The 121,896-nt window shown below is 48.8% G+C and overlaps 3 protein-coding genes and 2 long non-coding RNA genes across 46 annotated transcripts; 1 reads left to right on the top strand and 4 right to left on the bottom strand.

Annotated features, from left to right (window-relative positions):
* Window positions 1–10,546: 10,546 nt before the first annotated feature.
* Window positions 10,547–11,942, bottom strand: LOC144336699 (uncharacterized). Its single transcript, XR_013409021.1, has 2 exons — window positions 11,234–11,942; window positions 10,547–10,771 (listed from the first exon to the last, which is right to left on the bottom strand). It is a non-coding gene; the product is annotated as an uncharacterized LOC144336699 (long non-coding RNA).
* A 1,033-nt stretch (window positions 11,943–12,975) lies between these two features.
* On the bottom strand, window positions 12,976–17,285 carry C19H19orf53 (chromosome 19 C19orf53 homolog). Its single transcript, XM_015123095.3, has 3 exons — window positions 17,174–17,285; window positions 17,041–17,096; window positions 12,976–13,367 (listed from the first exon to the last, which is right to left on the bottom strand). Exons 1-3 carry the CDS (start codon window positions 17,268–17,270, stop codon window positions 13,221–13,223), a joined length of 300 nt encoding a protein of 99 aa, XP_014978581.3. The 5' UTR covers window positions 17,271–17,285; the 3' UTR covers window positions 12,976–13,220.
* On the bottom strand, window positions 12,976–27,377 carry MRI1 (methylthioribose-1-phosphate isomerase 1). 33 transcript variants are annotated; one of them, XM_077977838.1, is made up of 9 exons: window positions 27,209–27,377; window positions 26,885–27,123; window positions 25,901–26,076; window positions 23,337–23,513; window positions 23,012–23,236; window positions 19,714–19,975; window positions 17,174–17,823; window positions 17,041–17,096; window positions 12,976–13,367 (listed from the first exon to the last, which is right to left on the bottom strand). In XM_077977838.1, the coding sequence occupies exons 1-6, from the start codon at window positions 27,338–27,340 to the stop codon at window positions 19,815–19,817; spliced, it is 1,110 nt and encodes a 369-aa protein (XP_077833964.1). In that variant the 5' UTR covers window positions 27,341–27,377; the 3' UTR covers window positions 12,976–13,367; window positions 17,041–17,096; window positions 17,174–17,823; window positions 19,714–19,814. The 33 variants fall into 33 exon arrangements, with proteins under 33 accessions (XP_077833964.1, XP_077833965.1, XP_077833977.1 ...); XM_077977839.1 differs by lacking the exons at window positions 12,976–13,367; window positions 17,041–17,096 and adding an exon at window positions 18,576–19,018 and having other exon boundaries at window positions 17,454–18,263; window positions 19,355–19,975; XM_077977851.1 differs by lacking the exons at window positions 12,976–13,367; window positions 17,041–17,096 and adding an exon at window positions 18,536–18,956 and having other exon boundaries at window positions 17,454–17,823; window positions 19,372–19,975.
* A 1,112-nt stretch (window positions 27,378–28,489) lies between these two features.
* Window positions 28,490–57,282, bottom strand: YJU2B (YJU2 splicing factor homolog B). 10 transcript variants are annotated; one of them, XM_015123088.3, is made up of 11 exons: window positions 56,954–57,282; window positions 56,750–56,860; window positions 38,715–38,918; window positions 36,540–36,593; window positions 34,620–34,702; window positions 33,432–33,487; window positions 33,057–33,117; window positions 31,399–31,541; window positions 31,137–31,309; window positions 29,348–29,486; window positions 28,490–29,192 (listed from the first exon to the last, which is right to left on the bottom strand). In XM_015123088.3, exons 3-11 carry the CDS (start codon window positions 38,715–38,717, stop codon window positions 28,714–28,716), a joined length of 1,191 nt encoding a protein of 396 aa, XP_014978574.3. In that variant the 5' UTR covers window positions 38,718–38,918; window positions 56,750–56,860; window positions 56,954–57,282; the 3' UTR covers window positions 28,490–28,713. The 10 variants fall into 10 exon arrangements, with proteins under 10 accessions (XP_014978574.3, XP_014978575.3, XP_077834010.1 ...); XM_015123089.3 differs by having other exon boundaries at window positions 56,966–57,282; XM_077977884.1 differs by having other exon boundaries at window positions 57,084–57,282.
* LOC144336720 (uncharacterized) lies at window positions 35,703–42,950 on the top strand. Its single transcript, XR_013409044.1, has 2 exons — window positions 35,703–36,884; window positions 42,720–42,950. It is a non-coding gene; the product is annotated as an uncharacterized LOC144336720 (long non-coding RNA).
* Window positions 57,283–121,896: the final 64,614 nt, after the last annotated feature.

The raw sequence follows: 121,896 nt of genomic DNA, 5'->3' as shown, positions 1-121,896 counted from the left end.
AGCTAATTTTTGCATTTTTAATAGAGATGGGATTTTACCATGTTGGCCAGGCTGGTCTCGAACTCCTGACCTCAAGTGATCTGCCTGCCTCAGCTTTCCAAAGTCCTGGGATTACAGGTGTGAGCCACCATCCCTGGTTTTTTTTTTTTTTTTTTGAGGTGGAGTTTCACTTTTGTTGCCCAGGCTGGAGTGCAATGGCGTGATCTTGGCTCACCGCAGCCTCCATATCCCGGGTTCAAGCGATTCTCCTGCCTCAGCCTCCGGAGTAGCTGGGATTACAGGCGCCTGCCGCCAAGTCCTTCTAATTTTTTAATTTTTAGTAGAGACGGGGTTTCTCCATGTTGATCAGGCTGGTCTTGAACTCCCGACCTCAGGTGATTCGCCTGCTTCTGCCTCCCAAAGTGTGAGGATTACAGGTGTGAGACAGCACGCCTGGCCAATTTTTTCTGAATTTTAATAGAGAAGAAGTCTTGTTATGTTGCCCATGGTCTTGAATTCCTGAGCTCAAGCAATCCTCCCGCCTCGGCCTCCCAAATTGCTAGGATTACAGGCGTGAGCCACCACATCCGGCTTGAGTTGTATTTCTGTTAGACAGTGCCCGTCTTGAGAAACCACAGCCTGCCACAGTGACAGCAACAGAAACAGCAATAATAGTAACGTGCTGAGTGCTCATGCAATGCCCGCAGCTATGGAGATATACGCTGACGTGTAAGCCCTCAGTGTTGCAAAGTGGGGATTGTCACTTCCTTTTCTTAGAGGAGGAAACTGAGGCTTGGAGAGGCAGAGCCACTTGCTTGAGGTCACCCAGCAGTAGGAGCTGGACTAGTGGAAGTCAACTGGGGGCTGCTTTGGAGCCCTAGACTTACTGGGGTATCTCCTTGCAAAGGATTTGGGGCAATGATAGACCTATGGGGAAGGAGTAACTGGGGTCAGAGGACACACAGGGAGGAGTTCAAGCAAAGGATGGCCAGGTGCAGTGGGTCACGCCTGTAATCCCAGCACTTGGGGAAGCTGAAGTGGGAGGATTGCTTGAGTCCAGGGGTTCAAGACCAGGCTGGGCAATACAGCGAGACCCCCCCCCACCCAATTTCTAAACATTTTTTTGATGTTTATTTATTTATTTATTGTATTTATCTATTTATTCTTTGAGGTAGAGTCTTACTGTGTAGCCCAGGCTGGAGTGCAGTGGTGTGATCTCAGCTCACTGCAACCTCTGCCTCCCGGGTTTAAGTGATTCTCCTGCTTCAGCTTCCCGAGTAGCTGGGGTTACAGGCGTGTACAACCACACCCGGCTAATTTTTTTGTATTTTTAGTAGAAACGGGGTTTCACTGTGTTAGCCAGGGTAGTCTCGAACTCCTGACCTTATGATCCGCCCACCTCGGCCTCCCAAAGTGCTGGGATTACAGGCGTGAGCCACTGCACCCGGCCTATTTATTTATTTTGAAATGGAGTCTTGCTCTGTTGCCCAGGCTGGAGTGCAGTGGTGAGATCTCAGCTCACTGCAAGCTCCACCTCCTGGGGTCAAGCAATTCTCCTGCCTCAGCCTCCTGAGTAACTGGGACTACAGGCGAGTGCCACCAAACCCAGCTAATTTTTGTATTTTTACTAGAGACAAGGTTTCACCATGTTAGCCAGGCTGGTCTCAAACTCCTGACTCGGCCTCCCAAAGTGCTGAGGTTACAGGTGTGAGCCACTGTGCCTGGCCTAAATTTTATTTTTTTATTTTTATTTTTTTTTTAATTAACCGGGTATGGTGGTGCGCATCTGTAGTCCCAGCTACTCAGGAAGCTGCGTGGGAGGATTGCTTGAGCCCAGAAGGTTGAGGCTGCAATGAACCATGATTTCACCACTGCACTCCAGTCTGGGCGACAGAGCCAGACCCTGTCTCAAGAAAAAACAAAAATGAAAAGCATCTCTTTCTGGTGCTCCCCTTGCAAACAGGACCTCGGGGCTGGCTTTTCCTAGCAGCCCTCTTCAGCGTCTGATATGTGGCTATGTCAGCTAAGTCTAGCCTTGAAAGGGCTCCAGTGTATGTCCTGCAATGCTGAATCAGAGAAGTCACTCTAGGCCAGTGGGTAGACTTTAGGGGGAACAGAGAATGGGGTATCAGAGGGTGAGAATGTCTCATTTAATTCTCTAACAACAGATACTAATATATATATATATATACGTGTGTGTGTGTGTGTGTATATATATATAGAGAGAGAGAGACTCTCGCTCTGTTGCTCAGGCTGGAGTGTAGTGGAGCGTTCTCGGTTCACTACAGCCTCCGCCTCCCGGGTTTAAGCTGTTCTCCTGCCTTAGCCTCCTGAGTAGCTGGGATCACAGGCCACACTCGGCTAATTTTTTTATTTTTAGTAGAGACAGAGTTTCACCATGTTGGCCAGGCTGGTCTCCAACTCCTGACATCAGGTGATCCACCCACCTCTGCCTCCCAAAGTGCTGAGATTACAGGCGTGAGCCGCTGCGCCAGGCCTCTCATATTTAACATCAAGCTCATCTCTCAGGTGAGAAGACTAAGGCATGGTCTCAGGTGAGAAGACTAAGGCATGAACGGTCATGCGCCTTATTCAAGGTCCACAGCTGGAAAGGGTAGGGTCTGCACATTATTTGGAAAGCAAGAATATTCTATTCACCTCCTCTGATTTTACAAGCGAGGGAAATGAGGTCAAAAGGGGTTGGAAAGCTCCCCAAAGGCCACCCAGTGGTCCTGGGACAATGTGGGAGGTTGGAGCTGTCCTCAGGATGAAATCTCCAGGTTTATTGCCTGCCTCCACTTCCTAGCAATTTTTAGAAAGGGAGAACTGGGCATGATGGTGCGTGCCTATAGTTCCATCTATGTGGTTTTTTTTTTTTCTTTTTTTCTTTTTTTTGAGACAGAGTCTCACTATGTTGCCCAGACTGAAGTGCAGTGGCTCGATCTTGGCTCACTGCAAGCTCCGCCTCCCGGGTTCACACCATTCTCCTGCCTCAGCCTCCTGAGTAGCTGGGACTATAGGCGCCTGCCACGACATCCAGCTAATTTTTTGTATTTTTAGTAGAGATGGGGTGTCACCGTGTTAGCCAGGATGGTCTGGATCTCCTGACCTTGTGATTCGCCCACCTTGGCCTCCCAAAGTGCTGGACTTACAGGCGTGAGCCACCACGCCTGGCCTTCTTTTTGGTTTTGTTTTGTTTTGAGACAGGGTCTCGCTCTTTTGTCTGGCTTGAATTGCAATAGTGTGATCACGACTCGCTGTAGCTTCAACCTCCTGGACGCAAGCGGTCCACCCGCCTCAGCCTCGTGAGTAGCTGAGAATACAGGCGTGTAGCACTATGCCTGGCTAATTTTTTAAAACAATTTTTTTAGAAGAGATGGGGTCTCACTATGTTGGCCAGGCTGATCTTGAGCTCCTGGGCTCAAGCGATGGATCCTTCCACCTTGGCGTCCCAAAGTGCTGGGATTACAGGTGTGAGGCACTGTCCCCAGCCAGTCCCATCTACCTGAAAGGCAGAGGAGGTAGGATCGCTTATGCCTCGGAGTTCAAGACCAGCCTGGACAACATAGCAAGACCCTGTCTCAAAAAAAAAAATAAATAAATAAAGGGGAAAAAAGGAGTTTGATGGGGGTAGTTCCAACCACTTGCGTCCTTCCTTCTCAGTAAAGCCAGCAAGCTTGGGCTTTAGGGAAATGGAAGCCACATTGATCCTGCCCGCGCCCAGCGTGAGCTCACTGTCTAGGCATGTACAGCTCCTGACCCCAAACCACGTGTGCTCTCAACCTGTGGGAGATGGGGCTACCCCAGGGGCTCGGATGAAGGCGGAGACAAGGACCCCCAGCTCTGTGGATGTCTCCACCCCAGCTTTCTGAGGGTCCCTCCCTTCTGCCAGCCCCCTGCAGCACCCCAAGTCCCCGTTGACTCAGGCAGGAAACCAGCTGGGTAAGCTTCGCTTGCTTCCCGGTCGTGACGACGCAGCCCCTGCGGCATGCCCAGCTGGCAAGATTTCCTTCTTGCATTTCTTTTCTTTCTTTTTGAAACAGAAGTTCATGGGCAAAGTGTCAGGTCCCTGCCAGGAGAAGTGGGCGTGCCAGGTCGAGGTGGGGGAAGGTGGAGGCAGGAGAGAAAGGCTTAGGCAAGAATAACTGTATCCTTTTTTTTTTTTTTTTTTTGAGACAGAGTTTCACTCTTATTGCCCAGGCTGGAGTGCAATGGTGCGATCTCGGCTCACTGCAACCTCCACCTCCCAGGTTCAAGTGATTCTCCTGCCTCAGCCTCCTGAGTAGCTGGGACTACAGGTGCCCGCCACCACGCCTGGCTAATTTTTGTATTTTTAGTAGAGACGGGGTGTCACCATATTGGTCAGGCTGGTCTTGAACTCCTGACCTCAGGTGATCCACCCACCTCGGCCTGCCAAAGTGCTGGGATTACAGGCATGAGCCACAACGCCCGGCCCATAACTGTCTTGAAAAGCCACATTTAACGACCCCCCTGTCCCTGGGAGAGGGGAGCTAGGGAGGGACAGAGAGGACAGGGGATGGCAGGACTTGGGTTCCCACCCGCCCTGCCCCCAGCACACAAGCGCAGCTCCTAGTCACATTGCTATGTCCTGCCGGGTGCGGTGACTCACGCCTGTAATCCCACCACTTTGGGAGGCCGAGGCGGGTGGATCATGAGGTCAGGAGCTGGAGACCATCCTGGTGAACACGGTGAAACCCCATCTCTACTAAAAAATACAAAAAAATTAGCCAGGTGTGGTGGTGGGCGCCTGTGGTCCCAGCTGCTCGGGAGGCTGAGGCGGGAGAATGGCGTGAACCCGGGAGGCAGAGCTTGCAGTGAGCCAAGATCACGCCACTGCACTCCAGTCTCGGCGACTAGCGAGACTCCATCTCAAAAACAAAACAAAACAAAACATAAAAACAAAATAAAAAAAAAACTGGTATGTCCCTTATCCTTAGGCTCCTGAATTCACACTGAGGGGGAGTGGGGGGATCCCAATGTAATAGAGAAACTGAGGCTCAGAAAGGTTTTAATTTTTTTTTTTTTGAGACAGAGTCTCACTCTGTCGCCCAGGCTGGGGTGCAGTGATGTGATCTTGGCTCACTACAACCTTCGCCTCCCAGGTTCTCCTGCCTCAGCTTCCTGAGTAGCTGGGACTACAGGCGCCCGCCACCACGCCCGGCTAATTTTTGTACTTTTGGTAGAGACGAGGTTTCTTCATGTTGGCAAGGCTGGTGTTGAACTCCTGACCTCAAGTGATATGCCGGCCTCAGCCTCCCAAAGTGCTGCAATTACAGGCATGAGCCACCGCCCCAGGCTGAGGCTCAGAAAGGTGAAGGGACTTAAAGCTCATACAGCCAAAAAGTGGCAGAACCTGGCAAAGAACTCAAGGTGTGGGTTCTTCCGGAGTCTAGGGCTCCTGGCTCCAGCACTCATGAGGGCTTGGGGGAGTGCAGGAGGGAAAGGTCACCCAGGAAAGTGAAGGGGAAAATGAGGCTGTCTGGGGAGGCCCCAGGGGAGAGGTGAAGGGAGAATGGGTGAGTGGACATTCCAGACCCCATACCTGCAGTGCCTCAAAGCCCTTCCTTGCCCCTGGGGTCCTTCTCGAAGGGGCTGGCGTCAGAGGCACAAAGGGAGCCAAATTGCAGGATTCCTGGGCTGGTCGGGACACCACCAGCCTGCGGGTGGGCTTAGCCCTGGTTAGAGGCGCCTCCTGGTGTCCAACTCCGGTGCCAGATGGCACCCAGAGCCCACCCCGTCCTGGCCCTTGCCTTTCTGATTCCGGGAAGCTAATTTTTCAAAGACGGCGAAATCACCACTCCCTTAACATATAAAGATGAATGGGTGCTAAAATGTTTATTTCTTCCTGTTCACCAGGTCAGAAATGTTTTTTACTTTGTTTCTTCTTTTTGTGTTTTTTTGTTTCTTCTTCTTCTTTTTTTTTTTTTTTTGAGACAGAGCTTGCTCTGTTGCCCAGGCTGGAGTGCAGTGCAGCGATCTTGGCTCATTGCAACTTTCGTCTCCCGGGTTCAAGCAATTCTCCTGCCTCAGTCTCTTGAGTAGCTGGGACTATAGGAGCGTGCCACCACGCCCGGATAATTTATTTATTTTTAGTAGAGACAGGGTTTCACCGTGTTGGCCAGGTTGGTCTCGAACTCCTGGCCTCAGGTGATCTGCCTGCCTTGGCTTCCCAAAGTGCTGGGATTACAGGTGTGAGCCACCGCACCTAGCCTTGTTTTTTTCTTAATTTCACTGATGTGGGGAACAGGCAGATGTTATGTTCAAGTCTGAAAAATATACTTTTTTTTTTTTTTTTTTTTTTTTGAGATGGGGCCTCGCTGCATTACCCAAGCTGGAGAGCAGTGGTGTGATCTCGGCTCACTGCAGCCTCAACTTCCTATGCTCAAGTGATCCTCCCAGTTCAGTCTCCAGCGTAGCTGGAACTCCAGGCATGCCCCACCACACCCAGCTGATTTTTAAAAATGTTTTGCAGAGATAAGGTCTTGCTGTGTTACCCAGACTGGTCTTGAACTTCTGGCCTCAAGTGATCCACCCACCTCAGCCTCCCAAAGTGCTGGGATTAGGCCGGGTGCAGTGGCTCACACCTCTAATCCCAGACTTTGAGAAGCCAAGGTAGGCAGATTACTTGAAGTAATGAGTTTGAGACCAGCCTGGGCAACATGGTGAAGCCTCGTCTCTACTAAAAATACAAAAATTAGGCGGGTGTGGTGGCGCGCGCCTGTAGTCCCAGCTACTCGGGAGGCTGAGGCGGGAAAATCGCCTGAATCCGGGAGGGGGAGGTTGCACTGAGTAGAGATCATGCCATTGCACTCCAGCCTCGGTGACAGAGGGAGACTATCTTAGCAACAACAACAAAATCCACACACAAACACACACAAGGTGCTGGGATTGCAGCTGTGAGCCAAGGTGCCTGACCTTGAGAAAGACACTTTGCCAATCAGGCTATTCACGCAAAGGTGTGAATGGAGGCAAACTGGGTTTTCCACAGGGGAATAAGGGCTGTCAACTGACCCTCTAGGCTGGACAGGATGTGACATTTGCATGTCTGTAGATAAGACCTATTTTGTATTGCTAGCAGTTCTCACAACTTAGAGAGTTGTAAAATAGTTCAAAGACAATGATATGAATCAGGTATTCCGGAAGGGTGCGGGTGTTTATAGCTAACAGGCTGAATGAACCATTGAATAATCATAACTCATTCACTGAAACAAAAGGTTTTAGAAGGAACCGTTCCTTCATTCAATAAACACCTGCTCATCGAGTGCCTATTGTGAGCTGTTCTAGGTGCTTGAGATACAGCCCTGAACAGAGTCGGGGCCCTTGAGAAGCAAGGTAGAAACAGAGGAAAGTCGCAGAAAGTGACCCTGGCTAAGACGACAAACAGGCCACTTCTGGGGGCAGGGGACAAGGAAGGCTTCTCTGAGGTGACGTCTCGGGGGGAAGGAACTGTGGGCGCAAAGGCAAGGAGGACGGTGGCCTGGATAGAAAGGGGATACAAACTTGGTGGTGTCCCTTTTATCTGTTGTTACTAGAATGTCAGGTTTTTTTTGTTTTTTGAGACAGAGTCTCGCTCTGCCACCCAGGTGGAGTGCAGTGGCACCATCTCAGCTCACTGCCACCTCCGCCTCCTGGGTTCAAGCGATTCTCCTGCCTCAGCCTTCTGAGTAGCTGGGATTACAGGTGCATGCCACAACGCCGGCCAATTTTTGTATTTTTAGTAGACAGGTTTCATCACGTTGGCCAGGCTGGTCTTGAAGTCCTGACTTCAAGTGACCAACCTGCCTCAGCCTCCCAAAGTGCTGAGATTACAGGCGTGAACCATCACACCCGGCCTGAATGTCAGTTCTTAGTTCTGCCTAGAACAGAGGTTGGTATGAAGTAGTCACAATAGCTGGGTGTGGTGGCTCATATCTATAATCCCAGCAGTTTGGGGAGCTGAAGTGGGAGGATGGCTTCAGGCCAAAATCGGTCTGGGGAACATAGGGAAACCCTGTCTCTATGGAAAATAAAAAAATTAGCTGGGCGTGGTGGTGCATGCCTGTGGTTCCAATTACTTGGGAGGCTGAGGTGGGAGGATCACTTGAGTCTAGGAGTTTGAGTTTGCGGTGATTTATGATCACACCACTGTAGTCACGACACACCAAGATGCTGTTTCTGAAAAAAAATAAAAGTAATCACAATAAATACAGAACGAGGAGAACTTCTTTCTCAAGTTACCCATCTGGCCCTCTTCCAAGTTATACTTTCCTTCTTTCCTTATTGTTTTAAAGCTTTTTAATAAACTTTTTTATTCTGCTCTGGAAAAAAAAAAAAACTGAATGAGCCAGGTGGCCCTATCTGAAAGGCCTTAAGTCAGCTGGGTGTTGTTGGTGGCTCATGCCTGTAATCCCAGCACTTTGGGAGGCCAAGGCAGGAAGACTGCTTGAGGTAGAAGTGTTTGAGACCAGCCTGGACAACACAGTGAGACCCCATCTCAAAAACAAAACAAAACAAACAACAACAACAACAACAAAAAACAGGCCAGGCACAGTGGCTCATACCTGTAATCCCAGCACTTTGGGAGGCCGAGGTGGATGGATCACCAGAGGTCAGGAGTTCGAGACCAGCCTGGCTAATACGGTGAAACCACATCTCTGCTAAAAAAAAAATTAGCTGGGTGTGGTGGTGGGTGCCTATAGTCCCAGCTACTTGGGATTGCTGAGGCAGAATTGCTTGAACCCGGAGGCGGAGGTTGTAGTGAGCCCAGATCGCGCCACTGCACTCCAGCCTGGGTGACAGAGGGAGACTCCATCTCAAAAAAACCCAAAAATAAAACAAAACCAAGGGCAGAAGTCAATTAGTGCCTTAGGTGGGCAGACGGCCAGAGAAACCAGGTTCCCTGAGTGGGGCTCAAGGATGTGTGCCCTGGGAGCTGGCACAGCCAATCCCTGGCCCTAAACAGAGGCCGGGGATTGGCTGTGAAAGGGAAGCCCAGAAAGGAAAGAGCTACCCTTATACCCTCAGTCTGGGATCTGGACCTCATTCATCCTCCAGCCCCTCCCTGCCCCGCCAGAAACAATGAGGGCGGGGCCTTCCTGGCAGCTTGGGAAATGCCAGACTACTCAGTCTTTCCATCGGATGCTGCTTCCACTGCCGCAATTCCTGCTTTTTCAAGATGCTAAGTTAGGACTTTTTTATGGAATTTCTCTCTGCATGTTTGGGCGGGGCGGGGTGGTGGTGGTAAAATTCACCATTTTATTTTATTTATTTATTTTTTTTTTTTTGAGACGGAGTCTCGCTCTGCCGCCCAGGCTGGAGTGCAGTGGCCGGATCTCAGCTCACTGCAAGCTCCGCCTCCTGGGTTCACGCCATTCTCCTGCCTCAGCCTCCCGAGTAGTTGGGACTACAGGCGCCCGCCACCGCGCCCGGCTAGTTTTTTGTATTTTTTAGTAGAGACGGGGTTTCACCGTGTTAGCCAGGATGGTCTCGATCTCCTGACCTCGTGATCCGCCCGTCTCGGCCTCCCAAAGTGCTGGGATTACAGGCTTGAGCCACCGCGCCCGGCCATTTTAATTATTTTTTGAGACCATGTCTCACTCTGTCGCCCAGGCTGGTATGCAGTGGGACCATCTTGGCTCACTGCAACCTTCGCCTCCCAGGTTCAAGTGATTCTCCTGCCTCAGCCTCCCAAGTGGCTGGGATTACAGGCACCCACCACCATGCCTGGCTAATTTTTGTATTTTTAGTAGAGTTGGGGTTTTGCCATATTGACCATGCTGGTCTCAAACTCCTGGACTCAAGTGATCCACTGGCCTTGGCCCTGCAAAGTGCTGGGATTACAGGCGTGAGCCGCCACGCCCGGCCTAATGCACCATTTTAAAGTGTACAGTTCAGTATAGTCACAATGTTGTACAATCACTTCTGACTCCAGGACATTTTCATCCCCCCTGAAAAGAAACCCCATTCCCGCTCCCTCAGCCCCTGGCAATCACTCATCTGCTTTCTCCTCCCATGGATTTGCCTGTTTGGGACATTTCATGTAAGTGGGATGATTCAAAATATAGCCTTTTTTTTTTTTTGTCTGGTTTTGTTCACTTAGTTTATTTTCAGGCTCATTCTTGTAGTTTTCTGTATCAGTGCTTCATCCCTTTTTAAGACTCGGGATCTGGCTTTGTCACTCAGGCTGGAGTAGAGTGGTGAGATCATAGCTCACTGTAGCCTTCAACTCCCAGGCTCAAGTGATCCTCCTGCCTCAGCCTCCTAAGTAGTTAGGATGACAGGTGTGAGTCACTGTACTTGGCCTTCCTCCCTAAGGGCAACTCTTCTATTGAAGGATAGACCTCAGTTGATCCCTTCATCTGGAGATGGACATGTGGGCTCTGTCCACTTTTTTTTTTTTTTTTTTTTTTTGAGATGGAGTCTCACTCTATCACTCAGGCTGGAGTGCAATGGCACGTTTTCTGCTCACTGCAACCTCGGCCTCCTGGGTTGAAGCGATTCTCCTGCCTCAGCCTCCTGAGTAGCTGGTATTACAGGTGTGTACCACCACACCTGGCTAATTTTTGTATTTCTTTTTTTGAGACGGAGTTTTGCTCTTGTTGCCCAGGCTGGAGTGCAATGGTGCAATCTTGGCTCACCACAACCTCCACCTCCCAGGTTCAAGCGATTCTCCTGCCTCAGCCTTCCCAAGTAGCTGGGATTACAGGCGTGCACCACCAAGTCCAGCTAATTTTGTATTTTTAGTAGAGATGGGGTTTCTCTGTGTGGGTCAGGCTGGTCTTGAACTCCTGACCTCAGGTGATCCGCCCACCTAGGCCTCCCAAAGTGCTGGGATTACAGGCGTGAACCACCGTGCCCAGCCTAGTTTTTGTATTTTTAATAGAGACAGGGTTTCACCCTGTTGGTCAGGCAGGTCTTGAACTCCTGACCTCATGATCTGCCTGCCTCAGGCTCCCAAAGTGCTGGGATTACAGGCGTGAGCCACTGCACCTGGTCTGGTCTGTGTCCATCTTTTAGCTATTGTGAGTAGTGCTGCTATTTACATGGATATGCAAATCTACAAGTGAACACACCTGTCTTCCATTCTTCTGGGAATACACCTAGGAGCGGAATTGCTGGGTCATATGGTAACTCCAGAATGAATTTACTGAAGAACTACTGAACTGTTTTTCCCCTTTAAATAAAAAAATAGCCTGTAATCCCAGCACTTTGGGAGGCTGTGGTGGGTGGGTCACTTGAGGTCAGGAGTTGAGACCGGTCTGGCCAACATGGTGAAACCCCATGTCTACTAAAAATACAAAACTTAGCTGGGCGTGGTGGCGCATGCCTGTAATCCCAACTACTCAGGAGGCTGAGGTGTGAGGATCGCTTGAGCCTGGGAGGTGGGGGTAGCAGTGAGCCAAGATCATGCCACTGCATTCCAGCCTGGACTACACAGAGCAAGACTGTCTTCAAACAAACAAACAAAAACAAGCAAAAAAAACCATTGTCAGTCTTGACTGTCACTGTGTGGAACCCAGAAAACACACTTGGGATGGGGTTTGGGGGCAGCTGCTGGTGGCCCAGCACCTCTGTCTCCTTGGTAGGTGAGGTGGCCAGGAGAGGGTAAGATAGCAGGGAACCAGTCACCCTGGCCCGTCTCAGGCTGGAAGCTGACTGTATGCACAGGTACCACTCCCCAAAGACAGCAGTTCAGTATCACCCTGACTACAGCCCATCTTTTCCCTGTGCTATGACCTTGACCTGGATCCAGCAGAGGGAGAAAAGGTCATCAGACCAGAGATCCCAGAATATTCCATAGGCACTGTGTGGCACAACAGACTCAAACAATTTGGAAGTGGAGGAACCCCAGGATGGGCAGAAGTGAATTCTGCTCTTGTGACAGTGACAGGTAGCAGAGGGCCAGCTGAGAGCATGGATCAGGACTCTGCTAACTACAGGTTTAATTCTACTCTGCAATGTTATGCAGGACCTACACAGGGCATCCTGCTAGATGACATGTATAAAGCATTAGAACTGGCGGGGCGTGGTAGATCACACCTATAATCTCAGCACTCCGGGAGGCTGAGGCAGAAGGATCGCTGGAGGCCACGAGGTTGAGACCAGCCTGGGCAACTTAGCAAGACCCCACCACTATAAAAAGCAATAAATCAGCTGGGCGTGGTAGTGCATGCCTGTAGTTCCAACTACTCGGGAGGCTGAGGTGGGAGGATCACTTAAGCCTGGGAGATGGAGGCGGCAGCGAGCTATGATTGTGCCACTGCACTCCAGCCTGGGCGACAGTGTGGCCTGGCTCACAGGTAGTGCTACCGCTGGCTGTCCTGACTCCCTTACAGTTGGCACTTTTTTTTTTTTTTTTTTTTGAGACGGAGTCTCATGTCGCCCAGGCTAGAGTGCAGTGGCCGGATCTCAGCTCACTGCAAGCTCCGCCTCCCGGGTTTACGCCATTCTCCTGCCTCAATCCCGAGTAGCTGGGACTACAGGTGCCCGCCACCTCGCCCGGCTAGTTTTTTGTAATTTTTTTTTAAGTAGAGACGGGGTTTCACCGTGTTAGCCAGGATGGTCTCGATCTCCTGACCTCGTGATCTGCCTGTCTCAGCCTCCCAAAGTGCTGGGATTACAAGCTTGAGCCACCGCGCCTGGCCAGTTGGCACTCTTTATCCAGGTAGCACCACGTGGTTTCCAAATGCATTCCGGTGTAATCAGCACCTTGGTCCTGTGAGGTGGCATCTGACCTACTGATGTCCAGCTTGACTCTGGTTGTGTCCCCAGGGCTGAGGACTGGCCAGGAGGAGGGAGGGAGTCACCCGGGGTTACATGGAGAAAAGACTGTTTCCCGGCTCTCAGGCTCAGGGCTGGGGGTGCAGAAGCCCAGCTGTCCCCTGGGCATGTGGCTGCTAAAGGCGGTGGGGTGGGGTGGGGCACGCCGGGCCACGTCACTCATGGAGACTTGTGGGCTCACCTGGCCTGCTCACCGGAACACAGGACTGCAAGAGGGATGACCAAGCCAGGTTTATTGTTCTGGGTTAAACCTGTGGAGGCAGGACCTGGGAAGGGGTATGGGGACAGATGAAGTTGGTGACTGTATCTTCCTGGTCACTGCTGGGTTCTCAGCACCCTTGGCCCCCACTCAAGTTCTAGGTGAAGCCCAGTGATGGGGGACGGGGTCCTCTTCCTGACAGTGCAGCCTGTGGGATCACGTGTAAGATCCCACATGGAGGTAGGGGGTGGGGCCAGTGTCCTCAGGAAGGTGTCTTGGAGGAGGTGGCGGCAGCCGCCCCATTCTTCTTGGCCGGGGCCTTCAGCAGGGCCAGCTTCTTGGGCAGGCTGCTGCTGGCTTTCATCACCACGTCATGTTCGATCTTCTTCCGGATCCCGACTTCCAGGTTCTGAGGGACAAGCACAGGGCAGTCAGACTGTGACCTGGGGCTGAGAGAGGGCCTGACCAGTCACCCTCTTCCCGGCTACAGCTCGCCGGCGGTTAGATCCGCAACTGTCCCCTCGAACTGCCCCTGACTGTGGGTCTGGTGGCTGGGGTTTAAGTCCTGCATTCTCTGGGGCCTCCACACACACAAAAATCCTCACCTCTGCACCTTGACTTCTAAACCTCTGCTCATGCCCGTTTTATGGATGGGGAAACAGTCTGCTGCAGCCAGGAGGCACTGCTTGCCCAGGTCCCTAAACCGGATGGGATCCAGCGCGCCCACAGCCTCTGGTCCCAGCTTTTAGGTGGGCGCCTCCTCTGCCCCAGGTCATCTCTGCTTTGCAGACAGCAAGCTGAGGATCTGAGGGGTGGGCAAGGGAGCTGGCAAGTAAGGCAAAGGGGTGGGACAAAACCAGCAGTGTGAACCCCAAACTGGTGGCTCAGTCTCCTTCCCCAGACTGCCCCTGCCCTGCCGCTATGAGTTCCAATGGGCTGGGTGTGGTGGCTCAAGCTTGTAATCCCAGCACTTTTCAAGGCCGAGGCAGGAAGATCACTTGAGCCCAGGAACTTGAGACCAGCCTGGGCAACATAGCGAGACCGCATCTGTACTAAAATAAAAAATTAGCACAGTGTGGTGGTGCGTGCCTGTTGTCTCAGCTATTTGGGTGGTCGAGTCCAGGAGGTCCAGGCTGCAGTGAGCTATGATCGTTTCACTACACTGCGGACTGGGGGACAGCGTGAGACCCCGTCTCAAAGGAAAAAAAAAAAGTTCCGGTTGGGTGCAGTGGCTGTAATCCCAGTACCTTGGGAGGCCAAGGCGGGCGGATCACCTGAGGTCACGAGCTTGAGACCAGGCTGGCCAACACGGCGAAACCCAATCTCTACTGAAAACACAAAAAGGCTGGGCGAGGTGGCTCAAGCCTGTAATCCCAGCACTTTGGGAGGCCGAGATGGGCGGATCACGAGGTCAGGAGATCGAAATCATCCTGGCTAACATGGTGAAACCCAGTCTCTACTAAAAAATACGAAAAACTAGCCGGGTGAGGTGGCGGGTACCTGTAGTCCCAGCTACTCGGGAGGCTGAGGCAGGAGAATGGCGTAAACCCGGGAAGCGGAGCTTGCAGTGAGCCGAGATCGCGCCACTGCACTCCAGGCTGGGTGACAGAGCAAGACTCCGTCTCAAAAAAAAAAAAAAAAAAAAAGATAACACAAAAAGTACGCAGGTGTGGTGGCAGGCACCTGTAATCCCAGCTACTCGGGAGGCTGAGGCAGGATAATTGCTTGAACCCAGGAGGCAGAGGTTGCAGTGAGCCCAGACCGCAGCACCAAACTCCAGCCTGGGCGATAAGAGCGAAACTCCATCTCAAAAAAAAAAAAAAAAAAAAAAAAAAAAAAAGTTCCAATGACCACAATCACCAGCACTGGGACAGTTAACCAGGTACCTGGGCGCAAGGGTCATGGAGCCGGAAGTCAGTGCATGTACCGGGACAATATAAGCGTCAGTGGCGTAATATGTTACACTGTTAAAGGATGGTAAGTGCTGCTTTGACAAAAAGGAAACAGGAGTGAGGAGGAATGGGTACAGGTCACCATCAAGGCAGACCTCTCTGAAGTGAGCTGGAAGAAGGCAGCAGTGTGGATCAGTGGGAGAGGAATCCAGGCAGACGACACAGCCAGTGCAAAAGTTCTGAGGTGGGACAAGGAGCCCAGCAAGGGCTCCGGGAGGGAGAAGCCGGGGGCCAGTAAGGCTAGAGGGAGTGAGCAGAGAGGGTGGAAGGAGACGAGGGCAGATTCTGCAGGGCTTTGGGGCTGAGTGAGGACTGGGCCTTTTTCCTGGGTGAGGTGGAAGCCATGGAGGATTCTGAGCCAAGGAGGGAAGGAGCCGACTCAGGTGCTCATGGGCAGTCTCTGGCTTCTGTGAGAGGACCAAGTGGGATCCAGGAGACGAGAGAGAAGGTAGCTGCACCGGTCCAGGTGGGAAATGATGTGGGTGGGACCAGGTAGGGGCCAAGGAGGTGGGAGGCAGGTGGATTCTGGATTGATTCTAAGGGCAAAATAGGGGCGAGCCCAGTGGCTCATGCGTGTAATCCCAGCACTTTGGGAGGCTGAGGCGGGCAGATCATGAGGTCAGGAGTTCGAGACCAGCCTGGCAATATGGTGAAACCCCATCTCTACTAAAAATACAAAATAAATAAATAAATAAAATAAAAATAAATTAGCTGGGCGTGGTGGTGCACGCCTGTAATCCCAGTTACTTGGGAGGCTGAGGCAGAAGAATCGCTTGAACTCAAGAGGCGGAGGGTTGCACTAAGCCAGCATTACACCATTGCACTCCAGCCTGGGCGACAGAGCGAGACTCTATCTCAAACAAAACAAAACAAAACAAAACAAACTAAGGGCAGAATGGATGGGATGAAACCGGGATGTGAGAGAAAGGAGGGATTCAAGGACGACTTATGGCATTTGGAAGGAAGTGATCACAGGTGGAGGAGGGCGGAATGGGAAGGGAGGATCAGGAACTTGGTTTTGGACATGCTGACTATGAGGTTCCCCACCCCATGGAGGTAAGCGGGCCGCTGGGTACCCAGTTCTCAGAAAACCGACACTCTGGGGAGATGAAACAATTTGCTCAAGATCACCGGGCTGTTTACTGTGGAGTACAATTCAAACCCAGGTTTGACTCCCACCAAAACCAGTTTTAAATCTCTTTCCAACTTCTTTACAAGTTCAACCTCACCCATCTACACATAAATGTTACACTTAAAAACCACCACAGGGTGGCTCACGCCTGTAATCCCAGCACTTTGGGAGGCAGAGGCAGGAGGATGGCTTGAGGCCAGGAGTTCAAGACCAGCCTGAGCAGCACAGTGAAACCTGTCTCTACGAAAAATACAAAACAAAATTAGCCGCGTATTGGCGCGCACCTGCAATCCTACCTACTCGGGAGGCTGAGACGGAAAGATTGCTTGAGTCCAGGAGGTTGAGGCTGCAGTGAGCTATAATGGGGCCACTGCACTCCAGCCTGTACAACAGTGAGATCCTGACTCAAAAAAAATTACGATAACCAACGCACCTCACAGTTCTTTGAGCCCTCTGCTCTTCTTGGAGGTTTACAAAGCTGGGCTTTCAATTCCCTTCCCATGTCACCTCGCTCCCTTCCTGAGTTCCATTAAAGAAAACAGTAACAGCAAAAGGCTGACGTTATTGGAATACTTTTTGCGCCGCAGGTCTTGCTTCTACGAGACCCTGTTGAAACGGTAAGTGGTGTTCCTGCACCGCTTGCATAAGGAAGAAAAGGGAGGCTCACAGAGCTGGGAGTCCTCCAGGTTTCATCCCTTGCCCTTTGCCGATCCCTGTGCTCCTTCCCTTGCCAGGCCTCCAGGTTTCATCCCTCGTCCCTAGCACGTCCCCCAGCCCCTATCCCTCGCCAGCTTCCACCTCTTGCCCCCCTGCGCCCCGGGCTCCATCCTTCGCTCCTAACGCGGCCCCTGGCTCTATCCCTCGCTCCTAGCTCGTCCCCGGGATTCATCCTCTTTCCTCACCCACCCCCGGGCTCCACCCCTCGCCCCTCGCCGTCCTCCGGGCTCCACCCCTCGCTGCTCGCCGCCCTCCGGGATCCATCTCTCGCCCTGGCACACCTTCTTGAGCTTTTGCTGCTGCACGACGCGCGCCTTCTTGGGAGCGATAACACGACCTGGGGAAAGATGCGCTCACGTGAGGCCTGGAAGCCGCGGGTCCACCTCGCCCCCAAGTCCCCGGGCCGCTCCTTACCGCCTTTTCTCGGGCCCCGATTCTTTTCAGAGGCCGCCGCTGCTGTCTTGCTCTTTGCTGGCTTGTGCGCCTGGAACTTGCGCTGCCCCTGCGCCATGATCCGGCACGCAACGGAAGAGGCGTGGCAGTAGTAGCCGGAAGGCACAGGGAACCATGGGATACAGCGGGGCGGAAAAACGCAAGAACTCACGGGATACAATGTGGCACAGAGTTAAAGAGACAGTATCCCGTAATAGTAGTGGATCACAGCCGGAGTTTTCAAACGTTACGAACAAAAAGGTGACAATGATAAAGCTAACGTTTATTGAGTGCTTATGTGTTTTAGAAAACTTACAACGTTTTATGATCTTTACACATAAAAACTCAGACTAGGTTTAGGGTGCGGCACTCACCTCTGGTGCGGAATTTAAAAAGGTCCAAAAACTTTGGTAATCGTAAACAATATTTTCAAGACTTAAAAAATATTTTAATATCCAAAATAATCAAATTGTCAAACTACATCCTGCAGACCGGCAGCATAATTCTGTAAATAAAATTAGAGTGGAACCAGGGTATTGAGGTCAGTAAGCTCAAGGCACAAGTGCAGGGTTCCAGCCTCTTCAAAATTTTATTTAGGCCGGGCTCGGTGGCTCATGCTTGTAATCCCAGCACTTTGGGAGGCCGCGGTGTGCGGATCACCCGGGGTCAGGAGTTCGAGACCAGCTATGACCAGTATGGTGAACCCCTCTCTCTAATAAAAATACAAAAATTAGCCGGGCATAGTGCCGGACTTTGTAATCCCAGCTACTCGGCAGGCTGAGGCAGGAGAATCGCTTGAACCCAGGAGGCGGAGGTTGCAGTCAGCCGAGATGGCGCCACTATACTCCAGCCTGGGTAACAGAGCAAGACCCTGTCTCAAAAAAATATCTTTTTTGTTTTGTTCATCATGGATTTTTCTTTTTTTTCAAAGAGATGGGGTCTCACTCTGTTGCCTAGAGTGAAGTGCAGTAGTGCAATCAAAGCACCCTGCATCCTTGAACTCCTGGGCTTAAGCCATCCTCCCACCTCAGCCTGAGTAGCTGGGGCTAGAGGTGTGAGCCACCATGCCCAGCTCATTTTTTTTTTTTTTTTTTTTTGAGACGGAGTCTCGCTCTGTAGCCCAGGCTGGAGTGCAGTGGCCGAATCTCAGCTCACTGCAAGCTCCGCCTCCCGGGTTCACGCCATTCTCCGGCCTCAGCCTCCCGAGTAGCTGGGACTACAGGCGCTGCCACCTCGTCCGGCTATTTTTTGTATTTCTTAGTAGAGACGGGGTTTCACCGTGTTAGCCAGGATGGTCTCGATCTCCTGACCTCATGATCCGCCCATCTCGGCCTCCCAAAGTGCTGGGATTACAGGCTTGAGCCACCGCGTCCGGCCGCCCAGCTCATTTTTTAAGAAATTTTGTTTGTAGAGACAAGGTCTCGCTATGTTACCCAAACTGGTCTCAAACACCTGGGCTTAAGCAGTCCTCCCACCTTGGCCTCCCAAAGTGCTGGAATTACAGGCATGAGCCACCAAGCCTGGCCTCATCATGAATTTTTGCATTAATTTTGATTTTTAAAAAATACTGCTATACGGTCAGGCACAGTGGCTCATGCCTGTAGTCCCAGCACTTTGGGAGGCTGAGGTGTGGGGGGGGGGAGATCATTTGAGGTCAGGAGTTCGAGACCAGCCTGGCCGACATGGTGAAATCATGTCTCTACTAAAAATAAAAAAATTAGCTAGGCATGTTGGCGCATGCCTGTAATCCCAGCTACTCAGGAGGCTGAGGCAGGAGCATCTCTTGAACCGGGGAGGCAGAGGTTGCAATGAGCTGAGATCACGCCACTACACTCCAGCCTGGGCAACACAGTGATACTCCGTCTCAAAAAAAAAACAACCAAAAACAAAATATTGCTTTAAAATATTTTTTATCTTGGTTGCTGAGCTTTTTTGGTGTCCTCTTAAAATTCTGCCCTGGAAGTGTCACCCTAGCTCCAGCTCTGACCTTAAGAGGGAGGTACTAGTGTTATCCACATTTGTTTTTTATTTTTAATTAATTAATTAATTCTTTTTTTTTTTTTTTTTTTTTTTTTTTTGAGACGGAGTCTTGCTCTGTGGCCCAGGCTGGAGTGCAGTGGCGCGATCTCGGCTCACTGCAAACTCCACCTCCCGGGTTCACACCATTCTCCTGCCTCAGCCTCCCGAGTAGCTGGGACTACAGGCGCCTGCCACCACGCCCGGCTAATTTATTGTATTTTTAGTAGAGACGGGGTTTCACCATGTTAGCCAGGATGGTCTCGATCTCCTGACCTCATGATCCGCCTGCCTCAGCCTCCCAAAGTGCTGGGATTACAGGCGTGAGTCACCACACCCAGCCTGTTATCCACATTTTATAAATGACAAAACCAAGGCACAGAGAGGCGAAGTGACTTGCCCAAGATCATATAGTGGAAAAAGTGGCAGAGTCAGGATTTGAATCTGGGCAGCCTGGCTCTAGATGCTGGGCTGTAGATGGAAGGCCCTGTCTGAGCTCCCTGCACTAGGAACAAGTGTGGTCGGGGCAAGAAGGTCAGCTTTTGGGTAGCCGTTCAAGAAATGTATTAAAAAACCTAGAGAGGCAGGCTAGGGAGAGCTGTGTTGGTTACATCTGGGGTCCATCTAGGGTTCCATTCCTGGAAGAGATGGTGGTGGTTAGGGCTGCCCGGAGCTCCTCAGGGGCAAAGACCCCCAGTTCTGTGATGATGCCGCCAGTGATGAGGTCATGGGGGGTGACATCGAAGGCAGGATTCCAAACTCCAATCCCTGCAGGGGAGAGAGGGGAGGCAAGGAGGCAGGAATTTGCTTCTGTGAAAGTTCTCAGGTTGTGGTCACCTGTTTCTATCACAGTGGTTCTTGGTATTAGGGAGTCCTTGAGAACCTAAGGATTCTCACCTCAAAAGTACATGCAGGCACGGACATTGTATGCAATAGTAAGTTTAGATTCACCACCGCTCTTAGACTGTCACTCCCCAAGGAGAATTCACAGTCCTATACACATCTATCCCACTTATTTTTTTATTTTTTGTGAGATGTAGTTTTGCTCTTGTTGCCCAGGCTGGAGTGCACTGGCGCAATCTCGGCTCACCACAACCTCCACCTTCTGGGTGCAAGCGATTCTCCTGCCTCAGCCTCTTGAGTAGCTGGGATTACATGCATGCACCACTATGCCCGGCCACTATTTTTAGTAGTCAGTCCATGTTGGTCAGGCTGGTCTCAAACTCTCGACCTCAGGTGATCTGCCCGCCTCGGCCTCTCAAAGTGCTGGGATTATAGGTGTGAGCCACCGTGCCTGGCCTATCCCACTTATTTTTTTAGTTTTATTTTTAATTATTATTATTATTTTTTGAGACAGAGTCTCGTTCTGTCACCCAGGCTGGAACAGTGGTGTGATCTCGCCTTAGTGTAGTGTAACCTCTGCCTCCTGGGTTCAAGCGATTCTCCTGCCGCAGCCTCCTAAGCAGCTGGGACCACAGACGTCACTACCATGCCTGGCTGTTTTTTTGTTTTTTTGTTTTTTTTGAGATGGAGTTTTGCTGTTATCACCTAGGCTGGAGTGCAGTGACATGATCTCAACTCACTGCAACCTGTGTCTCCCAGGTTCAAGATATTCTCCTGCCTCAGCCTTCCAGGTAGTTGGGATTACAGGTTCTTGCCATCTCGCCCGGCCAATGTTTTTTTGTATTTTTAGTAGAGACGGGGCTTCACCACATTGGCCAGGCTGGTCTCGAACCCCTGACCTCAGGTGATCCGCCCACCTCAGCCTCCCAAAGTGCTGGGATTACAGGCGTGAGCCACTGTGCCCGGCCTTTTTTTTTTTTTTTTTTTTGAGACGGAGTCTCGCTCTGTCGCCCAGCCCAGGCTGGAGTGCAGTGGCGCGATCTCGGCTCACTGCAAGCTCCGCCTCCCGGGTTCACGCCATTCTCCTGCCTCAGCCTCCCGAGTAGCTGGGACTACAGGCGCCCACAACCGCGCCCGGCTAATTTTTTGTAATTTTTAGTAGAGACGGGGTTTCACCGTGGTCTCGATCTCCTGACCTTGTGATCTGCCCGCCTCGGCCTCCCAAAGTGCTGGGATTACAGGCGTGAGCCACCGCGCCCGGCCTTTTTTTTTTTTTTTTTTGTGAGACAGAGTCTTCCTCTGTTGCCCAGGCTGGAGTGCAGTGGCGCAATCTCGGCTCACTGCAAGCCCCGCCTCCCAGGTTCACACCATTCTCCTGCCTCAGCCTCCCGAGTAGCGGGGACTACAGGTGCCTGCCACAACGCCCAGCTAGTTTTCTGTATTTTTAGTAGAGACGGGGTTTCACCATGTTAGCCGGGATGGTCTCGATCTGCTGACCTCGTGATCTGCCCGCCTCAGCCTCCCAAAGTGCTGGGATTACAGGCGTGAGCCACCACATTCGGCAATTTTTGTATGTTTTTAGTAGAGACGTGGTGTCGCTCTGTTGGCTAGGCTGGTCTGGAACGCTGACCTCAAGTGATCCGCCAGCCTCTGCCTCCCAAAGTGTTGGGATTATAGGCGTAAGACACTGCATCCGGGTGCATGGACTAATATTTAAAGGGCCAGTCATTGATCTAAACGTCCTGTGGGTTAATTCACTGATGGCCGTTGGGTTTATGCAGCAGGTTCTAGCCAAAGCCCATTTTACAGATAGGATCAGTGAGGATCTCAGAGAATTAGAGAATTTAGGGAACTTGCTAATGGTTGCACAGCCAGGAAGTATAGGCAGCTAAGAAAAGTCTTGCAGCAAGGCATGGTAGCTCATGCCTGTAATCTCAGTGCTTTGGGAGGCTGAGGCAGGAGGATCGCTTGAGGTCAGGAGTTCGAGACCAGCCTGGGGAACACAGCGACACCCTATCTCTATGAAAATAAACAAATAAAAATAAGTCTAGAAATATCTTGTTTTTTCTTTTTTTTCTTTTTTTTTTTTTGAGACAGAGTCTCACTCTGTTGCCCAGGCTGGAGTGCAGTGGCGCAATCTCAGCTCACCACAACCTCCGCCTCTCAGGTTCAAGTGAGTCTCCTGCCTCAGCCTCCTGAGTAGCTGGGATCACAGGCGGATGCCACCATGCCCAGCTAATTTTTGTATTTTTAGTAGAGACGGGGTTTCACTATGTTGACCAGACTGGTCTCGAACTCCTGACCTTGCGATCTCCCTGCCTCGGCCTCCCAAAGTGCTGGGATTACAGGTGTGAGCCACCTGGCCTGGCCGTCTTGGTTTTTCTTTACCAACACGTGGCCAGGCAGATATTCTTATTTCCTCTTAAGAAAACCTAAGTGGAGATTAGCAAGACAGTCATTCAAGACCATTCATATAACCGGTTAGTTGTAAGTTCTGATGTTGGATCTGACCTCCAGGATGTAACTGTTAGAAGAAGCGGCTTGGGCCAGGCACGGTGGCTCACACCTGTAGTCCTAGCGCTTTGGGAGGCAGAAGCAGACTGATTGCTTGAGGTCAGTAGTTTATAACTAGCCTGGTCAACATGTTGAAACCCCATCTCTACTAAAAATACGAAAATTAACCGGGTGTGGTGGCGCCCACCTGTAGTCCCAGCTACTCAAGAGGCTGAGGCAGGAGGATTGCTTGAACCCAGGAGGTGGAGGTTGCAGTGAGCTGAGATCACACCACTGCACTCTAGCCTGAGGGACAGAGCAAGACTCCATCTGAAAAAAAATAAAAAGAAGAAAAAGTGGCTTGTAGGAGCTGTGTATGTTCCAGAAGGATGACAAGGCCCTGCATATCACCTGCCTCCATGAAGTGCCCAGAAGCTGGGGTGTCGCCTTTCTGAGGGGGTGGCTTACCGGGTGCCGCAATCCGGACCCCATTAACATCAGTCAGCTCCTGGGCTGGTCGCTCTTCAATAATGATCTCCTTGCCGGTCTCCAGACGGAGGTCACATGAGGAGCTGGGGGCAGCCACGTAGAAGGGAATGCCGTAGTGCTTGGCGACAATGGCCAGCTGGTAGGTGCCCACCTTGTTGGCTGTGTCACCGTTGGCAACCACGCGGTCAGCTCCCACGACCACGGCTGGGGAGGGGGTGCATGAGAAGTTGGGGGTCATTACCTGGCCCCATGCCCCAGAGCCCCGCCCCCAGGCCTTACCCCCCAGGACTTACTGTCTGCTTACCTGACACGCCCCTATGGGCCATGGCAGCAGCCACCATGCTGTCGGCGATAAGGGTGGCAGGGATCTGCTCATAGACCAGCTCAAAGGCCGTCAGCCGGGCTCCCTGGTTGTAGGGCCGGGTCTCTGTGCAGAAGGCATGCTCCAGGCGGCCCAGGCTATGCAGTGAGCGGATCACACCTGCGGGGGCCCCACACACCAGGAGAAGGCCCCGGGGAGGGGCAAACAGACAAGGTGGTCCATTGGTTAGGGGTGCAGGCTCCTAGACTGGGCGTGGATTGCCCAAGGCTTACCGAGCACAGTCCCACCCAGGGGCCTTCGCAGTGGCAGTTCTCTCTGCCTGGTATGCTCTTCCCAGTGCTCACATACCTCTATTTCACGTCTGTTTAAAGGACACCTTCTCGGTGAAGCGTTCTCTGATCTCTCAGTTTTGCATAGCAATCCCCACACTTCCAGTGTCCTGCTCTCTGTCCTTAGCATTTATCACTTTTTTTTTTTTTTTGAGATGGAGTCTCACTTTGTCACCCGGGCTGGAGTGCAGTGGCACAATCTCTGCTCACTGCAAGCTCTGCCTCCTGGGTTCATACCATTCTCCTGCCTCAGCCTCCCGAGTAGCTGGGACTACAGGCGCCCGCCGCCACGCTGAGCTAATTTTTTGCATTTTTAGTAGAGACGGGGTTTCACCATGTTAGCCAGGATGGTCTCGATCTCCTGACCTCGTGATCCACCCGCCTCGGCCTCCCAAAGTGCTGGGATTACAGGCGTGAGCCACCACACCCGGCCCCAGCATTTATCACCTTCTAACACCTCATGTGTACAGGCAGTCCCCCTTTTCTGTGGGTTCTCCATCCATGGACTCAACTACGTGGACTGAAAATATTTGAAAAGAATCGCTGGAACCCAGGAAGCAGAGGTTTCAGTGAGCCGAGGTCATGCCATGGCACTCCAGCCTGGGTGACAGAGCAAGACTCTGTCTCCAAAATAAATAACTAAATAAAAAGCAATCCTTCCATCTCAGCCCCCTCCCGAATAGCTGGGACCACAGGTACATACCACTACACCAGCTAATTTTAGTATTTTTTGTAGAGATGGGGTTTTGCCATGATGCCCAAGCTGGTTTTGAACCCCTGAGCTCAAGTGATCCGCCTGCCTTGGCCTCCCAAAGTGTTGGCATTACAGGCTTAAAAATAGAGACGGGGTCTTGCTATGTTGCCAAGGCTGGTTTAGAACTTCTGAGTTCAAGCAATCCTCCCACCCCAGCCTCCCCATTACAGGCCTGCACCGCCACTACACCTAGCCAATAAAAACAATATACATAGTATTTACATGGTACTAGCTATGATAATGCAATCTAGAGATGTTTTAAAATATAGGGGTGGGCTGGGCGTGGTGACTCATGCCTGTCATCCCAGCACTTTGGGAGGCCGAGGCTGGCGGATTACCTAAGGTCAGAAGTTCAAGACCAGCCTAGCCAACATGGTGAAACCCCGTCCCTACTAAAAATATAAAAATTAGCTGGGTGTAGTGGCTCACGCCTGTAATCCCAGACACTCAGGAGGCTGAGGCATGAGAATCTCTTGAACCTGGGAGGCGGAGGTTGTAGTGAGCTGAGATCATGCCACTGCACCAGCCTGGGCGACAGAGCAAGACTGTCTAAAAAAAAACCAAAAACAAACAAACGAACAAAAAATATATATATATGAATGTGCACAGGTTATGCAAATATGATGGCATTTTATATTATGGACAAGCGCGTCCATGGATTTTGGTATCTGTGGGAGGTCCTGGAACCAGTCCCCCACGGATATTGAAGGACGACTGTATTTATCTTGCCTGTTGACTGTTCCTGCTGCTTGCCTGGGACCCCTGAAAGCAGACGTTTTGTCTGTTTTGTTCACTGCTACGTCCCCAGCAAATGGAAGTGTCTGAGCACAGCAGGTGCTTACTAAATGCTGTGTGAGTGAATGAATCAAAGGCAGAGGTCTTGCTATCAAGGCCTCGGTTCCCAGGGATAAAGGTGGGACTCAGGCAGGTAGGGAAATTTCCTGGGGGATTTAGGGTCAAGTGGAATCTGCTGCCTTGGCCCCCTACAGCCCACTCCCCCTGTCTCCTGGTCACAGCTACCTGATCTTTCTCTGCTCACTCCCTTCTCCCCAGTTCCTCTTGGACTCCACGTCCTGCCCTGGCTCTAGGCATATGGCTCAGGCAGTGCCCATCGAATGACCGCTCTGGGATGGGCAGTTGGCCCTAGTGGACCCCTGAGATACTTTTCTAGTACAGGAGGCTCTTTTCCTCCTGATTTGAACCCTAACACCCCCCTGCCAGCCCATGGAACCTGAAGATGAAGGAGGGCAGAGCTGAAGAACAGAGATAGATAGGTCCTGATGCTACTGGTTGAGCCCCTTGATCTAGCCATACCTGAAGCCAACCCTATAAGCGTTTCTGTACTAGAACTAATACCTTCATATTTTTTTGTGGAGAAAATGGTTGGGGTTTGGGATTCTTCCTCTTGTATCCAAAAAAGGTCCTAGAAGGCCCTCCCCTACCCCCTTAGGAGGCCCTCTCACCTAGGGCTGTACCATAGCCAGCGGTGGCCAGAGCACCGGTGTTACAGTGGGTCAGCACAGTCACCTTGCCACCGCTGGGGGCCACCTGCTCCAGGAGGTGGCGGGCTCCCAGGTCCCCAATGCTTCGGTTGTCTCTGAGGTCTTTCTCCAGCATGTCCTCGGCGCAGCGGATCACTCTGGGGCCGACAAGGAGTTTTAAGCACCAGCCACCAGGCCCCGGGGCCCAGGCCAACCCCTCCTCTCTGTCCAGCGCTGCTGTCCTGGAGCCCTCCTGCTCAAAGCCTCTCATTGCTGTGAGGCCTGGACCCTTCCGCCACGGCCACCGAAGTGTCACTCCATTCATTCATCCAAACACATGTTTACTGAGCAGTTCCAGTGTGACTCGGCAGTAAACACGACAAAAAAAATCTCTGCCCCTATGGAGTTGACACTGGGGTGAGGGAACCAGTTGATGAATAATAAAATGAAGGAAAAGACGGTGGAATTACGCAGAGAGAGCAGTGGCTGCAGAGAGCAGTGGGTGAGCTGGATCATATAGGATGGTGGAGGAGGGCGCTATGGATACCTGGCCTGCACCAATGGCATGTGCAAAGGCTGTAAGGCAGGATTGAGCTTGGTGGGGTAAAGTGACATTGCAGGGAGGGGCTGGAGCAGAAGGGAAGTGGGGGGAAAAAGATGGCAGGAAGGGGACCAGGACAGGAAAAAAAGTTCTTCAAAAGCAGAAACCAAGAGGACAAGGTGACACCGAAAAGGGCCTCCAAGGGTGGATAAGGGGTTGGCTGTATTCAGGGGAGGCACGATTAAGGAGTTGGGTTTCCGGGTCAGGCTGACCAGGCTAGACTCCGGGCCCCATCTTTGGGACCCTGGACAAGGGACTTAAGGGCGCCGTGCCTCAGTTTCCCCATCTGTATAATGGGTCACTGTACTTAAAAAGCGTCAATATGATTCCTGCTCAGCACAGTGCCTGGTACCAGATCCCCGTACCTCTCCCGAACCGCCTCTTCCGTAGCGCCCTCCCGCTCGGCCTCCCGGGCTGCAGCGTCAGCCAGGTCGCGGGCGGCGCGGGCCATGTTGACAGCGGTGGGCCTGGAGGTGACGAGGAAGCTCAGCTTGTCGCGCACGAAGGCCACGAGTGCAGCGAGTCCTGGACCCCCGGCGCCCGCCTGCAGCTCCACGGCGAGACTGAGACAGCCCACCAGGGCTATGGCCGGGGCGCCCCGCACCTGCGGGGAGGAATTCGGGCGTCGGAGGCTGCAGGCGCGGGCGCATTCCCACCTCCAGCCCCGCCGCCCCGCCGTCCCGCCGCACCTTCATGGCGCGGATGGCTTCCCAGGCCTGGCGCACCGAGCCCACCGCCTCGTAGCGGCTCTGCTGGGGCAGCAGCAGCTGGTCTAGGATCTGCAGGGAGCCCCGCGAGTAGCGGATCGCCTCCAGGGTCATGGTGCAGTAATCAAGCCCAGCACAACTCACGAGGAGTGGGAGTTCTGCGCGCACTTGCGGGGGCGGGGCCTCCCCCGGAAAAAGGGACATGCGCATGCGCATCCAACCCGACCCCACAGGTTCCCAGAACTCGCCGTCCAGGTGGCCGAACCCACTGCACGTCTCACGCCAAACGCGGACGGAGTAAGCCGCCTCCTCGGGACCACAAAAGTGGCAGCATTTATGGGACGCCTACTGGATACCAGGCCCTGTGTTTAGCATCCTGCAGTCTAGAGTTAGGGGTGTATCCCCAGTGGCAAGGTAACATCAAGTGTTCAAACGAAAGAATTTGTTAAATGATCTTCCTTCTCCAAGGTTGAGGGGGAGGCAGTGGGGGGTCGTGTGCCCCTTGATGGATGCACGGCTGTTTCTGGGCCATTTTCTGCTCGGTTTCATTCAAAAGTAACATGCAGGATGGGCGCTGAGGCTCACGCCTGGAATCCCAGCACTTTGGGAGGCCGAGTCTGGTGGATCACTTGAGGTCAGGAGTTCGAAACCAGCCTGGCCAACATGGTGAAACGCCGTCTCTACTAAAAATACAAAAAATTAGCCAGGCGTGGTGGCAGGCACCCGTAGTCCCAGCTACTTGGGAGGCTGAGGCCGAAGAATCACTTGAACCCAGGAGGCAGAGGTTGCAGTGAGCCGAGATTGCGCCACTGCACTCCAGCCCGGGTGAGAGCGAGACTCAGTCTCAAAAACAAAACCAACAAAAATACCCCCAAAAGTAACACGCATGGGGGGCTTTTCCATGGGCCACCCCTGGGCTGGGGATAATAAAAAGCTCACACCTGTGGGCTCCAGCCCCCACTGCATGTGGCACAGATCCTGGGTACCCCGTGTGCCTTGTCCCTGGCCTTGTGTGTGTGGTTCCTGGCCCCCTTTTCACCCTTCACACTCGGCCCATGCCACCTCCTCCAGGAAGTCTGTCCTGATTCCTGGCCAACCTGAACCACCACCTTGAGACTCTTGTCACTCTGGGAGGGGACCACGTCCATGGTCACAGCTATGACCCTATACTAGAATTTGCCAATGAGAGGCCCGTCAAGTGTGGTCAACTTGGGGCTTGTGGGGGGAAGCCCCAGGGCCCAGCTAACAACCCAAGACAGGGAAGAAGAGACAGGTCTTTAATGTACGGAGTCTCACAAGGCACAAACACCCTCACCAAGACCAAATAAATAACTCCACGGTTGCAGGAAGGTGAGGTCTGGGGAGGGGGTGGCATCTGAGCTCTCCCAGGGCTGGTGGGCAAGCGGGGGTCTGCAGTCTGTGAGGGGCCTCCTGGGTGTGTCCGGGCCTCTGGAGCGGGGCCAGTCCTCAGGCTGGGGACTGCTCACTCACTCTGAGTCAGAGTAGTCCGCCACGAGGGAGGAGCCGAGGCTGCAGGGGTGCCGCGTGTCTGCGGGGTCGGGGTCAGCTGCCTCCTGGGAGGAGCCTCCTAGTGACAGGGGCTTGTCCTGATGGCTCCCTTCCTGCCCCCTCGGCCTGCTGCACTTGGGGGTCTCAGCTGTTTCTGGAGGACAGTCTCCGGGGGACATGGGCCGGTCCTGGGCAGCCTCCTCTGGGACCCGCGGTTCCCCAGACTTGCGGGTGTCAGCCGCATATTGGGGGCTCTCTGGGACATCCCGAGACCTCCGCCGCACGATGCCCAGGTCCCCCACGGTGATGGGGGAGGTGGCAAGCGCGGTTCTGCGGCTCTGGGCCAGCTTCTTCAGGACGCCGCTGACCTTGCTGCTGGAGGCGGATCCGGGGGTGGAGGGGAACCAGGAGCGGCTGATGATCTCGGTTCGCTTCAGTTTCTGCTTGTCCTCGTAGGCTGGAGGAGAGGAGAGGACATTTCAGGGGCGGCAGAGGAGGGGGTCCAGAACTGCCCTACAGTAGACTAGAGTCCACTCAAGGCTGAGGACCGCCCCCCATCTCCAAGCAACTCTGAGCCTCCCCGCCCGCTTTTCCCCATGGCTTTCTACGCACAGTCCAGGGTGTGGAACTTCAGCAGGGCCGCCAGCCTGCGGTCATCTTCCGTCTCGGGCACCAGCGGGATGGTCAGGCTCGCCTTGGCCTGCAAGGCCTGATCTCGCTCCTCCTCCTCCTGGATGGCTTTTTTCTTTTCCTGTGTGGAGGGCCAAGAACACCAGAGACAGGGGGTGTGTGTCAAAGCCCTGTCTCTTCTGTGTGCTAGGGGGCACTGCTGCAACTCTCGGGATCTCAATTTACTCTTCTTTTTTGAGAAAGAGTCTCATTCTGTCACCCAGGCTGGAGCGCAGTGGCACAATCATAGCTCACTGCAGCCTCCAACTCCTGGGCTCAAGCGATTCTCTCATCTCAGCCTCCCAAGTATCCAGTACTACAGGTGTGCACCACCATGCCCAGCTACTTAAAAAATGTATTTTTGTAGAGGCTGGGCCTGGTAGCTCATGTCTGTAATCTCAGCACTTTGGGAGGCCAAGGCGGGTGGGTCCCTTGAGGCCAGTAGTTTGAGACCAGCCTGGACATCATGGCGAAACCCTGTCTCTATTAAAAATACAAAAATTAGCCAGACGTGGTGGCATGTGCCTGTGGTCCCAGCTACTCAGGAGGCTGAGGCATGAGAATCACTTCAATCTGGGAGGTGGAGGTTGCGGTGGGCTGAGATCGTGTCACTGCATTCCAGCCTGGGCGCAAGAGGGAGACAGTCTCAAAAAAAAATAATAAAAATTTTCTTTGGTAGAGATGGGGTCTCACTATGTTGCCCAGGCTGGTCTCCAACTCATGGCCTCAAATAATCCTCCCACCTGAGCCTCCTAAAACACTGGGATAACAGGTGTGAGCCACCGCGTACAGCCTCATCCCACAAATATTTCTGGGATAGCCACCTTGTGCTAGGTTTTGTTCTAGACACTGGGGATGCAGCGGCAGGCAGGGAAAAACCCTTGCCCTCGTGGAGCTGGCCTCTAGTGGTGAGACAGTGATAAGGAGAAAAAAAAAATGCAGGACAGGTGGGTAGGGGATGGGCTGGGAGGTTCCATTTAAAATGTGGTGGCCAGGTCGGGTGCAGTGGCTCACGCCTGTAACCGCAGCACTTTGGGAGGTTGAGGTGAGTGGATCACATGAGGCCAGGAGTTAGAGACCAGCCTGGCCAACATGGTGAAACTCAGTCTCTACTAAAAATACAAATATTAGCCAGGCATGGTGGTGGGCACCTGTAATCCCAGCTACTTGGGAGGCTGAGGCAGGAGAATCGCTTGAACCCAGGAGGTGGAGGTTGCAGTGAGCCGAGATCGCGTCATTGCACTCCAGCCTGGACAATAAGAGCTAAACTCGGTCTCAAAAAAAAAAAAAAAAAAAAGGCCTGGCGCGGTGGCTCACGCCTGTAATCTCAGCACTTTGGGAGGCCGAGGCGGACGGATCAAAAGGTCAGGAGATCGAGACCACGGTGAAACCCCGTCTCTACTAACAATACAAAAAATTAGCTGGGCGTGGTGGCGGGTGCCTATAGTCCCAGCTACTCGGGAGGCTGAGGCAGAAGAATGCCGTGAACCCGGGAGGAGGAGTTTGCAGTGAGCTGAGATCGCGCCACTACACTCCAGCCTGGGTGACAGAGGGAGACTCCGTCTCAAACAAACAAAAAAGACAGGGCATGATCACCATGTAGCAGATGGGGAAACTGAGGCTCAGAGGGTCCAGTGGCCTGCTCACAGCTAAGATGTGGGGCAGTGAGGGCTGGACCTGGGCCTTGGCCCACCAAGCATCCTCTCTGACCCTGGGCTGGAGCCCCCCTCACCCGGAACCTTCTCCGCAGCATGCTGTTCAGGGCGAAGTCGTCCTTCCAGGCGCTCTGGGCCTCCTGGATGTGGCTCAGGGTGGGCAGTGCCTTCTTGAGCGTGCTCCGGTCAGCCTCGCCATGCTCCAGCCGGAACATGGCGTCCGTCTCCAGCTTCTGCTTCTTCTCATGCTCTGCAACGACCAGAGCTTGGCTGGGCTTTGGGGAGCCCAGCGCAGACTCAGGGCCAGGGACCCCAGGCAGTTAAGTGGGTGGCGCTCACCTGTGGTCAGCACCTGCTCATTGTCCGCCATGTCCCAGCGCTCCTCCTTGCGCTGGGCGCCACTCACGATCACGTAGTCGCAGTTGGCGGGGTCCGTCTGCATCTCGATGTAGTTGACACAGAGGTGGCATTTCATCCGGAACCTGGGAGGAAGCGGTGGGCAGGAGTCAGGAGGCTATGGCTGTGCCCCAGGACAGCCCTGTCACCTCTGCCTGCTTCTTTCCACCCAATGGTGTCATTCGACAAAAATTCACTGAGCACCCACTGTGTGCTGTGTAGAACCATGGGCAAAAGGGGCACACCCCGGCACCCAGAACAGACCTTCTGTCAGTGGGGCTGCAGTTGGCTTCTTCATTTGTTCATTCAGCTGTTTGTTCATTCATTCATTGACTCATCCGTTGTTTTGGTTCATTTATTCATTAATTCATTTGTTCATTCAGCTGTTTGTTCCATTCATTCATTCACTCATCCTTTTTTTGGTTCATTTATTCATTAATTCATTTGTTCATTCAGCTGTTTGTTCATTCATTCATTGACTCATCCGTTGTTTTGGTTCATTTATTCATTAATTCATTTGTTCATTCAGCTGTTCGTTCATTCATTCATTCACTCATCCTTTTTTGGTTCATTTATTCATTAATTCATTTGTTCATGCAGCTGTTTGTTCATTCATTCACTCATCCTTTTTTAGTTCATTTATTCATTAATTCATTTGTTCATTCAGCTGTTTGTTCATTCATTCACTCATCCGTTTTTTGGTTCATTTATTCACAAATTCATTTGTTCATTCAGCTGTTTGTTCATTCATTCACTCATCCTTTTTTGGTTCATTTATTCATTAATTCATTTGTTCATTCAGCTGTTTGTTCATTCATTCATTCATTCATCCTTTTTTTGGTTCATTTATTCATTAATTCATTTGTTCATTCATTAGTGCATGTTTGTTGGTTCCCTGATTCATTTGTTAAATTAATTCATACGTTCATTTGCTCATCCATCCATTTGTCCATTCATTCATCATCTGTTCATTCACTCCTTTGTTCATTCATTCATTCATTTGTCCATTAGTTCATTTATTCCACAAATCCACCCAAGACAGGCTGCTCTGTGGCAGGCTCAGTGCCAGCTGCTGGGGACATTGCTGAGTAGTGGAAAAGCCAGCCTGCTCGTGGCAAGGCTGACGTCCCAGCAGGGGCCACCTTGATAGCAAGGGCACAAGCAACCAGTGTCGAGTCTCACTTTAGAAAAGGTGTCTCTGAGGGGTGGTGTTTGAGCAGAAACCCTGGGTGAGGGAGGAGCCTTGGAGCCACCTGGGGAAGAGCATTCCAGGTGGAAGCACAGAGGTGGGTGTGTCCCTGGAGTGTGTGAGGGACAATGAAGAGGCCAGGGAGGGGGACAGCAGGAGGCGGTTAGGGTGAAGAAAGGACAGGCAGAGTGTGCGGGGCCTTGTGAGCCAGAGGGAGGACTTGGGCTTTTCCTGAGGAAGGTGGGAGCCATGGAGGGTTGGGGGTGGGGTGGGGGCAGGGCTGATTTACCAACCAGGGCGGTTTCCAGGAGAGTCCTGCAGGGAATGGGTTCCCTCCCACTCAGGCTCTTTGTAGTCCCCTCGCCCTGTGGCCACCCCACCTGTTCCCAAGACGCCACCAAGCCGCCCTTACCTGTAGATTGGGGTTGTGTAGTAATTGCCCACCTTCTTCTTTTCTGCGTTGTAACGAACACCTGAAGGGGGTCAGACGTGGGTGGTTATTTCATTGCCATGTGAATTTTGCAGATAGGTAAACTGAGGTACAAAGAGGCTCACTGTCACTTCCTGAGGGTTCCCCAACTGGTAGGAGTTAGAGATGGGACTGGAAGCCAGAGCTTGGCTTCTGCAAGGAGCTCTCTGCAAAGGAGCTTCCATGGCCAGCCAGTCACTCGGGTGCCGGTCTCCTCCCGCGTTCCTGATCAGGACCCTCCCACCCGCCCCCGGCAGCACCCAGCAGTTAGGGGGTCTGATGTCTGCGGGATTGAATGGAGGGCGGGCAGAGGCTCACCCATGCCGATGTGGTTCTTGCAGCCATCGCACCAGATGTTATACGGCATTTCGAATCTGCAAAGACACACAGCATCTTACTTGCTCTTGTCTACTTGGACACTCCCTGGGTGTCCACACCTGTGACTGGCTGCGGTTGTGATTTGAGCGGTGGGGTATTAGACTGCCCCCTCTGGATGGGAGTTGCTGCAGTTACATTACACAGGAAATGGATACATAGAAGAAAAAGAATCACAACCATTGTAACTGAGCAGGAACTTCCTGCCTGCTCGAAAGCAGACTGACCTGGTCCAGGGACAGCTGCCTTTGGGTGTTGCTGAGACTTTTTTTTTTCTTTTGAGACAGAGTCTTGCTCTGTCCCCGACGCTGGAGTGCAGTGGCGCGATCCCGGCTCACTGCAACCTCTGCCTCCTGGGTTCAAGCAATTCTTATGCCTCAGTCTCCCAAGTAGCTGGGATTATAGGTGTGCACCACCACATCCGGCTAATTTTTTTTTTTTTTTGAGACAGAGTCTCGCTTTGTTGCCAGGCTGGAGTGCAGTGGCACGATCTTGGCTGACTGCAACCTCCGACTCCATGGTTCAAGCGATTCTCCTGCCTCAGCCTCCTAAGTAGCTGGGATTACAGGTGTAAGCCACCGCACCCAGCCTAATTTTCTCTATTTTTAGTAGAGACAGGGTTTCACTGTGTTGGCCAGGCTGCTCTTGAACTCCTGGCCTCAAGTGATCCACTTGCTTCACCCTCCCACAGTGCTGGGATTACAGTCGTGAGCCACTGCGCCCAGCCACAATCACTGTATTTTTTGAGAGTCCTGTGTGATCAAGTCCAGGTTGGCCTACCACTGGATGAGATACAACACAGAGCAGAGCCCAGTTGTAAAGGTCAAGGTCCCGCTAGACCTGCCAGTCCCCAGCCAGCCAACTCGGAAACACATGGGAGCCCAGCCCAGATCAGGCCAGCCCAGCCCAGCCCAGCCCAGCCCAGCAGAGATATTTTGCTGAGCTGCAGACATGTGAGCAATAATAAATGCTTATTGTTTTGTTACATGGCAATAACTGACTGATACAGTGACTTTCTGCTTTATGGACTGAAGACCCCGCAGCACTGGGCCAATGAGGGCACTTGAACTGTCCTTGAGACTGAAGGACGGGGGCAGGACGGTGGGGTCCTCAGGTGATGCCGAGCCTTACCGGATGATGAGGATGCCCTGTGACAGCTTCCGAGCCCGCTCCCGAAGCGGGTGGCTGTTGTGGTATCGGTTGAGAGAGCCATGCTGTGTGGAGAGGATGAGGGAGCGGATTAGTGCTGTGGAGCTGGGGGAGCTCATGCTTTTCTGCCACCCGTACTGCTTTGGGACAAGTGCCTCACAGGTGGGAGGGGCCTTGATTCTTATGTCCTGCAGGACAAGGTGTTCACAGCAATATGGGAGGCATCCAGGTCTTACGGGAACACGTAGGCTTGGAACCAGGAATGTGAGTTTGAATAGTCCCTCTCCTATTTATTTACTTTTTGAGATGGAGTTTTGCTCTTGTTGCCCAGGCTGAAGTGCAATGGCACGACCTTGGCTCACTGCAACCTCTGCCTCCCGGGTTCAAGCGATTCTCCTTCCTCAGGCTCCGGAGTAGCTGGGATTCCAGGCACTTGCCACCACGCCCGGCTAATTTTTTTGTATTTGTAGTAGAGACGGGGTTTCACCATGTCACCCAGGTTGGTCTCGAACTTCTGACCTCAGGTGATCCATTCACCTTGGCCTCCCAAAGTGCTGGAATTACAGGTGTTAGCCACTGTGCCCAGCCCCATTCCCATTTATGAGCTGAAAGAGCCAGGGGACCCTGGGCAAGTGACCTCACGTTTTGCCTTCCTGAGCCTCAGTTTCCCCTGTCAACTATGTATAATGGTCATTATTACTTCCAGGTTTTATAGGGAGGATGAGGCGAGGTGACAAGACTGGCAAACATTTGCTGGGGACTGCATGTGCATTACCTCATTTTTTTTGAGACAGAGTCTCACTCTGTCACTAGGCTGGAGTGTAGTGGCGTGATCTCAGCTCACTGCAGCCTCTGCCTTCTGGGTTCAAGTGAGTCTCCTGCCTCAGCCTCCTGAGTAGCTGGGACTACAGGCGTGGGCCACTGTGCCCAGCTAATTTTTTTATTTTTAGTAGCAATCGGGTTTCATCATGTTGGCCAGGGTGGTCTTGAACTCCTGACCTCGTGATCTGCCTGCTACCACCTCCCAAAGTGCTGGGATTACAGGTGTGAGCCACCACGCCCAGCTTTTTTTTTTTTTTTTTGAGGCAGGGTCTGGCTCTGTAGCCCAGGCCGGGGTGCAGTGGCATGATTATGGCTCACTGCAGTCTCCACCTCCTGGGCTCAAGCAATCCTCCCACCTCAGCCTCCCGAGTAGCTAGGATTTATCCCTCAATGATTCTGTAAGGTCAGCTCAATTTATTTCCGCCTTCTGACATATGGAGAAACTTTGGCATAGAGAGGCTAAATCCTATACTCAGGACGAGGCAGCTGGGACACTCGGGCCCTTACTGAGCACCTACTGTGTGAGGACACAGCCATAAATAAGACAGACAAACATCTCTGCCCTTCTGGAGAGAATGTTCTAGTGGGGGAGATGGACAAGACACAAATAAATGAGTAAGTGAGGGAGTTATAAGGGTTGTGAGGTTATATAAAGTGCTCAGCAATGCAACAGAGAATGAGACAGTGGTCAGGGAGGACCTCTGAAAGAAAAGCACTTAAGGAAGTGAGAGTATGGTCAAATGGGGGAAGAGATTCCAGGCAGAGGGGACAATCAGGATGCCAGAGGTGCTGGAGCTGGGGAAGCCAGGGGATCTGACCCTTCATCCGTGCACTCTGTCTTATCCTGGGCCCCTGCTGTAAACACATTATACTCTATGCTGGACATGGAGTTACAGGTCCCTGAGGAAAGCCACAGTTACCATCCCAAAGTGAAGACAGCCTCGAGACTCAGGTGACGAGCAGAAGACAAAAAGACCTCGGCGGCCTCCCATCCTTCCATAGCAGTGACCCCAGCCCCAGGAGGGGATGACGTGGGTCTTTCTGCTACTGTGGACCCGGAGCGGGGAGCCTGCTCCTTACCTTCTCAGGGTTGAAGTCCGGAGGATAGTACTTGTTGACCCCTTTCCTTTCACCCTGCAAAGCAGAACAGAGACATGACTCAGAGAGAGGCTGATATGGTTTGGCTGTGTCCTTACCCAAATCTCATTCAAGACAATTTTTTAACATTTCTTATTTTACTATTAATTTTTAGAGACGGAGTCTTGCTCCGTCACCCAGGCTGGAGTGGAGTGGTGCGATCTCGGCTCACTGTAACCTCCGCCTCCCGGGTTCAGGCGGTTCTCCTGCCTCAGCCTCCCGAGTAGCTGGGATTACAGGCGTGCACTACCATGCCCGGCTAATTTGTGTATTTTTAGTAGAGATGGGGTTTCACCATGTTGGTCAGGCTGGTCTCAAACTCCTGACATCAAGTGATGCGCCCACCTCGGCCTCCCAAAGTGCTGGGATTATAGGCCAAATCTCATCTTGAACTGTAGTTCCCATAATCCCCACGTGTCATGGAAGGGACCCGGTGGGAGGTAACCGAATCGAATCATGGGGGCGGTTATCCCCATGCTGTTCTCGTGATAGTGAATGAGTTCTCGAGAGACCGCGTGGTTTTGCAAGGAGCTTTTCCCCTTGCTCATTCTTCTCCTTGCTGCCGCCATGTGAAGAAGGACGTGTTTGCTTCCCCTTCCACCATGATTGTAAGTTTCCTGAGGCCTCCCCAGCCATGCTGAACTGTGAGTCAATTAAACCTCTTTCCTTTATAAATTACCCAGTCTTGGGTATGTCTTTTTTTTTTTTTTTTCCCAGATGGAGTTTCACTCTTGTTGCCCAGGCTGGAGTGCAATGGCGCGATCTCGGCTCACTGCAACCTCCACCTCCTGGATTCAAGCAATTTTCCTGCCTCAGCCTCCCGAGTAGCTAGGATTACAGGCATGTGCCACCACGCCCGGCTAATTTTTTTGTATTTTTAGTAGAGACGGGGTTTCACCGTGTTAGCCAGGATGGTCTTGATCTCCTGACCTCGTGATCTGCCCGCCTCGGCCTCCCAAAGTGCTGGGATTACAAGTGTGAGCCACCGCACCCAGCCCTTTTTTTTTTTTTTTTTTTGAGACAGAGTCTTGCTCTGTCACGCAGGCTTGGGTGCAGTGCTGCAATCTTGGCTCACTGCAACCTCTGCCTCCTGAGTTCAAGCGATGCTCGTGCCTTAGCCTCCTGAGTAGCTGGGATTATAGGAATGTGCTACCACATCCAACTAATTTTTGTATTTTTTTTTTTTTGAGACGGAGTTTCGCTTTTGTTGCCCAGACTGGAGTATGGTGGCATGGTCTCAGCTCACTGCAACCTCCATCTCCTGGGTTCAAGAGATTCTCCTACCTCAGCCTCCCGAGTAGCTAGGACTATGGCCTCCCGCCACCATACCCGGCTAATTTTTGTATTTTTAGTAGAGATGGGGTTTCACCATGTTGGCCAGGGTGGTTTCAAACTCCTGACCTCAGGTGATCTGCCCAGCTTGGCCTCCCAAAGTGCTGGGATAACAGGCGTGAGCCACCGCACCCAGCCTAATTTTTGTATTTTTAGTAGAGACGGGGTTTCGCCATGTTGGCCAGGCTGTTCTCAAACTCCTGATCTCAAATGATTTGCCTGCCTTGACATCCCAAACTGCTGGGATTACAGGTGTGAGTCACTGCACCCAGCCTCGCAATGGTTAATTTTATGTTATATGAATTTCACCTTCTTAAAAAAAATGAAAGAAAGAAAGAGAAAGGAAGGGAAAAGGGAGGGGGAGGGGGAAGGGGGAAGGGGAAATTTAGGTCGAGTGTAGCGGATCACTTGAGGTCAGGAGTTTGAGACCAGCCTGGGCAACATGCTGAAACCCCGTCTCTACTAAAAATACAAAAATTAGTGGGGCGTGCTCACTTGAACCCAGAAGGCGGAGGTTGCAGTGAGCTGAGAGCGTGCCCACTGCACTCCAGCCTGGGCGACAAAGTGAGACTGTCTCAAAAACAAAAGAAAACCAAACAAAAAAACATTGAAAAAGCGCCCCGGGTGATGTTAGTGCACAGCCACATTTCAGACCCACTGCACCAAAAGATGATGATCCAGAGATTGAAATCATCATCTTAGAGCTCTGGGAGGGGAGGAGGGACTGCTTTCGGGGTCCTACAAAGACTGGGAGAGAAACCCAGGCACACGCGGCTGTCTACTCACCATCTTGGGAACTGCCTACTGGTCCTCACCCTCAGGGCGGACAATCAGAAACTGGCCTTGTGAACACACTGTCCTGTCCTGACCTCTTGCAGTGCCTGGCAGAGGGTCCACAGGCTTCCCTGAGAAGATGTTGTGGGCCGTGTGGTGGTGCCGGCTCAGACAAGACTCTCGCCAGGCACAGGAGGCATCCAAAAAGCGGCGTGTCTGTTTAGAAAGAGAGAGTCCTGTCCACTCTACAGCCAATATACACATCACATCTGACCCTTTCTTCCCTCTGTGACCCCACCGGGTCCAGCACCCATCATCACTCACGTGGGCCAGCACAGTCTTCTCCTCTCTCCTAACTCTGCCCTTGACACTTGCTCACCCCAAGCTGCCCGAGGGATCTTTTTTTTTTTTTTTGAGACGGAGTCTCGCTCCGTCACCAGGCTAGAGTGCAGTGGCGCGATCTCTGCTCACTGCAACCTCTGCATCCTGTTCAAGTGATTCTCCTGCCTCAGCCTCCCGAGTAGCTGGGATTGCAAGCATGTACCACCACAACCAGCTAATTTTGTATTTTTAGTAGAGGCGGGGCTTCACCATGTTGGCCAGGATGGTCTCGATCTCTTGACCTTGTGATCCACCCGCCTCAGCCACCCAAAGTGCTTGGATTACAGGCATAAGCCACCACGCCTGGCAGGGATCTTTTTTTTTTTTTTTGAGGAGTCTCGCTCTGTCGCCCAGGCTGGAGTCCAGTGGCGCAATCTTGGCTCACTGCAAGCTCTGCCTTCCAGGTTCACACCATTCTCCTGCCTCAATCTCCCGAGTAGCTGGGACTACAGGCGCCCACCACCAAGCCCGGCTAATTTTTTTGTATTTTTAGTAGAGACGGGGTTTCACCGTGTTAGCCAGGATGGTCTTGATCTCTTGACCTTGGTCTCGATCTCTTGACCTGGTGATCCACCCACCTCAGCCTCCCAAAGTGCTGGCATTACAGGCGTGAGCCACCGCGCCTGGCTGGGATCTTTTAAAATATGAACAAACATGTCACTCTCCTGCTTAAACCCCTCCCATGATTCATATTGTTTTTAGAATCAAGTCAAACCCCTTCCCAAGGACTGTGGGGCCCCTGCCTGCATCTCCAAACCCAACTCTTATCCCTCTATCTCTCGCTCACTCTGTTCCAGCAACACTGGCTTCCTGGCTGTCTTCAAAGGCCAAGTGCAGCTGGCCTGCACCTGCTGTTCCTCAGCTTTGCGAGCTCTTTGTTACAGGTTGTTTTTTTTTTTTTTTTTTTTTTTTTGTGAGACGGAGTCTCACTGTATCACTCAGGCTGGAGTGGGGTGGCATGATCTTGGCTCACTACCTCTGCCTCCCAGGTTTAAGTGATTCTCATGCCGCAGCCTCCTGAGTAGCGGGGATTACAGGTACCCGCCACCAAGCCTAGCTAATTTTTTTGTATTTTTAGTAGAGACAGAGTTTCACTGTGTTGGTCAAGCCAGTCTGGAATTCCTGGCCTGAGGTGATCCACCCACCTAGGGCCTCCCAAAGTGCTGGGATCACAGGCGCAAGCCATTGCACCCAGCCCCTTGTCACAGGTCTTGACCTACATATCATATCCATCAAAGACCTCATCCGGCCAAGTGTGGTGCCTCACACCTGTAATCCCAGCGGTTTGGGAGACTGAGGCAGGTGGATCCTCTGAGGTCAGGAGTTCAAGACCAGCCTGGCCAACATAGTGAAACCGCATCTCTACTAAAAATACAAAATTTAGCCAGGCATGGTAGCAGATGCCTGTAATCCCAGCTACTTGGGAAGCTGAGGCAGGAGAATGGCTTGAACCGGGAGGCGGAGGTTGCAGTGATCCAAGATGGCGCCACTGCACCCCAGCTACAAAGTGAGACTGTGTCTCAAAACAAAACAAAAAACAAAAAATGACCTCATCCGACCACCGAATCCATAGTCACTTGTTCCTGGAATTCTGATCACATCACCCTGTGTCTCCCCGGGCAGGTCACACTGTGCCATATCCCCAACACCTAGGACAGTGCCAGGCCGAGATAAATGTCAACTGGGTAAAAGACTGAGATAACTGAATGAGGCTCCATAAGGGTCACCATCAGTGCAGGTGACACAAGTGGAAATACAGGGGCTCCTCGAACTAGAGGTGGTGAGACCCCCTCCCATGTTTGGAAGGGAAGCTTTTAGGTCATATAGAAGGAATTTCTTCACGCCTGTAATCCCAGCACTTTGGGAGGCCAAGGCAAGCGGATCATGAGGTCAGGAGATCGAGACAATCCTGGCTAACACGGTGAAACCCAATATCTACTAAAAAATACAAAAAATTAGCTGGGCGTGGTGGTGGGCACCTGTAGTCTCAGCTACTCGGGAGGCTGAGGCAGGCAGGAGAATGGCGTGAACCTGGGAGGCGGAGCTTGCAGTGAGCAGAGATTGCGCCACCGCACTCCAGCCTGGGCGACAGAGCGAGACTCGTCTCAAAAAAAAAAAAAAAAAAAAAAAAAAAAAGAAGGAAGTTCTAGTTTACACTAAAGAGAGACTCTGCGAGGCAGTGAAGCGTATTCTAGAACAGAGATTGGCAAAGTTTCTCTGTCGAGGGCCAGAGAGTAAATATTTCTGGCTTTTTAGGCCAGATTATCTTTGCCCCAACAACTCAGTTCTGCCTTCATAGCTAGAAATCAGCACCAAACAATATATAAATGAACGGGCGTAGCTGCATGCCAATATAAATTTTATTGATGGACACAGAAATTTGAATTTCACATAATCGTCATCTATCACAAAGCATTATTATTCTGATTTTTCCCCAACCACTAAAAACTTTAAAACCATTCTTGGGGGCCGGATGCGGTGGCTCACACCTGTAATCCCAGCACTTTGGGAGGCTGAGGCAGGTGGATCACTTGAGGTCAGGAGTTCGAGGCTAGCCTGGCCAACATGGTGAAACCCCATCTCTACCAAAAATACAAAAATTGGCCAGGCCTGGTGGTGCACGCCTGTAATCTGTAATCCTAGCTACTGGAGAGGCTAAGGCAGGAGAATAGCTTGAACTCGGGAGCCAGAGGTTGCAGTGAACCAAGATGGTGCCACTGCACTCCAGCCAAGGTGACAAGAGTGAGATTCTGTCTCAAAAAAAAAAAAAAAAGAAAGAAGCTGATGGAAGAGCTTCTGATGGAGTGGGGGTGGTGTAGTGAGGTGGTGAGGCCGTGGTGCAAAGTCCCGGATATAAACTGTTCCACCTTCACCTTAGTCTTGGATGCTGCAACTATAAAGTGTGCCCCTTAGATTGGATTATTCCAAGGTCCGTTCCAACCTAAAAATACTTTTGCCAACCAAATAGCTAAGTGCCCCTTGAGGTGTTAGGAGTCACGGTTCCCTGGGCTTGAATCCCAGCTCCACTCCTCATCAGCTGGGTGACCTTGGTCAGTGTCTGCGGTTCCCTGGGCTTGTATTTCGTCACCGGTAAAGGGCGAATGATGACGAAAAGACTGACTTTCTGGGGATGCTGTGAATCAACTAACACACGGGAAGAGCCTGCAAAGAGCAAATACTCCGTTTACAGGAGCTTGAGGGTGTGTGTGTGTGTGTGTCTTACGATGGTTTTGTTGACCCGGTAAATGGCAGACGGGGCTATCGGGTGGGCGTGTAGATATCTCCGGTCCTTGCTGCAAAAGTAATTACCGACCCTGTTTGTCCTGGGCGTAAAGTTTGGGCTGGGAGCTCCACCCTGCTGCTTCCTATTTGCTTGATTTGAGGCAAATTGTTTTCTAAGCCTCATTTTCCTTACGTGTAAAATGGTTAAAGCATTTAGGGCAGCGCCTGACTCCCGAGTTAAATGCTGGCAGTTTAGTCATTTCTCCTGCTCACGGTTTTACAAGAATCATTTTTATAAAATCTGGTGAGGTAGGGACTTATTGGTCCCATTTTCCCGATGCAAAAACCCAGGGCCCTTCAGGCATAATATGGATCCGGGCTAGGAAGGGGCCGGGTCCCAGGCACTTGGGTCAGGGGTCTCAGCTGGGGCCTCAGGGACTTTGGTCCTGGGTGGGACTTGGGCCGGCTCCAGGCATCCAGATCGGGTCCTCAGCCCCGCGTCCCCCGACGCAGATGGGCGCGTCGGGCGGCTCCGAGGCCCGGGTGAGACGGCTGCCGGACCCCCGGCCCTCCCCGCTCCTCCGCCCGCGGGGACTTACCTGCCCTCCTCCCGACGTCACGCCACGACCGTGCCCGGAAGTGCGCGCTTAGAGCGCAGTGAAGCTGGACGCCCTCTCCGCACCACCCGGACGCTGGCGTGAGGCGGGGCGAGGCAACAGCGCCGCACTGATTGGCTGAATGCCGATTCGCCGCGCGCTCTGCGACGCCGAAGTGGGCCAATCCGGGCATGCCCCGCCCAACCGCGATGCTCCATCCTCTGTCCAGAAGCCCAATCCGAGGCCCGGCTCCTGGCACCGCCCTCCGAGGAGTGCTGTCCTGCGCGCTGCAGCCAGTCTGCGAGGGTGAGCAAACTGCAGTACGCGGGTCGAAGCACACTATGCCCGTGTTTTTGAACGGCTAGTGAGCTAAGAATTACTTTTCCAGTTTATTTTTTATTTTTGAGACCGAGTCTCTCTCTGTCGCCCAGGCTGGAGTGCGGTGGCGCAATCATAGCTCACTGCAGCCTCGAACTCCTGGGTTCAAGCGATCCTCCCACCTCAGTCTCCCAAGTAGCTGGGACTACAGGCGCAAGCCACCGCGCCCCGCTGATTTTGTTTTTGTTTTTGTTTTTTGTTTTTGAGACGGAGTCTCGCTCTGTCGCCCAGGATGGAGTGCAGTGGCCGGATCTCAGCTCACTGCAAGCTCCGCCTCCCGGGTTTACACCATTCTCCTGCCTCAGCCTCCCGAGTAGCTGGGATTACAGGCGCCCGCCACCTCGCCCGGCTAGTTTTTTGTATTTTTTTTAGTAGAGACGGGGTTTCACCGGGTTAGCCAGGATGGTCTCGATCTCCTGACCTCGTGATCCGCCCGTCTCGGCCTCCCAAAGTGCTGGGAATACAGGCTTAAGCCACTGCGCCCGGCCGATTTCTAAAATTATTTGCGGCCAAGCATGGTGGCTCACGCCTCTGATCCCAGCACTGAGAGGCCGAGGCAGGCAGATCACTTGAGGTCAGGAGTTCAAGACCAGCCTGGCCAAAACGGTGAAACCCTGTCTCTACTAAAAAAAAGACGAAAATTACCGGCTGTGGTGGCAGGCGCCTGTAATCCCAGCTACTCGGGAGGCTGAGGCAAGAGAATCGCTTGAACCCGGGAGGCAGAGGTTGCAAGGAGCCGAGATTGCGCCATTGCACTCCAGCCTGGGCAACAAGAGCGAGACTCCGTCTCAAAAAACAAAATTATTTGCACAGGCAAGGTCTTACTGTGTTGCCCTGGCTAGTCTTGAACTCATGGGCTCAAGCAATCCTCCTGCCTCCCAAAGTGCTGGGATTACAGGCGTGAGCCACTGGGCCCAGCCTCTCTGATCCTTTTTGGAGTCTCGTTTTTTGTGGGGCTCCCCTGCATAGGTACATAATTAAATATGGCTTTTGCCCTGTCTGTTTACATGTCAATTTAATTTGTAGCCCAGCCAAAGAACCTATAAAGGTGAAGGGAAGCCATTTTTCACCTACCTACAACAGGCAGGCCCATTCATTTATATATTGTCTATGGCTGCAACAGGGCTGAATTCAATGGCTGCCACAGAGTAAGAGCCCAAAGAGTCTAAAATATTTACCATCTGGCCTTTTACAGAAGAAGTGGGTGGACACTTCTCTTAGAGCCTTCAGATTAGCCTGGCCCTGCCTTCTGCACAGGTGAAATGGCTTTTGAATTTATTTATTTTTTTGAGACGGAGTCTCACTGTCACTCAGGCTGGAGTGCAGTGGCGTGGTCTTGGCTCACTACACCCTCCGTCTCCCAGGTTCAAGTGATTCTCCTGCTTCAGCCTCCCAAGTAGCTGGGACTACAGGTGCCCACCACCACGCCTGGCTAATTTTTGTATTTTTAGTAGAGACGGAGTTTCACCATGTTGTCCAGGCTAGTCTCGAACTCCTGACCTCGACTGCCCGCCTCGGCCTCCCAAAGTGCTGGGATTACAGGTGTGAGCCACTGCGCCCAGACTGAATTTACTTGTATGCCTTGTAGGGCCTAACAGAATATATTTGTTCATTCAACAGCTAAGCTGTTCATTGGACACCTGCTATATGTCAAGTCCTGGGGATTCAGAGAGGAAAGAGCACACCCTTTTCTCAGTGATGAAGCAGACACTTCAATTGGCAATTTATCAAAGACAGGGTGAGAAGTGATGACAATATTACTACTATTCCTCCTGATGTATATATATATATTTTGAGACGGAGTTTTGCTCTTGTTGCTCAGGCTGGAGTGCAAAGGCGCGATCTCGGCTCACTGCAACCTCCACCTTCCTTCCGGGTTCAAGCAATTCTGCCTCAGCCCTGGGATTACAGGCATGCGCCACCACACCCAGCTAGTATTTTTAGCAGTGACGGGGTTTCTCCATGTTGGCCAGGCTGGTCTTGAACTCCTGACCTCAGGTGATCTGCCCACCTCGGTCTCCCAAAGTGCTGGGATTACAGGCGTGAGCCACCGCGCCCGGCCTCCTCATGCTATATTATTCGGTGCTAGGTTCCATCTCTGTTCTAAAGCCAGGCTCTAACAAGTGAATTCTTATGTAATCATGCTGCTGCATACTGAGTGCTCACCACCCACTAGGCACCACTGAGCAATGCTCGGTACTCACTTACATGCATAATCTCATAGAATGCCCCCTAGAAGGTATACTTTTCATCATTTCTGTTTTACAGATGATGAAACAGGCCTAGAGAGGTTAAGTCGCACAGTTAGTGAAGGGTGGAGGAGCTGACCTGCAACTCCGCATGCTAAACCTTGTTTCCTTATCCTCTGAGCTATACTGTTTTGGGTTGTGTGCATTCGACTTAAAGACCATGAGACGCCAGAGAAATCTTTAACGAGGGTAGGGTGTTTGGGAGTGGGCCGGAGTGAGGGTCAGTGAGACCCTGAGACAGAGCAGGGATCCCCTTCCTTACAGGACCCTAAGCATGGAAATACAGGAAATTTCTAAGTTCCTTCAAGGGAAATTCCAGGCCCCCAGCTAGCCCTGAGAAGTACATCAGTAACTTGTTAAACAAAAAAGTCATAATGACCTAAAACAAAAGCTAAGGAAGTTAGAGTCCCAGAGATGTTTGGTTTCCCTATAGAAATTAAAGATAACATCTTAACATATGTCCCTGCATTGTCTTTCAGAGTCTTGGAAACCCCAGATAAGGGGGGAAGTGAAGACTAAACTTTAGCTATGCCCCTTTTGTTCCAAGTTTCCTCCTGAGGGGCTTAGAGAAAATTACTTCCCCTAACCAGTAGACATTTCTCTACCGACTCAAAATTTGAAATTTTTAAATAAAGCTTCTCTTCCTTAATCCATTGCAAATCAGAAGATGTTTAAATCTTTTTCTTTTCTTTTGAGATTAAGTCTCACTCTGTTGCCCAAGCTGGAGTGCTGTGGCACGATCTCAGCTCACTGCAACCTTCACCTCCTGGGTTCAAGTGATTCTCCTGCTTCAGCCTCCCGAGTAGCTGGGATTACAGGTGCCCGCCATCATGCCCAGCTAATTTTTGTGTTTTTAGTAGAGACGAGGTTTCACTATGCTGGCCGGGCTGGTCTTGAGCTTCTGACCTTGTGATCCACCTGCCTTGGCCTCCCAAAGTGTTGGGATTACAGGCGTGAGCCACCGCACCCGGCCTTTCTATATATATATATTTTTTCTTTTTTCTGAGACTGAGTCTTGCTGTCACCCAGGCTGGAATGCAGTGGCGTGATCTCGGCTCACTGCAACCTCAACCTCCCAGGTTCAAATGATTCTCCTGCCTCAGCCTCCTGAGTAGTGAGAATCACAGGCATGTGCCACCACACCTGGCTAATTTTTGTATTTTTAGTAGAGACAGGGTTTCGTCATGTTGGTCAGGCTGGTCTCGAACTCCTGACCTCAGATGATCCTCCCACCTTGGCCTCCCAAAGTGTTGAGATTACAGGCGTGAGCCACCGCGCCCTGCCTAGAAGATGTTCAAATCTATCTACAAACCTGTAAGCCCCCACTTTAAGATATTCTTCCTTTTTAAGTGGAAGCCAATGTGTAATCTCCATGCATTGATTTATGATTTTGCTTGTAGCTTCTGGTTTCCTGAAATTTATACCTGCCTTTAACAACTCCCACCTGCAAGCCATTGGTGATTTCAGGTCTTAAGCATGAGCTGCCCCGATTCTCCTTGCATGGCGCCCTGCAATAAACACCTTCCTTTCTATCACTGCAAAGACCTTAGTGTGGGTGTCTGGTTTTACTGTGCTGGGTGAGCAGACCTCAGCTGGGTTCTGTAAGAACTGCTGTAAGGAGGGACCTCTGACCTGGATGAGGCGGAATGAGTCAGGTGGGGGGTGTGCAGTAGAGAGGCGTGCTCGTGGATCCCCAGGAATGGCATTTCACCCCAGTAATCTCACTCAGTCCATCTGGATTTTGATTGAGCCCTTGTCTTGTACCTGAACCAAGAGGTAGTGACTGAAAAGGCACAGAATGGTGTCATCTTTGGAGCAGTACTTCGCAGGGAGAGTGAGAAGCCTTGGCGTGTAGAGTCTCACTGTTACTACTTAATGCACAGGGCGAGTGATGGAGCCTGAACATCAGCCTGGGATACAAAGAGGCTGTTCTATAAAGATGCCAAATGCAGGCCAGTTCTGGTGGGGCCAAAGGAATTGATACAGGAAGGGGAAGGCATAGGGCGAAGGGAAAACTTCCCTTTCACCTTCTGAAGTTTCACTGAAATGAACTGACAATAGACAAATTAACAAGAGAAAGGGCATAGAAATCGATGAACGTGCATAATCGTGGGAGCCATATAAAATGTGAGACTTGTAATTCCAGCTACTTGGGAAGCTGAGGCAGGAGAATCGCTTGAACCTGGGAGGTGGAGGTTGCAGTGAGCCGAGAGAGATTGCACCACTGCACTCCAGCCCTGGCGACAGAGTGAGACGCCATCTCAAAAAAAAAAAAAAAAAAAGAAAAAATTGAGACTCAAAGAAGGGCCAGATGGTTGTGGCTTAAATACTCTCTTCCTAGAGGAGAGAGAAATGGAGAGTGTAGGCAGCTTTGAGGGGAAATGAATGATTTTCAGGGGGATTGTAGGAGCCCAATGAACAGACAATGGCCTGGGACAAAGTTCCTCTGAACTCTGAGGGAGGTGACAGAAAGGTGAGGGGCAGAACTTTATATTGAATAAAGGCTGTCTTATTATACAGATAAAGTCTCCCATGTAATCTCCAAGCTGCCCACAGAAGAGTAGATGAAGTCTGTTGACATTATTTAGTCTTTTCTCTTTGCCAATGGTTAATATTTCTTGGATATTTGATGAGATTCTTAGGGAGGGGTCATCTTAAGACAACTGGATTTCTTTTGGAAGAAGTTTTCATCAGTCACATAAGGGAACTATAAAAAGAGAGCCCCTCCCCGTGCTTGGGAGATGGGGAGAAACAAGAGAAAGTTAGGAAGTCCTTGGTTCTGAGGCAGCTTATAAGGCCTTCCAATTTCCTTTATTTTATTTTTTTATTTTTGGTTTTTGCTTTCTTTGTTTTTTTTGAGACAGGGTCTCCACTGTCACCCAGACTGAAGTGCAGTAGTGCAATCACAACTCACTATAACCTTGAACTCCCGGGTTCAAGCCATCCTCATACCTCAGCTTCCTGAGTAGCTGGGACCACAGGCATGTACCACCATGCCTAGCTAATTTTTTTTTTTTTTAATTTGTAGAAATGAGTTCTTCCTATGTTGCCCAGGCTACTCTTGAGCTCCTGTGCTCAAGTCATCCTCCCACCACTCCAGCCTGGGCACCATAGCAAGACCCCACCTCTTAAAAAGAAAAATTTCTGGCCAGGCATAGTGGCTCACATCTGTAGTCCCAGCACTTTGGGAAGCCAAGGTGGGTGGATCACGAGGTCAGAGGTTCGAGACCAGCCTGACCAACATGGTGAAACCCTGTCTCTACTAAAAATACAAAAATTAGCCAGGCATGGTGGCGTGTGCCTGAAATCCCAACTACTCAGGAGGCTGAGGTAGAATTACTTGAACCCAGGAGGCAGATGTTGCAGTGAGCTGAGATCGCGCCATTGCACTCCAGCCTGGGTAGTAAGAGCGAAACTCCGTCTGAAAAACAACAACAACAACAACAACAACAACAACAACAACAAAAACTCTATAAAAGCCAAAAGCCTCTAGCCAGCACAAAGAAAGAAACAGACATCTGGAAAGACTAATTAAAGCCTACCTGGTTTTGACAATATGTTATCTCTGGTTGCATAACAAATTACCCCAAAGTATAGAGGCCTAAAACATTTATTATCTCACTGTTTCTTTGGGTCAGGAGTCTGGGTGTGGCTTACCTGAATCCTCTGCACAGGGCTGCAATTGAGGTGGTGGATGTTCTCATATAAAGAGGAGGGTAGGGCTGGGCAGACATCCCAAATGGCTTTGGTCACAGCCACAAATAAAATATAAAAATGTCTAAGGCCAGGCGCGGTGGCTCACGCCTGTAATCTCAGCATTTTGGGAGCCCGAGGCAGGCAGATCGCAAGGTCAGGAGTTGAAGACCAGCCTGACCAATATGGTGAAACCCCATATCTACTAAAAATATAAAAATTAGCCAGGCGTGGTGGCACATGTGTTGGGACTACAGTCCCAGCTACTCAGGAGGCTGAGGCAGGAGGATTGCTCGAGCCCAGGTGTTTGAGGCTGCAGTGAGCTATGATCGCAGCACAGTACTTCAGTATGGGTGACAGGGAGACCCTGTGTCTTAAAAAAGTTAAAGACAACAGAAAGCTATATGTATTTGAGTGCAACTGATTTATATAAATAACTATAAATCCATTTATTTGTTTATTTATTAATTTAGAGATGGAGTCTTGCTCTGTCACCCAGGCTGGAGTGCAGTGGTGCAATCTCGGCTCACTGCAACCTCTGCAACCTCCCCGGTTCAAACAATTATCCTGTCTCAGCCTCCCAAGTAGCTGGGATTACAGGTGCCCACCACCATGCACAGCTAATTTTTTTTTCTTTTTTTTGAGATGGAGCTCGCTCTGTTGCCCAGGCTGGAGTACAGTAGTGGCTCGATCTCAGCTCACTGCAAGCTCCGCCTCCCGGGTTCACACCATTCTCCTGCCTCAGCCTCCCGAGTAGCTGAGACTACAGGCGCCTGCCACCATGCCTGGCTAATTTTTGTATTTTTAGTAGAGACGGGGTTTCATCGTGTTAGCCAGGATGATCTCGATCTCCTGACCTCATGATCCGCTTGTCTCGGCCTCCCAAAGTGCTGGGATTACAGGTGTGAGCCACTGCACCCGGCTTTTTTTGTATTTTTAATAGAGACGGGGTTTCACCACGTTGGCCAGGCTGATTTCGAACTCCTAATCTCAAGTGATCCGCCTGCCTTGGCCTCCCAAAGTGCTAGGATTACAGGTGTGAGTCACCTCACCCAGCCTTATTTTGTTTTTATCTGGCAAAGGAACTTAACACAAGAAACTTCTGTTAGGTAAGCAGTCAGTCAAAAGAGTTTTAAACACATGTGAAGAAATGGGTACCAAGAACTCAGGAGAAAATGAATCCGTAACAGTGATGATCTATGATGGCAATGATGTTATGGCTGTGATGATGTCATAATGATGGATGATGCCATTCCACGTGACTTTTCATCCCCTTTTCCACTTCTTCTGTTCATCCACTGAAATTTCCCGGGGGCCCAAGGCCACGATGAAGAGGAAACTTCCCAGAACAGACATGACATGGAAAAGTCATGCTTCACTAATTAGTGGAAAGTTAGGTGTTAAGGGACAGTCCAAAAGACACACTGAGCCTTTTCGGTTGAGGAGGAACATTTGAATCATAAGAATCAGTGTGGCCAGCTTTGTCTAGAATCCAATGGCTACTGGGATACTCAACACCAAGTGGCAGATGCCCTGTTTCAAAACAGGGAAGGCCAGAAAAGTGATCATTCTGATAGATTCGTCCATACAAAGAGCTAGCAGCACTTCATTGGCATTCCTGAAGCTTATTTACCTTTGGAAAACTGTCTCATTTATATTATTTCCCAAGGGCATGGAATATGCTCTAGAACTGTCCAACAGGAGAATCACCAGCTACATATGGCTACTTAAATTTATTTATTTATTTTTTGAGATGGAGTCTTGCTCTGTCGCTCAGGCTGGAGTGCAGTGGCACAATCTCGACTCACTGCAACCTCCATCTCCCGGGTTCCAGCGATTCCCCTGCCTCAGTCTCCTGAGTAGCTGGGATTACAGGCACTTGCCGCCTTGCCTGGCTGATTTTTGTATTTTTAGTAGAGATGGGGTTTCCCCATGTTGCCAGGCTGGTCTTGAACTCCTGACCCCAGGTGATCTGCCTGCCTCAGCCTCTCAAAGTGCTGGGATTACAGGTGTAAGCCACCGTGTCCTGCCAGCATCCACCTGCTTTTTTTTTTTTTTTGAGACGGAGTCTCGCTCTGTCGCCCAGGCTGGAGTGCAGTGGCGTGATCTCGACTCACTGCAACCTCCACCTCCTGGGTTCAAGCAATTCTCCTGTCTTGGCCTCCTGAGTAGCTGGGATTACAGGTACGCGCCACCACGCCCAGCTAATTTTTGTATTTTTAAGTAGAGACAGGATTTCGCTATATTGGTCAGGCTGGTCTTGAACTCCTAACCTCGTGATATGCCTCAGCCTCCCAAAGTGCTGGGATTACAGATGTGAGCTACCGCACCCGACCCCACCTGCTTTTCTATGTACTCTGCAGTTGCTGGATTGGGACAAAGGGCCAGGAGTTTCTATGAACTACCTGGGAAGAGCAGGAACTTGAATAATTGGGATCCTGCTCCTAGAAAATGGTCTGACCAGTATCATCCACACTGAAGACACTAGAACAAAAGCTGAAGAAAGCAAAGAAGTGGCCAGGCATGGTGGATCATGCCTGTAATCCCAGCATTTTTGGGAGGCTGCAGTGGGAGGATCCCTTGAGCCCAGGGGTTCAAGACCAGCATGTGAAACCTAGCGAGATGCTCTCTCTTCAAAAAAAGTTTAAAAACTAGGCTAGGTGTTCTCATGTGCTTTTAGTCACAGATACTGTGGAGATTGAGGCAGGAGGATCACTTGAGCCCTGGAGTTCGAGGCAGCAGTGAGCTATGACTGTGCCACTGCACTCCAGCATGGGTGACAGAGCGAGACCCTCTCTTTCTCTCTTTTTTTTTTTAGAAAGAGTCTTGCTCTGTTGTTCAGGCTGGAGCACAGTGGTGCGATCTCAGCTCACTGCAACCTCCGCCTCCTAGGTTCAAGCAATTCTCCTGCCTTAGCCTCCCGAGTAGCTAGAATTACAGGTGGCCACCACCTGGCTAATTTTTGTATTTTTAGTAGGGACGGAATTTAACCTTGTTGGCCAGGCTGGTCTCGAACTCCTGACCTCAGGTGATCCACTCGCCTCGGCCTCCCAAAGTGCTGGGACTACAGGCGTGAGCCACCGCGTCTGGCCGAGACCTGTCTCTTAAAAAAATGGAAAAAAAAGAGCAAAAACTGCCTATTTTGTTTATCACTGCATCCCCAACATTTAGAGCTATGTAGTAGCACTCAGTAAATACACTGAATGAATGAATTGATAAATGAATGAAGGAGTACTTAGAAGATTTGGGTAAGTACAAAATAAAATTAGGCTGGGTGTGGTGGCTCACGCCTGTAATCCCAGCACTTTGGGAGGCCAAGGCAGGTGGATCACTTGAGGTCCGGAGTTCAAGACCAGCCTGGCCAACATGGTGAAACCCTGTCTCTACTAAAAAATACAAAAATTAGCCGGGCTTGGTGGCAGGTGCCTGTAATCGCAGCTACTTGGGAGGTTGAGGCAGGAGAATCACTTGAACCCGGGAGACAGAGGCTGCAGTGCGCCGAGATTGCACCACTGCACACCAGCCTGAGCGACAGAGTGAAACTCCATCTCAAAAAAAAAAAAAAAAAGCAGGTGGAGGCTCTAGAGAATTAATAAAAGGGAGTAGCCATGGCTTTTTGTACGCATATTAGCCAGGTCAGAAGAACTAATGATAATGGTATATCCTATAATTGACTTGGATATTCCTATATTCCAGACTTGGGATATTCCTAAAATACGCACCACAACATAGAGTAACAGGCCAGTTTTTTTTTTTTTTTTTTTTTTTTTTTTGAGACGGAGTCTCGCTCTGTCGCCCAGGCTGGAGTGCAGTGGCGCGATCTCGGCTCACTGCAAGCTCCGCCTCCCGGGTTCACGCCATTCTCATGCCTCAGCCTCCCGAGTAGCTGGGACTACAGGCGCCCACAACCGCGCCCAGCTAATTTTTTGTATTTTTAGTAGAGACGGGGTTTCACCGTGGTCTCGATCTCCTGACCTTGTGATCCGCCCGCCTCGGCCTCCCAAAGCGCTGGGATTACAGGCGTGAGCCACCGCGCCCGGCCAACAGGCCAGTTTTAAATTTTATTTTTCCTCAGGCAAACCCCGGGGTGTCTTGTGCTTAAACACCATAATTTCCCACAAAGGAGCCCCTGCCACTGCTGTGTTCACCACCACCATAATTTACTCGTTAGCATCAGGAATAACAATGAGTTTGTCTGAGTGGTAACAACAGCTTGGAAGAGCTGACTCCAAAAGATGTGTTTACGGGACCGCGCTGGGGGCTGGAGAAAAAGAAAAAAAAGACAGGACACTGGGGCAGCTGCGTGGCTTAAATAACTTCTGGTGGGGGACAGTGAGGGAGCATCCTGTCAGAATCTGGGTGTTTATAAGTCCTTAGAAATCACCTCCGCCGGGCGTGGTGGCTCACGCCTGTAATCCCAGCACTTTGGGAGGCTAAGGCAGGTGGATCACAGGGTCAGGAGATCAAGACCATCCTGGCTAACACGGTGAAACCCCATCTCTACTAAAAACACAAAAATTAGCTGGGTGTGGTGGCGGGCGCCTGTAGTACCAACTGCTGGGGAGGCTGAGGCAGGAGAATGGTGTGAACCTGGGAGGCGGAGCTTGCAGTGAACTGAGATTGCATCACTGCACTCTAGCCCGGGTGACAGAGCGAGACTACATCTCAAAAAAAAAAAAAAAAAGAAATCACTTCAACATCCTCATTCGACACAAGGGAAAACAAGTCCAGGGAAAAGTTAAGTGATAATGTCACAGAGCTTATAATGGCAGAACTGGGAACAGACTCAAGTCTCCTGATTTTTTGAGACAGAGTCTCGCTCTGTCTTCTAGGCTGGAGTGTAGTGGCACGATCTCGGCTCACTGCAACCTCTGCCTCCGAGGTTCAGGCGATTCTCCTGCCTCAGCTGGGAGTAGTTGGGACTACAGGTGCCCACCACCATGCCCGGCTAATGTTTTGTATTTTTAGTAGAGATGGGGTTTCACCATGTTGGCCAGGCTGGTCTTGAACTCCTGACCTCAGGTGATCTGCCCGTCTAGGCCTCCCAAAATGCTGGGATTACAGGCATGAGCCACTGTGCCCTGCTGAGGTCTCCTGAATCTTGGCCAGGGCTAGTTCCACTCAGTTGAACTGTTGATTACAGTCATCCATTGTGTTTCATATAATCCAACTGGGTCAACCAGTTTCCAGAAAATCTGGCTGTTTTAAGAATCTTGGCCGGGTGCAGAGGCTTATGCCTGTCATCCCAGCACTTTGGGAGGCTGAGGTGGGAGAATCACTTGAGCCCCAGGGAGTTTGAGACCAGACTGGGCAACAAGGCAAGGCCTCACTTCTACAAAACAGAACCAAAACTAAAACCAAAAACCAATTAGCTGTGCATGGTGGAGCACACCTGTAATCCCAGCTACTTGGGAGGCTGAGGTGAGAGGACCCTTTGAGCCCAGGAGGTTGAGGCTGCAGTGAGCTATGACTGCAGCACTGCACTCCAGGCTGGGTGATAGAGTAAGAATCTGTCTTAAAGCAAACAAACAAAAGGGCTGGGCATGGTGGCTCACACCTGTAATCCCAGCACTTTGGGAGGCCAAAGCAGGCGGATCACTTGAGGCCAGGAGTTCAAGACCAGCCTGGGCAAACATGGTGAAACTCTGTCTCTACTAAAAATACAAAAATAGCCGGACGTGGTGGTGCATCCCTGTAATCCCAGCTACTTAGGAGGGTGAGGCAGGAAAATCACTTGAACCTAGTGGCAGAGGTTGCAGTGAGTGAAGATCGTGCCATTGCACTCCAGCCTGGGCGACAGAACGAGACTCCATCTCAAAAAAAAAAAAAAAAAGAATCTCTACAGTGAGAGAATTAATATAGTATACACTTTCGGGTAGAGGACAATGGTTAAAGAATTCAAGACCAGGAGTGCTGGCTCACGCCTGTAGTCTCGACAATTTAGGAGACAGAGGTGAGAGGGTCTCTTGAGGCCAAGAGTTTGAGACTAGCCTGGGCAACATAGTGAGACCCTGTCTCTACAAAGGATTCAAAAATTAGCCAAGCAGGGTGGTGCATGCCTATAGTCCCAGCTACTAGGGAGGCTGAAGTGGGAGGATCCCTTGAGCTCAGGACTTGGAGGCTACAGTGAGTCATGATTGCACCACTGTACTCCAGCCTGGGGGACAGAGTGAGATCCTGCCTCTCAAAATAAAATAAAACAAAAACAATAAAGAATTCAAATCTATTTAGTGAAAACTAACAGATTTCTCCCTTTTAATTCTTGGCTCGTGGCCAGTGTTTCTCAACAGGCGCCCTCTTCACCCCTCCAGGGGCAATGTCTGGAGACATTTTTGGTTGTGACAAATTGGGTTGGGAGGGAGTGTTCATGGCATCTAATATTTGTTTTTGTTTTTTGAGAAGGAGTTTCGCTCTTGTTGCCCAGGTTGGAGTGCAATGGCACAATCTCGGCTCACTAGGACCTCTGCCTCCTGGGTTCAAGCGATTCTCCTGCCTCAGCCTCCTGAGTAGCCCGGATTAGAGGTACGCGCCACCACGCCTGGCTACTTTTGTATTTTTAGATGGGGTTTCTCCATGTTGGTCAGGCTGGTCTTGAACTCCTGACCTCAGGTGTTCTGCCCACCTTGGCCTCCCAAAGTGCTGGGATTGCAGACATCAGCCACCGTGCCTGGCCATGGCGTCTAATGAGTAGAGGTTGGATATGCTGCTCAACTTCTCACAGTGCACAGGGCAGCCTTTGCACTACAAAGAATGATCTAGCCCCAAATGCCAGTAGTACCAAGGTTAACAAACTCAGAAATCAAAATAGGAGCTCAGTTTGAACAGGAAGTTGGTGGGCCGTTTGACTAAGATGGAGATGCCAGGTGGGTTTAAGAATTTTCCAGCAAAGGTACTGTTTCAAAAAGTATGCATTTTTTAGGCCGGGTGCAGTTGCTCATGCCTGTAATCCCAGCACTTTGGGAGGAAGAGGCAGGTGGATCACTTGAGGTTAGGAGTTTGAGACCAGCCTGGCCAACACGGTGAAACCGGTCTCTACTGAAAACACAAAAATTAGCTGAGTGTGGTGGCGCGTGCCTGTAGTCCCACCTACTGGGAGGCTAAGGCAGGAGAGCTGCTTGAACCCGGAAGGTGAAGGTTGCAGTGAGCCGAGATTGTGCCACTGTACTCCAGCCTGGGCAACAGAGTGAGACTCTATCTCAAAAAAAAAAAAGTATGCACTTTTTTTTTTTTTTTTAAGGAGACAAGGATCTCACTCTGTTGCTCAGGATGGATTGGCACTCCTGGGCTACGGCGATCCTCCTGCCTCAGCCTTCCAAGGAGCTGGGACTACAGACTTGGGCCACCAGGCCTGTGAAGGTTAGCATCTTTGAGCTCCTAAGTCCAACACTATCGCCATCACTTTTATGGTCCGGATGGCGTTTGGGGCATTTTGGGCATTCTATTTCTTGCCTTCATTCCTTCTCCTCACTCATAATATTTAAATATTATCCGCCTCCCTCTGCTGAGATAGGTACAAAGCTCATCCCACCTCTGGATTCTCCAGTGAGGGTTACTCCAGGGCGGGCCCCTTCCCCTTCATGTCCTGCCAGGCGATCCCCTTGGGGCGAATCATAACTTTTCTGGACCTCAGTTTCCTTCCCTGTAAAATAAGAACAATAATAATACGTCCTCGGGCTGTTGTCGGGACTCTTCAGCCCAGCATTCCCAGCCCGAAGTCCTACCCAGCGCTCACCACAAAGCCTACCCTCTTCTGAGTTTTCTGAATCCTCAAAGCCTCCTCTGAGGTAGAGGCTGGGAACCCCATTCCTACTAATGGGGAAACTGAGGCTGGGAGACGCGAGAACTGGACCATGATCTCAAACTTTTGAGGGAAGGAGCTACCCCGGAAGGCGATGGTCTTCTCCAGAGCCTTCCCAAGGGCGCTCAGTACCAAGTGGGCACCCAGACAAGTTTTCTTATCCCTCCTGGGCCCTTCGGATCTTAATTCTCCGCTCGGCGAGGTTCCCGGAGGCGGATTCAGCCTTCGCTGGTTGACGCCAGTTCCGAGGCGCAAGCGCAAGTGAGCGCGCGCGGTGGCCTGTGGGAGGCTGACTGTGAGCCTGAAGCTCAGCCCAGACGCCGGCTCTGTTGTCAGGGAGACCGGGGTGGGGCGGGGCCAGAACGTGGCCACGCCTTTATTTGCTCTTCAATGGCCCCTTGCTTTCACTGGGCCAACCTTCTCTTAATTGTTCTTTGTTGTCAGTTCGTTCCCTCCCCAGTTGGACAGAAGCTGACTTGTAGCGTGTGTCGACCGAAGGACAAGTGCAAGCAGGAGGATCTCGGCCATGATTAAGCGCCGGTGGAGACCTCTGTGTCAATTCTGTTCATATACACGTGTCATTTTTTTTTTCTTTCCTCTTTTGCCTTTTAATTTATTAGCGACATCTGTAATTTATCTACTTCTCCGGCCAGATCGTGCTTAGGCAAAACCGCAAACCTGAAGTTTGCAGAAATGACTCAGTGGTGACTAATTCCATTAGGAAAGCATTCTTCACAAAAGAGTTCACAGCAGGATTTCTTTAAATAGAAAACTTCCTCAGTGCACTGAAAACGATTCATTTTATATAAAACACATTTGGATACCGGATCCTCTTTCACTTTTTTTTGAGACTGAATCTTGCTCTGTCGCCTAGGCTGGAGTGTAGTGGTGCGGTCTCGGCTCACTGCAACCTCTGCCTCCCAGGTTCAAGCGATTCTCCTGCCTCAGCCTCCTGAATAGCTGGGACTACAGGTGCCCGCCACCGTGCCCAGCTAATTTTTGTACTTTTAGTAGAGACGGGGTTTCACCATATTGGCCAGGCTGTTTTCGAACTCCTGATACTCTGATCCGCCTGCCTTGGCCCCCCAAAGTACTGGGATTACAGGCGTGAGCCACTGCGCCCGGCCTATTGTTGTTTTTGTAGTTGTGTACAGACCTAGTCAGGGCCACTGTGTACGGTTGTGCACGTTGTGCCCTGAACAAGTGTGCCTGGCTAAGAGCATGAGAATGGGGCTGAAGCCCAGCCTAGGCTGTGTTCTCCAAGTTGGAGGATAGGACACCTACTTCTAATTTGTCTTTTAGACAGGGTACTTTATTCTATTTGCATGAAGTTTCCGTGTGTGCCAGCTGTCTTTCTGCACACGATACTTTTAGTGTCAAAAATGTAATCAGGCCGGCCGGGCGCAGTGGCTCAGGCCTGTAATCCCAGCACTTTGGGAGGCCGAGACGGGTGGATCACGAGGTCAGGAGATCGAGACCATCCTGGCTAACCCGGTGAAACCCCGTCTCTACTAAAAAAATACAAAAAAACTAGCCGGGCGAGGTGGCAGGCGCCTGTAGTCCCAGTTACTTAGGAGGCTGAGACAGGAGAATGGCGTGAACCCGGGAGGCGGAGCTTGCAGTGAGCTGAGATCCGACCACTGCACTCCAACCTGGGTGATAGAGGGAGACTCCATCTCAAAAAAAAAAAAAAAAAAAAAAAAAGTAATCAGGCCTGGCGCGGTGATTTTATATATATATATATAAAATCAGATACAGGTAGAAAAAATTTAAAAGTTCTTTGTCATACAGCAAGTACATGTCTTGATCCAGGAGATGTCAAATCAAGTGGTAAGTTCTCTTACAAAAGTTAGGGCAAGTTTATAAGGCAAAAAGGAAGAAGTATTTTGAGCTTTTTTTTGGTGATTGGCTGTTTTACATTAACTTCTTTTTAAGGCAAATAGAGACGTTTAAGCTCATTTGTCTACAGCGGATTGGTTTAATTTCACTGAATCATGCTGACAAGGATGTAAAACTTACATTTTTGTGTTTCATTTATGATTAGAGCTAGCGTTTCAGGGGAATCAGGATGACAAACTTTGATTGTGTGGTTATGGGTGGTTGGCCTTGGGTAGGGGGGATGAATCTAAACTACAGCCTTCATTTTAATGTTTTTTTTTTTTTTTTTTTTTGAGACTGAGTCTCACTCTGTCTCCCAGGCTGGAGTGCAGTGGTGTGATCTCAGCTCACTATAATAACCTCCTCTTCCCAGGTTCAAGTGATTCTTGTACCTCAGCCTCCCCAGTAGCTGGGATTACAGGCGTGCGCCACCAAGCCTGGCCCACAATATGCTCTTAATTCCAGGAAGTGGCACAAAAATATATAGCCGAGGAGAAAAGAGGCTAAAGTGTTGAAATGTCCCCATCTCATTGCTATTAGAAAAGTATGTTGAAACCATGCCTAGCATTTATCCTCTTGTGAGCAAGAGACTTAATTTAATTTATTTTATTTGACTATTGTTATTATTTTTTATTTTATTTGACTATTGTTGTTATTATTTTTTATTTATTTATTTTTCTTTTTGAGATGGAGTCTCGCTCTGTCGCCCACACTGGAGTGCAGTGGCACGATCTCAGCTCCCTGCAACCTCTGCCTCCCGGGTTCAAGTTATTCTTCTGCCTCAGCCTCCCGAGTACCTGGGAGTACAGGTGCACGCCACCATGCCCGGTTAATTTTTGTATTTTTAGCAGAGACGGGGGTTTCGCCATATTGGCCAGGCTGGTCTCAAACTCCTGACCTCATGATCCACCTGCCTTGGCCTCCCAAAGTGTTTGGATTATAGGTGGGAGCCACCATTCCCTGCCCTTAATTTTATTTTTAAAAAATTTACTATTATTTTTTTTCCCTAAGATGGAGTCTTGCTCTGTCACCCAGACTGGAGTGCAATGGCACGATCTTGGCTCACTGTGACCTCTGCCTCCTGGGTTCAAGGGATTCTCCTGTCTTAGCCTCCAGAGTAGCTGGGCTTAAAGGCTTGAGCCACCATGCCCAGCTAATTGTTGTATTTTTAGTAGAGATGGCGTTTCACCGTGTTGGCGAGGCTGGTCTCGAACTGACCTCAAGTGATCTGCCCGCCTTGGCTTCCCAAAGTGTTGGGATTACAGACGTGAGCCACTGGGCCTGGGCAAAAAAGACAGTGATATTGAATGAAGTCTACTTAATAGTATTGTACCAATGTTAATTTCATAGTTTTGACAAATGTGGTGTGGTTATGTAAGACACTCAGATTAGGGGAAGCCGGCATTGTCCAATATTTGCTTGCTTGCTTTCCTTCCTTTCCTTCCTTTCCTTCCTTCCTTCCTTCCTTCCTTCCTTCCTTCCTTCCTTCCTTCCTCTCTCTCTCTTCCTCTCTCCTCTTTCTTTTTTTTTTTTTTTGAGACGGAGTCTCGCTGTGTCTCCCAGACTGGAGTGCAGTGGCGTGATCTCCGCTCACTGCAAGCTCCGCCTCCCGGGTTCACGCCATTCTCCCGCCTCAGCCTCCCAAGTAGCTGAGACTACAGGCGCCCGCCACCAGGCCCGGCTAGTTTTTTGTATTTTTAGTAGAGACGGGGTTTCACCATGTTAGCCAGGATAGTCTCGATCTCCTGACCTCGTGATCCACCCGCCTCGGCCTCCCAAAGTGCTGGGATTACAGGCTTGAGCCACCGCGCCCGGCCTCTCCTCTTTCTTTCTTTCTTTCCCTTTCTTCCTTCCTTCCTTCCTTCCTTCCTTCCTTCCTTCCTTCCTTCCTTCCTTCCTTCCTTTCTTTCTTTCTTTCCTTCCCTTCCTCCCTCCCTCCCTCCCTCCCTCTCTCTCTCTCTCTCTTCCCTTCCTTCCTTCCTTCCTTCCTTCCTTCCTTCCTTCCTTCCTTCCTTCCTTCCTTCCTTCCTTCCTTCCTTCCTTCCTTCCTTATTTTCTTTCTTTCAGAGTTTCACTCTTGTTGCCCAGGCTGGAGTGCAATGGAATGGCACGATCTCGGCTCACTGTAATCTGTGCCTCCTGGGTTCAAGTGATTCTCCTGCCTTAGCCTCCTGAGTAGCTGGGATTACAGGTGCACGCCACCACGCCCTTTGTATTTTTAGTAGAGATGGGGTTTCTCCATGTTGGTCAGGCTGGTTTCAAGCTACTGACCTCGTGATCTGCCCGCCTCGGCCTCCCAAAGTGCTGGGATTACAGGTGTGAGCCACAGTGCCTGGCCCAAAATTTGCTTTCTTTTGCTTCCATAGCAGTGGTGGTGTTTCTGCTTGGTGGCCCAGTTAAGGGGTCACTTGTCACAGCCTTCATTGCAGCCACGTGTAGCCATGGAGGGCACCGTCTGTCCAGTGAAAAATGAATAGTGATGAGGCATGGCATTTCTGGATATGGGCCTTCAAACCCCTAATGTGGGCTATTCTCTGCTCTTTCTCCTCCATGGAGTGGAAACAGGGACATTCCTCCAACCCAGCACCAACCCTGCAGTGGGGACAGTGCTCGAGGTGATGGCTGTTAGGAGTTACCTTGTGTCCCCTCAAAGATACATCAATGTCTTAACCCTCAGTGTCTGTGAATGAGACCTGATTTGGAAATCTATTTGCAGATATTACCAAGTTAAATGATGTCAGTAAGGTGGGCCCCAGTCCAAAATGACTTCATGCTTGGATATTCTTGAAATTGCTACATTCTTGGGTCTCTATTATATAACAGCTTATTTTTTATTTGTTTTTTATTTTCATCTTTTGAGATGGAGTCTCACTCTGTTGCCCAGGCTGGAGTGCAATGGTGTAATCTCGGCTCACTGCAACCTCCGCCTCCTGGGTTCAAGCGAATCTCCTGCCTTAGCCTTCCGAGTAGCTGGGACTACAGGCACCTGCCACCATGTCTGGCTAATGTTTGTATTTTTAGTAGAGACAGGGTTTCACCATGTTGGCCAGGCTGGTCTTGAACTCCTCAAGTGTTCCTCTCGCCTTGGCCTCCCAAAGTGCTGAGATTACAGGCGTGAGCCACCTCGTCCAGCCATAGCTTAGTGTTTCTGTTTATTTGTTTTTGGAAATATTGGACTAGTGTCTTTTTATTATTATTATTATTTGTTTGTTTGGAGACAGAGTCTCGCACTGTCGCCCAGGCTGGAGTGCAATGGCGCGATCTCGGCTCACCGCAACCTCCGCCTCCCGGGTTCACACAATTCTGCCTCAGCCTCCTGAGTAACTAGGATTACAGGTGCCTGCCACCATGCCCAGCTAATTTTTTGTAATTTTTAGTAGAGACGGGGTTTCACTGTGTTGGCCAGACTGGTCTCGAACCCCTGACCTCGTGATCCACCCGCCTCATCCTCCCAAAGTGCTGGGATTACAGGCGTGAGCCACTGCACCTGGCCTTATTATTATTATTCTTTTTAAAGAGACAGGGTTTCCCTCCTGTTGCCCAGGTTGGAGTGCAGTGGCATGATCATGGCTTACTGAAGTCTAACTCCTGGGCTCCAGTGATCCTCCTGCTTCAGCCTCCCAAATAGCTGGGACTACAGATGCATACTACTATGCCTGGCTAATTTTTTATTTTTGGTAGAGACAGGGTATCACTATGTTGCTCAGGTTGGTCTTGAACTCCTGGCCTCAAGCTAGGATCCTCCTACCTTGGCCTCCCAAAGTGCCGGGGTTACAAGTGCCATCCACCATGCCTGACCTGACTAGTGGCCACTTTACAAGAAGAAGAGATGACAGAGAGAGAGAAAGGGAAGATGGCCATGTGAAGATGGAGGCAGAGATTAGAGTGATGCGACCGCAAGCCAAGGAACACCAGGGGCTACCAGATGCTGGAAGAGGTAAGAGCGAGCCTTCAGAGGGAGTGTGGCCCTGCCGACACCTTAATTTCTGACTTCTGGCTACTTCATAGTTTTGACAAATGTGGCACGGTTATGTAAGACACTCAGATTAGGGGAAGCCGGCATTGTCCAAAGAACTGTAAGCGAATACATTTCTGTTGTGTTAAACCACCCAGTTTGTGACACTGTTATGGCAGCCCTTGGCAATGAAAACCTTGGTAGAACAAGAAATATCAAGAAGCTACGTCCCAAGTGATCCAACAGAAAGATGCTCTCGGCCGGGCGAGGTGGTTCATGCCTGTATTCCCAGCACTTTGGGAGGCCGAGGAGGGTGAATTGCTTCGGCTCAGGAGTTTGAGACCAACCTGGGCAACATGGTGAAATTCTGTCTCTACTAAAAATACAAAAATTACCTGGGGCCGGGCGCGGTGGCTCACGCCTGTAATCCCAGCAGTGTGGGAGGCTAAGGCGGGTGCATCACCTGAGGTCAGGAGTTTGAGACCAGCCTGGCCAACATGTTGAAACCCCGTCTTGACTAAAAATGCAAAAGTTAGCTGGGCATGGTGGCGGGCGCCTGTAATCCCAGCTACTCGGGAGGCTGAGGCAGGAGAATCACTTGAACCCAGGAGGCAGAGGTTGCAATGAGCCGAGATTGTGCCACTGCACTCCAGCACGGGCAACAGAGTGCGACTTTGTCTCAAAGAAAAAGAAATAAAAGAGAAGCTCTCATGCCCTTTGGTACCACTTACCTCAAGGTAGTTTACCCGAGAAAGAGTCAAGCTTGGATGTTCTCTAAAATGCTCCCTTTTAGAGTCTCTGTTACAGCAGCTTAGTTTAGGTTAGTTTTTTTTTTTTTAAGACAGGGTCTTCTTCCTCAGTTACCCATACCGGAGTGCAGTGGCACGATCATGGATCACTGCAGCCTCAACATCCAGGGCTCAAGCGATCCTCCTGCCTCAGCTTCCCAAATAGCTGGGACCACAGGCATGCACCACCATGCCTGGGTAGTTTAAAGAAAATTTTTTTTCGTAGAGATAGGCGTCTTGTCGTATTTCCCAGGTTTGTCTTGAACTGGTTTCACGCAATCCTCCTGCCTAGCTCTCGCAAAGTGCTGAGATTACAGATGTGAGCCACCGTGCCTAGTCAGCCTTATTATTATTATTATCATTGTTTTCTTTTGAGATGGAGTTTTGCTCTTGTTGCCCAGGCTGGAGTGCAATGGTGCGATCTTGGCTCACCGCAACCTCCGCCTCCGAGGTTCAAGAGATTCTCTTGCCTCAGCCTCCCGAGTAGCTGGGATTACAGGAACCCACCACCACACCCAGTTAATTTTTGTATTTTTAGTAGAGACAGGGTTTCGCCATGTTGGTCAGGTTGGTCTCGAACTCCTGACCTCAGGTGATCCTCCTGCCTCGGCCTCCCAAAGTGCTGGGATTACAGTCGTGAGCCACTGCACCTGGCCTATTTTTTTTTTTTTAAATACTCTACTAATAGACTTTGTGACACTGAACACTAATGTGTCTTTCTCCCGGAAGCTCCTCCTTCATTTTCCTTCTTCTTCCTTTTTGGCTCTTTCCATCTGTTTTGGGAAAGTTAACTTTCTCCTGTCTTGGAACATCCCTTGTTGAGCACCCTATCTTTGTGACTGTCTGCTTTTGAGTACTGCTTTCGAGAGAGAATAGTAGAAGTTGTAAGAGACGTATGTGACAAATTTGGCATCCTGGAACACCAAGAGGATTACCAGTTTTTTAGAAAGCAGCATGAATCAACCTCAATTATTCGTAAGTAAAATTAGAGTAGTTTCAAGCTGTCACTTCTTTCTGTCCTACACACGTTATTCAAATAAGTTGGTGGAAGAATGTTGTTTGGGTTTACAATAGGGAATTATGGGGACATAAATCTGGGTCTAAATTAGTGAAATTTAAAATGGGAAGTTGCTTAACTGTTAGAGGCAGCAGACTGGAATGATCGAGAGGGTAGACTGTGACACTGGGTTGTCTGGTTGGAGCCTTACCTCTGCCATTTCTTGGCTGTGTGACCTTGGGAGAGCTCCTTAACTTCTCTGGTCCTGATATGGTTTGGATCTGTGTCCTCTCCAAATCTCATGTCAGAGTGTAGTTCCCAGTGTTGGAGGTGGGTCCTGGTGGGAGGTGATCGGATCATGGGGGTGACGTCCTCATGGTTTAGTACCTTCCCCCTGGTGCTATATAGTGTGTGGGTTATCATGAGATCTGGTTGTTTGGAAGCATGTAGCACCTCCTACCTCATTCTCTCTTCTCCTTCTTTGGCCATGTAAGATGTACCTGCTTCCCCTTCCCCTTCTGCCATGATTGTAAGTTTCCTGAGGTCTTCCCAGAAGCCGAGTAGATGCCAGTATCATGCTCCCTGTACAGCCTGTGGAACCATGGCTGTACTGCGGGTAAAAAAGCCAATGAAACCTCTTTTCTTTATAAATTACCTAGTCTCAGGTATTCTTTATAGCAATGCGAGAATGGACTAATACAGGGCCTCATCTCCTCATCTGTTACATGGGCTTGTCTTAGGTCTTGGCTCACTGCATCCTCCACCTCCTGGGTTCAAGGAATTCTCATGCCTCAGCCTCTGAAATAGCGGGGATTACAGGCATGTGCCACCATGCCTGGCTAATTTTTTTTTTTTCTTGAGGCAGAGTCTTGCTCTGTTGCCTGAGCTGGAGTGCAGTGGCACGATCTCGGCTCACTGCAACATCTGCCTTCTGGGTTCAAGCGATTCTCCTGCCTCAGTCTCCTGAGTAGCTGGGACAACAGGTGCATGGCACCACACCCGACTAATTTTTTGTATTTTTAGTAGGGATGGGGTTTCACAGTGTTAGCCAGGATGGTCTCAATCTCCTGACCTCAGGTGATCTGCCTGCCTTGGCTTCCCAAAGTGCTAGGATTACAGGGGTGAGCCACCACGCCCGGCCGAACAATTCTTTCTCTTTCTAACTGTGGCAAAATACACACAATATAAAATGTACCATCTTAACTTTTTTTTTTTTTTTGGAGATGGGATCTCACTATTGGGAGATGGGGTTGCCCACGGCGGTCTCAAACTCCTGGCCTCAAAAAGCCTTGACCTTCTAGAGCACTGGGATTACAGGCATGAACCATCGCCTCCAGCCCGTCTTAACAATATTTAAGTGCACAGTTCAGTGACATTAACTACATCACATTGTTGTGCAACCATCACCACTATTCTGCTCCAGGATCTTTTCATCTTTCCAAACTGAAGCTCTGTAGCCACTGAGCAATAATTTCCTACTCCCTGCTTCCTCGCAGTCCCTGGAAAGCACTATTCTACCTTTTGGTCACTGTGGATTTGACTACTCTGCATATGAGGTTATGCATTTCTGGCAGGAATTCCACAGAAATGATGCGTCCTTTTGAGTATAACCTATCAGGGCACATGTGATACGATGTGCTGATATTAAGTGTGATCAATTACACCCTGGGTTTTTTTTTCTTTTTTTTTTTCTTTTTGAGACAGGGTCTCTGTTGCCTAGGGTGAAATGCAGTGGTGTGATCATAGCTCATTGCAGCCTTGATCTTCCACCTCAGCCCCTGAGTAGCTGGGACTACAGGTGCATGCTACCACGCCTGACTTTCTACAATTTGTATTTTTAGTAAAGACAAAGGCCGGGCGCAGTGGCTCAAGCCTGTAATCCCAGCACTTTGGGAGGCCGAGATGGGTGGATCACGAGGTCAGGAGATCGAGACCATCCTGGCTAACACGGAGAAACCCCGTCTCTACTAAAAATACAAAAAACTAGCCGGGTGAGGTGGCGGGCGCCTATAGTCCCAGCTACTTGGGAGGCTGAGGCAGGAGAATGGCGTGAAGCCGGGAGGCGGAGCTTACAGTGAGCTGAGATCCGGCCACTGCACTCCAGCCTGGGCGACAGAGCAAGACTCTGTCTCAAAAAAAAAAAAAAAAAGACAAGGTCTGCCTATGTTACCCAGGCTGATCTTGAACCCCTAGGCTCAAGTGATCCTCCCGCCTCAGCCTCCCAAAATGCTGGGATTACAGTCATGAGCTACCATGTCCAGCTCACCCTGGGGTCTTCAGCCCCAAACTTTTGGGCTTCCTTGAGGGGTTGGAGAAGGCTGAAGGAAGCCAAAAGATGTGTGGTCCAGGCTTGAGTTGGGACAGGTAAGTCAGGTCTCTCAGGGAACTGTCTCCTGCAGATGCAGAGAGGGGATTTGAGGCATCAGAGGGACCGCTGCATAGGTGGTGATAAAACAGCCCATCAGGCCAGGCACGGTGGCTCACGCCTGTCATCCCAGCACTTTGGGAGGCCGAGGCGGGCGGATCACCTGAGGTCAGGAGTTCGAGACCAGCCTGGTCAACATGGTGAAATCCCATCTCTACTAAAAATACAAAAATTAGCTGGGCGTGGTAGTGCATGCCTGTAATCCCAGCTACTCCAGAGGCTGAAGAAGGAGAATTGCTTGAACCTGAGAGATGGAGGCTGCAGTGAGCCAATATTGTGCCACTGCTCTCCAGCCTGGGTGAGAGAGCGAGACTCTGTATCAAAACAACAACAAGAACAACAATAAAACCCCAGCCCATCAGCCCACGGGGCGATTGTCAGGATTAAATACATTAATGCAGTGCTTGGGACGTAGCAAGTGTGCAGTGGCTGTTAGCCAGTTCTACGAGATTTCCAACAGCTGGCAATATCATGCTGAGACTATCAAGTTGCTCACCACTCCAGCTTGCCTGGTAATAGTACCTTTATTTCTTGGCATTTCCCAAGACTCGAGAAATTCAGCAGCCCTGCTGGCACTGAGACCAAACATTCTGTGTCCCTCAAGAAATATTTCATAAATAGGACAGGGTAGGGTGGCTCATGCCTGTAATCTCAACACTTTGGGAGGCCAAGGTGGGAGGATCGCTTGAGCCCAGGAGTGTGAGACCAGCCTGAGCAACATAGCGAAACCCTATCTCTGGAAAAAAAAAAAAAAAAAAATTAGCCAAGCATGACGGCACACATCTGTGGTCCCAGCAACTTGGGAGGCTGACGTGGGAGGATCATTTGAGCCTGGGAAGTAGAGGCTGCAGTGAACTATAATTGCACCACTGCACTCCAGCCTGGGTGGCAGAGGGAGACCTTTTCTCAAAAAAAAAAAGAGAGAAATATTTCTTTTATTTATTTATTTTTTTTGAGACAGAGTCTAGCTCTGTTGCCAGGCTGGAGTGCAGTGGTGTGATCTCGGCTCACTGAAACCTCTGTCTCCCGGGTTCAAGCGATTCTTCCGCCTCAGCCTCCTGAGTAGCTGGGACTATAGGCATGTGCCACCACGCCCAGCTAATTTGTATTTTTAGTATAGACGGGGTTTCACCATGTTGACCAGGATGGTCTGGAACTCCTGACCTCGTGATCCACCTGCCTCGGCCTCCCAAAGTGCTGAGATTACAGGCGTGAGCCACCACGCCCAGGTGAGAAATATTTCATAAATCATAGAACTAAGGAAAGTATAATAACTGAAGTTCAAGAACTGAGGAACACCCTACAGCTTTCTCACGACCATCACAATCCACTTCTGCCTCATGGTGTGGTCTATTCTCCACACTGCAGCCAGAGGGAGCCTTTGTTTTTCCTTTTTAGCAAAAGTTTTCACATTTATATATCAGTTTTTTTCTTTTAGAAATTGAACTAGGCAGGGTGGCTCTTTCCTATAATTTCAGCACTTTGGGAGGCCAAGGCAGTAGGATCACTTGAGACTGGGAGTTCGATACTAGCCTGGAAAACACAGTGAGACCTCATCTCTACAAAAAATACAAAATGTTAGCTGGGAGTGGAGGTGCGTGCCTGTAATCCTGGCTGCTCAGGAGGCCGAGGTGGGAGGATGACTTGTGCCCAGGAGTTCAAGGCTATAGTGAGCCAAGATCACGCCACTGCACTCCAGTCCACTGCACTCCAGCCTGGGTGACAGAGAGAGACCCTGTCTCAATAAACAAACAAAGTTGAACTGAAATTCACAAAACATAAAATTAAGTTTTAGGCTGGGTGCGGTGGCTCACGCCTGTAATCCCAGCACTTTAGGAGGCTGAGGCGGGTGGATCACCTGAGGTCAGGAGTTTGAGACCAGCCCAGCCAACATGGTGAAACCCTGTCTCTACTAAAAATACAAAAAATTAGCCGGGCGTAGTGGCGGGTGCCTGTAATCCCAGCTACTCGGGAGGCTGAGGCAGGAGAATTGCTTGAACCTGGGAGACGGAGGTTGCAGTGAGCCAAGATCGTGCTACTATACTCCAGCCTGGGCGACAAGAGCGAAACTCTGTGTCAAAAAAAAGAAAATAAATTAAGTTTAAAAGGAACAGTTCAGTGGCAGTACGTTTGCAATGTTATGCAACTGCTACAACATGAAAACAAACAAAAAAAACCACACACACACACACACACACACACACACACACACATACAAAATGAGACATGTTCTCACTATGGTTCCAAGGCTGATCTCAAATTCCTGGGCTCCAGCGATCCTCCCACCTTGGCCTCCCAAGTAGCTGAGATCACAGGCAGCTGACCACCTCTAGTTTCAGAATATTTTCATATCACCAAAGCAAACCTGATGTCACTAAACTTGTGTTGAAGGCCATGGCCAGAATTCCTATAGTATGGGGGTTTTTGGGGAGGTGTTCTATGCATGATGTTGTGGGGGCATCCTTTACTGTGCCCTCATATTATCCTACTTTGCTTTCCCCCTCTTCCCATTTAGGTCTGAGCTGGGTAAACAATTAATTGAATCACTCATTGATTTGTTTATGGATGGTCATTTATTTTGTGTCAGGCATTAGACCAGATGGTAAGGCTACCAGGATGGAATCACTTGCCCTTGCACTCAAGGTAGTTTCATTTGATAGAAGAGATGAAACAACACGCTATTATATGTGGTATAGGCCAAGCATGGTGGCCCATGCCTATAATCCCAGTGCTTTGGGAGCCTGAGGTTGGAAGATTGCCGAAAGCCAGGAATTTGAGACCAGCCTGGGCAATATAGTGAGACCCCTGTCTCTACAAAAAAAAAAAAAAAAATTAATTGGGTATGGTGGTACGTGCTTATAGTACCAGCTACTGGTGAGGCTGAGGTAGGAGGATCCCTTGAGCCCAGGAAGTTGGGGCTGCAGTGAGCTATGATCATGCCACCCCAGCCTGGGCGACAGAGCAAGATCCTGTCTCAAAAAAAAAAAAAAAGTGGTATATATTAGAGGTCAGCAAAGTATTGCCTGAGGGCCAAATCTGGCCCCCTGTGTTTCCTTGTAAATAAAGTTTTATTGGCACAGAGCTGTCAGAGGTGTTTGAACCAGAGCAACTCCATCTTGAATAGGGGCTGGGTAAAATAAGGCTGAGACCTACTGGGGTGCATTCCCAGGAGGCTGAGGCATTCTAAGTCACAGGATGAGATAGGAGGTTGGCACAAATACAGGTCATAAAGACCTTGCTGATAAAACAAGTTGCACTAAAGAAGCCGCCAAAATCCACCAAAACCAAGAGGGCGACAAGAGTGACCTCTGGTTGTCCTCACTGCTGCACTCCCACTGGCACCCTGACAGTTTACAAATGCCATGGCAACGTCAAGAAGTTACCCTATACGTTCTAAAAAGGGGAGGTATGGGCCTGGTGCAGTGGCTTACACCTGCAATCCCAGCACTTTGGGAGGCCGAGACAGGCGGATCACCTGAGGTCGGGAGTTGGAGACCAGCCTGACCAACATGGAGAAACCTCGTTTCTACTAAAAATACAAAATTAGCCAGGCATGGTAGTGCACACCTGTCATCCCAGCTACTCGGGAGGCTGAGGCAGGAGAATTGCTTGAATCTGGAAGGCAGAGGTTGCAGTGAACCGAGATTGCGCCATTGCACTCCAGCCTGGGCAACAGAAGCGAAACTTCATCTCAAAAAAAAAAAAAAAAAAAAAGGAGAGGTATGAATAATGCACCCCTTGTTTAGCATATAATCAAGAAATAACCATAAAAATGGGCAACCAGCAGTCCTCAAGGCTGCTTTGTCTACAGAGTAGCCATTCTTTTATTCCTTCTCTTTCCTAATAAACTTGCTTTCACTTTACTCCATGGACTCGCCCTGAATTCTTTCTTGCACGCGATCCAAGACCCGTCTCTGGGGAGTCTGGATCCGGATCGCTTTCCGGTAACAGCCCTGAGCATTTGTTTACGTGTTGTGTATGGCGGCTTTCACGCTGCTATGGCAGAGTTGAGTTGCTGGGGAAGAGACCATCTGGCCTGCAAAACTAAAAATACTTACTACCTGGCCCTTTATTTTTTTATTTTTATTTTTTTTTTTGAGTCGGAGTCTAGCTCTGTCGCCCAGGCTGGAGTGCAGTGGCCAGATCTCAGCTCACTGCAAGCTCCGCCTCCCCGGTTTATGCCATTCTCCTGGCTCAGCCTCCCGAGTAGCTGGGACTACAGGCGCCCGCCACCTCGCCCGGCTAGTTTTTTGTATTTTTTAGTAGAGACGGGGTTTCACCGTGTTAACCAGGATGGTCTCGATCTGCTGACCTTGTGATCCGCCCGTCTCGGCCTCCCAAAGTGCTAGGATTACAGGCTTGAGCCACCGCGCCCGGCCCTACCTGGCCCTTTAAGGAAAAAGGTTTGCTAACCCCTGGTATATATAATTAGGGCAAATTTAATTTTTTTTTTTTTTTTTTTTTGAGATGGAGTCTCACTCTGTCACCCAGGCTGGAGTGCAGTGGTGTGATCTCGGCTCAATGCAACCTCTGCCTCCTGGGTTCAAGTGATTCTCCTGCCTCAGCCTCCCGAGTAGCTGGGATTACAGGCGCGTGCCACCACACCCAGCTAATTTTCGTATTTTTAGTAGATACCAGGCTTCACCATGTTGGTTAGGCTGGTCTCGAACTCCTGACCTCGTGATCCACCCACCTTGGCCTCCCAAAGTGCTGGGATTACAGACGTGAGCCACCGTGCCCAGCCTAATTAGGGCAAATTTAAAGTGTGGATGGAAAGCCTTGGAGACTGAGAGGGTCCATTAATAGCTGGGGTTGGGGAAGGTTGCAAGGGTAGAAAAGTTTTGCTGGTGCTAAAACTTAGGTAAATAAATGCATAAACCTTAAGCATATGGCTTGACGAGTGTTTTTTGCATTATATATATATATATATATATATATATATATATATATATATATATATACCATGTAACCACCACCAGTATCAAGAGATAAGGCATTTTGGCCAGGTGAGGTGACTCATGCTTGTAATCCCAGCACTTTGGGAGGTTGAGGCAGGAGAATCACTTGAGGCCCAGGAGATAGAGACCAGCTTGGGCAACATAGTGGGGTCCAGTCCCTAGCAAAAAAAAAAAAAAAAAAAAAAAAAGAATTAGCTGGTTGCAGTGATGTGCGCTTGTAGTCCCATCTACCTGGGTGGCTGAGTGGGGAGGATTGCTTGAGCCCGGAAGGTCGAGGCTGCAGTGAGCCATGGTCGTGCCACTGCACTCCAGCCTGGGTGACAGAGCGAGACTCCATCTCAAAAAGAAAAATAAAATAATAATAATTTATAAATAAATAAATAAATAAATAAATAAAATGAGATAGGGCATTTTCAGCTCTAGAAGTCTCTCGGAATCATTTGTTTAAAGCACACTGTGCTGTCAATTGAGTGCTACATCCAACCTTTTTCTTTTCCTTTTCCTTTCTTTTTTTTTGAGACAGAGTTTCGCTCTGTCGCCCAGGTTGGAGTGCAGCAGTGCAATCTCAGCTCACTGCAACCTCCATCTCCTGGGTTCAAGCGAATCTCCTGCCTCAGCCTCTCGAGTAGCTGGGATTACAGGTGCCTGCCACCACGCCCAGCTCAGTTTTGTATTTTTAATAGAGACGGGGTTTCACCATGTTGGCCAGGCTGGTTTCCAACTTCTGACCTCAGGTGATCGGCCCGATTCGGCCTCCCAAAGTGCTAGAATTACAGGTGTGAGTCACCACGCCCGGCCACCATCTCTATTTGTTTAATACAAAATGAAAATAAATTTAGAAAACACATTTAATGTATTCCTTCTATCTTACTGTATATTTGTACCCTTTAACCCACTTCCCTTCATCCTCCTCCCACCCTTGCCAGTTTCTGTTATCAATTTTTCCACGGAATACATTTTTGAGATCTCACAGCATGGTGACTACAGTTAATAATAACATATATTTCAAAATTGCTAAGAGAGTAAATTTCAAATGTTCTTACCACACACACACACACAAAAGAGTACGTGAGGTGACGGATATGTTAACTAGCTTGGTTTAATTATTCCACAATGTATACATCTATCAAAACATCACCTGGCATCCCACCCATATATATTATTGCAATTATTTTTTAGGTCTGGGTTGGGTAAACAATTAATTAAATCACTCATTGATTTGTTTATGGATGGTCATTTATTTTGTGTCAGGCATTAGACCAGATGGTAAGGCTATAAGGATGGAATCACTTGCCCTTACACTCAAGGTAGTTTCATTTGATAGAAGAGGAAAAAAAGAAGGCTGGGCATGGTGGCTCATGCTTGTAATCCCAGCACTTTGGGAGGTTGAGGCGGGTGGATCTCCTGAGGTCAGGAGTTCGAGACCAGTCTGGTCAACATGGTGAAACCCCATCTCTACTAAAAATACAAAAATTAGCTGGGTGTGGTGGTGCATGCCTGTAATCTCAACTACTCGGGAGGCTGAGGCTGGAGAATTGCTTGAAGCCAGGAGGCAGAGTTTGCAGTGAGTCGAGATTGCGCCATTGCACTCCAGCCTGGGCGACAGAGTAAGACTCCGTCTCAAAAAAATAAAAAAGGTTGTCGGCTGTGTTGTCCAGGCTGGTCTTGAACTCCTGGGCTCAAGTGATTTTTACGCTTTGGCTTCCCAAAGGTGAAGGCAAAGTAATCCTTGCCTGCTATGGTTACGGGCACGATCCACGGTGCCTGGCCATATTCCATGTTTGATAGCAGAGTAGAATGACTATACTTAAAAAAATGTATTGTACTTAGGTGATGACTACCCTGGATACCCTAAATACCTTGATTTAATCACTATGCATTATATACAAGTAAAAAATTTCTCATGTACGCCATAATTTGCACAAATAAAAAAAGTATTCCTTCTCGGCCAGACGCGGTGACTCATGCCTGTAATCCCAGCACTTTGGGAGGCTGGAGGGGCGGATCACTTGAGGTCAGGACTTCGAGACCAGCCTGGCCAACATGGTGAAACCCTGTCGCTACTAAAAATACCTGTCAGTACTAAAAATACAAAAATTAGCCAGGTGTGGTGGCACGTGCTTGTAGTCCCAGCCACTTGGGAGGCTGAGGCACGAGAATTGCTTGAACCTGGGAGGCGGAGGTTGCAGTGAGCTGAGATCACACCACTGCACTCCAGCCTGCATGACAGTGAGACTCAGGTGATGGATATCCTAAATACCCTGATTTAATCACTATGCATTATATACATGTAAAACATTTCTCATGTACACCATAATTTGCACAAATAAAAAAAGTATTCCTCCTGTCTAACTGCAACTTATACTCAGACAAAAATCTCTCCACTTGCCACCACTTCCCATTCAGCCCCTGGTAACCTGGTAACTCCACATCTTTGAGTTCAGCTTCGTTAGAACTCAAAAAGCAGTGAGATCGTGGTCTTTCTGGGCCTGGCTTTTGCACTTAGCATAACACCCTCCAGCATTTTGCTTGCATGCTAATGCTGGCCTTGGGGCCTGGAATTCCACTGATGGATGCATGCTTGTGTCTGACAAGCTTCTCCCAGCTACGCCTAGAGCTGCTCTCCCGATCTGAGGCATGATGCCCAAGGGAGGGCACAAGAGTTCCGTCATCACATCTAGGTTTTAGGCGTCACCTCAAGGGGAGTTTTTTTTTTTTTTTTTGAGATAGAGTCTTGCTCTGTTGCCCCAGGCTAGAGGCCAGTGGCGTGATCTCGGCTCACTGCAACCTCCACCTCCCAGGTTCAAGCGATTCTTCTGCCTCAGCATCCCTCAGCATCCAAGCCGGGTGTGTACTACCATGTCCGGCTAATTATTTTTACTTTTTGTAGAGATGAGGTCTTGCTATGCTGCCCAGGCTGGCCTTGAACTCCTGGACTCAAGTAATCTTCCCCTCTTGGTGTCCCAAAGTGTTGGGATTACAGGTATGAGCCATCACACCCGATCCCACCTGGATTTTTTTAGAGGATAAATTGTATGTTTAGTCTTTGCCTTAGAATGGGTACAGGTGGAACTGGCTGGCTCTCTAGGCATTAACTCATATAAGGATGGTTTCCTATGGGTTTTCATGTCCTTAGGAACTTTGTTTTCTTTAATATCTTCAATAACCCCACTCATGAGTTGGGAGGACAGAAATTAGGCAGAGATAAATGGGAACATGTTGATTTGCTTTCTCTGTAAATTTTAATTAACACAGAAACTATTTTTAGAAAAATCACTAAACCAATCACTTCTCCAATTACTTCTCCTTTTGTCCTGAAAGTAGTTAATGATTTGAAATGGCTTTCCCCAAGTCTCAATTCTTTTTTTCCCCCCGCCTCTGTCTCACTCTGTTATTCATGGGCTGTCTGCTTTTATTTGACATCATGTGCACTCCTGGTTTTTCCAAGTGTTCTCTTTTTTTTTTTTTTTTTTTTTTGCTGAGAGTCTTCCCCCAGGCTGGAGTGCAGTGGCATGATCTCGGCTCACTGCAACCTCTGCCTCCTGGGTTCAAGCAATTCTTCTGCCTCAGCATCCTGAGTAGCTGGGATTACAGGCGTGCGCCACCACGCCTGGCTAATTTTTGTATTTTTAGTAGAGACAGGGTTTCACCATGTTGGCCAGGCTCGTCTTGAACTCCTGATCTTGTGATCTGCCTGCCTCGGCCTCCCAAAGTGCTGGGATTACAGGCGTGAGCCACTGCGCCCAGCCCCAAGCGTTTTCTTCGATTGCGTCTTCATTTTGCTTTTCTGATAGTTTATTTGGAACATGGCTTCAGGAAGCAGTAACAGGGATACTGGGAGAGGCAGACAGGTTAGGAGGAAAAGCCAATAAAGCGTGCATTATTGAGCTACTCCTGCAAGTAAATAGTGCAGGAAAAAAGTCAGAATGGTGCCCCTAGCGGATGAGGGTGGGGAGTGACACATTCATTTATTGACTCTCATTCTGCACTGGTTGAGAGTTACCTCCTGGGGGCTTTATTTCTTCTTAACTTCTGGCAGCATCTGCACGCAGGCAGCCTTCAATAGCTGCAAAAAAGCTCCGAGGCAGAAAAATGAGTTACTGTGGCTAATACTTGAGGTGGGAGGCAGTCTGGGTGCATGGAACTTTTGCCACTTCTACAGGCATGAGCCACCTCACCCGGCCCAGGGCAGGGATTTTTCCCTGTTGTGTTTACTGACACATTCCCATTGCCTTAGACAAAATCTGAGGACTTAACACAATAAATCCTAAAGAAATGCTTGATGGATCCTAACTGCTAATGCTTTAGTTTAGGTCTTCGTGACTCATCTGGATGCTGTCGAAGAGACAGAGCTGGACACAGTTAAAAGTGGTAAAGACAGTTGTATTCAGTACTATTGTAATAGGGGAAAAGAGACTTCAGCAGAGAAATGAGCTCAATTTCCAAAACAGCAAAGACAGATTGGCATTTACAGCCGATGAGCAGAGTGAGGGGTTTAGTGGATGAAAAATGACTAAGAGGAAGCATCAAGCATAGGGGGATTCTTTTTTATTTTTAATAGACACAGGGTCTTACTATGTTGCCCAGACTGGTCTTGAACTCCTGGCCTCCAGCAATCTTTCTGCTTCTCCCTCCCAAAGTGCTGGGATTGCAGGCATGAGCCACTGCACTCGGCAGATAGGGGGATTCTTGCCAAACCAATTGCTGTAGACAATGTTTGTGTCTCCTTCAAATTCATGGGTTGTTTTTTTTGTTGTTGTTGTTTTTGTTTTTTCATTTTTAATTTTATGGAGTCTTGCTCTGTTGCCCAGGCTGGAGTGCAGTGGCATGATTCTTGGCTCACTGCAACCTCTCTCTGCCTCCCAGGTTCAAGTGATTCTCCTGCCTCAGCCTCCCAAGTAGCTGGAATTACAGGCACATGTCACCATGCCTGGCTAATTTTTGTATTTTTAGTAGAGACAGGGTTTTTCCACGTTGGCCAGGTTGGTCTCGAACTCTTGACCTCAGGTGAGCCACCTACCTTGGCCTCCCAAAATGCTGAGATTACAGGCGTGAGCCACTGCGCCCGGCCCAAATTCATGTGTTGAAACCTAATCTGCAATGTGATGGTGTTAGAGGAAGGGCCTTTGGGAGGTGATAAAGTTATGGGACTGGAGCCCTCAAGAATGGGTTTAGTGCCTCTATCAAAGAGACCCCAGAGAGGTCCCTCAACCTTCCCACCATGTGAGGACACAGTGAAACAATGGCCATCTACGAATCAAGAAGCAGATTCTCAGCAGGCACTGAATATGCTGGTGCCTTGCTCTTGGACTTCCCAGCCTCCAGAATTGTGGGAAATGAATTTCTGTTGCTTTTAAACCACTCAGTCTATGTTATTTTGTTAGAGTAGCCCAAATGGATTAAGATGCTAACTTAAAAGGATTCTTGCTGAAGGCTGGCCAGGGTGATAAAATACTAAGGGTTGGGGTGTAATTTAGCAGGATTCTTTGCCAAGACTGACAGAAGCAGGCTAAGGACAGGACCCAAGAATGATGCCTAGTTGAAAAGAGGGGTCAGGCACGGTGGCTCATGCCTTCAGTCCTAGCACTTGGGGAGGCTAGTGTGAGGCTTGCTTGAGCCCAGGAGTTCAAGACCAGCCTAGCCAACATAGAGAGTCCCCATCTTTACAAAAAAAAATTTTAAAAATTAGGCGGGCATAGTAGTGCATGCCTGTGGTCCCAGCTACCCAAGAGGCTGAGCCAAGAGGATCGCTTCAACTCTGGTGGTTGAGGTTACAGTGAGCTGTGATCACCACTGCACTCCAGCCTGGGTGACAGAGCGAGATCTTGTTTCCAAAAAAAAAAAAAAAAAAAAAAAAGAAGAAGAAGAAGAAAAAGAGTCTATCAATGCTTTCACGGCCTCTTTTTTTTTTTTTTTAGATGGAGTCTGGCTCTGTCACCCAGGCTGGAGTGCAGTGGCATGATCTCCGCTCACTGCAAGCTCCGCCTTCCAGGTTCATGCCATTCTCCTGCCTCAACCTCCTAAGTAGCTGGGACTACAGGTGCCCGCCACCATGCCTGGCTGATTGTTTTGTATTTTTACTAGAGACGGGGTTTTACCGTGTTCGCCAGGATGGTTTCAATCTCCTGACCTCGTGATCCACCCGCCTCGGCCTCCCAAAGTGCTGTGATTACGGGCGTGAGCCACCAATCCCTACTTTTTTTTTTGAGACAAGGTCTTACTTTGTTGCCCAGGCTGGAGTGCAGTGGCACAATCTCACCTCACTGCAACCTCTGCCTCTCGGGTTCAAGCAATTCTCCTGCCTCAGCCTCCCAAGTAGCTGGGACTACAGGTGTGCACCACCATACCCGGCTAATTTTTGTGTTTTTAGTAGAGATGGGATTTCACCATGTTGGCCAGGCTGGTCTCAAACTCCTGACCTCAAGTGGCCTGTCTCAGCCTGTCTCAGCCCTCAAAAGTGCTGGTATTATAGGTGTGAGCCATAGTGCCCAGCCCTTTCATGGCCTCTTAACTGGAATTTTTGCATTATATCCCCCTTCCAATCCTCCACATACTACAGATGGATCTTGCTGAGGTACAAATATAATCAGATCATCTCCCTCTTTAGCCAGGCTTGAATCAGATCTGCACTACGTCTTCATTCTCATTTTTTGACACAACTCATGCTCACTGTATGGGCCAGCCACACTGAACAATGGGCTATGTCGTTCATGCCCATGGGCCTCTGCGTAACCTTTCCAACAGCCTTCACTTTCTCTTAACTGTCAGGTCAAGCATCACTTCTTTCTGGAAGTGTTTTCCAATCCTCACAGTTAGGTCCACCCACTTCTGTGAATTAATAGCATTTATCACAATGTCGTGATCTTTAGGCTTCTCCTCTAGGAGAAGTATAGCACGGTGCTGAGAGCCTAACTCCGGAGTCAATCTGGATTTGAATTCTGACTTTACTCCTTACTGGCTATTCACATAACCTGTGTGGTTCTGTTTACTTGGGTCTGCCACATAGTGAATGCAATATAAATGCTACTTATCATAGCAATCAGCTATTGCTGCACAAGAAAAGAGACCCCAAAACTCAGCATCTGAAATAACAATACCTTAAGCTTTATTTCATTTTTCATATAGGCATTCAAAGCTATGCCTTTCCCTCTCAGCACTGCTTTAGCTGCATCCCACAACATTTTTTTCAGGTATGTTCATTAGCACTCGGTTCAAAATATTTTCTAATTTCCACTCTGATTTTTTTTTTCTCTGACCTAGAAGTTATTTAGAGATGTGTGGTTAAATCTCCAAACAATCGTAAATCTCGAGTTATCTTTTTTGTTGTTGACTTCTAGTTTAATTCCACTGTGCTCATACTTTGTAGGATCTCAGTTCTTCAAAATTTGTTGAGACTTGCTTGACAGCCTAGCATATGGGCTATTGTGGTGGCTATTCCAAAAGTAGCAATCATTTATTTTTGCCCACATGTCTGAGGACTTGGCTGATGTGGGTGGGGACCAGCTGAACAGTTTTGATGCATGCTTTGGCCTCTCTCTGCAGGTTGGGTTTAGATAAATTCTGTATGTATTCATTCTTTTTTTTTTTTTGAGATATAGTCTCACCCTGCTGCCCAGGCTGGAGTGCAGTGGTGTGATCTCGGCTGACTGCAACCTCCGCCTCCTGGATTCAAGGGATTCTCCCGCTTCAGCCTCCTGAGTAGCTGGGATTACAGGCAATTGCCACCACACCCGACTTTTTTTTTTTTTTTGTATAGATGAGATTTCTCCATGTTGGCCAGGCTGGTCTCGCACTCCTGACCTCAGGTGATCTGCCTGCCTCGGCCTCGCAAAGTGCTGGATTTACAGGCATGAGCCACCGTGACTGGCTGGCACGTATTCATTCTGAGACCTTGGCCAAAGGAATAGTCATTCCTGGGAGGAAGCTTCCCTCATGATGATGACAGTGATAAGAAGGCAAGTGGAGACATGGGAGGCTTCTTGAGGGATACTTGGAACTGGCTACCTGTTGAGGAAAGCTGGTCCCACAGCCCAAAGAGCCCAAAATCAAGAGGCAAGAGTTCTGCCTTTGGTGAGAATAACAGCAAAGTCCCATGGTACACAGCATGTGGATCTACAGAGGGCTGAAAAAACTGGAACAATAATTCAAGCAGTGCCTTGTAACCCCAGCTACTTGGGAGGCTGAAGTGGGAGGATCTCTTGAGCCCAGGAGTTTGAGGCTGCTGTGGGCGATGACCGCACCACTGCACTCCAGCCTGGGCAGCACAGCAAGACCCCGTCTGAAAAAAAAAAAATTCAATCAAGCGTATTGTCACTACTTCTCCATTTCCCTCGCTGGACGACAAACTCGCAATGGCAGGAACTGGGAGAAGCTACTGTGTTTTCCAGAGCTTGGAACATAAGCACTCCATGAATGCATACTGCACAAATCAGTTAATCACCGGAAGCCAGAGTATTTTGGCGCCCTGACAGACTTGGATTAGGTGATGTTGCTTCTCAGATGCTGAGAAAGTGTCCTGATGCCGCAGTTGAGTGCTGACCCAGATTTGGAAGGAGATGAAAGGAGTATGTTTTCATGCCTAGTTTCTGCCCTCCTCTTTCAGCTTCTCAAAGTCTCCACTCAACATTTAATCACTCCGGCATTTGTCTGACATGCTGTGAAAGGGTGTTTTGAACAGCTCTATTTCAGGATTTTGGCAACGTCACCTCCCCACCCATCAACTCCTTCCACTCAATCTGTTCCCACGAGGGCAGAGAAGTGTTACTTGTCCTGTTTGTTGACTGGGTTGGGGAGGGGGGTGGGGTGGTGGCAATGGTGCTAATTTGTCTTGCAGATGCCTCTGCCTGGACATCCTTGTTTTACTTCAATTTTTTTCTCACCAGCTTTAAAATATTCTAACAACCCACATTCCAAGATTCACATCTATCCCAAGGTTCCCTGGCTCCTAAATGGCTTATGCAAATCTTAAAGGAGTCTGTACTTTCTGAGGAGGAAAACGGCTCTTTAATCTGGACTCCACGATGCTGTTGAAAACACACTTGCAGGTAGAGTTGGAAATGGGGAGCAGCATCTGGGGTTAATGTCTAAGCGGCAACCAAGCTGTTTCTGAGATTCTCAAATCTTCCTCTGTTTCCTTCATTAGGCTCTCACGAGGAGGATGTTTTGATACCCAGAGTCCATGCTTGAAATAATCAAAACACTGGCGATAGACTAGGTGGCTTCTTTTCTTTTTTTCAAGATAGGGTCTTGCTTTGTCGCCCAGGCTGGAGTGCACTGGTGCGATCTTGGCTCACTGCAACCTCTGCCTCCCCGGTTCAAGCAATTCTCCTGCCTCAGCCTCCAAGTAGCTGAGATTACAGGCATGGGCCACCACACCTGGCTAATTTTTTGTATTTTGTAGAGACGGGGTTTCACTAGGTTGGTCAGGCTGGCCTTGAACTCCTGACCTCAGGTGATCTACCCACCTCGGCCTCCCAAAGTGCTACGATTACCCGTGTGAGCCCCTGTGCCTGGCCCTTTTTTTTTTTTTTGACAGGGTCTTGCTCTGTCACCCAGGCTGGAGTGCAGTGGTGCGATCTTGGATCACTGCAACCTCCGCCTCCCGGGTTCAAGCAATTCTCCTGCCTCAGCCTCCCGAGCAGCTGGGATTACAGGCGCCTGCCACTATGCCCAGCTAATTTTTGTGTTTTTAGTAGAAACAGGGTTTTGCTGTGTTGGCCAGGCTGGTCTCAAACTCCTGACCTCAGGTGATCCAGCTGCCTCGGTCTCCAAAAGTGATGGGATTACAGGCATGAGCCACCATGCCCGGCTGTGACTTATTTTTTCAATATTTTATTTTGAAGATGTTCAAATCTGTAGAAAAATTACAATACAATGAACACCCATAAACCCTTCACCTAGACTCCTTAGTTGGTAACGTTTGCCATGTAGGTTCATCTGTTTCTGTCTCTACAGATACATACACGGATATATACATACACATACATTATTATTATTTTCCTGAATATTGTGAGAGTTAGTTGCAGACATACTGATCCTTCACTCTCAAATACTTTAGTGTGCATCTCTTAAGAATCAGAACATTCTCTGGCTGGGCACGGTGACTCACACCTGTAATCCCAGCACTTTGGGAGGCCGAGGTGGGTGGATCACTTGAGGTTAGGAGTTCGAGACCAGCCTGGCCAACATGGTGAAACTCTGACTCTACTAAAAATTTAAAAATTAGCTAGGCATGGTTGCAGGTGCCTGTAATCCCAGCTACTTGGGAGGCTGAGGTGGGAGAATTGCTTGAACCTGGAAGGTGGAGGTTGCAGTGAGCTGAGATCACACCACTGCATTCCAGCAGTGACAGAGTAAGGCTCTGTCTCAAAACAAATAAACAAACAAATATTTTCTACAACCATTGTAGCAAATAATTACAGTTATGTGAATGTGGTCTCTCTCTCTCTCTCTCAAAATATCTTATTGTACGGTATTCACCTATTTTCAGACTGCAGTTAACCGCGGGTAGCTGAAGCTACAAAAGTGAAAGCGCAGATAAGTTGGTGGTGGGGGGGACTGGTGCGTTCCATGAAATTGATGTCAACATCCAGAAGATTGGGGCATGGAGACTTTAAGATCTGTGGATGGAGAGAATTCTAGAGGCTGAGGAATGGAATTTGAACCCAACTAGGATATCTCAGAAAGGAAGAAAGAAATGAAAACCTACCCCCAAGGTCAAACTGAGGTATTTCAAAGTCAGATCCTCCAAAAGTTCTAAAAGTTTGATATTCCAAAACAAGTGGCGGGGGTCTTGCTCTGTTGCCTGGGTGGCAGTGCAATGGTACAATCATGGCTCACTGCAGCCCCGGGGTTCAAATGATCCTTCCACCTCAGTCTCCCAAGTAGCTGGGACCACAGGTGTGTGCCATCATGCCTGGCTAATTTTTAAATTTTTTGTAGAGATGAGGCCTCCTTATGTTGCCCAGGGTGGTCTTGAACTCCTCACCTCGGCCTCCCAAAGTGCCGGGATTACAGGTATGAACCACTGCATCTGGCTTGTTTTTGTTATTTTTGGTAACCACTTCGCACATTTTACATTTTAGGATGATAGCTGCATTTTTATTTTATTTTATTTTTAAAAATATTATTATTATGTTTTTATGAGATGGATTTTTGCTCTTGTCACCCAGACTGGAGTGCAATGGCGAGATCTCCGCTCACTGCAGCCTCTGCCTCCCGGGTTCAAGTGATTCTCCTGCCTCAGCCTCCTGAGTAGCTGGGACTACAGGCGTCCACCACCATGCCCGGCTAATTTTTTGTATTTTTAGTAGAGATGGAGTTTCGCCATGCTGGTCAGGCTGGTCTTGAACTCCTGACCTCAGGTGATCTGCTCGCCTCGGTCTCCCAAAGTGCTGGGATTATAGGCATAAGCCACTGTGTCTGGCCGATAGCTGCATTTCTATGCATTACAAATTTGTTGCAATGGTTTGTTTGGGCAAAGGAAATCATGCACGGCAGAGAAAATTAGGCTGTTAAAAAAGTCCAATGTTGCTAAATTTAATATATGTAAACTTCTAGGACTGCCTGAGCTGTTATGATAATTATTTTTCTTTTGCAAAAGTTTTTCTTTTTTTCTTTTAACTTCTTATCCTGCTCCAGGCATTTAGGCATTCACACGAAATGTCTGTGTGCCAACCTTTCATGTTCTAATTTGATGAATGTGACCTTTCAAACTGAGGACACAACACAACAGGGGAGAGGAGAGGAAAAACTGGAAGTAAATTTGGATATAATCAGTTGTGGGCGCAGAGAACTGTTTCCGTGCTAAGGACAGACCAAACATAAGCAAACAGGCCATTTGTTAATTTCAGTGAGTTTGTTGGCAGAAAGAGGCAAGAGGGTGTTGCCAAAATCTCTTCCAAGTTTAAATTTAGGACAGCAGGTTCCCCAGGAGTGGGGAAGTTTTAGAATCCTTGCTCCCATTCTCACTCTTAACTTTTTTGTGATCTTCAGGGTTGCCACATGGAGGGAATTAATTCCAAATTTCCCTCTCTGCTTCTCTTCCCCAAATTATCATCCAGACTGAAACTAGAATTAGCGTGTTTTTTAAAAAAATTATTTATTTATTTATTTTTGAGACAGAGTCTTGCTCTGTCGCCCAGGCTGGAGTGCAGCGGCATGATCTCGGCTCACTGCAACCTCGGCCTCACGGGTTCAAGTGATTCTCCTGCCTCAGTCTCCCAAATAGCTGGGATTACAGGTGTCTGCCACCATGCCCGGCTAGTTTTTCTATTTTTTTTTTTTTTTTTTTTTTTGAGACGGAGTCTCGCTCTGTCGCCCAGGCTGGAGTGCAGTGGCGCTATCTCGGCTCACTGCAAGCTCCGCCTCCCGGGTTTACGCCATTCTCCTGCCTCAGCCTCCCGAGTAGCTGGGACTACTGGCGCCCGCCACCTCGCCCGGCTAATTTTTTTGTATTTTTAGTAGAGACGGGGTTTCATTGTGTTAGCCAGGATGGTCTCGATCTCCTGACCTCGTGATCCGCTCGTCTCGGCCTCCCAAAGTGCTGGGATTACAGGCTTGAGCCACCGCGCCCGGCCTAATTTTTCTATTTTTAGTAGAGACGGGGTTTCACCATGCTGGCCAGGCTGGTCTCAAACTCCTGACCTCAGGTGATCCACCAGCCTCAGCCTCCCAAAGTGCTGGGATTACAGTAATGAGTCACTGCACCTGGCCCGATTTTTTTTTTTTTTTTAAAGAGAGGGTCTCACTCTGTTGCCCACACTAGAGTGCCATGGTGTGATCATAGCTCACTGCAGCCTTGAACTCCTGCATTCAAGGGATCCTCTTGCTTCAGCCTCCTGAGTAGCTGGGACTACAGGCATGCTCTGTCACACTGGGCCAATGAAAAACATTCTTTTTAGTAGAGATGGGTGTCTCACTATGTTGCCTAGGCTGGTCTTGAACTCCTGGCCCCAAGCAATCCTCTCACCTTGGCTTCCCAAAGTGTTGGGATTATAGGCATGAGCCACCTTGCCTGGCCAAAAATTTTTTTTGATGAGGAGATAGATTGCAGAGACCTTTCCATCCAGCCTTCCAAATGAGGGAACTGAGGTTCACATGGGCGAAGTGACTGATATACATCACTGCTAGGAGAGGCTCTTAGCTATATCCTCTTTACAAAGAAGCTTGATATTCATCACATAATAAGTAAATTTTCCACTTGGCAAGGTGGCTTACTCCTGTAATCCCAGCATTTTGGGAGGCTGAGGTAAGTGGATCACTTGAGCCCAGGAGTTCAAGACCAGCCTGGGCAACATGGTGAAACCCTGTCTCTACAAAAATACAAAAAAAATTAGCTGGGTGTGGTGGTGTGTTCCTGTAGTCCCAGCTACTCAGGAGGCTGAGCGGGGAGGATTGCTTGAGCCCAGGAGGTCAGGGCTGCAGTGAGCTGTGATTACACCACTGCACTCCAGCCTGGGCAACAGAGTGAGACTCTGTCTCAAATTTTTTTTCTTCTCAAACAAATGGGATCAGCAAAGTGCTGCCTACCTATCTTTGGTAGTTCTTTGCTAAGTTCTGTGAGTTCCTCTCAGCAAATGAATTATGTAAATTGTAGCTGGGGATAATGACATGTAATGTTTGCAAGATTCCCTGAGAATTCATCATTTTTCCAGAAATGATGCTTGCTAGACAGCATAAGGCTATATTCAGTAGCAATAACAAACAAATCAGAAACTTCAGTGGCTTTATATAGCACAAGTTTGTTTCTTATTCCTGTAAGCTAGTTAGCAGGGCTCGCCTCCAAGCAGTGATGCAGAGATCCAATCTTCCTCCATTTTGAGACAGCACTGGCTGTCTCACATGGCTTCCAAAGCCACCTCAGGGGAAAGAGAAGGACAGAGGAATGAATGTATCAGCTCTTAACTGCCTCATCCCAGTGGCGATAATCCATTGGCTGGAATGAGTCACATGGGTCTGTCTCATCTGCAAGGGATTCTGGGAAATGTAGGGGAACATATAGGTGAGCACCAACACATGGCTTATTATTTCTATTGGAAAGTAGAGAGAGACTTGCCTTTTAGGACCTAGAATATGGCAAGATAATTACGTTTGGATATCACCAGCATAATAAAAGGGCAAAACACTTTTCTTTTTTTCCTTTGAGCAGGGTCTCACTCTGTCACCCAGGTTGGAATGCAGTGGCACAATCCTGGCTCACTGCAGCCTCGAACTTCTGGGCTCAAGCAATCCTCCTGCCTCAGCCTCCTGAGGAGTTGGGATTACAGATAAGCACCACTACCCCTGGCTAATAATTTTTTTTTTTTTTTTTTTTTGTACAGACAGAGTTTCATCATGTTGCCCAGGCTGGTCTGGAACTCCTGGGTTCAAGCAATCCTCCTGCCTTGGCCTCCCAAAGTGTTGGTATTGCAGGCTTGAGCCACCACACCCAGCCACAGAACATGTTTCCCCTTAGACACAGCCATTTAGACATACTATTGGTCTTGATTATACATAGCTGGCAAATCCTGTGTCTTCCACAAGACCAAGTAAACTATATTTGTTTGAGGGTGACGTCCTGCTCAGAGATTTAAACCCCTGGCTTTCAGCAGAGGGTGAATACGATGAGGGTGAGTCAGTCGGGATAGGCTAAATTTTAGGGGTGTTAAAACAACAAGGATTTATTTCTAACCCATTCCACCCATTTCAGTTATCTATTGCTGAGATAACAAACTGTCCCAGAACTCAGGCTGAGAACAATGATGATGATTTCTCATGACTCTATGATTGGCTGAGCTCAGCTCGGCAGTTCTGTTCCATGTGTTGTAGGCTGAAGTTCCTCATTGGAAGGTGAGAGAGCTGGGGTATTTATCCACCAACTTTTGTCAGTTGCTAGTTGAAAGCTGCTCTCAGGGGCATTCATTCTGTGGCCTACATGTGGCAAGGCAGGTCTCAATAGCAAACAAAAGGCCCTAGTTTTGGCACTTGGGAAGCAGTCTGGTTTGCAGACTGTGAAGAGCTAAGGGCAAGGGGGCATGGCTAGAATTCCTGTGCAATTAGTAAAAACCAGATGGAAAATGCAGCATGGTTATTGTGGCAGAGACTGCTAATTGCAGTCTCAGTATTCATTTTTCATTCTTTTTCTCCTTCCTTCCTTCCTTCCCTCCCTCCTTCCCTCCCTCCCTTCCTTCCTTTTTTTCTTTTTTGTTTTGAGGCAGGGCCTCACTTTGTTACCCAGGCTGGAGTGCAGTGGCGTGATCTTGGCTCACTGTAGCTTTCACCTCCCCAGCTCCAGTGATCCTCCCACCTGAACCTCCTGAGTAGCTGGGATCAGAGGTATGCACCACTATGCCCTGCTGGTTTTTATTTTTTTGTAAAGAAGGGGTCTTATTATGGTGCCCAGGCTGGTCTCAAACTCCTGGGCTTAAGTGATTGTCCTGCCTCAGCCTCCCAAAGTGTTGGGATTACAGGTGTAAGCCACTGTGCCTGGCTCTATACTTCTTTTTAACAGAACCCCTACCCTCATATTTGTTGGGGGTAACAATGTGCTCAGGTAAAAGACTACATTTCCTAACTTAATGCTGATAGCAGTGGCCTAATGAGCTGTAAGTGGAAGTTATTGAATGAGGCTTTTAGTAAACTCTTTAATGATGATGGCTCAGTTGAGAAGTGTACCCTTTAGCCCTAACCCCTTTCCTCTTAATATTGCCTGGAACATGGACATGATGCCTGGTGCTCTTGCAGCCATTTTATGGTCATGAGGCAACCTTGCGGATGGAAGCCAAGGATGACAGCAGAAAGTTAGAAGGCCTTTAGGTCCTTGATAATTGTGGAGCTGCCTTGCCAGCCATGAACTGCCTACTGTGGTACACCTACATGGGAAAAAAATATACCTCTGCTCTGTTTAAGCCACTGTTATTTTTTTCTTCTATGCAGTAGAATTGAATTTTAACTGATACATATATTCGCATACCGAAAGGGAAAAAAATGACTATTATTAAAATACTTCCTTTTCCCTCCTTTTCTCTCCTCCTCCTTCTATTCTTTTCCTCCTCCTCTTTCTTTTCTTTTTTTTTTTTGAGACAGAGTCTTGCTCAGTCGTCCAGGCTGGAGTGCAGTGGCGCAATCTCGACTCACTGCAAGCTCCGCCTTCCGGGTTCCCTCCATTCTCCTGCCTCAGCCTCCCGAGTAGCTGGGACTACAGGCGCCCGCTGCCACGCCCGGCTAATTTTTTGCATTTTTTTAGTAGAGACGGGGTTTCACCATGTTAGCCAGGATGGTCTCAATCTCCTGACCTCGTGATCCACCCGCCTCGGCCTCCCAAAGTGCTGGGATTACAGGCGTGAGCCACTGCGCCCGGCCCTTTTTTATTTTTTTTGAGACGGAGTTGCGCTCTGTCGTCCAGGCTGGAGTGCAGTGGCCGGATCTCAGCTCACTGCAAGCTCCGCCTCCCAGGTTTACGCCATTCTCCTGCCTCAGCCTCCCGAGTAGCTGGGACTACAGGCACCTGCCACCTCGCCCGGCTAGTTTTTTGTGTTTTTTTAAGTAGAGATGGGGTTTCACCGGGTTAGCCAGGATGGTCTCGATCTCCTGACCTCGTGATCTGCCCGTCTTGGCCTCCCAAAGTGCTGGGATTACAGGCTTGAGCCACTGCGCCCGGCCCCTCCTCCTCTTTTTTCTTTGCTAAAATGTGCTTAAGGGGTCTGGATATTCCAGCCAGGCATGGCGGCTCACGCCTGTAATCCCAGCGCTTTGGGAGGTTGAGGTGAGCGGATCACTTGAGACCAGGAGTTCGAGACCAGCCTGGCCCACATGGTGAAACCCCATCTCTGCTAAAAATGCAAAAAATTAGCCAGGCCTGGTGGCACATGCTTGTAATCTTGTAATCCCAGCTGCTTGGGAGGCTGAGGCAGAAGAATTACTTGAACCTTGGAGGCAGAGGTTGCAATGAGCCAGCCGAGATGGAGCCAACGTACTCCAGCATAGGCGACTAGAGTGAAATGCCGTCTCAAAACAAAACAAAACAAACAAAAAACAAACACAAAAAGGTTCTGGATACTCCTGGCTGGGTTGTGGCTAGGATCAAGTAAGGCAATGGTCTTGGGGCACATGGAATAATGCCTAGTACCTAGAAAGGACCCAGAAATTAGCAGTACTTACTATTCTAAAGTAGAATAAGTCAGAAATTACACTTCCTGGTAATGGAATACTTTTCAGTGCGCTATGCTCCGTATTTTGATTAATCCGTGGCTCAGCGTGACTCTCCCGGGGGAAATAATGAACCATATTTTGCTTTTCAAACATCCCTGGCATTTGGCTATTTATTCTTGTTATGTGAAACCCCTAGATGGTCTGCTTATTTAATTGCCCTGATTGCAGCTGTAAGAAACTGCGTTGAACATCTGTAAGCAAGGTTTTTATGACACAGGCTTTTGACTAACAGAGGAGAATGTTATTGTCCCCATTTTGACCAGGGGGAGTGTCTTTCAGTTCGTTCCCATGTTCATTTAACAAAAACACTCCTTTAGGCTTTAAAGGCGTTTTCCTTGCTTTCTGATACAAGTAGATATTCTGAACTCTGCCTGTTCATTTCCAGGGCACAGATTTTTGTTTTGGTCATTCTTGTAGTCTCAGGGCTGAGAACAGAGCCTGATACTGAATAAATGAATGAATGAATGAATGAATGAATGAATTTTTGCATTTCACTCCTTCCTCTGCTTCTTCCCCCATAACTCAATTTTCATCATTGATTAAGTCAGAAATCAGAACTTGGATGTTACTGGGCCACTCCAAAGGCTCTCTGAGGTGCCACCTGCCCCCCCGATGTCCCTTCCTTTCAGCTCAGTCCAGCTGGGCCCCAACTCCAGGATCCTAAGGCTAAAAATACCTCAGTGCAGCCTTGACAGCTCCCAGCATCCTGGCTATTTTTAGGGTAGAGGAAAGGATGAGGGATAAATGTGACTGAGGGTCACCGCCAGGGAGGAACATCTCCTTCCACCATCCAGAAATGGCCACATCTGGGAAAGACTCAAATCCAAGAAGTAGATGATCACACGATATGGTATCCCTGAATTCTGGATTTTGAATGCCTGCTGGGCAGCTGGCCTGCGCTGCTGGAGATGAAAGGAAACAATGTTGCAGAGTCAAATCAGAGAAGCCACTAAGATTCTATGCAGACTCTGAACTTTTATTACCAACCACTGAGCAGTTGTTATTGGATAACTCAGGGAATACAGTTGTCCCTTGGTGTCCAAGGAGGATTAGTTCCAGGACCCCTACAGATACCAAAATCTGTGGATGCTCAAGTCCCTGACATAAAACAGCATAGTATTTGCATATCACCTATGCATATCCGTCTATATACTTTTTTTTTTTTTGAGATGGAGTTTTGCTCTTGTCGCCCAGGCTGGAGTGCAATGGTGCGATCTCAGCTCACTGCAACTTCTGCCTCCCGAGTTCAAGTGATTCTCCTGCCTCAGCCTCCTGAGTAGCTGGGATTACAGGCGCCCGCCACCACGTCCAGCTAATTTTTTTGTATTTTTAGTAGATACAGGGTTTCACCACGTCGGCTAGGCTGGTCTTGAACTCCTGACCTCAGGTGATCCACCCACTTTGGCCTCCCAAAGTGCTGGGATTACAGGCATGAGCCATGGCGCCTGGCCTCCGTATGTATACTTTATTTTTATTTTATCATATTTTATTTTATTGAGATGGAGTGTCACTCTGTCGCCCAGGCTGGAGTGCAGTGGCTCGATCTTGGCTCATTGCAACCTCCACCTCCCCCGGGCTCAAGCAATTCTCCTGTCTCAGCCTCCTGAGTAGCCGGGACTACAGGTGCCTACCACCACACCCCGCTAATTTTTGTATTTTTAGTAGAGACGGGGTTTCACCATGTTAGCCAGGCTGATCTCGAACTCCTGACCTCATGATCCACCCACTTCGGCCTCCCAAAGTGCTGGGATTACAGGTGTGAGCCTCCACGCCCGCCCCTTGCCTGCTTCTTTCTTTGGAAATCACAATAAAGACCTTTGCCTATGTTTTCCCCACTACCTCTGCCTCCTGATCAACCCTGGTGCTTCCCCATGTGGCCCTATATGGCATGGGGTGCCCTGTCCTCTTGGAAACACAGATTTTGTGTTTTCTAGTGGCAGTCATATCCTGATCTGTTGGCCTCACCATACATGAATAATAATACAACTTATTTTTTGTTTGTTATTTTTTTGAGGCAGGGTCTCATTCTGTCACCCAGGCCAGAGTGCAGTGGTGCGATCTCTGCTCACTGAATCCTCCACCTCCTGGACTCCAGTGATCCTCCCACCTCAGCCTCCCGAGTAGCTGGGACCACAGGTGCTGCACCACCAATGCCTGGCTAATTTTTTGTATTTTTTTGGTAGAGACGAGGTTTCACCATGTTGCCCAGGCTGATCTTGAACTCCTAAGCTCAAGCTATTCACCTGCCTCGGCCTCCTAAAGTGCTGGGATTACAGGCATGAGCCACCACTCCTGGCCCTCAAAAAACTCAGGTTTTATTTTATTTTTTGAGATGGAGTTTTGCTCTTGTTGCCCAGGCTGGAGAGCAATGGTGCGATCTCCAAGTGCAATTAGCTAGGTATAGTGGCATGTGCCTGTAGTCCCAGCTACTTGGGAGGCTGAGGCAGGAGAATCACTTAAACCTGGGAGGCGGAGGTTACAGTGAGCTGAGATTGCACCGCTGCACTCCAGCCGGGGTGACAGATCAAGACCCTGTCTCAATAAATAAAATAATAAATAAATAAATACATTCATTATGGTTACCTTGAAAATTGTCTCCTGGAAAAGCCTTGTTAACGCCCAGTTATGTTATTTACAGATTATTTCACTCCAAATTTCAGATGGCAGGGTATATCAGTCAAGGTTTTTGTTTGCATGCAACAGGAATGGGTTCTGTGGATCTTCAATTTAAGGAATGGGTTTTATGGAAACAAGTGCCGATGTTCACAGAATAGACAAGAAGCTGCAAAAACAGGCTTGGAGGAAGGGCAGAAATTCTGGGAGCTCTGGGGGTCTAACGAATACCATGAAGGTTATAAATTGTTGTAGCTGATACTAATGTTGAATTGCCCTAACCCTGGGAAGATGCTACCAGCTACCAGTATTTGTATCTTCTTGCCCAAGGGCTTTTTTTTGTTTTTGTTTTTTTGAGACAGGATCTTGCTGTCATCCAGGCTCAGTACAGTGGTGTGATCATAGCTCATTGCAGCCTCAACCTCCTGGGTTCAAGTGATCCTCCCACCTCAGCCTCCCAAAGTGCTGGGATTATAGATGTGAGTCACTCTACTCGGCCCCCAACAGCTTTCTTTCATGATGGCCAGGCTGGTCTTGAACTCCTGACCTCAGATTATCTGCCTACCTCAGCCTCCCAAAGTGCTGGGATTATAGGTGTGAGCCACCATGCCTGGGCTATGCCTGGCTATTTTTTTTTTTTTTTTCATTTTTAGTAGAGATGGGGTCTTGTTATGTTGCCCAGGCTGGTCTCAAACTGCTAGGCTCAAGCGATCCTCCTGCCTCAGTCTCTCAAAGTGCTGGGATTACAGGTGTGAGTCACTGTGCTTGGCCCCAAGGGCTTTCTTTAAAGCTGCCAAAGACTGAATAGCAGACTGGAAGTATCTGAGAATTAACAGCCACATTCTTCATCCCCTAATAAGCCTTCCTAATCGGTGACCAATGGGAGCTGGTGGATAAATACCCCAGCTCCCTCTCCCCTCAAGTGGGATGACTCTAAGGTATGTATTCCACTCAGTCCCCAGGATTTTCCAGCAGGACTGAACCCTTGTTGCCCACAGAGGTAACTTGCTCATCATGCACGTTTATGGACTGCCCTCTCTTCTCTGTGTCACACCCCTGTTCCCCTACTGGTATTGCCTGGCGTCTCTCTTGAACAAACTACTTGCCCATGAGTCCTTGGGTCATTGTCTACTTCTAGGAGAACCTAAATGAAGACAATTGCATTCCATGGCAAAAGCCCGCAGACCCACGAATTTAGGTGTCAATATTAGCACCTAGAGGTTCCTCAGAATTCTCCCAGTCACTTGGGGACAGTATTCTCCCAAGATAGGAGGCAGGTAGAGTGGAGGTCTCTAAGTCTGAAAGCCAGCTCTGTTCAGTTTCCTTCCTTGATATTGTGGAAGCCTTCAACAAAGCTCAGCACATCCCTTCTCCTGGTCACTTGTGTGTTACTGCCAAACATTCATGCGTTCACGCTGGATAAAAAGTTCATAGGAAGTTCATCCTTGGCATGTCTGTGTTAGATAAATCTTCCTCCTTGGAGCCCAGCTAGAGAGTTCAGAGCCAAGGTCACACGGCAAACAGCTCTGGCTACATGCCATCTCTGCCATTTTCCTACAAACATTCTCAAATGACACTGGGACACTCATCCAGGAGCCAAAACAATGAGCTTTGGGTTGGCCACGTGTGTGTCACAGGCTTGCCCTGGGAGCCTGGTGTTGGGAACAGTCCTTGTGTTAAGACAACTTTCAGCTAGACAATTCCCCCTCAAAAGGGAAGTCTGGGTGCTAATGGGAAGGTGCGGTATAGCCAGAAATATAGCCAATGTCAGCTACCCAAGGGGAAGGAGGGCTTGTCACCTTCATGATTTCTTTGTTGCATTTACAGATTTTCCAGAGGGTGGGGGAAAAAAAAAAAGTATCCTGCTATAGCAGATGCTGTAAGTGTCCCTGCTCCTACCCCCTTAGACTACCCTGAAGGTCACTTGCAGGCTGTTCCTTTTTATTTTTATTGTATTATTGTTGTTTTTAGAAACAGAGTCTCATTCTGTTGCCAAGGCTGGAGTGCAATGGCACAATCGTAGCTTGCTACAGCCTTGAATTCCTGGGCTCAAGCAATCCTCCCACCTCAGTCTCCCAAGTAGCAAGGACTACAGGCATGTGCCACCACACCTGGCTAATCATTTTTATTTTTATTTTTATTCATTTATTTATTTTTGAGATGGAGTTTCATTCTGTCGCCCAGGCTGGAGTGCAGTGGCACGATCTCAGCTCACTGCAACCTCCACCTCCCGGGTTCGAAGCGATTCTCCTGTCTCAGCCTCCCGAGTAGATGGGATTACAGGCACCTGCCCCCATGCCCAGCTAATTTTTGTATTTTTAGTAGAGACGGGGTTTTACCACTTAGCCAGGCTGGTCTCAAACTCCTGACCTTAGGTGATCCACCCACCTCAGTCTCCCAAAGTGCTGGGATTATAGGCCTGAGCCACCGTGCCCAGCCTAAAACATTTTTAAACAGGCTTTTTTAGGCCGGGCATGGTGGCTTATGTCTGTAATCCCAGCACTTTGGGAGGCCCAGGTGGGTGGATGACCTGAGGTCAGGAGTTCGAGACCAGCCTGGCCAACATGATGAAACCCCATCTCTACTAAAAATACAAAAAATTACCAGGCATGGTGGCGGGCACCTGTAATCCTAGTTACTTGGGAGGCTGAGGCAGGAGAGTTTCTTGAACCCGGGAGGCGGGGCTTGCAGTGAGTTGAGATCGCGACGCTGCATTCCAGGTTGGGCAACAAGAGTGAAACTCTGTCTCATAAAAAAAAAAAAAAAAAAAAAAAAAAAGCTGGGCGCGGTGACTCACGCCTGTAATTCCAGCACTTTGGGAGGCTGAGGCAGGTGGATCACCTGAGGTCGGGAGTTCAAGACTAGCCTGACCAACATGGAGACACCCCGTCTCTACTAAAAATACAAAATTAGCTGGGGTGGTGGCGCATGCCTGTAATCCCAGCTACTCGGGAGGCTGAGGCAGGAGAATCGCTTGAACCCGGGAGGCGGAGGTTGCGGTGAGCCAAGATCGCGCCATTGCACTCCGGCCTGGGCAAAAAAAAAAAAGAGCGAAACTCTGTCTCAAAAAGAAAAAAAAGGATTTTTTTTCTCTGTAAGTTAACTCTACCTGATCCATGGAGCCTTTTGGTTTCTATTTCTCTATTGTTGCGTCACAAAAACCTAGTACTGCTGATGTAGCAAGATTCTGCTCCCCAGGAACTCAAGGTCACACCTATCCCCTCACCCTCATCACTTTAGCAGACAGTGGCTTCATTTCCAGCTCCCCAAGACCTGCTCTGAGCACCTGCCTGTCTTTCCCTGGGGGCTTTCTCTTGCAGCCAGGGTCTGTTTTGTTTTCACTGTGGCAGCCAGAAGTACTGGGGAATCTAAGTCCCCCAGGAGCCATCTTCTGCTAATGACTGACAGAAGTCACAGATCCATTCCCCAGCTCCCTTGCCCCTCTAGTGGGATAACTGTCAAGTGCATTTTCACCTCCCATTTCCCAGGGGATTAACCCCTCATTGCCCACAGCAGTAACTCACTAAGGATATATCCTTTGCTGGCTGCCTTCTCTTCCCCATCTTTCTTACTTATTCTCTACCAATGCTTCCTGGGGGCTATTTCCTAAATAGTCTGCTTATCCTCAAATCCTTGTCTCAGGCTTGGCTCCTGGGGGAATTCAAATTAAGACATTCTCAAAGTAGATAAGTAGACTGAGAATCTTAAGTCTATGCAACTCGAACTTGATTATTTGTGTGTGTGTGTGTTTGTGTGTGTAGAAAGTATAATTTAAGCTGGGTGCAGTGGCTCATGCCTGTAATCCCAGCACTTTTAGAGGTCAAGGCAGGAGGATTGCTTGAGGTCAGGAGTCCAAGACCAGCTTGGGCAACATAGCAAGACCCTATCTCTAAAAAATAAAAAATAAATTAGCCCAGTGAGGTAGCGTGTGCTTGTAGTCCCAACTCCTCTGGAGGCTGAGGTGGGAGGATCACTTGAGCCCAGGAGTTTGAGGTTACAATGAGCTATGATTGTGCCGCTGCACTCTAGCCTGGGCAACAGAGTGGGACCTTGTCTCTAATAATAATAATAATAATAATAATAATAATAATAACAATAGCAATAAAAAAGAAAGCAGGCTGGGCGCGGTGGCTTAAGGCCGGGCATGGTGGCTTACACCTGTATCCCAGCACTTTGGGAGGTCGAGGTGGGTGGATCATCTGAGGTCAGGAGTTCGAGACCAGCCTGGCCAACATGGTGAAACCCCGTCTCTACTAAAAATACAAAAATTAGCCGGGCTTGGTGATGGCTGCCTGTAATCCTAGCTACTCAGGAGGCTGAGGCAGGAGAATCGCTTGAAGCAGGGAGGCGGAGGTTGCAGTGAGTCGAGATTGTGCCACTGCACTCCAGCCTGGACAACAAGAGTGAAACTCCATCTCAAAACAAAACAAAAAAAGAAGAAAAGAAAAGAAAAGAAAAGAAAGAAAGCACAAGTTGAAAAGGTAAAACCTTACGAAGAGTTCAAGTTGCCCCAGTAAAATTTTCTCTTACTCAGGAGAGGCTGAGGTAGGAGGATTGCTTGAGCCCAGGAAGTCAAGGCTGCAGTGAGCCATGTTTGCACCATCACACTCCTGCTGTCTGGGGGACAGAGTGAGATCCTGACTCAAAAAAAAAGAAAAAAAGAAAAGACTTTGTTTTGCAGTCTCCTATAGCACATGGAATAGGATCCCAGCAGAGCTGTGTATCCTAGAAATGGCTGGGTTGGTTTGTAATTTGAAGTGGGGGGAAGAAAACCAAGGAGACATTTTTGCCAGCAACCTAGAATTGCTAACAATTCTTTTAATATTTTGAAATGGGTCGTGGAGGAGTTGGCAACTCCCCACCTCCCTTCAGCATGCAACTGGATAGAACTGCAGACGTTTCTGAGCACAAAGAACATCCACACATCCATTATGCACCCGCTGACACCGTCAAAGGAGAATCTCCATCTTTTGACCCCATTTTGGAAACTAGCAGGCTGTCAATATCTGTTAAAGGGCTGAATGGTTTCTTTGCCAAACACGACTTCAACTGGTAGAAAACTGTCGGTCTTCCAGCTCAGGAGCACCTGGGATGCTTGGCACCCCACCTGGCTTGGCTGCTTTGGGGGATCGTGGAGTGCCACCTGCCCTCCTGAGTCACAGCCTCTCTGTGGGCACACGCCATTGTCAGAGATGCCAGCTCACTGACGGATGTCTCATTGCAGCTGCACCAACCACTGACTTGAGTCTTGAGTCACTGCCTGTTCAAGGGCCAAGAAATAGAAGCAGAAAATGGAATCTTTTCTATTTCACAGAAGTTGGCTGGCTTTCAAGGCAAGTGCGCTTTTTAAGACAAATGCTTGATTGGGCTTTGGGCACAAGTTTCTCCGTTTTTTTTGCTCAGTCTCGGAGCAGTTTGACAAGGACACCAACCAGGGCTTGGCATTGCCCTGGGGCCAACTGGATGAGGAGAAATCAAAGCCCTGCAGTCACTATTGGGGATTTTTTTGAAACATCTGGGATTTCTTTTGGCCAAATTACCAGACTGTGAGAGGAGACTGGAGATAATTCCGTGGAAATTTTTAACTCCAGCAGAAGAGATCTGCAGGCTGGTGTAGAGTGAGAGAAATCTGCAGATGTATGATTAAAGTTTGCTTCCCCCATTACAACAGGAATTTATAAGCTGTTTCTTGCTGATACAGCATTAGAGTAGCAGGCAGTGTGGGTAGCCACACCCAGACCTCACCCCACCTCGGCACGCCCATCCCCTGGTTTCTTAATGCTTACCTGATACCTGCTCACACCTGTGACCTTCAGAAGTTATTCTTGGGCCCTGGAGCTGCCCTGCCCATATGGAGGGCCAGAATGCCTTGGAGCTACGTCGCTCAACCTTCCTGGGCAGCCAGTCGTCAATAGGTTTACGGGTCAGTTATGGACTAAATGTTTGTGTGCCCTCCAAATCCCTGTGCCCCGCGATGTGACTGTATTCAGAGATAAGACCTTTAGGAGGCAATTAAGGTTAAATGAAGTATTCAGGGTGGGGCCCAATAGCATTAGCGTCCTTATAAAAAGAGGCAGCAGGCCAAGGTGCCGTGGCTGGCACATGTAATCCCAATGCTTTGGGAGGCTGAAGTGGAAGGATTGCTTGAGCCCAGGAGTTTGAGACCCAGCCTGGGCAACATAGCGAGACCATCTCCACAAAAATACATGAAAAAATAACTATCCAGGTGTGGTAGTGTACATCTGTAATCATAGCTACTAGAGACGCTGAGGTGGGAGAATTCCTTGAGTCGAGGAATGAAAGGCTGCAGTGAGCTATGATTCTGCCACTGCACTCCAGCTTGGGCAATAGAGCAAGACCCTGTCTCTTTTTTTATTTTTTATTTTTATTTTTTTTAATTTATTATTATTATTTTTTGAGACGGAGTCTTGCTCTGTCGCCCAAGCTGGAGTGCAGTGGCGCGATCCTGGCTCACTGCAAGCTCCGCCTCCTGGGTTCACGCCATTCTCCTGCCCCAGCCTCCCGAGTAGCTGGGACTACAGGCGCCCGCCACTGCGCCCGGCTCATTTTTTGTATTTTTAGTAGAGACGGGGTTTCACCGTGGTCTCGATCTCCTGACCTTGTGATCCGCCCGCCTCGGCCTCCCAAAGTGCTGGGATTACAGGCGTGAGCCACCGCGCCCGGCCAAGACCCTGTCTCTTAAAAAGAGAGAGAGAGAGGCCGGGTGCAGTGGCTCACGCCTGTAATCCCAGCATTTTGAGGGGCTGAGGGGGGTGGATCACTTGAGGTCAGGAGTTTGAGACCAGCCTGGCCAAGATGGTGAAACCCCGTCTCCACTAAAAATAGAAGAATTAGCCAGGCGTGGTGGTGCATGCTTGTAATCCCAGTTACTTGGGAGGCTGAGGCAGGAGAATCGCTTGAACTTGGGAGGCAGAGGTTGCAGTAAACTGAGATTGCACTATTGCACTCCAACCTGGGCGACAGAGTGAGACTCTGTCTCAAAACAAACAAACAAACAAAAATAGAGAGAGAGAGAGACACCAGAGTTCTTTCTGTTTCTGTCTCTCTCTTCGTGCATGAGAGAAAGGCCACATAGGGACACATGAGAAGGTAGTTGTCTATAGCCCAAGGGGAGAGCCTTCTGCAGACACTGACTTTGCTGGCACCTTGGACTTGAACTTCTCAGCCTCCAAAACTGGGAGAATATAAATTTCTCTTAAGTCACTAAATCTGTGGCATTTTGTTGTAGCAGCCCAAGCTGATGAATACAGGGTCCAAAGCCCTTCTCCTTTGTCTCTAGGTGGGACCAGCTTTGAGGTATAATTTGTGCCCCAGGGGTCCCTGGCTAGAAAAGTCTGGGTATGAGACTTCAACTGGCGTTGAATATTTGTTTTGCTTCTTTGTTTTCCCTGTCCTCCTGCTTTCCCCACCACCCCCTTATTGATTACCCTGGGAACACTTCTTTTTTCTTTCTTTTTTTTTTTTGAGACCACGTCTCACTCTGGCATCCCACCTGGAGTGGCTGCTTTGGGGGATCGTGGAGTGCCACCTGCCCTCCTGAGTCACAGCCTCTCTGTGGGCACCAGAGAGCCTCTCTGTGGGCACCCAGGAGGCGGAGAACCCAGGCTGGAGTGCAGTGGTGTGATCTTGGCTAACTGCAATCTCCGCCTTATGGATTCAGGTGATTCTCCTGCCTCAGCCTTCTAAGTAGCTGGGATTACAGGCACCCACCACCACACCGGGCTAATTTTTGTATTTTTAGTACATACGAGGTCTTGTCATGTTGGCCAGGCTGGTCTCAAACTCCTGAACGCAGGTGATCCGCCCGTCTTGGCCTCTCAAAGTGCTAGGATTACAGGCGTGAGCCACTGTGCCCGGCCGGGAACACTTCTTAATAAATTATTTGCACCTAGATCCTTGTCTGAAGGACTGCTTTTGGGAGAATCTGACCTAAGAAAGTCAGTGATGTAGAACTTTGCCAAAGATAACCTCAGTACTGAGCTGAGGACAAAGGAACTGTCAGGACATGCATGCAACTTGCAGAGCCTTGGTAGTTCCTATTAATGGCTGTTCTGCTTCTCTCTGGGTATTAGTTAGACTAAGGAATGCCAGCTGCTGCAATAGTTAAGTCCTGAAATCTAGTGGCTTAGTAAAACAAAGGCTTATTTCTCACTCATGCACAGTCTGAGACAGGTTGGCCAGCCCTCTTCTCCCATCTAGAACATATGGTTTCCAAGGTTATTGGGCAGGGGGAAGAGGGAGAGAGGAGGAATGCCAGTTTTTCACTGCCTCAGTCTGGAAATGGCATGCATCATTTATGCTTACAGCCCATTGGCCAAAACTAATCACATGATGCTAATCAAGGCACAAGGGATACTGGGAAACGTAGGCAGCACATGGGATATTTGAGGGGCCGCAGTTGTTTTTACAGTGGAGTTGCACCTTCTACAGGGTGTAGGTTAGGAAGGCAGGGACAGAGGCAAAAATTGCACATGGCCCAAACTGCCTTTGAAGGCAACATTAATACAAGAGTTGTAGGCTGGGTGCCGTGGCTCAAGACTGTAATTCCAACACTTTGGGTGGCTGAGCTGGGAGAATTGCATGAGCCCAGAAGTTCAGGGCCAGCCTAGGCAACATAGTGAGACCCTGTATGCACAAAAAAATAAAAAAAATTAGCCAGGCATAGTAGTGTCTGTCTGTAGTCCCAGCTGCTCGGGAGGCTGAGTTGGGAGGATTGTTTGAGTGTGGGAGGTTGAGGCTGCAGTGAGCTATGATGGCACCACTCCCCTCCAGCCTTGGTGACAGAGTGAGATCATTTCAAAAAATAAAACAAAATAGCCAGGCATAGTAGCGTCTGTCTGTAGTCCCAGCAGCTCGGGAGGCTGAGTTGGGAGGATTGCTTGAGCCTGGGAGGTTGAGGCTGCAGTGAACTATGATGGCACCACTCCCCTCCAGCCTTGGTGACAGAGTGAGATCATTTCAAAACAAACAAACAAACAGGTGGGGCATGGTGGCTCACACCTGTAATCCCAGCACTTTGTGAGGCTGAGGCGGGTGGATCACTTGAGATCAGGAGTTCGAGACCAGCCTGGCCAACATGGAGAAACCCTGTCTCTACTAAAAATATAAAAAATTAGCTGGATGTGGTGGCATGTACCTGTAATCCCAGCTACTCAGGAGGCTGAGGCAGGAGAATTGCTTGAACCCAAGAGGCGGAGGTTGCAGTGAGCCGAGATCATGCCACTGCACTGCAGCCTGGGTAATAGAGCAAAACTCTGTCTCAAAAACAAACAAACAGGCAAGCAAACAGACAAACAATAAGAATTGTAGACTCTTATATCATCTTTTATTACAGAGAAATAATAACAGAAAAATATCTTCCTCTTTTTTTGAGTAAAAAGTAATAAATACTTAAACATTTTTGAAATTTTGCTAATAAAAACACCTAACATTTGAGTGGACTTTTGTGAATTTCAAGGAGAAGGTATATTATTTGGCTTGGATAAGCTGAATCAGATCCCAAAAAGCACTAATCATAAAGTAAAATACTGATTAATTAGACTTCATTAAAATTAAGAACTTTTATTCATCAGAGATCCCATGAAGAGAGTGAAAAGTTAAGTCACAAACTGGGAGAAGACATTTGCATCATGTCTTATCTCAAAGGACTCATATTCGGAATATATAAAGAACTCCCACAAATCAGTAAGTCAGGTGAGTGAATAAGAAAGTGGGTGAAGACTTAAACAGGCACTTCACAAAACAAAGATGAAAAAGTGAGGCTGGGCACGGTGGCTCACACCTGTAATCCTAGCACTTTGGGAGGTCAAGGCAGGTGGATCACTTGAGGTCAGGAGTTCTAGACCAGCGTGGCCAACATGTCAAAACTGTCTCTATGAAAAATACAAAATTTAGCTGGGCATGGTGGCGCGTGCCTGTAATCCCAGTTTCTTGGGAGGCTCAGGCACAAGAATCACGTGAACCCAGGAGACAGAGGTTTTAGTGAGCTGAGATCGTGCCACTGCAGTCCAGCCCGGGTGACAAAGCAAGAATCCACCTCAAAAAAAAAAAAAAAGAAAAAAGAAAAAGCGGCCAGTATACAATAAGGTACTTAACACCCTTGCAGAGTAGAGAAATACAAATTAACTATATCTCCATCCAAATGGCTAATATTTAAAGGACTGACCAGGCCAGGCCCGGTGGCTCATGCCTGTAATCCCAGCACTTTGGGAGGCTGAGATGGGAGGATCACCTGAGGTCAGGAGTTCGAGACCAGCCTGACCAACATGGTGAAACCCTGTCTCTACTAAAAATACAAAAATTAGCCGGCCGTGGTGACTCACACCTGTAATCCCAGCTACTGGGGAGGCTGAGGCATGAGAATTGCTTGAATCCAGGAGGTGGAGGTTGCAGTGAGCTGAGATCGTACCATTGCACTCCAGCCTGGGTGACAAGAGTGAGACTCTGTCTCAAAACAAATAAATAAATAAGTAAATAAATAAATAAATAAAAGGACTGACAATAAATACTAAGTGTGGGTGAAGCTGTGGAGTGACGGGAAGGAAGGCTCATACATTACTGATAGGAGTGCAAATTAGTACAGCCACTTTGGAAAACTGGAAGGATCCACTGAAGCTAAATATACATTTATCTTACAATCTAGCAATTCTACAGCTAGGTGTATGTCAATAGAAATGGGTGGTTATATGCACCAAAACACGTGGAGAAGAATGTTTATGGCAGCCTTTTTAGCCAAAACTTGAAACTCAAATATCTATCAATAGTAGGATAATAATTTTTTTTTGAAACGGGGTCTCACTCTGTTCCCCAGGCTGGAGTGCAGTGGCATGAACATGGCTCACTGCAGCCTCAACCTCCTGGGCTCAAGCAATCCTCCTGCCTCAGCCTCCCGAGTAGCCGGGACCACAGGCATGTGCCACCACACCCAGCTTTTAGGTGCATTTTCTTTTTCTTTTTCTTTTATTTATTTATTTATTTATTTATTTATTTATTTATTTTTGAGACAGAGTTTCACTCTTGTTGCCCAGGCTGGAGTGCAATGGCACAATCTCGGCTCACTGCAACCTCTGCCCCCTGGGTTCAAGCAAATCTCCTGCCTCAGCCTCCCAAGTAGCTGGGATTACAGGCATGCACCACCACACCTGACTAATTTTGTATTTTTAGTAGAGACAGGGTTTCTACATGTTGGTCATGTTGGTCAGGCTGGTCTCAAACTCCCAACCTCAGGTGATCCCCCCACCTCGGCCTCCCAAAGTGCTGGGATTACAGACATGAGCCACTGTGCCCGGCCCTGTAGGTGCATTTTTGTATGAGATTTTATTTCTTTTGCTGGTGTTGGTTCTGGGTGCAGGTGATGAATGACACTCTTGCATGTGAATGTTGAGTGGTGTGTGGATAATGACTCAGGAATACGGGCACATGCCACCATGCCAGGCTAATTGCTTTAATTTTTTTTTTTTTTTTTTTTTGAGACGGAGTCTCGCTCTGTCGCCCAGGCTGGAGTGCAGTGGCCGGATCTCAGCTCACTGCAAGCTCCGCCTCCCGGGTTCACGCCATTCTCCTGCCTCAGCCTCCGGAGTAGCTGGGACTACAGGCGCCCGCCACCTCGCCCGGCTAGTTTTTTGTAGTTTTAGTAGAGACGGGGTTTCACTGTGTTCACCAGGATGGTCTCGATCTCCTGACCTCGTGATCCACCCGTCTCGGCCTCCCAAAGTGCTGGGATTACAGGCTTGAGCCACCGTGCCCGGCCTAATTTTTTTTTTTTTTTTTGAGTCAGTCTTGCTCTGTCACTCAGACTAGAGTGCAGTGGCACAATCTCGATTCTTCTGCCTCAGCCTCCGGAATAGCTGAGACTATAGATGCACACTAACATGCCGGCTAATTTTTGTATTTTTAGTAGAGACAGGGTTTCCCCATGTTCATCAGGCTGGTCTGGAATTCCTGGCCTCAAGTGACCCGCCTGCCTCAGCCTCCCAAGTGCTGGGATTACAGGCATGGGCCGCCCGGCCTTAATTTTTTTTTTTTTTTTTTTTCAGAGATGGGGGTCTTCCTGTGTTGCCTAGGCTTGTCTCAAATTCCTGGCCTCAAGTGATCTTCCTGCCTTGGCCTCCCAAAATGCTGGGATTACAGTTGTTACTATAATAATGCCATGTAACAAACCACCCGAAACTCAGAGGCTTGCTTACTCACAATAAGCCTTTATTCTTATGCTCATGGGTCTAAAGGTCCAGTTTGGCTTAGCCGATCCTCCATTCAAGACTTGGATAAATGACTCTGCTTCAGGCTGTTGGATTGGTTGGGTTCTGTTGGTGCCAAGTCCAAGGCTGCGTTTACTCTGCTCCACATTTGATAATACTCAGGATAAGGGTAAGCAATTCCCTGGGGCATGCTCTTCTCCTGGCAGAATACTTGATCGAAAGAGCTCAGCTAAGTCCTGCGGGCACGTTTACATCTGTTGTTCACATCTGCTGACATCCCATATGCCAGAGGAAGTCACATGACCAAGCCCAGTATCAGTGTGGTGAGGAAATATACTTTACCCACAGTGAGAGGGCACAGTCACATGCAGAGTGCAGAGGTACTGCATTTCTGAAAATGCAATCCGGCCAGGCTGGTGGCTCACACCTGTAATCTCAGCACTTTGGGAGGCCAAGGCAGGTGGGGATCACTTGAGGTTAGGAGTTCAAGACCAGCCTGGCCAACATGGTGAAACTCCGTCTCTACTAAAAATACAAAAATTAGCCAGGAATGGTGGCGGGCGCCTGTAATCCCAGCTATCCAGGAGGCTGAGGCAGGAGAATTGCTTAAATTCGGGAGGCAGAGGTTACAGTGAGCTGAGAGAGTGCCACTGCGCTCCAGCCTGGGCGACAGAGCAAGACTCTGTCTGTGTCTCATAAATACATAAATAAAAATGCAATCCTATCCACCATAGCTCTCATGGTGGTTACAGGAGAGGGGAGATCCTGTGGGTGGCAGAACTGACAGATGGAGAGAGAGTGTGACTCCTAATATTATCTTTGGCAGCCCTGGATCTAGCCATGTTTGAAGCCAGATTTATCTTTGGACATCCCAGAGTCACCAATAAGCTCCCCTGGCACTTTCCTTTTTTTTTTTTTTTTTTGAGACAGGGTCTTGTTCTGCAGCCCAGGCTGGAGTGCAGTGGCTTGATCATAGCCCGCTGTAACTTTGAACTCCTGGGTTCCAGCAATCCTCTTGCCTTGAATAGTTAGGACTACGGGCACATGCCACCATGCCAGGCTAATTGTTTTAATTTTTTTTTTTTTTTTGTCACCCAGGCTGGAGTGCAGTGGCACAATCTCAACTCACTGCAACCTCTGCTTCTTAGACTCAAGCGATTCTTCTGCCTCAGCCTCCGGAGTAGCTGAGGCTACAGGTGCGCACTACCATGCCGACTAATTTTTGTATTTTTAGTAGAGACAGGGTTTCCCCATGTTGGCCAGGCTGGTCTCGAATTCCTGGCCTCAAGTGGTCTGCCTGCCTCAGCCTCCCAAGTGCTCAGATTACAGGCATGGGCCACCGCGCCCGGCCTTAATTTTTTTTTGTTTTGCAGAGACCGGGTCTTCCTGTGTTGCCTAGGGTTGTCTCAAACTCCTGGCCTCAAGTGATCTTCCTGCCTTGGCCTCCCAAACTGCTGGGATTACAGGCATGAACCACCGGAACCAGCCTTTGGTTTACTTTTAGAATGTGATGATTTTTCAGGCTAAAGTTGGGTTTGCAACAAGGATACATTTCCCAAGTGTTTTGGGTGCTGAAATGGTTTTTTGCTGTTGATTATAATATCCCTCCAGGCTGAGGGTGCTTCTGTCTTATTGTAGTCGATGTTTCCTGTTGAAACAGCACAGAATGACATGTTGCCTTTCCCAAGCAGCCTCATTGAATGTTATTTTGGGTTACAGAGCCAGAGTAAGAAAAGACAGAGGGTGACACAGCTGTCACAAGGTCTCCAGAAAGTGGCATCATATTTCACAATTTCATGGTAACTGCTCCTTGGAAGTGTGACACCTGCCTAGGAGAAATTCAAAGCTCGAAAGAGAATTTGCCTATTAAGAAAACTGAATATATGAATCCAACTGATTTCCAGAAGGGAACAGTACAGAAAGGGCAAAACACTTTTAGGAAGCTATTATTGGTTGTCATTTAGATATCTGAGACTAGAACTTGGGAATCTGGACAGTTTCTTTTTCTTCTGAGACAGAGTCTTGCTCTGTCACCCAGGCTGGAGTGCAATGGCACGATCTTGGCTCACTGCAACTGCTGCCTCCCCGGTTCAAGCAGTACTCCTGCGTTAGCCTCCCGAGTAGCTGGGACTACAGGCGTGCACCACCACGCCCAGCTAATTTTTGAATTTTTAGTAGAGATGGGGTTTCGCCATGTTGGTCAGACTGGTCTCAAACTCCTGACCTCAGGTGATCCACCCACCTTGGTCTCCCAAAGTGCTGGAATTACAGGCGTGAGCTACCATGCCCAGCCAGTTTCTTTCTTTCTCTTTATTTTTTGTTTTGAGGTAGGGTCTCACTCTCTTAGCTAGGCTGGAGTGCAGTGGTACAATCATGGCTCACTGTAGCCTCGACTTCTTGGGCTCAAGTGATCCTCCCACCTCAGCCTCCTAAGTAGCTGAGATTACAGGAGTGCACCATCGTGTACAGCTAATTAAAAAAAAATTTGTTGAGATGGGGTCTCACTATGTTGCTCAGGGTTGGACAGTCAGTTTCTAACTCTTAGGGGAGACAAGGGAGTGGAGTGATTTAAATCCTTGCTCCTCAAATCCATGGCCCAATATCATCAGCCTCAGCTGGGAGCTTTCCAGAAATGGAGAATTTCAGCCTCTGTCTAGGACCTACTGAATCAGAACCTTCTTCATGGGCTTGAAACTTGGCTTCCAATTCTGTCTGCATTCTTTGTTGGTTTGGAGATGGGGGTGGGGGGTAAAATATTTAACTTCCTTTGAGTCTCAGTTACCTTATTTGTGAAACGGGAATAATAATAGTAACCAGCCCACTGGATTGTTGTGAAGATTAAATGAACTAGTCTACTGTGTTAGGGCAAAGGTTAAGAAGCTATAACGAGCCCGGGCACAGTGGCTCAGGCCTGTAATTCCAGCACTTTGGGAGGCTGAGGCGGGTGGATCACCTGAGGTCAGGAGTTCGAGGCCAGCCTGGCCAACATGGTGAAACCTTGTCTCTACTAAAAATACAACAACTAGCTGAGTATGGTGGTGCAGGCCTGTAATCTCAGCTACTTGGGGGGCTGAGGCAGGAGAATCGCTTGAGCCCGGGAGGCAGAGGTTGCAGTGAGCTGAGATCGCACCACGGCACTCCAGCCTGGGCAACAGAGCGAGACTCTGTCTCAAAAACAAACAAACAAACAAACAAACAAAAAAACCCAAGCAAACAAACAAGCAAAAAAAAAAAAAAAAAAACTCAAAAAGGACTCCCAGATACAGTGGCTTATGGAGGACAGATGATTACCTCTCTTTCACACAATATTTGGCCATGAGCAGTCCAGGTTGGCAGGGAGGAGCTGTTTTACACACAGTCATTTGGGGATCCTGCTTCCTCTCATCTTGTTGCTAGGTCATTACTTAGGGCATTGTCCTCATCTAACAGATTGATGCTGGGTCTCAGGCACATCTATGTCCCAGTACTTGGGCAAGCAACTCATCACTTTGGCTCACATTTCATTGGCAATAAGAAAGGAGACAGGCAGGACTCATCTCTGGACCAGATTAAAGGCACCAAAAGCACCTCTTTGTTGCCCATCACCATAAGACACCTCCACCAGCACCATGAGAGTTTACCATCGCCATGGCAACACCCCAAACTACCGCCGCTTGCCATGGCAACACCCAAAGTTACCGTCCATTTCCTAGCTATTTCTGAATAATCTGGCTCTTAACTAGCATGTATTAAAAGTGGGTATATGTATGACCACAAATCATTACTACTCTTGGTGCAATGCCTATGGGAAGCAGGAGTAGTCACAGAGCTGCAACACTGCTGCTACCTCAGTAAAGCTGCTTTCTCCAACCACCGGCTCAATCTTGAATTCCTTCTTGAGCAAAGCCAAGAACCTGCCCTGCATCAGCAAGACCTTACTCATCTGGTTACACCCAGCCCCAAGAGAGGCTGGGAGACGTAGTTTCCAACCAGGCATCCCTGTGCCTGAAATCGTCCTATAAACTTTATAAAATTAATCAGGGAGAAAGGGAGGGGGAGAAGTGAAAATAAGCCAAGCTTGTAGCACATTCAGTGTTAACCATTAAGTCACCTTGCTCTCTGGCCTGCTTCCTTATAGCTGTTTGCTTCCTATTGCATCAGAATCATGTAGACCCTGTTACAAGATTATAGTTTCCCTTAACTGCTCTATAGATGTCATCCTAAGCATTGTGAGGCATTAAACTTTCTATTTGAGATGTTTTTTTCAGACCCTGCATATTGGTGAAACTACTACCTCTTATTTTTTTGAGATGGAGTTTTGCTCTTGTTGCCCTGGTTGGAGTGCAATGGCGTGATCTCCGCTCATCACAGCCTCCGCCTCCCGGGTTCAAGCGATTCTCCTGCCTCAGCCTCCTGAGTAGCTGGGACTACAGGTACGCACCACCACACCTGGCTAATTTTGTATTTTTAGTAGAGATGGGGTTTCTCCATGTTGGTCAGGCTGGTCTCGAACTCCTGACCTCAGGTGATCCGCATGCCTTGGCCTCCCAAAGTGCTGGGATTACAGGTGTGAGCCACCGTGCCTGACCAGTGAAACTACTGATGTCAACTGGTCTGAAGGACCCCACAAAGAGCTGACTTACCAAAGAATGGAGTTTCCATATCTTGATGATTTCATCCTCCTTACCCCAACCAATCAGACTCCAATTTTCCAGTCCTTGCCCTCCATGATCCTCTTAAAACCCCAGCTCAGAACTCCTTGGGGAGACAGATTTGGGGATTCCTCCTTTCTCCTCACTCAGCTGCCCTGTGATCATTAAACTCTTTTCTCTGCTGCAAACCCTGTTGTCTCGGTGGATTCGTATGTTACTGCACAGCAGGCATACAAACCTGGTGGGTCTGTAACATGCCCACTCTATGAGTCTCCACTGCTCCTGTGTCAGGTACTTCTCACAGGGGCTGGCTCTGTGAATTTCAGCTTCTATGATGCATCATTTTTATCGTGATATTTCTCAGCCCAGAGGCACTTTCCACCTCTTATCCTGCGACACAGCTTGTGGACAGGTGTGATATATCACTGCATCTGCTATTTGGCTAAAGTGATTATCCAGTTCTTTCTAATTACCTGGTCAGGAGGGGAATGGATATCAACGCAGTCAAGACTGGGATTTAGCAGCAGTGGTGTATTTAGATACTTCCCATGTGTGGAAGGCTGATTAGCTCCATTTGCTAAGTAAGTAGCAGCTGCTATTAGTCTTTAATGACCTTAATTCCCAAAGTAGCTTGGTGGCAAAAAAAAAAAAAAAAAGAAAAAAGAAAAAAAGAAAAAAATCTTAGATTTTTTTTCCTGCCAAGATTCCCAGGAGACAAATGTTTGCTCTCAGCATCTGTATATTAGGGAAAGGAAAGCAATATTCTTTGGCTCCCAAAGATTTCTAGCCAAAGGAGTTAGTAATAGAGACCATATTTGGCAGAAAGATTGGATCCTGAGATTGAAATTGCTCTGACTTCATCCTAAGGGCAAATAGATTATGTTCTCAAAGCAGTTACTTTTAGAGATAACTAGAGAGAATTTTTTTTTCTCTATTTGGTAAATGGTTTGCCTTCCTTGAACTAAACTAGAAACCAGTCGCTTTGCTAGCTTTCTTTTTCATAGTCCTAGAAATGTTCTTTGCATTTCCTCAAATAATTACTTTATAGGTGAATGCAAAGTCACTTTTTTTTTTTTTTTTTTTTTTTTTAAGAGATGAGGTCTTGGTCCATTGCCTAGGCTGGAGTGCAGTGACATGATCATAACTCATTGCAGCATCCAACTCCTACACTAAAGTGATCCTCCTGCCTCAGCCTACTGAGTAGCTAGGACTAACAGGTGCAAGTCACCATGCCCAGCTAATTTTTAAGATTATTTTTAGAGATGGGGTCTTGCTAAGTTGCCCAGGATGGTTTTAAACTCCTGGCCTCAAGTGATCCTCCCACCTCAGCCTCCTGAACAGCTGGGATTACAGGTGCAAGCCACTGCACTGACCAAAATCACTGTTTGAAAATGAATTTTCTTAAGGCTTTGACTAAAGAGTTTTAACATTCTAGTTGTACCACTTACTAGACATGTGTCACATTATTTAGTCTATGTCTTTTTCTCATTTACAAAATGGGATTAATAATAGTAACTACCTCAGAGAGTTGAGGATTAAAGGAGTTGATACAAATGCTTAGAATAGTGCCCAGTACATTGTACATAAGTGGTAGCTATTATTACTATTTCTTAAAAATAATTGTGAGTTAACTGTAGCATCCTCTTTTTGATCTCCTGTCCCTTCATGGCAGACATTGTCATCTGTCCCAGAAATCCCTCTCCGCTTCCTACTTTTGGGAATAGAACTCCCTTGAGTATCAGCAGGGCCCATGGTTGCCCAGTTAGAGACTACATTTCCCAGCTTCTCTTGCAGCTATATAAGGCCATGTGAACAAGGTCCCAGCAATAGAGTATGAGTGGAAAAACAATGTAACTTCTGTGTTGCTTCCTTAAAAAGAAATGCTTGCTGTCTACTTTTTCTCTTTACCCATTTCATGATGACTCGAATAAGGACACTGTGGTGAGCCAGATTGGCATACAGATGAAGACATATCCTGGAGATAATGGATCAGTGAGGTAGAAAGAACTGAGTTTCTGGGTGACTTTGTGCAGTGGAGCCCCCTGCTTGTGTCAGACCATCTGCCTCCTTCTGGATTCTTAGGTGAGAGAGATTATTACACTTGTTTCTTATTTCAGCCATTGTTTTTCTGAATCTCTTTGTTTAGTTTTAATTTTATTTATTTATTTATTTTTTGAGACAGGGTCTGGCTCTGTTCCCCAGGCTGAAGTGCAGTGGTGCAGTCACGGCCCATTGTAGCGTCCACCTCTTGGGCTCAAGTGATCCTCCCACCTCAGCCTTCTGAGTAGCTGGAACTACAGGAATGCACCACTGCACCCAGCTTGTTCAATATCTTGACGTCTTTGTTTCAGAATCTCATTTATATGCTAATACATTCACTTACTATCTGGGCAATAGAGTGTATCTGAGACAAATGGATTCAGTGCTTAACCTGAGCCAAAGTTTGTAAACAAAATTTAGAATTTATTGGTCAGTTAGTCGACCCTAAAAGCAAAAAAGTCCAGTCGCAATTAGACTGAATACAAATGGGGTCACATTAACATTAATGCCTGAATTTCAATAACTCATTATTTTCCACATGGAGGACCTCAGCATCTCCTCTCTACAAGCTTCTTACACTAGGTTGCAGGATTCTCGGGGGGATATTTCATTTGTGTCCAGGAAAAACTTTGCTCATAACAGATTTGCTGCTCTTAAAGTCCCAGTGGCAAGACTGGGCACGGTGACTTACGCCTGTAATGCCAGCACACTGGGAGGCCGAGGCGGGCAGATCACTTGAGGTCAGGAGTTGGAGATCAGCCCGGCCAACATGGTGAAACCCTGTCTCTACTAAAAATACAAAAATTAGCCAGGCGTGATTGCAGGTGCCTGTAATCCCAGTTACTCGGGAGGCTGAGTGGGGAGAATCACTTGAACCTGTGAGGCAGAGGCTGCAGTGAGCTGAGATCGTGCCATTGTAGTCCAGCCTGGGTGACAAAGCAAGACTGCATCTCAAAAAACAAACAAACAAACAAACAAACAAAACCCAAAAAACCAAAAATTAAGCCAGCATGGTGGCAGGCACCTGTAATCCCACTACTGGGGAGGCTGAGGCAGGAGAATCGCTTGAACCTGGGAGGTGGAGATTGCAGTGAGCCGAGATTATGCCACTGCACTCCAGCCTGGGTGACACAGTGAGATCCTGTCTCAAAAAATAAATACATTAAAAAAAAAAAAGTCCAAATGGCAGTCTCCTTGCTATCGTCTCTGCTTCTAGTGCTTTCCATGAGTGACCTGCTTTTTTGGATGCCAGAGCCCAGTGGTCCTCACTGGTGACCTTCCTCATCCCTCATGGCACCAAAGCTGTCAAGGGTCTTGAAGGGAGAATGACTTTTGTTCCAATTATGTCAAGGTATCATTCCAATGCCTTCCATCTTCCACTATTACTGATGGAAAGTCAGCTGGGTTGAAATGGCCAGGCTTTGTAGATGATGTAAACTTTCTTCCTGGCTGCTGTTAAGATCTTCTCTCTATCTTTGGTGTTTCGTTTCACCAAGATGGGCCTAGGCATATATTTCTTTTTATTTATCCTGGTTGGATCTTCAATCTGTTCATCTTCAGTTGTGGACTTCAGTTTGTCATCAATTTTAGAAAATTTGCAGGTCTTATCTCTTTAAATCTTGTCTCGCCTCTATTTTCTCTATTTGATCCTTTGGGATGTTTGATTAGGTGCATCTTGAATCTAATTTTTTTTTTTTTTTTGATAGAGTCTCGCTCTGTTACCCAGGCTGGAGCGCAGCGGCATGCTCTAGGCTCACTGCAATCTCTGCCTCCTGGGTTTAAGTGATTCTCCTGCTTCAGCCTCCTTAGTAGCTGAGATTATGGGCATGTGCCACCATGCCCAGTTAATTTTTGTATTTTTAGTAGAGACAGGGGTTTCGCCATGTTGGCCAGGCTGGTCTCTAACTCCTGGCCTCATGTGATCTACCCGCCTCGGCCTGCTTTCCAGAGTGCTGGCATCACAGGTGTGAGCCACCATACCCAGCCAAATTTAATACTCTTATCCTTCATCTCTCTTACTGTTTCATATTTTATTTTATTTTTTATTTTTATTTACTTATTTTTTTTTTTTTGAGACAGGGTCTCACCCTGTTACCCAGGCTGGAGTGCAGTGGTGCGATCTTGGCCCACTGCAGACTTGACCTCCTGGGCTCAAGCAATCCTCCTGCCTCAGCCTCCTGTGTAGCTGAGACCATAGGTGCATGAACCATGCCCAACCTTTTTTTTTTTTTCTTTTTAGTTTTTTGTAGAAATGAGGTCTTACTTTTTTGCCCAGGCTGGTCTCAAACTCCTGGGCTCAAGCAATCCTCCTGCCTCAGCCTCCCAAAGTGCTGAGATTATAGGCGTGGGCCACTGTGCCCAGCCTGTTTCATATTTTATATCTCTTGTCTCTTTGTGTTACATTCGAGGTTATTTCTTCAGCTACATCTTTGAGTTCATTCATTTCCTCTTGGGTTGTGTTTAAGCTGATTTTTGTCAGTTGAGTTTTTATTTCAGTGACTATATTTTTCATTTGTATAAGTTATATTGAAAAGCATCTATTTGTTCCCCAAAGTGTCTTGTTGTTTGATCACTTTTATGACTGCATCTTTCATTTCTTTCTTTCTTTCCTTTTTTTTTCTTTTTTATTTTTTGAGACAGAGTCTCACTCTGTTGCCCAGGCTGAAGTGCAGTGGCATGATCTCGGCTCACTGCAACCTCTGCCTCCAGGTTCAAGCAATTCTCCTGCCTCAGCTTCCTGAGTAGCTGGGATTACAGGCGTGCACCACCACACCTGGCTAATGTTTGTAATTTTAGTAGGGACAGGGTTTCATCATGTTGGCCAGGCTGGTCTCGAACTCCTGACCTCAGGTGACCCACCTGCTGGGATTACAGGCATGAGCCGCCACACCCAGCCACCTTTCATTTCTCCAGTCATTTCTCCTGTGGCTACTCTTCATCTGTATCTGACAATCCCAGTATCTGCAGACAACGGAAGAGGATTTACATCTCCTTTTGGTTATTTCTTCTGTCTTTCAGTCAAAGCAGCTTCTCATATGTTTGGTGACTTTTAAGTTATGAGCTAATCTAGCATTGTGCCTGTGGTATCAGATTCCTGTGTTTGAATTCTTTCTCTGCCACCCACTATTAGTGTGGATTTTACTTTTCTGTATCTTGGATTCCTCATCCGTGAAATAGCGTAACGAGTGACATTACCCATTAGTTGGCTACGTCATAAGGGTGTTTGAGGGTTTCAAGAATAAATATCTGAAAAACGGTCCAGAACAGTGCCTGACGCATCGTTAGCTCTCAATAATGGCGAGCCCTTGTCAACATCCTACGTCATAAGGGTGTTTGAGGGTTTCAAGAATAAATATCTGAAAAACGGTCCAGAACAGTGCCTGACGCATCGTTAGCTCTCAATAATGGCGAGCCCTTGTCAACATCCAGTAAGCATTTGTTGAATGAATGACAAATAGGTGAATGCAGTCTCAGTTTTCTCACCTTTAAGAAAGGAGACAAATTGGCCAGGTGCAGTAGCCCACGCCTGTAACCCCAGCACTTTGGGAGGCCAAGACGGGAAGATCACAAGGTCAGGAGTTCGAGACCAGCCTCGCCAACATAGTAAAACCCCGTCTGTACTAAAAATACAAAAATTAGCCAGGCGTGGTGGCACATGCCTGTAATCCCAGCTACTCAGGAGGCTGAGGCAAGAGAATCGTTTGAACCCAGGAGGCGTAGGTTGCAGTGAGTTGAGATCATGCTACTGTACTCCAGCCTGGGTGACAGAGCCAGACCCTGTCTCAAAAAAAAAAAAAAAAAAAGGAGCCAAATTAAAAATTATCTATATAGTCTTTTAAAGTCTTAAATTCATTGATTTCCATACTTAATGTGTCCTGCAGCTAACATTTCTGAAAGCATATTGGGGACATAAAATGTGACATGACATTTTGGCTGGGTGTGGTGGTTCATGCCAGTAATCCCGGCACTTGGGAGGCTGAGGCTGGAGGATTGCTTGAGCCCAGGAGTTTAAGACCAACCTGGGCAAGACAGTGAGACCCCATCTCTACAGAAAATTTAAAAATTAGCTTGGCATGGTGGTACATGCCTGTAACCTCAGCTATTTGGGATGCTGAAGTGGGAGGGATCCTGGGAGTCTGAGGTGGCAGTGAGCTATGATCACACCACTGCACTCCAGCCTGGGTAACAGATCGAGACCTTGCCTCTAAGGAAAAAAAATGTGACATTTTATTAACAAAATTTGTTAATAACATTCAGAAGGAATATAGGACAATATACTTCATTAAAAAGCATAGACCATGACCTAGATAGAACTTGGTAAATTGTACCTCTGAACCACAGTTTCTTATCTGTAGAATGTAGTAATGACAATGCCCACTGCACCACAGTATGTGAGGATTAAATCCACTATTACAAAGAAAATGCTCAGTACAATGCCTGGTACACAGTAAGCATTCAATAAATGTTATTTGAAATAATGAAAATTGAGGCTGGGCGTGGTGGCTCATGCCTATAATCCCAGCACTTTGGGAGGCCAAGGTGGACGAATAACGAAGTCAGGAGTTCGAGACCAGCCTGGCCAACATGGTGAAACCCCATCTCTACTACAGATACAAAAAATTAGCCGGGTGTGGTGGCGCACGCCTGTAATCCCAGCTACTCGGGAGGCTGAGGCAGGAGAATCACTTGAACCCAGGAGGCGGAGGTTGTAGTGAGCCAAGATCCCACCACTGCACTCCAGCCTGGTCAACAGAGCGAAACTCTGTCTCAAAACAAAACAAAACAAAAACAAAAAAAGAAAGAATGAAAATTGAATGACTTGTTTGGAAATGCAATGGAAGTAGATAGGACAGAGGAGCTGAGATTCTATGAACTGTAAGAGGAATGGAATGGTCGGGGGTGGGATTAAGAATTCTTCCAGTTGGGTGCAATGGCTCACGCCTGTAATCCCAGCACTTTGGGAGGCCGAGGCAGGTGAATCACCTAAGGTCAGCAGTTGGAGACCAGCCTGGCCAACTTATTAAAAATACAAAAAATTAGGCGGGCGTGGTGGTGGATGCCTGTAATCTCAGCCACTCAGGAGGCTGAGGCAGGAGAATCATTTGAACCCGGAAGGCGGAGGTTGCGGTGATCCGAGATCGCGCCATTGCACTCTGGCCTGGGCAACAAGAGCGAAACTGTCTCAAAAAAAGAAAAAAAAGTTCTTCCAAGTCCCTGAAATAAAACCCTGCTCCATCAGAAATCTTCCCCATCTCAGCACTTTGGGAGGCAGAGGCAGGTGGATCACCTGAAGTCAGGAGTTCGAGACCACCCTGGTCAACATGGTAAAACCCTGTCTCTGCTAAAAATGGAAAAATTAACCGGGCGTGGTGGTGGCTGCCTGTAATCCCAGCTACTTGGGAGGCTGAGACAGGAGAATCACTTGAATCCGGGAGGTGCAGGTTGCAGTGAGCCGAGATTGTGCCACCGCACTCCAGCCTGTGCCACAGAGCAAGACTCTGTTTCAAAAAGAAAAAAAAAAAGAAAGAAATCTTCCCCATCTTAGTTGTGGATAAACTAATATGCAGTTTTTGAGTTTATCAAAGTTGCTTTTGTTTTGGAAGTTAATGTTATAAATGTGAGTGGTCTGTTTTCTGGGGAAGCCAGAGTCCCTCAGCTGGTACAAACGGTCCATGTTAGCAAGTCAGCTCCTGGAAGTCACTCAGGTTTCCAGTCTCCTGTTCTCAATTTATGCTTCTTTAAGGCAATTGTTTTCAATGTAGCTACATTTTGGAATCATTCTGGAAGCTGTAAAAAAACACTGATACCTGGGCCCCACCTTCAGAGATTTTGATTTATTTTGTCTGGGGTAGGGCCTGGACATGGTTTTTATCTTTTTTTTTTTCTTTTTTTAAAAAAAGTTCCCAGGAGATTCTAATGTGTAGCCATGTTTACAATCCCCTGTCGTGTGGCATTGCTTTGTCTGCCTGGTCAATGCTGGATCCCCACTAAGTCTCAATTCCAGCCAATAGGAAGGAGGAAGAGCCTATGAAGAAAGTGCTTATGATGTCCTAAGACTCAGACCAGGAAGTGGAACATGTTACTTCTTCTCACACCCCATTGGTGAGAATTCAGTCATGTGACTCCATATGACTGCAGAGAAGGCTGGGAAATGTCAATCTGGGCAGCCATGTTCCTGGTCACCATTCTATTACTTTGAAAGAAGAAAATGGACTTAGGACGAGGGATGTGGCTCGGACATCTAGGAGATCTGAAGTGGTGAGAACAAGAGTGGATCTAGCCATGAATACCACTGGGCAATGTGTTCATTTCCAAGGACTGCTGTAACTAAGTAGCACAAACTGGGTGCTTAAAACAACAAAATATATCACCTCACACTTCTGGAGGCTAGAAGTCTGACATCAAGGTGTTGTAGGGCTACATTCTCTAAAACCTGTAGGGGAGATAGCTTCTTTGCCACTTCCTGGCTTCTGGTGGTTTGCCACCAGCTCACCTTGGCATTCCTTGGCTTTCAGCTGCAGCAGGTGGATCTCTGCCTTGTTACATGGTGTTCCTCCCTTGTGTCTCTATGTCTCTTCTCTTTTTCTTTTTTCTGAGACAGAGTCTCGTGCTATCACCCAAGCTGGAGTGTAGTGATGTGATCTCAGCTTACTGCAACTTCTGCCTCCCTAGTTCAAGCGATTCTCCTGCCTCAGCCCCTAGTAGATGGGACTATAGGTGCATGCCACCGAGCCCAGCTAATGTTTTTATTTTAGTAGAGACGGGGTTTCACCATGTTGGCCAGGCTGGTCTTAAACTCCTGACCTCAGGTGATCCACCCTCCTCGGCCTCCCAAAGTGCTGGGATTACAGGCGTGAGCCACTGCACCCAGCCTCCTTTTCTTAAAAGGACATTAGTTATATTGGATTAAGGGCCTGCCATACTCTGATATAACCTCATCTTAACTAATTCCATCTGTAATAACCCTAATCAGGTCATATTCTGAGGTACTAGGGGTTAAGAGTGAAACATACCTTTTTGGGGGATGCAGTTCAACTCATGGCAGACAATAATCAAGCATCACAATTTTGAGGAACCCCTCCATGAGGCCATTGTAAGGAGGCAATGACTTGGCAATTTATTGCACCCTTCTGTCTCCCACGTCTAGGTACCATCCAAGCCCCAGGGAAATAAGATGCAGCACCAAGATACCAAGGAAAAGGGTAAAAGCACTCCGAGTTGACCTGAGATGAACTTTTCACCACCCTTGAAGAATGAGGACTTGAACTAGTGATCACTTTCAGTTCTTGAAAAATAAGGTGGCCAGACGAGGTGGCTCACGCCTGTACTCCCAGCACTTTGGGAGACCGAGGTGGGTGGATCATGAGGTCAGGAGTTTGAGACCAGCCTGGCCAACATGGTGAAACCCCGTCTCTAGTAAAAATACAAAAAAAAATTAGCTGGGCATGGTGGCAGGCATCTGTAATCCCAGTTGCTCGGGAGGCTGAGGCAGGAGAATCGCTTGAACCCGGGAGGCGGAGGTTGCAGTGAGCCGAGATTGCACCACTGCACTCCAGCCTGGGCCACAGTACGAGGCTCTCAAAAAAAAAAAAAAAAAAAAAAAACCCACACAAAACAAAAATAAGATTCCATCTCTTAAGTCTCTAAATTGGCAACTGAAATTGATATCTGCAACATCTTCAATGATCCAATGGAAGGAAGTCCAAACTCCTTGACCAGGGTTGGACAAATTATGGCCCACGGGCCACCTTTGGCTGGCTGCCTGTTTTGGTTATTAAAGATGTTTTGGAACACTGCCATGCCCACTTGCGTATGTATTGCCTCTGGCTATTTTTGTACGGCAGCATCAGGGTTGAGTTATTGTCACAGAGAAAGTAGAGCCTGCAAAACCAAAAAGATTTATTATCTGGTCCATTTTAGAAGAAATTTGCCAACCTTTGTCCTAGATCAAATTTTCAAGACTGTCCACAATTTAAGACCTTTTTTTTTTTTTTTTTTTTTTTTTGAGACGGAGTCTTGCTCTTGTTGTCCAGGCTGGAGTGCAGTGGCACGATCTCGGCTCACTGCAACCTCCGCCTCCCAGGTTCAAGCAATTCTCCTGCCTCAGCCTCCTGAGTAGCTGGGATTGCAGGTACACACCACCACATTCGGCTAATTTTTTATATTTTTAGTAGAAATGGGGTTTCACCATGTTGGCCAGGCGGGTCTCAAACTCCTGGCCTCGTGATCCACCTGCCTCGGCCTCCCAAAGTGCCAGACATGAACCATCGCCCCCGGCCTCAGACTAGTTTTTAAAACATATACTCTGCCATTCTACCACATAAACTTTCCAAGGTACTAAAACCAGTGTATGCCAAATTCTCTAAGTTATCTGCTCTAAATTTTTTCCCACAGCCCAATTAGGAGGGAATTAAGGTTTCATCCCCATTCCCACTTTCCAGCAGAAAAACAAGTAGTTGATAAAAATGGAATGTCATCCTAAAAGCCTTCTAAAAGTTGAGGAATTGTGGGTACATCTGCTTAAGCAATAGGAGTACAGATGATTTCTATTTCTGCTCGATGCATACATGACTTAAAGTCTATTTATTGAACAATTATAGGCCAAAAATACTGCTGATGAAAATGAGTATTATTAAACACTGTAGAATTTGCCACACAACCCACAACAAATTAAATTGCTAATAACAAGCTAAACAGTGATTTATCATTAGCTAGGCAAAAAGAACAGCGGTTGAAAACCGTGGCCAATTCAAGATAACACAAAGACAAAATGTTCCTCCAGGAAATTATGGAAATTTATACTATCAGTGTACACTTGTGTGCAATGCTGTGAGGTATTGTGTGTCTGCCAGGCTTCTAGGTGGAATACCAAAATAGAGTGCTCAATAAATTACAGTAACTTTCTATTCTTAATATATGAACACTATGTTTCAGTAAGCTTAATGACTTGCTTAGCGTAGGTGGCCTGGGTATCAGCTGCATTTGCGGGTGCAGCATCCATGCCTCTTTCTTCTGATTTTCCCTGGGGGAGCTATGGTTCCATTTGCATCTCTGTGCTTGGAAAGGGGCCAGCTTTAGAATGGGGTACGTAGGGCCGGGCGCGGTGGCTCACGCCTGAATCCCAGCACTTTGGAAGGCTGAGGTGGGCAGATCACCTGAGGTCGGGAGTTCGAGGCCAGCCTGGGCAACGTGGTGAAACCCTGTCTCTACCAAAAATACAAAAATTAGCTGGGCGTGGGCTGGGTGCAGTGGCTCAAGCCTGTAATCCCAGCACTTGAGGCCGAGGCAGGCGGATCATGATGTCAATAGATCGATACCATCCTGGCCAACATGGTGAAACCCCGTCTCTACTAAAAATACAAAAATTAGCTAGGTGTGGTGGTGCGTGCCTGTAGTCCCAGCTACTCGGGAGGCTGAGGTGGGAGAATCGCTTGAACCCGGGAGGTGAATGTTGCAGTAAGCTGAGGTTGCACCACTGCACTTCAACCTGGGCAACAGAGGTCTCAAAAAAAAAAACAAAAAAAACCACCAACAACCAAAAAACTAGTCGGGCGTGATGTCATGTACCTGTAATCCCTGTTACTCAGGAGGCTGAGGCAGGAGAATCTCTTGAACCCAGGAGGCAGAGGCTGCAGTGAGCTGAGATCACGCCATTGTACACCAGCCTGGACAACAGAGGAAGACTCCGTCGCAAAAAAAAAAAAAAAAGAAAATGGAGCACATGACCCAGACTGGCCAATCTCATCCCTCTGCTCATAGTTCAATCATAAGCACATATCTCAAGACAAGCCAATGAGACGCCATCCCAGGACTTCTGTTAGAATTGCTAACCTTGGAGAATGGCATTGACAGTTGATGAAGCTGACACAAAGAAGACCGGGGTTGGGCGGAGTGTTTTATGCCTGTAATCCCAACACTTTGGGAAGCCAAGGCGGGAGGATCGCCTGAGGCCAGGAGTTCGAGATTAGTGGGCAATGTAGTGAGACTGTGTCTCTCCAAAAAATAAAATATTGGCCGGGCACAGTGGTTCATGCCTGTAATCCCAGCACTTTGGGAGACTGAGGTGGGTGGATCATTTGAGGTCAGGAGTTTGAGACCAGCCTAATCAACATGGTGAAACCCTGTCTCCCTAAAAATATTTAAAAAATTAGCTAGGCATGGTGGCACATGCCTGTAGTCTTAGCTACTTGGGAGCCTGAGGCAGGACAATCACTTGAACCTGGGAGGCGGAGGTTGCAGTGAGCCAAGATTGTGCCACTGCACTCCAGCCTGGGTGACAGAGTGAGACTGTCTGAAAAATTAAAAAATAGGCAGGGCGTGATGGCTGCTACCTGTAATCCCAGCACTTTTTGAGGCCGAGGTGGGTGGATCACCTGAGGTCAGGAGTTCAAGACCAGCCTGGCCAACATGGTGAAACCCCCGTCTCTACTAAAAATATACAAAAATTAGCCGGGTGTGATGGTGCGCACCTGTAATTCCAGCTACTCGGGAGGCTGAGGCTGGAGAATTGCTTGCATCCGGGAGGCGGAGGTTGCAGTCAGCCGAGATCACACCACTGCATTCCAGCCTGGGCAATGACAGAGCGAGACTGTCTCACAATAAGTAAATAAATAAGTAAATAAAAAATTAAGCCAGGCATGGTGGCACACACCTGTGGTCCCAGCTACTTGGGAGGCTGAAGTAGGAGGATCACTTGAGCCCAGGAAACCGAGGTTGCAGTGAACCATGATTGTGCCACTGCACTCCAGCCTCGGTGACAGAGTGAGACCCTGTCTCTAATAAATATATAAATGAAAGAGACAGGTTCTAGATTCCTGAGACTGTTCAAGGACCTGGATCCAGCTGAGCCTGAAGCCAATGTGTGAGAGTCTCTTTCAAGAACTAAAGCAGGGGAGGGTGTGCCGGCTCACGCCTGCAATCCAGCACTTTGGGAGGCCAAGGCAGGCTGAATCACTTGAATCCAGGAGTTTGAGACCAGCCTGGGTAACATAGTGAGACCTTGTCTCTACAAATTAAAAGAAAAAAAAAAAATTAGTGGGGCGTGGTGGTGTCACCTATAGTCCCAGCTACTTGGGAGACTGAGATGGGAGGATGGCTTGAACCTGGGAGGCAGAGGTTGCCACTGAACTCCAGCCTGGGTGATAGAGCAAGACTCCATCTCAAAAAAAAAAAAAAAAAAAAAAA

This window comes from Macaca mulatta, chromosome 19 (genome assembly GCF_049350105.2).
Source record: "Macaca mulatta isolate MMU2019108-1 chromosome 19, T2T-MMU8v2.0, whole genome shotgun sequence".
NCBI classification, from domain to species: Eukaryota; Metazoa; Chordata; class Mammalia; order Primates; family Cercopithecidae; genus Macaca; species Macaca mulatta.
The sequence above is the reverse complement of the archived record's forward strand: the minus strand, read 5'-3'. Positions and strand labels throughout refer to the sequence as shown.

What these genes read in the sequence shown, in the direction of transcription:
- MRI1 (XM_077977838.1), bottom strand. Translation starts at nt 27,340, where the DNA reads ATGACCCTGGAGGCGATCCGCTACTCGCGGGGCTCCCTGCAGATCCTA. An exon ending in AAGCCATCCGCGCCATGAAG is followed by an intron (nt 27,124 to 27,208) that starts GTGCGGCGGGAC and finishes TCCTCCCCGCAG; the next exon opens with GTGCGGGGCGCCCCGGCCAT. An exon ending in GGCCCATAGGGGCGTGTCAG is followed by an intron (nt 23,237 to 23,336) that starts GTAAGCAGACAG and finishes CCCCCTCCCCAG; the next exon opens with CCGTGGTCGTGGGAGCTGAC.
- YJU2B (XM_015123088.3), bottom strand. An exon ending in CAAGAACCACATCGGCATGG is followed by an intron (nt 33,118 to 33,431) that starts GTGAGCCTCTGC and finishes GACCCCCTTCAG; the next exon opens with GTGTTCGTTACAACGCAGAA. An exon ending in TGAGCAGGTGCTGACCACAG is followed by an intron (nt 31,310 to 31,398) that starts GTGAGCGCCACC and finishes TGGTCGTTGCAG; the next exon opens with AGCATGAGAAGAAGCAGAAG.
- C19H19orf53 (XM_015123095.3), bottom strand. Translation starts at nt 17,270, where the DNA reads ATGGCGCAGGGGCAGCGCAAGTTCCAGGCGCACAAGCCAGCAAAGAGC. An exon ending in TCGGGGCCCGAGAAAAGGCG is followed by an intron (nt 17,097 to 17,173) that starts GTAAGGAGCGGC and finishes ATCTTTCCCCAG; the next exon opens with GTCGTGTTATCGCTCCCAAG. An exon ending in AGCAGCAAAAGCTCAAGAAG is followed by an intron (nt 13,368 to 17,040) that starts GTGTGCCAGGGC and finishes CTTGTCCCTCAG; the next exon opens with AACCTGGAAGTCGGGATCCG.